This window comes from Cornus florida, unplaced genomic scaffold (genome assembly GCF_030987335.1).
Source record: "Cornus florida cultivar Cherokee Brave unplaced genomic scaffold, ASM3098733v1 CherokeeBrave_3.0.0_Hap2_Chr09, whole genome shotgun sequence".
NCBI lineage: Eukaryota > Viridiplantae > Streptophyta > Magnoliopsida > Cornales > Cornaceae > Cornus > Cornus florida.
In genome coordinates this window covers 96838104-96961927 of record NW_026775579.1, presented here as the reverse complement: position 1 = coordinate 96961927, position 123824 = coordinate 96838104, and the positions used below count along the sequence as shown (strand labels likewise).

Genomic DNA, 123824 nt, shown 5'->3' with positions numbered 1-123824 from the left:
AATGACAGGAGACGGAAGGACTAATTCCAGGCATGTCGAGATGACTCCATGCAAATACGTCGACATTGTGGGATAAGAAATCCACTAGCTCTTGCTGCTCTTCTCTGGTCAGTCTTATACCCACTCTGGTAGTTCGTTCTGGCCTGGACTGATCGATCTGCACATCTAGAAGGGGCTCCTCGGTCAAGTCGGCTGACTCCTCCACCCTATTCTGCTCGAGTGGAGGTTCCTGTAATTGCTATCTGGGGCTTGTCGACCGGACGGGCGCCTTTCCCTTCCCTGCATGCTTTAGTGTGACGGAATAACACTCTTTGGCTGCGACCTGATCCCCCCGAATGTCTATCACTTTATCTCCATCGGGCCCGAGGCACCTCATGACCTGATGCAGAGTTGAGGGTACACCTCGGACTCTGTGAATCCATCCTCTTCCCATCAGGAGATTATACGAGGGGTGAATTTCCATAACCACAAAAGTTTCCATAAGAGCTCGCTCTGCAGCTTGAACTTCTACTTCCACCATCCCGACGGGTTCCACCCTCTTCCCATCGAACCCTAATAAGGGATTTCCGGTGGGCTTGAGCCTCTCTGGTTTAATGTCGAGCCTGTCAAACGTGTCCCTCGGCATAACATTCGCACTGCTCCCAGGATCGATCAGAACTCTGCGCACCAAGCACTCTGCCACTGTCAAACTGACTACCAACGGGTCGTCATGAGGCAGTTGGACACGCTGCAGGTCTGTCCAGTCGAATTTTATCTGCATTGACGGGCTCTGTTGGTGTAGAGTGGTCACATTGCCGACCCTTTTCTTCATCTGCGCCTGCCGCAGGCGCACCCGTAGCAGCTCATCTGGCTCTTCACTAGGCTCGGGTCGACCATGGATAGCATTGATTATACGAACTGGTTGCGAATTGTGGGAGCTTTGTTTATGACTCCTTTTTATTTGTTCCACTGGTCGATTCTGCTCCATCGCCGAGCCTTGAACATAACTCGCAAACTCCCCTCTAGCTATCAACATCTCCACTTGCCTCCTCAGGTTCCTGCATTCGTTAGTCTGATGTCCGAAATCAGAATGAAAAGCACAATGTTTAGTTTGATCCCTCTGTTCGAGGGGTTGTCTAATTGGCAGTGGTGGATGAAACTTGTCCTTGTTCTCCTGATATAACCTCGCCAGAGTGACCTTCAGCGGAGTAATCAACTCTTCCTCCCTGGACCTTTTTTCGGCCTTCCAAGTGGTCTGACGTTGCGGCTGAGCCTGCTTCTGCCTGATCTTTGCCTTGGACTTTTCCTCGGTCGACACAAGCGACGTTGTCCGAGCATTAGCTGCCTCCTCTTCTTCGAGGCGCACAAAGCCATCGGCTCTCTCATTGAGTTCATCCATGGTAGCTGGCGTATTCACTACCAGACTGGTGTGAAACGGAGTTCCGCGTGTCATGGCTAACTTGAAGGCTTGAACTGCCGTAGAAGGATGGCATTCGATTACCATACTCTTAGTGAGATTAAACCTGGTAAGAAAGGCCTGGAGCCGTTCATCCTTGTGTTGCCGCATCGTGAACAGGCTCGAGATGTCCTTCGGCGGGCGTTTGTTCCCATAGTACTGGCTTATGAACCGATCGCACAGGTCCCTGAAACTGCCAATGGAGCTCCTAGGCAAGTTTTTGAACCAGCTGAGCGCCGGTCCGGCCAAACTTGTAGGGAAGCATTTGCACATTAAAGAGTCGTTTTCCGTATTCAGGGCCATTTTCAACTGGATATGATACACATGATCGATCGGATCGGTTGTTCCGTCAAACAGAATAAAGACTGGCATAGCAAACTTCCTTGGATGCGGCGCATTCAAGATCTCGTCGGTGAATGGTGAATCCACCGTCCGAGCTGCGGATCGGAGAGCTTCATTCTCTCTCTGGAGTCCGGCGGTAGCTCTGTGAGTTACGGTTCTGCCCTCCGAACCGTGATGAGTGACAGTAACCATGGAGGGCCGGTAAGACGGATCGAACGACCGTTCCTCTATGAACTCTCTCTGCCAAGGCGACGCTACTCGACGGCGATCTACCTCCATCACTTCCTCTCGGTCAAACCTTTCCCGCTGCGGATCAACGTGAGTCGAGCCTTCGTGATCTTCAACTCGACGAACATTTGGCGGCGAATTGTCCATCATCCTTTCATCACGGTGGTGAGCTGACTGATTGTTCTCGTTCTGATCGCCTTGATGCGCGATACTAGATGGAACACCTCCTTCTCCGACCGGAAGCGGATGCGAGACTGCGGGTATTTGCCGATGCTGCAATCCAGCTTTCAATTCTGCATTTTCTTTTCTGAGAGCTTCAATCAAATTCATCAACTCTTCAAGCTTTGTTTGCTGGACAGCCTCCATCGGATTGGAGCTTTCACCTATCATTATTCCCGAACGGAGTAAAGGCATTAATCTCAAGTTCGCGAGTAGATCTAAGCTTCGTGAGTAGGAATTTTTAGATCTGGCTTCTAATTCTCCGAATTATGCTCACTGTTTACAAGATCTGAATTGCCTGGACTCTAAATCCGTCAGATCCTGTCACAATCGAGCAACTCGCGGTTGCGTAGATCTGAAGTCACTCCTGCCAAAGCTTCAAGAATCGTAATTCCTCCAGAGTAGGTCACAATCGCTCAGATCTGGATTCAAATCCGCAAGATCGAGTCTCGATCAACCGAATTGGTTTGAATCCATTCGATACTCCTCATTGATGAACCAAACTTTTATGCGCTTCCCACAGACGGCGCCAATTGAAGATGCAAGAAACTCCTTCTATTCTTTCTCTCTCTAGAATTCTTACACCTCCACCCGAATCAAGATCCCCCTCCTCTTCATTCCAACTCCTATTTATAGATACTTACCAGATATTTACAAGATATTTACAAGATATTTACTAATTGCTGGACCTGGGCCTATTCCTCAGTAAGCCCTGGTCACTCTTAATGGGCTTACTCCCGCTCGGCCCATATGGCAGTGTCTTTTTATGGGCTGACCCAGCTGTTCGGACTGAAGGTTGTGTTTTGCGAGTCGGACCTGGCCCATGTCATCCAGGGCCTCCTCATATATATATATATATATATATATATATATATATATATATATTGTCTCCTATATAAAGGCCCATGGATCGGCCACCAAAAAAGGAAATTTTTTTTTAGGGCAAATCATTTCAGCCTTCATCTCTATTCTTGTTCTCAACTCTGAACTTGCCCTCTCTCTCTCTTTCTCTCTCTGCAACTGCAAACTACTACAAGAATTAGAAGTTCAAAACCCATATATTTTAGTTTATATATTTGTCTGCAAGAATCAAAAGTTCAAAACCCATATCAGCATCATTTTAGATTATTCAAAAAATCAAAACCCATATCGATCTTTCAGTTTCCATCACCCACTGTTCCAATTCGGGTTCAGCTGGTGGCTTTCTTTCTTTCAACTCTCAAGCTTACCCCACTTTCTCTCTGCAACTACTAACTTGTACGTATGGGGTTTTTTTTTTTTTTTTTCTAAATCAACTAATCAAGGTTTGTAATTTTTGTTTTGCAAACTAAATTAACGTATAATCAAGGGAAAATTTGGCATCAGAAATCATACACCAAGCCTCTCATTCCCTTTCCTTCCATTTCCTCCCATTTTTAGGGTTAAGAAATTTATTGTTTAGGCCTTGTGTTAACCCTCCAAAACCTTCCCTTCCCTTCCCTTTTCTTCCAACCATTTGTGCCAACCACAAATTTTTAATCACCCTCCGTCACTTTCCTTTCCCTTTCCTCCCTTTCCATTACACCAAATTGACCCTTACAACCATGAATAAGAAAATACAATATACTAGAGAAAGAGAGGGAAGGTGTATCAGTTTTTGGGTGGTGAATCAACCGTACTAAGTTGTTGGTATTGATGTTGTTATTAGTGATGGTTACCGAGTTATGTATATATCGATTGCTATGTTTTGGTGTCGATGAGATTCAGCCCTATTTTCTGGTAGTGATTTAGGGTCTCATTGTTGCTTCAACACAACAATAATTTGCTGGTGTCAATTGAAAGCTTCAATCTAGGGTTTTGGGTGTGTTACAACGAAATCAGGGTAGCTAGAAGGAGAAGAGAGCAACAATAATTGTTTATCTTGAACTAAAATTTAGGATTGGGGCTTGACATAACAGTGTTGGTGGTGGTGATTTGAGACATGGGGTGGAAATCAGGCTAGTTCGCCATCACGAACAGTGTTGAACTCGATTGGGTCTTATCGACCGATGAAGGCAGTGCAATTGGGTTCAATAATTCGACAGTGAGGGTTGAATGATGAAATGAAAGAATCGTGGGCGGTGGCATCGTGGTAAATGGTGGTTGTTGGGCTTAAAGTCCGTAAGGAACAGAGGGTTTTAATGATTTATGCAGATGTGATAATAGATGATGCGTCGAGCTCTATTTCCCTTTTCGCAACTAGAAACTCTCAGCCACTAATTTCAGCCAAAAACCACAAAAAAACACTAACATCGTCATCTTCTTCACGATCTTCATTAGCGTCGGAATACCATTACAGATAAGGATAACACTTCTTTTCCATGTCAAGCTAGTGTGATTCTCTCCATATCACTGGTTCGTTCTTCCACGATTGATCACCGCCCACAATTCACCACTTCCACCACCATCATTGCCCCTACCAATCACCACTTCCACCACCATCACCGTTCTCGAACGCTCCTTTTAGAATCTCAAATAATTCATAAGAAACACACAAACCCATTGCTTCTGGGAAGACAAGTTCAGACAATTTCAAATTGGGAATTTTATAGAATTGGGTTAGGATTCAACAGATGATTTGGGTAAAAGAATGTTTTGGTGTTACAATTTTTTACTGTTCTAGTGGTGGTGGTGTAAGGATTGTTACACACACACACACACACACACACAAATAAATACATACTATTTTAGGTTTGAGATTGGAAGAAAGGTTAAAAAGGTAATTTCATGTTTAAAATAGGTCAATTTGAAAGTCAAAGGGCAATAATGTCAATTTACATATGTTGAATGATGGATGGGGGCTCCTTTGTTAACTTTATCAAACGTGAGGGGGTGCCATTGAAGAAATCCCATCAAAGCAAAACACCCTGAATCGACGATTCTCAATCACTTTAATTGCTTATCAACGATTCGCAAATCATCAAAACCCTGGCCACTACAATTGAAGCCCTAAGTCGCTAACATCAAATATTGAAACCATAAGTAGCCACTACAACATTCTGTCGCCGTCAATGACATCAGTGTTCACCAACTAATGTACCTAAGGAACGGTCGTGCTTGGTCGACTTTGGAAAGTGAGGGCTAAAGATAGGCATGAAGTATGCACAACAAATTTTAAAGGTGTTGATTGGGAACATGGCCATGTGTTCGATGGATTCGACGAGCACAATGATGCAACATTCGTGAACAGTGAGCTCTCTAAGCCAACGTCAATCTTCGAGCACAAACTATGGGTGGTGATTAGTCAGATCCGAGCAATCATCCTTCCTCCTCTTTGTGCATCACCTCCCACCACCACAAATCACCCAAGCTCCACCACCCCATTTGTAATTTTAATAATATATATATATATATACACACACACATACACTCACAATTGGGCTACTACCCTAGTTGGCTCTTTTTGATCGGGCAGAGTGGAATCGACGGTGAGCGACGACGTATCGACGAAGAAGTAATGTGAACCGATGACTGATTGGGATTCAAAGATTGAGAATCTGTAACTGGGTTTCGACGCTGTAGTGAGTGGAGAGAGAAAAATAAATAATGGGGTAGGTGGTGGTGGAGGTGGCGATGATGGGTCCTAGTAGTGGGGTGGAGGTTGCGGTGGTGGATGGTGGGGGTGTTGGCAGTGGAAAATGTGGGTTATTGGTGCCGATGGTGGGATGGAGGAGATTAAAAAGGTTAAAGAAAAAGTAGAGGTAGGTGAATTAATTTTATTTCTCCTCAAATAATGGCATTCCAGTCATTTAATGGTTATGATATTTTATAGGGTAAAGTGCGGGTAAAGTGCAATTAAACCCCCCCTCCCCTCCAAAAAAAAAAAAAAAAAAACTGTCAGCCAAAAGCATAAAACCTCCCTAAATTAAAAATTGCTCCATAAACTATCAAGAAAGTGCATTTTCAGGTCAAAAATAAAAATTGATGCTCCCTTAAGTCACCGGAAATATTAAATTACCCCTTAGTAAAGGGATATGGTTTTGTTGCTTTAATTGTTTCTCTTGATGATGTGTAAAATTGTGATGTTTCGCAGTTTTTCATTTTTCATTTTTCGAATTTTCGGATTATTTTATTTTCTACCTTGTTTTGAGTGTCACGCACCATTTAGCGTGCCACGAAGGTTCCGATAGTAATTTGGGACATTTCTTTAGGTTTAGAACTCTTAGAAATGCATTTTGGGCCATTTAAGTACTTTTTGAATTTTCATGCTTGGAGGTCCTAATCCCGGATTTTTCGTACTCGAGATTATTTTTCGAGGTCATTAAATTTCATATTATGTTATTTGGAGTGTATCCATGTGGTTGTATGTTTATTTGCCCATTTGTAGCATGTATTAGAGGTGAATATGCATGGTAAGAACAATTTGGTCATTTTTAGGGTCAATCGGGGCCAGCGATGACCAAAGTTGTCAAAAAGGACCACATGACCAAAATTTGCCTCAGCCGAACCAAGCTCTCTCTCTCTACAAACTCTTCCTCTCTCTAAAATTGAAATTTGAAGCTATGATTTCATCGTCTTCCCTTTGGAATTGAACTTTGCCATTGAAGGCAAAGTTTTGACGAGAGCTACAATTTGATTAGAGCCGATTCTCGATTAGACCACTTTGGATTTTCAAAAATTGGGGGATTTTTATGGTTTTTCTCTTCAAATTGAGGTATGGGTCTCTAAACCTCACTACTTCTAGTTTTTTATGTGTAATTTGTGAAATTGATGAATGACCATTAGGGTTTATTATTGTAAAGCATGATATTTATGTTTTATGTGGTATTTGTGTTGAATTGGATGCTTATATGAATTAATGTGAGATTATTTGATAAATTGTTACTACTACATGCTTTACATGTCTAAAATGCCTTAATTATGAGATTAATAGCATGAAAGTTATTGTAGTGAGTACTTCCAAATCATGCAAGAATGATGGTAGCTAATGTATGAATTTTCATATTGGTATGATGTCGAAGTTCATGATACATTCATGCATTGTGATTGGGTTAGAAAAGGGAAATTGATTTTGAAATGAAAATTTAATTTTTTTTAGAAAGGTTTTGAAAGGATGTTTGCGAAAACCAAATGGTAAGGAGTCGCCTTGTGTATGTGGCGTTAATAGAACCTAGAGGGAACATAGGGAGACTGCCTTATGCGTGGTTGAGCTACCTAGGCCCCAAATGACACTAAGGAGTTGCCTTCGGTCACGATAGTTAGCCAATCCTTCTCCCGTGGTGTCGGAGAGTTGCCTCAGGTTGGGTTATATTAACGGTATAACGGTTGTTGCTTTGGCAAAGACTGAAAAATAGGGAGTGACATTGGCATTGCATTGCATATTGTTGATTATATTCGGATTTGTGTGATGATGAGTAGTTGATCTATTTTCCCCAAAGTAAGCATGACCCCCTCTTCTATACCCCATTCTTTGCATGTTATTCACGGGATCATTAAGGAGTGCGTTTTAAGTACCTCCTACTAAGTCGTTGTACTCACCCGTTTATTACCATTTTTCAGGTCACGACAAAGATGTAATTGTCGATGGACCCTCATAACTTAGTTAGGGTTAATGGATACATTTTGTAAACTTTTGTATTCAATACTAATCTTAATCATTTTTGTAAAGCATTGTATATGAGATGTCAAAAGTGCGCCTAACCACTGGTGAATCCCCACACACACACACACACACACACACACACACACACACACACATATATATATATATATATATATATATATATATATATATATATATATATTACTATACCTAATTTTAGCCCAACCCAAAAAAAAATAAAAATAAAAATAAAAATACTGCTATTAGCCCACCCAAAGAAATATTAGCCTACCCGATTGACAATTTCTAGATTCGCCCTTGAGCCTAACTTTGTAACACTCTTTTTCTTTTGGATACTTTGATGTTAATTGAACATGAAATGTCAATTGAATGCATGCAATGGTCATGTTGTTGTTTTGGAATGATCTACTTTATATATATATATATATATATATTGAAGACTTAAATCATCTACCTTATAATTTTTTATAAAAAATAAAATGCAATAATTTATCGAAAAATAAAATGTCCCTCACTCCAACATGACATCATTTTCAATGTACTATACTAATATGAGAAAAATATAAAGGGTAACTATGCTCTTTCTTTAAAAACTCCCCTAAACATTTTTTATTTTTTAATTTTTTAATTTTTAATTTTTTAATTTTTTACTTAACTCTCTGAACTACCCAAACTTTTGCAAAACTTAACCACCGGTAAGGTTCGTTTTGTTCCTCCGGCTAAATAGAAGCGTGATAATCACATGCCAAGGCTGTAAATTGAAAATGACAAAGCTGCCCTTATTTTATAAAACCAAAATTTCTGACACTTTCAAAAAAAAAAATTAACCCCAAAACGTCGACTCTCTCTCTATATATCTTCACCTCACAAAACCTTATGTTTGTTCTTCCCCAACCAGCCACTTCCACCATCCATGGACGCCACCACTGCCTCTCCTTATCTCTCTAATCCACCTCCATCTCTCTCTAATCCACACCCAACTCCAACAAGAAATAAAAGAAGATGAGAGAAAAAAAAAATTAACAACCCCCTCTCTCTGTTTTCTAACCCCAGGAACCCAACTTTTCCTGCAAAATCAACAACCCCCCTCTCTGTTTTCTAACCCCAGGAACCAAACTTTTCCTGCAAAATCAACGACCCCCTCTATCTGGTTTCTAACCCTAGGAACCCAACTTTTCCTGCAAAATCGATGCATGACCCCAAAGAAGAAAATATCTTAATTTTGCTGCTTGATCAACCAAAAACATCATTTTGTGGGCGACGGATCACGATTGTCGGTAACCCAATCATAAGACCCCAAATTCTAGCCGCAAGACCCATTCACAAAAGCTACAAATTCAATCGCAAAAGCCCCAAAAATCTGTTGTCGTTGATAACAAAACCAACCCATCGCAACTTCCCAAGTATTTGTATTATTTTTTTTATTAATTCCCTCCAAACACCGACCTTTGCAACCAAAACATAATTTTGTTTTGGGGAAGAAGATTGTTGTATGGCAGAGAGAACAGTAGCTGTGGCGGCAGTGGCGCCCATGGACGGACAATGGAGGTGGTCGTCGTCCTCATCTTTGTTTCGTGCTAGTGCTATGTGATTGTCACTAAGGAACGCGGCTTCCTAGTCATCTCCTCCTCCTCATCATCCTTCGTATTTCCTCTCACAAACACAACTAGGTCACCACCAGTGATGTTTTAGTGAACAAATCGAGGGATGACTGGTTGCTTCTGGTACTAAAACGAGGTGGGACGGGTGTTTTTCTGTGGGGAGTAATATGGTGATGTGTTGGCGAATTTCTATTGGGTCTTGAGATTTTCTTTGACACATCAGCAACAGAAGTTAATAAAGCATCAAAATTGTGTCGTTCCACAGGATAATTTTGTAATCTTCTTTTTTCAGTGACGAAAATTTGCCTAGTGGCCTTAAATGCAACTTTTTAATAGTTGAGAAACTGAATGCAACTTTTAATAGTTGAGAGGGACAGTAAAAAGTTGTGGGACAGTAGGCGACTTTTAAATGTAACTTTTTAATTTAGGGAGTTTTGTGTAATTAGCTGATAGTTCAGATGTGTTTTTTTGCTGTTTACCCAAATATAAATTACTACGAGTAACGTAAATGATAAACGATGGCGTTGTTTGCCGTCTGCATTTGGAGAGGAGGGATATAGATAGACAGACAGATAGATAGATAGATAGATAGAGAGAGAGAGAGAGAGGGGGGTGTGTTGTTGGCAGAGGAGACCTGAAAAAGAAACACAATGGCTTCTTTGATTAACAAACCCTTGACGTCGCTCTGCAGTTCTAACAAGACCGAATTTTGTCTCGAAAATGGGTTTATGGGACGGTGTCGCGTTGGACAACCTTCTCTGAGTCTCAAGAAGTCTGGGAAGCTCTTTTTTCCTATCGTCTGCAAAACAGTGTCTGTGAAGCCCCAAACCGAAGTTGAAGGCCTTAACATAGCTGAAGATGTTACTCAGGTCTGACAATCAACTCATTTTCACACCCATTCACGATAGTTCTCAACTGATTTGTATTTTCTTTTGGAAATTAGAGTTCGAATTATTGGTCTTTTTTAATTTTTCTTTCAATTTTTAAGTGTTGATCTTTTTATGGTATGTTGCTGAGGTTAGAGAATTGTTCTATCTATTTATTTACTTATTATTTTTTAAAAGAATACGAAGTGATGATTTTCGGCTCAGGTGAAGAAACTGAATGCTCTTTTATTTTATTTTCTTCAGAATAATTAATGTAGGCTATGAAGTTTTTTTTTTGGAAATCCGAGTGTAAGTAGGATCAATTTTTGGGTGGATATCATTCTGAGTGTGAATTGGAAGCAGATTTCTGTGTGAATCACAGTTATTCAAAGAACAAATTTGAGGAATTTTTTGTACCCCTATTCTTTGACTTATTTTTGGATACTTTTGAAGTTTTAATGAGGTCAACTCTTAGTTAATGATACGAATGTTGGTGTAAAGGTTTGGACTTGTCTTCTTGAACTTTACTAATTTCATACGGATTATATTTACTAGAAAGAAGACAATTGTTTGTTTAACTTGTAGAATTATTATATTTTAAAAGCTGAGGTACTCAGTTCAATTTTATTTCTTTTATTGATAGGTAGACTGTCATCTTTAATTTGGATTATGGCAATGTTCAGGGTTCAGTTATTTGATGAACAAAATGAATTATAATGATTATCTGACGTCCCACAACATTTGGGGGGAGAAGTTGCTGTAACTTATAAGGGGGTGTCTCCTACCTATGTAGATGTGTTTTCAAAACTGTGAGCATCAAGAGGGTGCAAAGCGGATAATATCCGCATTTTGTGAGGCGGGTCTTGACATGTGGTGTCAGAGCGAATCCCTCCAAAATACGGGGAACGTGCACAAGTCCATAAGGGTCATTGAAATTATTATTTTGATATAGCATGAGGCGGGTTATTGCAATTATTTGATTATATTATTTTATTTGGTGCTATTAATATTGTTCAGGGTAATCTGTCTTATGCCTTGGAAGGAAAATATAAAATGGTTATTATTATTATTGTTGTTGTTCTTGTTGTTGTTTTGGGTAATGTGCCTTATTTCTTGCGGGAAAAAAAAAAATCGCTGTTGATGACATTTGGATATTAAATTACGTTCCGGAACTCTGGCCAAAGTAGGTAGGGTTGACAAGTTAATCTTGTTAGCAACTGACCGCTCTAGAAGCTTAACATGATAGAGAGAGGAAAACAGAATACGTCAATACTCAACTTCAATTGTGGTTTTTCATGAGTGGGTCATTCATGCAAATAGATTATACATCATTGAGGAGGTGACAAGGTTTGACTGCATGACTTTCCCGTTCAAATATCATGTTAACACTGACTATTCTAACAGTTAAAGCTGATAGATAGGGGTGTAACAGCATACTTGAACAAATCTAAGTGTGTTTTGATTCTTCTAACCCCATGATCATCGTACTCACTATAACCAGGAATGCTGGTTTGTTTGGTTCATGAGTTTCTGTACAGTTTCTTTTAGTTATTCTTAATTTACTAGCGTTTAGTTTATCTAGATTCTTCCGTTGATTGCTTGGTAACAGCTTATTGGGAAAACACCAATGGTATACCTGAATAATATTGTAAAGGGGTCTGTTGCAAACATCGCTGCCAAGCTCGAGATCATGGAGCCATGTTGCAGTGTCAAGGACAGGTGAGTGACAGAATATTTCTGCTTTGTGTTCTCAGACACCTAAAGGAACTAAAACCTTCTAAATATGGCTTGCATGTGTTATCATGCGATGGACAGTCAATAGTTTTTGAGAGATAATATTGAAGAATACTTAGGTGGTGAGATCCTTGGACCTATAAATTATGTTAATTTATACCAGAAAAGGCTTTCTAATATATGGTTCATCATTATCCAATCATACTCGGATGAAGCATAGACATTTTCTCTATATTCAGTTATTTGGTTATGAAATCAATATATTGTATTTGTAAGTCAAAATCATAGTGTTCTTATGAAGTATATAATTTAACAATTACAGATGATCCTGGTTTGTCCCAAAGATTTGAATGAAGATGTTAAGTATTCTAATCAAACTTTTTTATATTTGGTTTCAGGATTGGATACAGTATGATAGCTGATGCTGAGCAGAGAGGACTTATAAAACCTGGGAAGGTAACAAGATAGTAGACACAAGTAGTACCTTTGTATCAGGAATTTGCACTTTACGTCGCCTGTTTCTTGCTCTATTGGAACGATATAATCCTTCTGGAATAAGCTTAGCTGTGCCCTAAATATAACCAACCAAACAAAAATTGATTCTATATGCATCAAAATTTTTGTTGCACCATTGAACCGGAAAATATCAAAGTACTGAGATGAACAGTTGTGATACCCCTCGATTCTAGAGCCACGGGTGATCAAGTCCGAGCACAAAATACAAGGGATATCAAACAATTAATATTTAAATAAGCATCTGAATTCAAAAAGAATAATAAAAAATAAATAAATAATAAGCTGAAGGGAACTAAATAATAAATCATTATTTAAAAATTCTCAAATAAATAATAATTGAAATCCCATAATAAAATCCTCCAATCCTCTGATACCAGTAATTACTTAATTGAAATAACTGAACTAAAATAAATCCAATAACTAAAATATGAAGAAGAGTCCTACGTAGAGCCGGAAGAGTGGATGACTGTCTCTGCTCGGTGCGAACAATCTTTAAGACTGAACTGACGAATACCTGGAAAGTAAAGGTGGGTAAGGCTCACAAACAAGTTCTAATCTACTACATCCCAAACAGAGACCCGATACACGTACACATCCTAATTAATTCAACAATAACTAAATAGTCCATATGTAGATATATACACACTAAAGGAACCTCACTAGACTATAGAGTTATCTCAACCTGAATAGTAGGCAACATGCAAAACGCACATATAGTGGGCATGAGTACCTAGACCTACCAGGGTACACAACTACACTATATCTAGCTATACATCCCTGGCAATATACGCACCCTAACCACTGAACCTGAGACTCAAGCTCATATCATGGCGTATAATTATATATGTAAAATTCGTCCTATCCAACCATCAAAATAAACTATCCAAATATTATTTTAATAATATGTCATCCAATTGTTCCGTTGACCTGACTGGAATAAGTAGGACTTAACTATATAGTTAATTCCGTTCCCTTATAAATATACATAGGTTGGACTTAACTATTCCGTTAATCCATTTCTAAAATGCCCCCATCCCATAATGGTGCAACCATGATATCAATCATATATGCATTAAATAAATAGTTAATGAATCTATTTACATTAAATCATGCAATCCAATTCTTAATGAATCTATTTTCATTAAATAAATATTTAATATTGATCCATCAACCAAAAACCACAATATTAGTTTAATATCTTAGCATTTAATCCGATTAACATTTAAAAATATTTAGTGCAAAAATCATCTAATCAAAACAAAATAAAAAGAAAACACATGAAGAATAATTTTAAAAAAACATTTACTTAAATATTCCATTCAATCCATATAAAAAAAAAAAAAAATTTATTTTCTTTTTTTCCTTTCTCGTTCGGCGTGCCCACTTATAAAGGACAAATCTCTAATTCCCCTCACATCACAAACTTATTCTAGGGACTTTATGTTATATATATATATTCCGTAAAGTAAAGCAATTAACATTGACCACCTCGATCGGCGTGCCAACTTAAAAAGAACAAATCTCTAATTTTTTTCCTCACAGCACAAACTGATTGTAGGATAAAAAGTTTTATGTTTAAAAAAAAAAAACTAAAGAACTGGCCACCAACAGTGCACCTAGTACAGCGCCACCAACAGTGCCCAAATTCGACGGCACCAGCTTCTTCTTGCCTTTGACACGTTTTGTCCATTTTTTTTTATCACCATTGTTAATGATCCTATGAACCAATCTATGTTCTAGAATTGTCCCAATAGCAATTACACAATATATAAACACACCTAGAACATCATAATCACAATTTATGCATCAATTTATCAAAATATGAAAATTCATCACAAACCCATTATTAAGACACACGAACTGAAATTTTCAAATTAATCCATGTAATTAGATCCAATTAATTTAAAGAACCTAGAATTAATCTAGCATGCATAGGGTATGAATCAAAGGAGAAGAGAAGAATTAAAACTTGCCTTTAGGGATTTGATCAAAAAACCCTAACCTCCTGTTTTCTCTTTCTTTTCCTTCTTTCTCTCTCTAAAATATATTACGTAATATATTTCTAGCCTCCTTTTCCAACCCTATAATTATGTATTTATAGGCTAAATAATAACCCTACTCCTTTTTCCAATCCAAATCAAACTAAAAAAAAATGAAAAAAAATAAAATTTAAATACTAAAAAGATAACTAAAATATATGTTACGTATAATCTATATATATTCTTTTTTATATATAATATATAAATATACATCAGATTATTACTAAAGGACTTTCCTTATATATATATATATACATACATATACAACTATCCATAGGTAATTATCCGTACCCACTAAACCCCTTATCCAAATAGTCCATGGGACCCAATTGGTTGGTCCATTACTACTATCCATATCCAATTCCTTAAAAATATATATATATATACAAAAGTAAAATAAAAAAAAAATAAAAATAAAATAATTAAATTCCTAAACAAATACAAACCATTGCATACAATTTAAACAAAGAATTCAATTAACACATAAACAATCAAATCAATTAAACAAGTAAACAATTAGCCAAGAAATCAAATAAACAATTAAAAATGCAATTAAAATAACTAAAAAAAATACCGAGACTATCCTTTTAAAATCAATGGTATTACATTCTTCCCCCCTAATAATAGGAATTCTGTCATCGGAATTCGCCCTTACCTTTTTCCATTATATCTGGAAACTGTGAGTGAATGATATCCTCTCGTTCCCAAGTAAACTCAGCCTCATTATGGTGACTCTACTTGACACGTACTAACGATATAACCTTATAGCGAAGAACATGATCCCTATAGTCTATAATGTGACATGGTGGCTCCACATATGTTGCATCCGGTTGCAACTCAATCTCACCCACATCTATATGCTGATAGCGATCCTCATCTCGCAAAAATTTCCGCAACATGGAAACATGAAAAACATTGTGGACTTGATGCAAGTGGTTCGGAAGTGCTAACTGATAAGCTACAGCTCCAACCCGATCCGTAATCATGAAAGGACCAACAAAACGCGGTGACAACTTCCCTTTCTTCCCAAAGCGCATTACTCCCTTCATGGGAGACACTTTGAGTGAAACCTGATCTCCAACCTGAAACTCCAATGCACGAGTACGACGATCTGCATATCTCTTCAAAAATCCTGACACAAAGCTCGAATCCCTAGCCAATATAATAGATAATGGTATACCATGTAACTTCACAATCTCTGTAATGTAAAGTCGCGCTAACTGTTCCGAAGTGTAATCAGTGTGAATAGGCAAGAAATGAGTTAACTTGGTCAACCTATCAACGATGACCCAAATGGAATTGTGATTCTTAAATGAATTAGGCAATCCCTCCACAAAATCCATAGAAATGCTCTCCCACTTCCACTCCAGTATAGATAGTGGCTGTAAAGAACCTGGTGGTCTCTGGTGATCAATCTTGACCATCTGGCAAGTACTACACTTAGAGACAAAGATAGCAATGTCCTTCTTTATACCTGCCCACCAAAACTGCCGTTTCATATCCTGATACATCTTGTCTCCTCCTAGATGAACAGAAAACTCCACTGGTGAGTCTCAGTCATCACATCCTTCCTCAAATCGTCAGCAGAAGGTACTACTAAATGCCCTTTGTACCTTAAGCCTCCATCAGTTCCCACATGATAAAATGGAACCTCCCCAGAAGCTATCTCTGTAACCTTATTAATGCACTGCTGATCTGTGAGTTGTGCCTTCAGTACCTTGTGAATAATCGAAGGTGTAACTACCATACAAGCCATAAAAGCATTGGACAACTCATCAACTGTCTTCAAAGCATCCCACTCAATGGTGAATAATACAGAAAGACTCGCATGGGGTCGGCGACTAAGTGTATCTGCCACCACATTCGCTTTCCCTGGATGGTACTGTATAGAGAAATGATAGTCTTTCACAAACTCTAACCATCGGCGCTGTCTCATATTCAGCTCTCGCTGAGTGAACAAATAGTACAAACTCTTGTGATCACTAAATAATTTGAAGGACTCTCCCAACAGATAATGCTTCCAAATACGTAAGGCAAATACCATAGCTGCCAACTCCAAATCATGTGTTGGATAATTAAGCTCATGAGGCTTAAGCTTATGAGATCCATACGAAATTGGTCGTTCCTCCTGCATCAAAACACACCCAAGACCTTGCAAAGAAGCATCTGTATAGACAAGATACTCTATCCCGCTCTGTGGCGTAGACAGAACCGGTGCAGAAGTCAACTTGCTCTTTAGCTCACCAAAAGCTTTCTGACAGTATTCATCCCATACAAACTGTACACCATTCTTAGTCAAATAAGTGAGTGGTCCCACTATCTTCGAGAACTCCTGAATGAACCTACGATAATATCTTGCTAATCCGAGGAAACTCTGAATCTTCGTAGGTGAAGTAGGTTGTCCTCATTCTACCACTGTTGAGACCTTGGCTGGATCTACCGCTATCCCTTCTCTGACACTACATGACCCAAAAACTTCACTTTTCGTAGCCAAAATTCATACTTCTCGAATTTGGCATATAACTGATGTTCACGAAGCGTCTGCAACACTGTGCGAAGATGTCTAGCATGATCGTCCTCCTACTTAGAATATATCAAATTATCATCAATGAATACGATGACAAATTGATCTAAGTGCCCTGAAGACTCTGTTCATTAAATCCATGAAGACTGCTGGTGCATTAGTCAATCCGAAGGGCATGACACGAAACTCATAAGAACCATATCTAGTTAGAAACGCTGTCCTATGAACATCTTGCTCCCTAACCCGAAGTTGATGATTTCCAGAACGCAGATCAATTTTAGAGAAATATGTAGCTCCCTTCAATTGATCAAAAAGATCATCGATCCTAGGCAAATGATACTTATTACGAATAATAATCTTGTTCAACTCCTTGTAATCTATACATAGGCGAAGTGAACCATCTTTCTTTTTCACAAACAAAACTGGTGCTCCCCAAGGTGAAGTACTCCTACGAATAAAACCCTGACTGAGCAATTGTTGAATCTGATTCCTCAGCTCTCGCATCTCCACTGGTGCTATCCTGTATGGTGCTTTAGTAATAGGCGTAGTGCTTGGAGCTAAGTCAATCACAAAGTCTATCTCTCGACTAGGTGGCAACCCTGGAATCTTTTAAAAAACATCCAGAAATTCTTGTATAATTGGTATGCTATCCAGTGATACTGTAATCTCCTCCTCGGTCTTCTCCTCCACATAGAACAAATAAGTGCTAGAAGCCCCGTTAGAACGTGGCATGGCGACGACGTACATGTTCTGACCAGGTATGGCGAATATAACAAACCTATCATAACAGTTAACTTGGGCATGGTAGTAAACTAACCAATCCATCCCGAGTATCACGTCATAAGTGTGCATGTCCAGGACCAATAGATTGATTAGAAATCTAAGTTTACAAATATCTAGTGTCACAGGCCCATCACTCTCATATAAGATGGCAGTATCGCCTATAAATGTAGAAATACCATAAGGTCTATCGCATACTCGCGTCGTCATCCCAGATAATGCAACAAATGATTTAGACGCGAATGAATGTGTAGCACCCGTATCAAATAAAACACGACTATGTGTACTATAAATAGGAAACATACCCTCAACAGCCTGAGGCGCCTGAATATCCTGTAGCCTAGGGTTATACACCATGCCATAATGTAACTGCTGCGGTGCCTGTCCCTGTGGCTGCGGCGGTGTTGGTAAAGCAGGGAAGGTCTGTCCCTGGATGCGCGGAATCTGTGGAGCGGTTAAAGGTAATGGTGCCTTCTATCCCTGTTGCACATGCTGACCTTGTCCTGCTCTAGGACACTGCCTAGAAGTGTGTCCAAGCTTTCCACAAGTATAGCAAATACCCCTGAAAGTACCAAACGGCCCCCTCTGCTGGTAAGCCTGTGGCTGATCCCGTCCCGCCTGTGGTCCCCCATTCTGCTGCCTTTGAATATGTGCCCCATCTCTGTGAGCATCTGAACCACCCTTGTGCTTCTTCCAAGACTGTTGTCCCTTGAATCTGCCCTTATCATTGTGTCGGTGTCCATTGCCATTCCCTTTCTCAGCTGACTGATTAGCAGAGTCTCTGTCACCCCGTTTCTCACCCCTAGCTTGTCTGAAATCCACAGTCAACTGATACTGCTGTAGAGTGGCGTCTACCACCTGAGCATAAGTAGTGTAGGCTGGACTACCTGTAATAGATCGCTTAATAGACCACATAAGTCCTTTTACGAAACTATTACGTTTCTTCTCCTCTGTATCCACCTCCTCTGAAGCAAAAAGAGATAAGCGCGTGAACTGCTGCTCATATTTTGCCACTGTCATGTTCCCCTGTTGTAAATTAAGGAACTTTGTCTTCATAGCTGTCCGGACTGCTTATGGAAAGTGCTTCTAATCGAAGTGAGCACTGAACTGATCATAAATCAATGAAGTCCTCTCCTCCGCGGAAGTAACTGACTCCCACCACTGGAGTGCATCCCTGATAAGCTTGAAAGTAGCAAGCATCTGTTTCTGAATCTTTGTGCACTTAACCATGCGAAGATGTCGCTCGATATCCTTCTTCCATCGGTGAGCTGCTTTCGCATCGGTGGAGCCTGAAAACTCAGGTGGGCTCCCCTTTGTGAAAAAACTCCTAGCCTTTTCCCAAGGATCAGTCTGAACCACTGGTGCTGGTATAGGTGCCTGCTGTACATGTGGCTAATTCCGAAGTACAGCAGTTACACCTACTTCTGTAGCCCGAGCAATGAGGTCATTGAGATGAGGAGGGTATTTTGCCCTGATCCTGAGTCCACTGAACTTCCACCTGTTCCACATGCAACTGACCACCATTTTCCTGAAACCCAGGCAATTGCTGCTCTTCCTCCATTTGCTGACGTTGTAAGAGATCTTGCTGCCTACGTACTGCTTCCCTTCGCTTCATGTTTCTCTGATTGTTCCGTTTGGTTTTAGCGTTAACCATTCTGTTAACATCGAAAGACAGACATCAGTATGATTTTAAACGAACCGTAAAGGAATACTACGAATCTTAAACTTAAGCTCTAAACAAGAGAATACGCTACGCGGAAGTCTTAATATGAAATAACCCTAGAGACGCTTGAACCTGGAGTGCTCTGATACCAACTGTAATACCCCTCGATTCTAGAGCCACGGGTGATCAACTCCAAGCATATAATACAAGGGATATTAAACAATTAATATTTAAACAAGCATCTGAATAGAAAAAGAATAATAAATAAATAATAAGCTGAAGGAAACTAAATAATAAATCCTTATTTAAAAATCCTCAAATAAATAATAATTGAAATCTCATAATAAAATCCTCCAATCCTCTGATACCAGTAATTATTGAAACTACAACTCGGGAATTCATATTGTGGACCCCTAATAATATCCTAACTGAAATAACTGAATTGAGATAAATCCAATAACTGAAACATGAAGAAGAGTCCTACGTAAAGTCGGAAGAGTGAATGGCTGTCTTTGCTCAGCACGAACAATATCTAAGACTGGAACTGACGAACACCTGAAAAATAAAGGTGGGTCAGGCCCACAAACAAGTTCTAATCCACTACATCCCAACCAGAGACCCGATACACGTACACATCCTAATTAATTCAACAATAACTAAATAGTCCATATATAGATATACACACACTAAAGGAACCTTACTAGACTATAGAGTTGTCTCAACTTGAATAGTAGGCAACATGCAAAACGCACATATAGTGGGCATGAGTACCTAGATCTACCAGGGTATACAACTACACTATATCTAGCTACACATCCCTGGCAATATACGCACCCTAACTACTGATCCTGAGACTCAAGCTCATATCATGGCGTATAATTATATATATAAAATCCGTCTTATCCAACCATCAAAATAAACTATCCAAATATTATTTTAATAATATGTCATCCAACTGTTCCGTTGACCTGACAGGAATAAGTAGGACTTAACTATATAGTTAATTCCGTTCCCTTATAAATATACATAGGTTGGACTTAACTATTCCGTTAATCCATTCCTAAAATGCCCCCATCCCATAATGTTGCAACCATGATATCAATCATGTATGCATTAAATAAATAGTTAATTAATCTATTTACATTAAATCATGCAATCCAATTCTTAATGAATCTATTTTCATTAAATAAATATTTAGTATTGATCCATCAACCAAAAACCACAATATTAGTTTAATATCTCAGCATTTAATCCGATTAACATTTAAAAATATTTAGTGCAAAAATCATCTAATCAAAACAAAATAAAAAGAAAACACATAAAGAATAATTTTAAAAAAAACATTTACTTAAATATTCCATTCAATCCATATAAAAAAAAAAATTAAAAAAAAAAACATTTATGTTCTTTTTCTCCTTTCTCGTTCGGCGTGCCCACTTATAAAGGACAAATCTCTAATTCCCCTCACAGCACAAACTTATTCTAGGAACTTTATGTTATATATATATATTCCGTAAAGTAAAACAATTAACATTGACCTCCTCGTTTGGCGTGCCAACTTAAAAAGAACAAATCTCTAATTTTTTTCCTCACAGCACAAACTGATTCTAGGATAAAAAGTTTTATGTTTTAAAAAAAAAAACTAAAGAACTAGCCACCAACAGTGCACCCAGTACAGCGCCACCAACAGTGCCCAAATTCGGTGGCACCTGCTTCTTCTTGCCTTTGACACGTTTTGTCCATTTTTTTTATCACTATTGTTAATGATCCTATGAACCAGTCTATATTCTAGAATTGTCCCAATAACAATTACACAATATATAAACACACCTAGAACATCATAATCACAATTTATGCATCAATTTATCAAAATATGAAAATTCATCACAAACCCATTATTAAGACACACGAACTGAAATTTTCAAATTAATCCATGTAATTAGATCCAATTAATTTAAAGAATCTAGAATTAATCTAGCATGCATAGGGTATGAATCAAAGGAGAAGAGAAGAATTAAAACTTGCCTTTAGGGATTTGATCAAAAAACCCTAGCCTCCTTCTTCCTCTTTCTTTTCCTTCTTCTTCCTTCTTTCTCTCTCTAAAATATATTACGTGATATATTTCTAGCCCCCTTTTCTAACCCTATAATTATATATTTATAGGCTAAATAATAACCCTACTCCTTTTCCCAATCCAAGTCAAACTAAAAGAAAATGAAATAAAATAAAATTTAAATACTAAAAAGATAACTAAAATATATGTTACGTATAATCTATGTATATTTTTTTTTATATATAATATATAAATGTACATCGGATTATTACTAAAGGACTTTCCTTATATATATATATATATATATATATATATTTATTTATTTATTTATTTATTTATTTATTATATATACATATACAACTATCCATGGGTAATTATCCGTACCCATTAAACCCCTTATCCAAGTAATCCATGGGACCCAATTGGTTGGTCCATTACTACTATCCATATCCAATTCCTTAAAATATATATATATGTATATATATATATACAAAAGTAAAATAAGAGAAAAATAAAAATAAAATAATTGAATTTCTAAACAAATACAGACCATTACATACAATTTAATTTAAACAAAGAATTCAATTAACACAAACAATCAAATCAAATCAAACAAGTAAACAATTAGCCAAGAAATCAAATAAACAATTAAAAATGCAATTAAAATAACTAAAAAAAATACCGAGACTATCTTTTTAAAATCAGGGGTATTACAACAGTTGTGATATACCTTCAGATCTTCTTTTGTGGTTCAGGTTCATTAACTGAATACCTTGTTGCTAAGCATGGGCCCAATTATATGGAAGCATTGCTGATATATGTAACACGCATACTATGTCACTGTTGTTATCTTCTACATTTTGGCTTGTATATATTCCGAATAATAACCTATGCTTACTTGTATAGTTCCGCTGCCTCTGATGCTTATGGTGTTTCGTGTATTACCTTGGTCTAATCGGTTAGCGATCCAATCAAGTTAAGAATTGAAATTTCGTATCAAGAGGGGGACTCTTAGAATAATTCCTAATGTTGTATGATAGGTTAACAAGTTTCGTTTATTAGAAGATGCCTGCTATACAAAATAGTGGAAGGGCAAGAAGGTCTTGCTTGGGTGGATTACTTGGTGACTTGAGAAGAAAGAAGATTCTTAGAGCAGCAATAGGAGGAAATCTCTTGGTCTCCTTCTCTGTGTTCCAAAATAGGTTTAAATGGGACTTATATTGACGTCCAAGGCTGATACCATTGTTAAAGCTAATGTCCATTTAATCCATCTAGCTTAACGCTTATCCCACTCATTATTCTAATGTAGCTTTTTCCTTCTGTCTTACTTTTTAGAGTATTCTGGTGGAACCTACAAGTGGAAACACAGGCATTGGACTCGCATTTATAGCTGCTTCAAAAGGATATAGACTCATCTTGACGATGCCAGCTTCAATGAGTCTGGAGAGGAGAGTTCTTTTGAAAGCATTTGGAGCTGAGCTTGTTTTAACTGATTCAGCAAAGGGTATGAAAGGAGCAGTTCAGAAAGCAGAAGAAATTTTAGATAGCACACCGAATGCTTACATGCTTCAACAATTTGACAATCCTGCAAATCCCAAGGTTTTTGTCCCGTTTCTATTTTAATTACGTTGTTCCTCTTGCATTTACTCTAAAATTGAATTCTTAAATAAATAAATTATTGCTCTGTTGCAACCTTGTGAATTTTCGTCCTGTTTTAATGTCTTCCAAAAGAAGGCCATGTTAGTTGTGTCAACAAGCCATATTGCTCCTGGAAAAAAAGGTGCATGAATACAGCTAAAGCTAAGATCTCTTAGTCTATGTCTGATGGGGTGGTTCAAAGATTTTAATTGTAGACATGTAATGCTGATTTGGAGTTCTTGGCAGGATTAGAGGAGTGCCTTGCTTCAGAGTCCCTGAATTTGAGCACGGGTATTAAACAGATTGTAACATAATACATAACACGTGCACAATAGGATACGATCTTTAGTAGATTTTTCCCATTTAATACGCTTTGTATGACAACAATTACATCTTTTTTTTTTTCTTTTTTTTTTTTTTTTTTCTCTTTTCTTTTTCTTCTTAGTTGGAAGAATTGATTTGCTGTGTCTTGTCATCAAGAAAAGTATGTTTGCTGCTAGAGTGAAACAAGTTAGACTAAGATATCCGATATTATTACTGTTTAACATGTACAGTGAGCCATTGAGGTGCCTAGATGGATGCTTATTCCAAGAATTCCTGAATGATGCTTTGGTTTGTGAAATGATACACCTATTAATGGATAGATCATCTGATCAAAATAACCTTCTGGCCAAGATATCTTTTGTGACAATAGAGTGGTAATGTGAGGTAGAATGCTGCTGTGTACTCCATGTAGCGTTGTCTTGTTCCATTCTTCATTTACAACTTGTTTGAATGGAAGGAAATAACAGGAAATGGAGGGAAAGGAAACCATAAAGCAGGAAATGGAGGGAAAGGACACTGATGATGTCACGTGGGAATTGTAAGAGGAAGGGAAAGAAAAGAAGTGGAGGGATGCAAAACTGCTTCAGCACCAGTTTTGTCTTCCTCCCAAAAGTGGTAGGAAGTGGGAAAAGGAAGATGGGCTAGTGATTACCTTTTTGTCCACTCTTCTTAATAACAAGCGATTTCTTATTGCATCCTTTTTACTTAACAATAAAATAAGCTTTTTATTTCTTTCCATCTGTATAACTCCCAAACGAGGGGAAACAGTGTCAATCTCTTTCCTTCTAAAACTCCTAAACAAAGAAATGGGTTATATGCTTCCTTTCCTTTCTTTTCTTCTTCTGGGTAAGTACCATCCTTTCCTTCCCTTTCTCTTCTAGACTCGAAGTGTTAGTATCCCTTAAAGGACAGGGAACATATATATATATATATATATATATATATATATATATATTAGAGGACTTATGCTTGCATATTTTGTGTAGATACACTTTGAGACTACTGGTCCGGAGATCTGGGAAGATACAAGAGGCAAGCTGGACATTTTCATCGCAGGGATTGGAACTGGTGGAACCATTTCTGGTGTCGGCCGGTTCCTTAAAAAGAAAAATCCTAGCATTAAGGTGAGTGGTTTTAATTTTAGAGCTTTTGTTAATTCATCAAGAACAACTTTTTGTTATAGAAATGGCTTTACATAGGTATGAAATTTGACAGACTAGCTGGCTCCAAATATTATGGCCTTGTTTGGCATAGCTTTTGCTTCTGCTTTTACCCAGAAGAAAAAGAGAAGTAGAAGTTATCACTTTCATTTGGTTTATACGTCAGTGTTTGGGAGCTGTATTTAGAAGAGCTTTTAATGCCATAAGCTTTTTTTTGGTCTGTTTGGCAAAACATATTCTGAAGATCTTCTATTGCCGAAATAACTAAGTTACCCTTAAAAGTGTTGTTTTGGGGGCTCTTTGGCAACATAAGGTAGTTTCTTCACAAGAGATCTGTGCAGAAATTATTTGAACTTCAAAGTTGAAATCCATCCACAAGTACAACCCAAATCTTCAATATTATCAAATCAGCTTTATAAAAGACGATTAGGCAAAAAAAAAATGATCAAAAGAATAGAACTTTAAGTATAAAGCAGTACCATCAAATTTTCTCATAAATTTTATACTCAAACCAGTCCAAATGATTTTCTTATGAAACCACATTGATATTCTATTCATTAAAAAAAATTATTGAATGAGATTTTTGTATTTTTTATTTTTAAGAATTAATGTACAAAGGAAACAAACAAGGGCATACCCTTGTTAAACCAAACAAATCAAAAAACTAAAAAGGAAAAAAAGAAAGCAAAGGATAACAGGGTGGATTTAACCACAATAATCCTAAGCTAAGCTGTAAGGATAAAGCTTAGCTAAGTCAGTAGCTTCTCTGTGAATCCCACCATGAAACCTGAAATTCCTCTCCATCCATAAATGATAGTGTGTAGCAGAAAAGAGCATTTGGAAAATTTATTCCTCACACTTCTTGCTTGAAACTGACTAGTGAAGAGGGCAGCCAAACCAGAGACAGAATTTTGAACCTGCAAGTCCCAACATGGGGCAAATTGCCATCCCTAATTGGGTCTAGCATTTCTAAATGTTTCCCAGCACTTGAAAGAGAATGACCCCTTAGCCCACTGGATTTGATCAGAACCACCATGAATTCTCACTGATTTAATAAATCTCAAAATATCATCAGTATAAGAGTTAAATTTAGAACTATCCCACTGCTGATCAACCATTAGCTCATTCAAAGTTGCAATAGTAAATGGAGCTTGATAATCAATAAGTAGTCCAAAATTGGGTTAGCTTTTCTCTAATTAATGGAATTGACACTGGTAAATAGTGATAAAAGAACAACCCTACATGTGTGTCTTCCAAGGCTCCAACACACTAACCCCAACAAAAATACACACACCGATTGCCACAAAGCATTAGCTATTTTCAAGTCACTAGTACCCTTGTGTTTTTGGTGCGACATGAAACTATGAAATGATAAATAAAATAAAATAAAAACAGCAGGTCCCTTTCTGATAATACAAATCCTTCTTTTGTTGTTTTTTTTTTTTTTCCAAGTCAAAAGTTTTCTCTTTCAAGTACAAATTACATTTTTGGATGAGTTTTAAGTATTCAAATTGCATTCTTGTTTATAAACAAAAATAGATTTTGAAGTACATACTTGATTCAAAGAATTCAAAAAATATGATTCTAATCAGTAGATAAATAAACATAAGAGCATATAGATTGAGGAAGTTGGATGAGTTTTAATATTTTACATCCTTAATTTTACAGTGACCAAACAAGGTCCGGTAGAGTGGTGAAAGGTAGTGAGGCATTTCGTTAAACAACTTGAATCCACAAACAAATGAAAAAATGAATACACATAAAAGGAAGAAATATATTACTTTGTCAAAATGTATTCAATAAACCACATCTGATACAAAATAAAAAATAAATATATATGTCTTGAAACCAGGGTGTATAGATATTTATCTATCTCATAATTTCAAAGACTACAAATGAAAACATACATATATGTTGTGTTTATTCTCCTTTTTTCTGCTTGCGAGAAAATATGGTGTAGATGGAAGAATGACCTGTGCATGAGAGAAGAACCTCATCTACGATTTCCCTACCAGCGTGAGAGAGAAAATGAAAAAATGGCGGATGGTGGTATGGTGATGAGGCGAAATATGATAGAGAAATCGAGAGAGATCCAAAATCCCCACAATCATGAAAATTTCCAGAAAAAAGTTACCAAAGCCCTTAGAATTGTCAAAATTTTCAATTAATTTTATTATTATTATTTTTTTTTTATTTTATAAAAAAAGTGTAGAACAACCCTCAGTATCAATCTTCATCTCGTCCCAAACTCCACAGAAAATTGTGCAGTAACGAATGTGGAGAGAAGAGGGCTACATTTTGGTCAGGACATGCTTGGCATATTCTTTTTGTTACTTAGAAAATCAAGGACAATATAGGAATAATGAAAGTTTCATTAATTGGGGAAACGGCTTCCCGCATTTGTTAGGAAGTGTGTTTAGAGGAAGCTGGTGGGCCCATCGGCTTCCTCTAAACGCTCTTCTTGGACTCAGAAGCTCTTCAGTCGTACCAATACCAACACTCTCCAAAACGGCTTTTGGGCTTTAGTAGCTGAAAGCTGCTTGTCAAAAGCCAATCCAAACAGGACCTATAAGAATGTCCCCCAAATATGATTTTTTTGCTTCTTTGATAAGTAGATGTAAGATATATGGGAAACTGCAGTTATTAGTATGTTTGGGGACTTGTAATTTTCCCATATTTCTTTTCATTTTCTCAATATTTTCATATTATATCAGGTTATTGGTGTGGAACCCTTAGAAAGCAACATACTTTCAGGTGGAAAGCCGGGTAAGACAACAGATAATTTCTTTTCACTCAGTTTAGCTTTAAGATGATTTTTATTGTATTTTATTCTGGTTGTTACTGTTTGAAAGTGCAGGTCCTCACAAAATTCAAGGGATTGGAGCAGGTTTTGTACCCAGGAATTTAGATCAAGATGTGCTTGATGAAGTCATAGAGGTCTAAACTTTCTCTTTTCCCATATATCATTCCTTTCGGTCTGAATTTATCTGTCTTATACTTTTGAATATTCTGTATCGGACTATATCTAATTCTTATAAAAAAAATCTATTGTTTTTGCTGTCCCACCAGTCATTCATCTTGGCAGCAATTGTGGTATAAATACGTTATTAATATGTCCATAAAAGCAATTCCAGTAATAATGACAAAACGATGCTAACAGTGGCAGGGCGTCACATTCTTTCAACAAATAACACATGTAATTAATCTTGGCAATAATTGTTCTGCGTTATTGTTTGGACCAGCACTGGGTATTGGCTTTATTAGAAATGCAGAAACATCTTATGTTTGTAAACATGGGCAGTGTTGCCTATTAGTCTTTCCTTTTTGAATGTGGGGCATGAATCAATGTAGGGCAGAGTACTATTCTGGCGGACAGCTGCTCCTGAAGTAGACCTGAAGGAGCATCATTGTCATTATGTGAGTGTTTATAGTTCTAATATACTGCAGTTGATCTGCACAGGAAGCGCCTGTCACTGACCACTGGCTGTGTGATGCCCTTCGTAATATGTGTGTGCACAGGCGCACACACATATGAGGAGTTATGTGTTATATCAGGAGAAGATTTATTATGTGTTCTCAGTGGGACCATACATTCACGTATACCAAACATTGCATGCTGGTTTCTCTCCGCCGTTTAGTTGTTGTCAACAATCTTATCCCAATGACTTTGCTTTTCAGTCTCACTTTTGATCTGAATGCCCTTCAGGTGAAGAGTCTTTGTGCACATATCAAGAAATGACTAAACAAGTAGCACATCATTTCTCAGAACTTATTTAGATATATTTCAATATCCAATTAGTTTATTTGCTACTAAACATGTGGCACATTATTTCTCAGAAGATATAATTCTACATATTTAGTTATTTGTGAATGTCCAATCAGTTTATTTGCTCAGCTATTTCTATTTTTGTCATAATTACTTCACAATACTAGATTTTACATCATCTCACTTTTTCGTGGTGGTTACTTCTTTCAGATATCCAGTGATGAAGCTGTTGAAACTGCAAAGCAATTAGCACTCCAAGAAGGCTTGCTGGTTAGTGCTTCTTAGTTTTTAAATCTCTTTTAAACTTGAGATAAAATAAAAAAATTGACACAATATTTTTCTTTTTATTGATGTTTTCTTTTTGTGTTCATGTTTATTATGTTTCCTGATAAAAGAAAACTTCTACTTGTAGATATTTGGCAATAGGCAATGGATATTAGTATGATGAGACCTGTGTAAATATATGTGTATTCTAAAATAACCAGAAGTTGGTTTATTTTAAACTACTGAAATAGAGCTGAAAGTAAGACAGCTTTACAAATGCATATTTTTATTTATTTATGTGATAAGTAAGCTATTTCATAAAGAGAAAACATATTACAGAAATAAAGAGGGGGCATACCCCACTATGTACAGCTAGGAAAACTAAAACCAAGAAACCAATGTGATAATTAAGTAACCAAACTAGCCTGCAACTAAATAATATTCCATACAGAGAGGAAGCTATTACAAGGCTGAGACTTCAATCTAACAATAGATGTCATCATCTGGAGTCTAATGTCTTCACATATGTTATGCAAAATAAGTTTTTCATCAAAATTACAATTTGAGAATTTCCTACCATTCGTTCATGTCCACAAATGGTAGACACTTGCTGTTGGAGCAACTTTGTGATGACATTATTATTATTATTATTATTGTTATTGGACATTTGGGTTTGATAAATAGTTCAACGCAATATTTCCAAATGACAAACATCAGGTTATGGTTCTTAAAGCAATGTTGTGAATATGTTCAGATTAATGTTTCTAATCAGTGTCTGAACACTGTGTTTGCTTGTATGAACATGTCATGCCCCGAATCCATAGGACCCGGTTCATGATGAAAAGGAAAATAACCCGGACTCTTACTCAAGTCCCAAATGCGTAAGCTAATATAAAATAGTCGACCAATGGGGTCAACACTGATACAACCTCAATAAGGGTACAACTGTCTCAAATGTGTCAAACCTGAATCAAGTAATAGTCGAAGGGTGGACCCATGTGGGCCCACAGAAAGCATACAACGTTATCAACACTAACTAGCAACTCCAAGATAGGTCTCCGTTCCTGAAATTGTTGTAAATGGGGTGAGCAAGTATGCCGAGTAGATGATGTACAACTTACCCTTTTTAAGGCCATGCAAGTCACGCAGCACATAAGCAAATGTACATAGAGCATTCCTAAGGGAGCATGCTTTCAAACAATGTTTGCATCTAACGTTCACATACAAATCTCATTGAAATGATCCTATGGAAGCATACTTTCAAATAATGTTCTTTCTCTAATATTCACAAAACAAATTTCAACAAGATCATCCTATGGGAGCATGCTTTAAAGTAAGGTTCTTCTAACGCTCACATTTCAAATATCAACTAATGGTCTTGCGGGAGCATGCTTTAAATTTAAAGTTGTAATCTAACGTACATACTTCAAGTCACACGTATGGTCATCATTTCAAACATACTTCTACAATAGTTCTAATGAGACGAAAGCAACAAGATCAACATCATCATTTAATTTTAAGTCAATGTGTACCTATGCATCATGAACTCACACATGAACACACACACATGTAGTCCAAACGCAAATCAAAACGCATGGATTGGGTTAACACAACCGAATATGGGGTACCTCCCCATATCCCTTCCCTCGCTTTACGGGTTACTAGCCTGTCGGTAACGACACTCGCTTGGCCAAGTTTTGGGATTTTTAACCCTTGAGCCATGCCCTTCCTATTTCATTCACAACCAATCCCGAATGTGGGGTACCTCCCCACGTACCTTGCAAAGAACATTTTTTTTCCACAAACTTTGGAAAATCACCACTCACCACACCACACACACACTCTCTATGCTTTGTATGGTGAGAGATAGATATCACAATAACTTCACAATTTCATTCAATAGAATAGTCAATACTTGATTCAAATGTTCATAGCCACGCATGCTCCAATATCATATTTAACATAACTTAGCTTCTCATGAACATAACATCAAACACTTGGCATGCTATAGGTGGTAATGACATGAGTGACAACTTCATAAGTTCAACAAAAGTAAACAAGATATTCCATTTCAACATTTACTTTCATTATTACATCCATAATAGCACCAATATCATATTTCAAAACATCACTTCCTCGTAGGCTTTTAATCAAATACTTAACATGCAGTTGACAATTGAAATCAAGATATGTAATCAAGTGTCTTCATACAACATAGTTGAAGCAATGATAGCATGGATATCACAAGTTCACCAACACTACTTAGCAATTGAATACATATATTCATTCATAACATATTATAACTCAATTTCATAATCTAAGTAAAATTTATTCTATTAAGAAGTAAGTACACATTGTATGATCTTATAATTTTCAGCAATTTACCTCCGACTTCGAAAATTCACAATAAATACAATTCTTAATCCAATTACATAAATCCAAAACCAATTGAATGCTTAAGGGCTAAACTTTAAAACCATCAATTTAGTTTAACAAAATCCCTTCTCGATTAAGGCAGTTTGATGCAAAAGTTCAGAAAAATTTCTGCTCACAAACCGGAATTTCCAACAAATATTTCCCAACTTAAAAAATTCGTACCAAATTCATTTCTATCCGAAACCAAAGCCAAATGGAAGCTAAAAGGCCATACTTTCATGCTGTGATTTTGATTTCGTAGGGCCCCTTGCCAATCGAAACAGTTTTAATGAAGAAGAGTCCGAAAAAAATTATGTTTTCTTATTGATAGATTCTCGTATTGATAGATTCTTGGTGTCGAGTGATTGGGAGGAGAAGTTTTCTGATGTTGTTCAGACCATCTTGGCTCGTCCTTTGTCTGATCATGTTCCGTTGTTGGTGGACTGTGGCGGGCTACGTAGCAGAAGATCCCCATTTAGATTTGAGAATATGTGGCTCCGTGTTGAAGGTTTCTTGGAGCGAGTTCGATCCTAGTGGGCGGGGTATGGAGTGGTTGGCACTCCGAGTCATTCTTTGGTAGGCAAGTTGCGTTTCTTGAAGAATGATCTCAAAGTTTGGAACAAAGAGGTGTTTGGTAATTTGGTCTGGAGAAAGAATCGGGTTCTCTCTGAGATTGCTGACATTGATAAGATGGAGAGTCAGGGTCTGTTGACGGGTCCTTTGAAGCTTAGGAGGGTGGAGTGTCAAGCAGAGTTTGCTGAGATTGCTGTTATGGAGGAGATTTCGTGGAGACAGAAATCTAGAGCTTTGTGGCTTAAAGAAAGAGACAATAACACTAAATTCTTTCATAGACTTGCCAATGCTCACAGAAGAGGCAACCACATTGGGAGGTTTAGGGTGGATGGGGTGTTGATTAGTAAAAAGGAGGAGATTAGTAAGAGTTTCTCTGAGTACTTTTTGTCGCAGTTCACTGAGTCAGCTGTTTAGCGTCCCTTGCTTGATGGGATTCATTTTAATTCTATTTCGGGAGAGGAGGGCTCTATTTTGGAAGAGCCTTTTTCAGAAGAGGAAGTTCTCTCTACTCTGAAGAGCTGTAATGGGGATAAAGCTCCTGGACCGGATGGTTTTACTATGAGGTTCCTTTTGGAGTATTGGGAGGTGGTCCGTGGGGAGGTGATGGGCTCTTTTCATGCCTTCCATGCGCAGAGCTCTTTTGAGAAAAGTTTGAATGCAACTTTTATTACTCTTATTCCGAAGAAGGGAGAGGCTATGGATGTTAGAGACTTCCGCCCTATTAGTTTGGTGGGTTGTTTTTACAAGCTGATTGCGAAAGTCTTGGCCTCTAGGTTGAAGAAGGTGATGGATGGTATCATTTCTGACTCTCAGAATGCATTTGTGGGAGGTCGGCAGATCTTGGATTCAGTTCTTATTACTAGTGAATGTGTTGATTCCCGCTTGAGCAGCGGTGCTCCGGGTGTTCTTTGCAAGCTAGATATTGAAAAGGCATACGATCATGTGAGCTGGAGTTTCCTTCTCTACCTATTTGAGAGGATGGGTTTTGGTGGGCGGTGGAGAAGATGGATTCTTTTTTGCATCTCTAGCGCTCGTTTCTCTATCCTTGTGAATGGAGTGCCGAGGGGCTTGAGACAAGGGGATCCGCTTTCCCCTTTCCTGTTCCTTTTTGTGATGGAGGCTCTTAGCAGATTGCTGAAGAGGGCTGTGGAGTTGGGTTCTTTGAGAGGCTTTCGGGTGGGCAGGGATGCTGCTAGTCAATTGGAGGTTTCTCATTTGATGTTTGCAGATGACACTATTATGTTTTGTGATACGGAAGCGTCCCAATTGAGGTTTTTGAGATGCGTTCTGATTTGGTTTCAAGTTGTGTCTGGCCTTAAGGTTAATGTTGGTAAGAGTCTTCTTGTGCCTGTTGGGGATGTTCCGGAAATTGAGTTGTTTGCTCAGATCCTTGGATGTTGCACTGGCTCTTTTCCCATTTCTTATTTAGGATTGCCTTTGGGTGCCCCTTCGAGATGCGTGAGGAGCTGGGATCCGGTTGTGGACAGAGTCGAGAGGAGGTTGGCGGGTTGGAAAAAGCAGTACCTGTCCAAGGGGGATCGGGTTACCCTGATTAAGAGCACGCTTTCTAGCCTTCCTACATACTTCTTATCTCTGTTTCAGATTCCTTCTTCAGTGGCTGAGAGAATTGAAAGATTGCAGTGCAATTTTCTTTGGGGAGGGAAAGGAGAAGAGTGTGCCGTCCAATTCGGTTTGGAGGCTTAGGGTTTCGGAGGTTGTTGCCTTTTAATAAGGCTCTCCTTAGTAAATGGCTATGGAGGTTTGGGATCGAGAGGCATTGGTTATGGAGGAAAGTTATTGCTAGCAAATATGGGGAAAGTCGTGGTTGGTGGTGCTCTCTGGTGATGCGTGGTCTAAGGGGGGTGGGAGTTTGGCATTTCATTCAGAGAGGTTGGGATGACTTCTGCAAGCATGTTCGTTTTCGTATTAAAGATGGAAGGAGGATCAGTTTTTGGAAGGATCTCTGGTGTGGGGAACTCCCTCTTGCTCTAGTGTTCCCACGGTTCTACAGGATTGCTTCTCATCGACAGGCCATGGTTGTTGACTGTTATCATCTTGATAACGGGAGACTGTCTTGGGATGTTCAGTTCAGGAAGCATTTTCAGGATTGGGAGATCGAGGATGTTTCTCGTTTTCTGGAGCTGTTGTATAGCCAAGTGATTTCTTTTGGGGAATTGGATTGGTGGTTCTGGATTCCTAACTCGCATGGCTGTTTTGAGGTTAGGTCCTTTTTCAAATGTCTTTCAGTTGGTCATGGAGATCCATTCCCTTGGAAGTCTATTTGGCAGTCCAAAGCTCCCCGCAAGGTCGCCTTTTTTGCTTGGACTTCTGTTCTGGGTAAGATTTTAACCCAGGATAATCTGAGGAGGAGGAATCAGGTGGTGGTTAATCACTGTTACATGTGTTTATGTAATGAGGAATCTATTGATCACCTCCTTTTACATTGCAGCATGGCCAGAGATTGTTGGGATATGATGCTTCGATTATTTGGGGTCCATTGGGCCATGCCTTTTTCCTCTAGAGGGTTGATTGAGGCTTGGAGAGGCGTCTCTGTTGGGGCTGGCATTAGGGACGCTTGGAGGGCTACGCCGCTTTGTATCTGGTGGTGTATTTGGCTTGAGAGAAATAGGAGATATTTTGACGGAAAAAAGAAGCCTGTTTCTATGCTTAAGTTCTCTGTTGTTTCTATTCTTTTTTGTTGGGTTTTAGGGAGAGATTATAGATCTATGGAGAAAATTATTGTTTTCTTGGCCTCTCTGAAGGTCTAAGGCGCCCTTTGGCCCTTTTGTTTTCCTTTTGTTTCTCTGGGCTTCGCTCCCCTTTTGAGCGTTTTTAATAAAATCTTACTTATCAAAAAAAAAAAAAAAAATCTGTTTTCGAAAACAGTTTTCCGGCAACTAGTTCCCAAATTAAAAAATTCATAACAATGTCGTTTCAAGACCAAATTACATGAAACCAATGGCAAATGAAAGCCAAAAGAACATATTTTCATGCTATTGATTCATTTGAACAATATTCATCACCAAATAATTCAGTATAGGGCAGAACATTCACTTTCTACACTTGTAAACATGCTATAATCATAATAATCACATAAAACACTTACAAAACCAAAGCTAAGGTTGGTTAAACACCCTACCTCAATTATGTAGCAAAACCCTAATTTGTCCCAAGATTGAAACTACTCCAAATCAAAATCCAAGACCATGGAAGTGTAGTGCTTGAAGAAACCTACAAACTTTGCAACTAGAGCTTGCCCAAAATCCAAGGGGAGCTAGGTCATTCCCTTGTCTAAAGCTTGCAACAATTGAGATGGAGGAAAAGAAATGAAGAAGAAGAAAGGGGGTGGGTCTTGGCCGAAGGCAAAAATGGGGGAGAAAATTGTTCCCCAAACACAGTCTTCCACTCTTATATGGTACAAGAGTAAGTGGGAAAGGGGTCCCACCACTATAATGCTAAAAATGACCTCCATGTCCTCACAACATGTACCTCACATACAAAGGCAACAAAACTAAAAATTTAAGTGACTAATACATGATAAAATAAAAGAAATGTGGTCGGGAAAATAACCTAACCTGAAATCCAAACCTGGGCCCACACGGACACCTCTCGGGCCCATGAACCCGAAATGAACAAATTGACTCTAAATGCATTTTCTAAGAGTCCGTGACTCCAAGAAATGTATAAAAGGAATCCCAGAACCTCGTGGCACGCATCCCCATACATAGAAACACACAATGCACAAAAAACAAGAAATGCGGTAAAAGGAAAAATAAAACTTGGTCCTCACAACCTCCCCGCCTTTAAGGGATTTTGTCCCCAAAATCCAATCATTCGTCAACCGAAGGCCAAAACTTGGACATCCTGAATGGAATAGTCACTCCCGTCCTGAAGTATCCCTCACAACCCATGCTACTCGACATAACCAAAATTGAAAGAACGGTCCCATCCCCATATCATTAGCACCTCAGTGCTCATGATCTCACCCGGATGCTGCTCACACGATACATCACTTCTAAATCAATCACATCACTCTAATCGTGAACAGAAAAGGACACAAATCGGGCTCCTACTCAAGCCCTAAGTCTGGAAGCTAAGGTGAAATAATCCTTATTCTAGTTGCTAGGGGATTGGTGTTCCCACATGGATGCAATTTCAATTTATGAGATTTCATGATCAGGCCTCATTTAAATAGCCATAACTCTTTTTGTAGATGGAATTTTTGTATGAAATCAATGTCATTAGAAAGCTGACTTCAAGCTCTTCAATTTGAGCACAAATTTGACCTAATTTGGGTTATAAATTGAGAGATATATGGCCGTTTAAAGAAGGCATCACTAATCATGAGAAGTGCAGAAAGTGGCATTAGAACACAATTTTTGCATTACAAAAATTTGGCGGCTAATTCTCCACATCATTCTTTATGGAACTTGTAGCTTCAGAATTTGCCTGTATAATGTGGTTTTTAATTTCTCTTGTATGACACACACACACACATATGCCGTAGATACTATTCTCTCACTTTCCTTGAATCATTGTTTCTTATCAGGTGGGCATTTCTTCTGGAGCAGCTGCTGCTGCTGCAATTAAGGTTGGAAAGAGACCTGAGAATGCAGGAAAGCTTATTGCGGTATGTATGTTTGAATTATGTGCTTTTTTATTGGCATCTACTTGGAAGTCAATCTAAAGATTTAGAAGAAACCTTCCAAAACTAAAGTCGAAGTGTGAACGCTTCAATCCTAATTATTGAGACAATTTTTTATTTATTTTTTTATTTTTTTTCTCTCCCATTCCACTTTTTCTAGGCCATATTTTCTATTATATCATTAACCATTATTATCTTTTCTCACTGCTTATGCCCTTGTTCTTTTGGATTTCCTATTGTCTTTGTAGCACTTTAACTTCATTTTAGATTACAGCATTTTATTAGTTCATCCATAGATTGTTGCTGCACATGGTCAGACCACCTTATACAACTTTCCTCATCTACCATGCACTGATGTCAGTATGTAACTACTAGATTTTGCGAATGTGTTCCTTTTGTTCTTTATTCTCATGTAAACTACAACATATCTCTCACTGTGGGATTTATTTACCCCTTGCATCGTCTCTAAATTTGGAGTTTGGCAAGTAAAATTGCAATTGTTGTTCATGAAAAGCTTGAGCTCAATCTGGTAGTGATTCATTTGGCCTTTTTATTTTTTATTTTTTATAAACTAATCAATTGAGCCCGAACTTTTATTAGTAAAGCTCATTTGTACTAAGTTTTCCCCAAGCTCAGCTCGGTTAAGCCCGTGAATGTATTAGAATGGCTATTTTGCATCTTTGTTAGAGTTTCAAGGGTTGTTAAACCAACAAATTTATCTTTTTGGAGAGAAATAACTCTTTCGATAGTTGACACATTTAATACTCGGTCAGAAGAAATAGTCAGGAAACAAATGGAAGAATGTGGTTATCTCAGGAGATGCACTTGGTTTGACTAATTATTAAAAGATTACATTGATTACTTTCGGTTTTCAAGTTTTGAACAAAATAGATGGGATTATGACGAGCACTTGGATTTAGTTTCAATTTTTGAGACACATGACACATGGGACATCTTACCTAGTTGAGCTTAAAAATAGCTAGTGAACATGCTGAGCCATGTCGTCCTAGGTTGGGACAGGCCTGGAGCTTGATTAATACTTGGCTCGGCTAAGCTAAAGCTTATATGTAGCCTTATTGGCAGGATTTCAATCATAAAATTGTATAAAATTAATTGAAGAAGTTTTGATTAATGTAGTTCGTCCATCTTTTCCAGTTTTACACATTCATCTCACAACCTATCAAACACTGCGGTTGAGAACTTGAAATGGTGGTTGTAGGATCTTTTTGTTCCATTTTTCATGTCTATATTCGTCTGCCACAGGCTTCGTTTTTTATATGTATGGATTTTGGATCTACATTGTTCTGGATGTGCTTTGAACTTCGGCAAAATGAAAACTAACTTCACAAAGTTTAAATCCACTCAAAATTTGTCTTTAAGATAGTGAAAGCATGCTGAATCTGGTTAACATGTAAACATTATCATATCAAAGTCCTCTTTCGCGACTAGTCACGTAATCTATTTACCAGATAAGGGTACATCTCTAGGTGTTTGATCCTTGAAACTTTTGAATTATAGGATACGAGGACACTGCTGAAGTTTTGAAGTGTATGAAAATTGAGTAGGATATTTGTAAAAGAAAAATATTGAGAGGAATGGTGAATATGATTTTTTTTTTCTTTAATTCAACTGGGGATTTTTAAAACTCCTTAATGTTGAAGGGCTTAAATGTAAGCCCAAAGAAATATAACATCAGCGCTGATTAGGTTTCATAAAAACGAAACCCTCCATCTTTGAGCCCTAACCGCCGACAGAGAGAAAAAACCGTAGCCACCATGGAGAGTCTTCTGCCTCCTTCTGATCACTCCGACATGTTTTCCGACGCCAACAACAAAGTGAAATCATCTCACAAACCATTCATTCTGTAGAGATGTATTTTGTAGCCTTTGCAACATCAATTTGTTGAAATCATCAAATTGAAATGGTATTTATGGAATATTTTCCTTCATTTCTTCACTCCTTTGCTTCCTTCCTTCGTCTTCTTCTCTTGTCCTGTCTATACCCGTGTCCATGCCATATCGTGGGCGGGTGCACACCTGCAAAAAAAATTGTGGCGACCTTATGGGCGAGTGCAAGAGGCACTGGCAGGCTACTACATTGGACGAGCTACAGGTGCACAATCCCACATCGCCTGGGTGTGAAAAGGGGAAGTGCTATATATGTTGGATTTGTACACTCCAAATGGTATGAGGCCTTTTGGGGTGAAACCCAAGAGCAAAACCGTGCGGGTTCTGGCCCAAAGCGGACAATATTATACTATGCGGTGGAGTGGATCATTACAAATGGTATCAAAGCCTGACCCAGCCGGAAGTGTGGTTAACCAGGACGTTGGTCCCCTAAGAAGGGGGGGTGATTGTGACGACCTTGTGGGCAGGTGTGCCGTGAGCGGGTGCAAGAGGCACTGACAAGCTACCACACTGGGTAAGTTACAGGTGCACAATCCCACATTGCTTGGGTGTGGAAAAGAAAAGTGCTATATATGTAGGATTTATACACTCCAATTGGTATTGAGGCCTTTTGGGATAAAATTCAAGAGTAAAACCATGCTAGCTCGGGTCCAAAACGGACAATATCATATCATGTGGTGGAGTGGGTTGTTACAAATGGTATTAGAGTCTGACACAGCCGGAAGTGTGGCCAACGAGGACGCTGGGCCCTTCGGGAGGGTGTTGTGATTGTGGTGACCTTGTAGGCGGGTGTGCCATGGACGAGTGCAAGAGGTACTGGCAAGCTGCCACACTGGGCGAGCTACAGGTGTGAAAAAGGGAAGTGCTATATATGTAGGATTTGTATACTCAATTGGTATGAGGTTTTTTGGGGTTAAACTTAAGAGCAAAATCGTGCGGGCTCGGGCCCAAAGCGAACAATATCATACCATATGGTGGAGTGGGTCGTTACCGGTAATGTATCCCCGAGTTCATTACACCTACCAATTAATGTTCCTACATTTCATGTGGTTATCCCATTTCTTTGTCTTGCGATTATAAGATTTCTTATTTAAATGAGAATTCATCAAAGAGATTCGATATAGATTTTACAACCGGCTATCTGCCTGACACCAACCTGCCTCTGTTGACATCCGGCTGTTGGTACGGGCAATGGGAGAGTCATTTAGCCTAAGTTTATGTTTCCTTCTTAGCAATAAAGTACACCAGTTATCGAAATCAAAATTAATGCAATATATCAGATTCACACACAAATCATGAATCAAGGGACTAGAGATGTAACTGCTACTCAACCCTTGGTAAACAAACAATATATACAGCAAAGAACAGCAACAAAAACAAATATAAGCAATACATTCAACTAGATAACAGACCAAGAACACAAAATATAAAAATAATCACCAAATCAACAAAGTATAGATATAAGCAAATAGACACAAATAATCAACCGAGTATAAACAATATAAGCAATACATGCAAATTCGAAGAGTGTATTGCAATAAGCTAATCAACAACAGATCAAGAACGGAGAGAGGAGTGTGATAAGTACAATGAATCGTGTACATATGATTGATTCAAGACATCACAGTGTATGCGTTAATTGGAGGAGCTATAGTGCAATGTACAGAATCTACTGCATTTATCAATATATATGTAGATTCAAAGGGAGAGATGTGTATCGGTAGATCAGCAGTGAGAGAATGAGGTTGCCGAAGATCTGGCCAGAAAATTAATGGGGGTGAGTTTGCCGGAGTTAGGGTTTCGACCCACCAAAATCAGGGAGAATAATCGATGTTGTCAGAGTTAGGGTTTCGATCGGCAAGAGCTTTCAACCGGAGTGGGTTCTGATGACGAGATCTTTGGTTGGCAAGAGATTGACGAGGACTTGGACTAGGGGATCGTTTGGTGAGCAAGAAGTTTGACTAGTGACTAGTTTGATTTTTTTGTCCATTAAAAACCCTAGGTTTCACGACGTAGATGAGTGAGAGTATTGTCATAAACTTTTATATGCATCTTTTTTCCTTTGGCAATGTGTTCACAATTGGCTTCACTACGAAAGCAGACAGAAAGAGATGGCAGAGTAAGCGCCTTGTCCATAAGGGGTGGAGCGCCTTTGGAACGGTATAAGTTACGCATCAATTCATGATGCAACTTAAAAAGTCCTTGAAATCAACTATGCATTCTTTCAATTTATTCCTCAATATTTTCTAACTTAACAACTTAAATAATAAAATGAGGAATAGAATAATCATTTAAATTTGAAGTTTCCTTCTACATGATTTAAAAGTTTGTTTCATGCTCAGATCAGATGAGAACAAATAACTCAGTGGCAGACAGATATCCAATTCAGAAAATGTATTAATTTATTAAATATACCTGTTTTGTTGGATGATCTAGAGGATTTTCCTGACCCTCGTTTGGAAAGAAAGTGGTGCTTGCTTTATGAAACTCCTAGGCAATGAAAAAGAGGCTCTATACTCAAAAATGGAACTTTGTAAGTCTTGAGACTTGGAGTTATTCCCCATAGCAGCAGCGGCACTCTATAGATTTAAAATAGGTAGATAATAACCATTATTTGTATCTTTTGTTATTGAATTATGTTAAAAAATGTAAATGCTGTGGAGATTTTGGTCGTAGGAGATTTTGACCCTCATCAGTGGGAGAAGACTGCCTCTTCATCTTTATTTTGTTTTCTTGTAAATTTGCAAAGGGACATCACAGATTGATCTCTGAATTGTTGTGTTGACCGTTTTCATTGTGAAGTCGATGTACAATGATATATGAGAAATCAGAACACTAGTTTTAATAGCAAATGATTGATTTAGTGAAGGCTTGAACAAAATTTAGTGAAGCGGTAAGGAAGAGTGCAAATCTAGAGGGTTTGGGCAGAATCTAGAGACCACTCGAGGAGGAAAAACCAGAAATCATAAGCACTTCCTTTTATGCAGAATCTTGTGGATGATTTGGGTGAAATCTGGGAACTAAATGGGTTTACTAAAGGATGCAACCAAAAAGGTCACCGGCCACATGTTTTGTGGCTTCCTAATTGACAATTTGTGGACAACAAAATGGGGTACATAAATTATTGTCATTTCTACGAGATGATTTATATTTCGCCTTCAAGGGAAATAATTTCTTTGAACTATTAGAATGGTAGTTGGGAAAAGAATGTATTGACCAATCGAAGGAAGAGAAATGCCAATGCAATTTTATTGCAGATTTTGATGTTTGAGATAGTGGTCCTTGTGACGAAGAGCTGCTTTTATGTGGCAGGGGGGAGTGCCATTGACTGTTAGTGTTGATGAGGAGGTGGGTTGGCGTCCTCTTAAGAATGATAATTTATCCTTGAGGACAAGTTTCCTGATGGAGGAAGTAGGCACATGCTACAGAAACCAGTTATTAGAAGTTCTATCCGTATAAGATTAGAATTTATTAGTAATTTCTTGTGGATAAGTAGTGCTTTGGCTGTTGTTATTGTGGTTAGTTTTTATATAATGGGGTTGGTATCTTCTACTTTCCAGCAGTTGTATTCGTGTGTATTTAAATCCTTGTGATCAGTAGAAGAATTAAGTAGAGTATTCCAATTGTGAAGAATTGGAGGACAGCCCTCCTCAAAGCAAACCAAATTTTGTGGATTAGTAGTGCATTAGTTGTTATTTAATGCGGTTGGGGTCTAAGTTTCCAGCAGTAATATTTGCAAGTTCTACGAGTCCTAATGATTAATGGAACAGTTAAGGAGAGTCTTAAGCCTAATCTTCTTCTAATTGCAAAGAATTGGTAGAGGCCAGTTCCCCTTGATGTTGAAGCTAGCCAGATTAGGAGGTCGTTTATTAGTCAAAACTATCTTAACTTGTTTGCAGCAAGTGATTTGCTGTATATTCTGATGAGCAGCTCTGGGTTTCTTCTTTCCAGCTTACTCAGTGGGGGAAGAGTCATGGACAACTCTCCTGAAGTATTCTAGTGGTTTCAAACACGAAAATTCTGCTGATTTGCATTTGCACTTTCTTGTACTATTTTGATGCCAGCTGAAGAAGTCGCTTGAATCATAACTAACAAACTATATTGATGGTCGAAAGACTATCTTAAAAAAAAAAATTTTTTTTTTTCTTCGTAGCCAAGTTAATTATAGCAAATTGAGTTTTGGATTCTGCAATTTGAAATAGTTGGTTTAAACAAGCTTTGTTCAAGTGCTGGCAGGCCATCTTTCCAAGCTTTGGTGAGCGATATTTGTCTTCTGTTCTGTTCCAGTCAATCCGAGAAGAGTGTGAAAAAATGCAACCGGAGCCATAGAGATCTTCTTTTTGGTGAAGTCACCGATTTGCAAAAGATACCTTTATTATTATTGTTGTTGTTGTTGTTGTTGTTTTCTGTATCACCCACCTAGCTTATACAATACATAAGTTGGACAAACAATCTATTCCTAATTTCCGATGATTGCTCACTCCTCAAATGATTACCTTATTTGTGAAAACATGCAAAAATAGTTAGATGTTTGTGCGCTTCCTCAGGTATGATGGAATAATGGTATTTGTACTTGCCAAAAACATAAAAAATATTATCGGATATAGTTGGTTTAAACTTTATTAGACTACTACAAGATGCAGCCTTAATAAAGACAAAATGGTGTATATGTGGCTTTGATGTGGAACATCCCTAGGTTTATATGTTCCATCTTTTTTATATTATTGTTGTGAAAAGAGAGCGCCTTCTGACATGATTATCACGTGCAATTGTATAAAGTTTTGTAAATAATTGAATAAGTTCGCTCTATTTCCATTTTTTTTTTTTTTTTAACTTCTCTATTCCTGTTTACAGAACTCCGATTTCAGCGTTTATTCTCCCCTCTATTTCTCCTTATTTTTTAATGGATAAAAACCATCACCCAAATTAGGTTTGGCAAGTTTGGACCGGGTCAAATATGAGCCAGATCAGCCGTTTGAACTGTTTTTCTTTGTTATAGAAAAAAAAAAATAATAAAAATAAAAATAAAAACCGTCCTTTATTTGGAGTAAATCAAGTAGGCAAGGCCACCTGTTTATAAGGATCCAACACGTCCGTTTACAAAGGGTCCTACCCTTCTACAAAGATCCAATTTGGATTTTGGATCTTTAAATTCACTCTCCCCCATCTCTCCTCTACAATACTACAAGGCAAAATAAATATTTGTCAGATCCAGGTTCAGGTTTATCAAACAGGATTCGACCCAAAAAGACAAACTAATTTTATGAGCCCCAAAACCTATTGATTTACTACAACTAAACCCATTAGTATCGTGTAATGGACTCGATCCGTGGACAAATTAGAGAATTAGAAAAGTCAACTAAACAAGCATACACACCCACTTGGTACCTTTAAGGCTAGAAACAGAAAATATTTGATGATCTTGAGATAGCATTAGAACCAAATAGTGCCCTTGGCCGAGGCGACGCTCATTTTTATTTTTGGTTGTTCTCTTTTGTTCGGACTTTAAATCAAGTGATTTTTGAATTTATATTCGTTAATTTTTTGTTGTCCATTCAATGGTGTGCTCGGTAGCACCCATAACTTTTTCAGAAATTATCGTTTTGCCTTTAGGGCTAAAATTGTCCGTTTTTAAAACGTCGCTTCCGCATTTTGTTTTCTTTTAAGTTCTGTGGCTTCATAGGAAGCCATGTTTGTGTCGTAGGGATAACGTATCTCTTGAAACTTTATTTGCATGTAAAATGACCATTTTTACCCTTTTTGTTTCCGCATTTGTTTTTTTTGAGTTCCGTGACTTTATAAGAAGTCATGTTTGTGTCTTAAGGATACCGAATATCTCTATAGACCTTGTTTAGTTTCCGCTTCCGCATTCCGGATTCATTATTGGGTTAACTTTCAGATCACATTGACATATCCAGATTTATGAAAATTCAGAACATTCTCTTACTATCTATAGATACTACCCGACTCATATATGAGCCATAAGCCGGATAAGGGGGCTAAGTATAGAAACTTTTTACGGAAATGGTTGAGGCAAATTGTGGGGACAGACATTATAATCAAATCATACGGAATAAATATCAGCGTGGAGAGAAATTGGAGTAATGTAACATTTTTCATGGAAAATAAAATTGGAGAAACGGGGAACATTTTTTTTGTTGGTAATCCAAAATTGGATAGAATAAGCTTAGGATGAGATAAAAAAAACATACTACATATAGTATAGGGAGTTGGAGCAATGCATACACACCACATGTACGGTCGAAGAGCAATGCATACACTGTATACACACCATTCACTACATGTACCCTTATTTTTTTTAACTTTTCATTTCTTAGCTTACACAACCACAAAACAGAAATGTCACCACAAACCCAAATTTGGTGACAACACCGCTAAACATGCATATAGTGTATATATGGGCCTAAATTTCAGTGCAGAGATGAATCAGCTGCAGGATTGTATCAACCAAAAGTGCCGCATCTTGTTGGGGATTGTGATTGCACACACCATTTCCATGGAATTTGGAGAAGAAGCGAGACCCTCCTCACGAGCCAGTGATGAGCCCCAATTCGAAGAGAGAGGGAGATCGCAGACGTAGAGAGGCGCGCAAAAAGAAAGCATGGGTTTAGAGCATCACACAGAGACCGGTGAAATATGGGGTACCCATATTCAAACATTTTTGACCCGCAAATTAATAGGTTTGTTTTTTTTCCAACCCATTTTTGACCCTTAATGAAAATAAATGAGCCACGAGGCAGGTTTGGACAGGTTGTGGTTAAAATTTGCCACCCCTAATACATCAGCAGCTACAAAAGCATCCACAGGTAAGAGTTTTGAATACAAACTGGGATCTCAAAGTTAAATGTTTCGCTATTCTTTTTACTCATAAGAGCCCACATTGTTAAATGGTGAGCAACACCATTAGCCTCGCGACAAATATGCTCTCCAAAAGCACAGGAGCTGGACTCTGATAGTTTACTTCTCTAACCACAATTTCTACACCTTCAAAAATAATATCAAATCCCCATTCTATAGCTGTGGAAATAGCCATTCTCAAGGCCAGAGCTTCTGCTATAGAAGGTTCTTTCACTGACAGGAAGAAAAAGAGAGCAGTTTTCAATACAACTCCAGAATCATCTCTGATTACCATAGCACCATCAGCCTCAAAAGAAGCACTAAAAGAAGCATCAACATTAATCTAGAAGAAGACTAAACAAAAGGCATGTTAGACTGCATAGATATTTCAGCAAAGTCCCAAAACCAGGACTCAGCAATAGATATAATACCCTTTTCATTCCACCATTGACCTCGAAAGATCCATGCCTTTCTAGTTTTCCATAACTGCCAACATGTAGAGGTTGCCATTCCCTTCGAAATCCAATAAAATGTGGAAATTTCAATACAACTCTAGGATAAAATGAACCCGGACAAGCTTCTCCTGCTCACATCTCTGAAGCTGTAGTTTTTTCTAATTCTAATATTTTGGGTACACAATTCAGGAAAAAATGCACCCCATTTCAAATGTTTGACAGCAAATTATTTTCTTCGCAATACACTAACTGCAGGACAGGAACTTTCAGCTAGGAACAACATTACCCCCAAAAAAGGCTATCAACACAAGATTTAATTAATCAGAGTTGGCTTAAAATTACATGTAAACTAATTCCTTAAGGGCCATCCGATATTTAGAAAGGATAAAAGCAGATACATGAAATTTAGTTTATACAAAATTTTGAGTGCATATTGGAATCAGTTTTGCTTAATAAGGTAACCGTTAAAACGTGAACTCTATGTTGGGAAATGACCTCTATAGAAACTTGAGCTTCCATGCCCTGTTTGTGCCAAGAGAAATCAGACCAGTGCTGAAATGTGCAAAAAGTAAACCAGACCTATTCAGTAAAAGTAATCGGCTCAATAATTTATATCAAGGCCATCTAATTCAGAGTTAAAAGATGAAACTAGTAATGGTCATCCTCCATGTAAAGTTTATAAGTTACTTTTCCTTGCCCATGCCTTTGTTCTTTTACCAATAAAATAGGGTCGAACAAAATTCCCTCATTACAAAACAATGTCAATCAATCAATTGGTAACTAAATTTGCTAGTGAGAGAAACAAGGTAGAATAGAGCTTATAGTTCTTCATGTATTCGGGCCTCCAGATTCACTGCAGGTCAGAATGTCTTTCATCAATTTTGTAAATAAAATTATGAAAAAGAGAAGTAACAGAAAGCTGAAGATTATGATACTACTGTGTAATTCTAATCTTTGACGGAGAGAGAAGCCTCCAATCTTCCAACAAGGTGTGGTAATGTCTTAATGCTGTCTTGGATTGATTGGTCAACACATGACTCCAGATCCTTCATGGCATCGGTTCTGGTATGTTGGAGCTTGGCTCCCTCAAATTTGTCTTGGCAGACCATCAAAGACCTATTCAATCTTTCCTGTATCCATCAGAAGTGATGTTCAAATAAAAACAATACTGATCTACAAATTAAATACAACTGCTATCCAGAAACAGAGTGGTCTAGAGAGGGGGGAAAAAATAAAGAAGAAGAAGAAATAAGATTCAAGAATGGATCTTAAAATAGAATTAAGAGTAGAGGAAAATAAACATCAGAAAATGAATGATATCCTCTTACATTGTTTGTCAACTTTATGCCTAAAACCATCCGCCCCCGCCAAGGCTACTTTCTAACACATAGGCACATAGGAGATAATAAAAATTCAACTCGCTATACCACCACACCAAGCTCTAATTGACCCCATATGGAATCAAAGGTTTATAACTTTAAAATGTATTATAGTAGAAATATATAAAAAGATGAGAAAGGAGATAATTGCATAAAGGCTTGAATAATATGAATTACTCATTCACAGCTCTAGTATTTATAGATAAAATGAGGACATGCTCATATTACAAAAAAGGAAACTAAATCAAATCAAAATCAAATCACAACTTATTCTAAAGCATATTCTATGGCATATTCTATGGCATAGTCAAATCTCTGCTATTATGGTAAGTCATACCATAAATCGTGGTATCATATATGCTAACACTCCCCCTCAAGTTGGTGCGTGGATATCTGAAATGCCTAACTTGGACAATGTATTCTCAAACACAATCTTGCTGACGCCGTTTGTAAGAATCTCTGCAAGCTGTTGAGAGCTTGTGACAAATGGAATGCAAATTTGGCCAGAGATGATCTTCTCTCGAATGAAGTGACGGTCAACATATCAAAAATATCTCCTCAGACCATAAACAACCAATCATATCTCCTCAAACCGTAAAGAATCAACAATGTCTTCTCAGACCATTTCTTTTCATACACATATTTAAAACGTGTAGATGAAAGAATCAACAATGTCTCCTCAGACCATTTCCCTTCATACACATATTTAAAACATGTAAATGGAAGAATCAATAATGTCTCCTCAGACCATTCCCCTTCATACATATGTTTAAACAATGTAGATGAAAGAAACAACTATGTCTCCTCAGACCATAAAAAAGAAACAACTTTGTCTCCTCAGACCATTTCTGAATGCCAAACCCACAACACCCACATTGAGGTCGGACCGTCCTGCCTACCCGACACCTCATGGATGGCCATTAGACCATTCCCGAATGGATGGTGCCGAACTCACAATGCTCTCATTGTAGTCGGACTACCGTAACTCTGATACCAAGTAGAAATATATAAAAAGATGAGAAAGGAAATAATTGCGTAAAGGCTTGAATGATATGAATTACTTATTCAAAGCTCTAGTATTTATAAATAAAATGAGCACATGCTCATATTACAAGAAAGGAAACTAAATCAAATCAAAACCAAATCACAACTTATTCTAAAGCATATTCTATGGCATATTCTATAGCATAGTCAAATCTCTGTTATTATGGTAAGTCATACCATAAATCGTGGTATCATATATGCTAACAATTACTAACTTCCTTTAATGCATAAAAGAGATCTTAAAGATAGAGTTTTCCACTCATATGTAGATCAACAAATAGAATCTCTCTCACAGTGAGCCAACATTTAGCTTGAATCTCACATTGAGCCAACATTTAGCTTGAAGGCATAATACTTTTTTTAAGGCCTCTGAAGTCCCCCCAGAACAAACCAAAAAAAAAGTCCACTTTTATATCAATCTAATGCTAGGAAGCACGAACACAGGGCACACATACAAATTGCAATACGACAAGGATACAGTGATATGCCAATTTTTTTAAAAATAGGACCTGGACACGGCAAGGATACGTCAATTAAATAATAATATAATTTTATTAGATATAAAATATTACTTTTTTTTCCTCAATTTCTTCTCAATCCATAACCCTTAAATTAGGCCCACTAGATATTCCATATTAATTTTCAAAAACATAAGGTCCATGTGCCCAAATTACATTAAAATACCAACAAAGAAAGATAATCTGTATATCCAAAAGGTACAGATCTTATCCCCCCCCCCCCCCCCCCCCTTCTCATTTCTCTTCCTGACTCTCCTTAATCTACGGACGTGTCTCTCCTTTTCCATTCTCTCTCATCTCCTTTATCTTTATCTCTCTGATCTCTCTCACCTAAGGTCTCCATCTTTCTTATAACTTTATACATCTCTCCATAAACAATTTCCACTTTTTGGAATCTTTAACTCTCTGATCTCTCTCCATGGTCTTTTTCTTTTGTGTATTATATATATTATATAGATATCATCATCTTCTCTCTATTAAAAAGGAAAGAAAAAATAAAGTTCCAAACCATGGACGACCATGTCTTCAGGCGAGTCCTGACATGTCCTCCATCGTGTCTATCCCATATTTTCAACAAATAAATAAATAAATAGGACACATCTTCAAGGTGTCGGACACGTGTTTGACCTCGGACACGCGTGTCTATATGTCCGACAAAGATACGTTACACCATACAAGCGTGTCGGTGCTTTAGAGGCGATACATATCAAGAAAGTTTGAGATAGCTCTGGTTTTAATTTATCTTTTTATGATGATTACTGATTTTCTGGTTTCCAATTGGTCCTAGATCTCTATAAATACACCCCTCCACCCAAAAAAGGGAAGACATTTTTTAGCTCATTTCATCATTCTGAACCGGCCTTGAGTACCCAAATAGCCTCCAAACCTCCCCAACTCCAATCCAATCTTTCTAAACCCCAGAACCAATCTTCTCCTCTTCCAAAATCAGTTTATGATCCTCCATTGAAGACCAAAGGAGAAAAAGAGGATCCCTCTTTTGAAGAAGGAGCGTCCAATACTTGAAGGTCCTGGTTGAAATAAGCAGATCCAGCCAAAGGAAGGCTCTTCTTCTGATTTTTATTTTGCCAATCTCTCCGCAGTAGGCTGGAATGTCGTGTGTCACAATAGCAGAATCGTGAGGAACCTCAGCACGTGTCGAAACAGAGAGAGGGGTGAGCACCTCCCTTTAGCCAACCAATATTTAAACCTCATAACCCCATAGAGTTTTTACTTATCAAAAAAAAAAAAAAAACCCCCATAGAGTTTTTACGTCAAAAATGTTTTTTGTGTGTGGATTCATTCATTAATAATCTGATTTGTCTGGTAAAACATCATAATTAGACAATTTAGCATGTTAAAAAAATTCATTAAATAAAAGGAAAACTTTGCAGAAAAATTGTTAAAATTAATGTAGACTTAATCATAGGTTAAAATCATGATTTTAATAAACTTGGTAGAATTTCCAGCATGTTTTAGGTTAATTTCATTGCTAGAATTATGTAATTTTAGGTCCCATTCACTAGGCTTAGTCTTAGGGCACTGCCGTTATGCTGTCGAAACTTTGACAAAACCCAAAAAAATTCAGTTTTGTGAATTTTTTTTACATCACGTTTTTCAAGGGGTGTTCATGGTGTTTTTAAACAAAATATCAATCTGGAGTTTCATTTTTCTTCCGAAATCTATATAAACTTCTTTTTAAATCATATTTTTGCCGAAAAGCCATCAAAACTGCCAACAATTGTCATAAAACCATGTTTTTCTTATAATTTCCAAAAAAACACTGTTTTAATAAACTTTTCAGCACTTTTTCAACTTGAAAACATCATAGAAATCGTGTTTTCATCACCCCAAAAAGTTATTTCAATTATAGGTTTAATCCGAATTGCAGCTGTGTCGCCGTTTTGCTCTGTTTTAGGTACTTTTTGACCTTTTAGGTTAATCCACTTCTCTCACATTGTAATTAGTCATAATAGGTTCATTTTCATTCTGAAGAATCACAAAATAATAATAATAATAATAATAATAATAATAATTTCATCACGTTCATATGTCCGTATGATAAGTCAAAACTCCGAAAGGACACCGTTTTGACTCAAAAACCTTCTTTTCAAAATTCTTTCAAAGTCAAATCAGTTTTTCTATTCTTTTCAGCACTTTTAAACTTATTTTTTGTTCTAAAGCTTTCCACCCCCCCCCCCCCCCCCCCCCCCCCAAAAAAAAAAAAAAAAGACAAGAATTTTGGCAATGTTACTCTTTAGCATAGTTTTACTCAATCATTAGAAGCATGCTTAGAACACATTCTTAGGCATGTTTGGGCACATTTAGGTTCAAGTCTCATCGTAAAATCATAATAATCATCAAGTCCCCGAGACATTTATTTACGTCGGTACTCTATCGAAATTTCATTAGAACCTTTCAATGCATGATAATGCACCCTTTTCAAAACTTTTGAAATTTTCTTAAATTTTTCCAATGTTCTCACGTCACTTTTACACTGAAATCCTTCTTTTTCAACAATTCTAAGGTATATTTTTCAAAACAAAAATGCCGAATTTGAGATGGGTACCCCTAGGTCAAAACATGTCTTTTTTCGAACAAAGGATACGTAAGCAGCCTAAGGTCACCCTTGGGTTCGATTCCATTAATAAAACATCTGGCTTAGGTTAGCATAAATTACATATACATCCTTTACATTAAACAATCTAGGTCAATCTTGAGTAGTTTAATTGATGCTATTGCTCTGTCAAGTTGTAAGATAAATCAGTCACATGCATTGAGTCTAACAGACTCGAGTTTGGGTCTTCACAATAGGTCTAATCTCATATCAAATAAGGCTAATGCAACAAAGAATCTCATAAGGTTCTGCATGCACTAACACACACATACAACCATGCATAAGTATGGATACATGGGGTGCCTAACATCTTCCCATGTATAATCAAACCTCTGAATCCATTCATCTAGTTCTTTAAACCATATAGATGTTGTCGCATAGGACCATTGCATTTAACTCATAACCACATACCTTAGGTGACCTAGCACACCAAAACTCAACATTAGGTGGCGAATCCATTCATTATGTTCCATTTACATTTTTTGTTTTGATAAGTGCGTTCCATTTACATTTTGTCGCATTTAAAGTCTTACTTCCCTAATAGCATCTTCATTCGCATAATCTACAGCAGCATTCTCCATACGAGGATGTTGCAAGGAAAATTAGGGCGCGACAACGTATTAGTGAGTTTTGCGCTATGCGGAAGCGAACTAGTTGGTTTTTGTTACATGTGTAGACCTAGAGGAGGTGAATACATCCATGATCCATCATTTCTTATAAATTTTTAGATTGATTCTAAATTACTAGCCTAATTAATCTAATTAATCAAATTATTCCATGCAAGCATAAACAAGCATACAAGTGAACAAGAACAAAGAGAAGGAAGACAAAAAAAAATAAAAATTATATAGAAAACCCATCAATAAAACACAACAGGACAAGCAAGCCAAACCACTATGCTGAAGAAACTACAACCGAAATTATGCTACAGACGTATGCCTGGAACAACTTGCCAAGTCCTAGTTGCTAATTGCTTCAATCCAAAGCCTAAAACTTTTATGCTAGTTGATATTCCATCAACGCTCTAGTTTACCAAATGATCCGCCTTCTTCACAATGATTGTATGTCCCACGCTCCTTTGATCTCAAAGTATAAGTTGTTGGATCGTTGATCAAACACCAAAGATGAACTCCATGAAGTTCCAAATCATGCACTGGAATGATAGCTTTTGACGAATGCTTAGCTATATGAATGATGAAAGCATAAATCTAAGATTTTGCAAAAGGATAAAGCCTCTATCTTCCTCCATAGATAGATTCTAAGAAAAGCATGGGAGTCTATGTAAAACTCATGAGAACTTGCATAAAAATCATGTTAAAGTTATATGATTACTTCAATCACATTTATAGGTTTCCAGAATGTTTAGGTCTTGTGAGACAAGGTTGAATTTGATTTGGGGTAGGAAACCAACTGAAAACTGCAACTGCTGAAACACGTACATGTACACTCTCTCGAACCACATGTACCACGGCTCAACTCTCCAGGGTCCATGCACCAGTGCTTGTAAATCGTATGTAGAGTTCTGAATAATTCCAATTCCAAACCTTTAAATATGATCCTTTATGTTCCAGTAATGTCATAAATCAACCTGCAGCAATTTAATTTAGCCCAAAACCTAGTTCAACAAAACCTAGTTCAACAGGTAGTCCAATCTACCTGAACATCACTAACCTAAATACCTAGATTCTCCAAGGCCTTTCTTACCTTTCTTAAGTGTCATAAAATATTGAGATTTATCTTGTAGCATGGTCTCCAATTGTCAATCTTCACTAGAATCTTGAAAACCTTGGTAAGTTAACCAACATGGACTTAGATGGATGTTTTGTTCAAACTCCATTATTGCAAAATTGTTACTGGATTTGTCAACATACAATCACATGTCTTTACAATCAGTCAACACAAACACCAAATTTTATCAATATCACCATACTTATAATGTGATATAGACCAATACTTGAAACCATATAGAAAACATTCTTAACGAACCACCATATATAAATCTGGGTTTTATGACTTTAACACTGTTTTTAATACATTTCAATGGTTTCAACTTTGGCCCTCGTGCTACCATTTTTTATACATCCTATGATCATTTTTCTCTAAGATATTAACCCACCGACTTGGCCCAACTACAAAACTTAAATGATTTTGAAGGGGGTAAAAAATTCTAGAAAGGACAGTAGGAAACCCATTCAACTGACATGAATATATCTATACAACAATGAGAAGACTCCAATATTATCAAACCAAGTTGGTACACTTGAACTTGACCATAGAGAAGCACCCTACATGTCAAAATGCGATTTAACACACTTACATTTGAGGAAAGAAAGACATATGAACCCAAAAAATATATTTGTCAAAAAAAAGAGTCTATGACGGCATCAGCAAAATGCCAAAATCTTTTACTCCTGCTCAGTTGACTCATAAATAATCTTGCTCCTGCTCAGTTTAACACATTAACTACTTATAGATAAATAAAAAAAAAATGCGGTAAGCATTCCAATTCATGTAGAATAACAAAAGTGGTGAGTGGATTATCAAATATGAGAATCAAAATCTAAATACCACATGATAAGAATGATTGTTATAACGATAGTGGATTTCATTTTCAAGTTCCAACCAAAATGATAAAGAGATAGCAACTTTACTTGGAATTTGGCCATCTCATTTTCAACCAAATTCTGAGCATTCATAACTGGAGCACTGCAGTTTTCCACGCAGTTGCCAATCTCTTCTTGCCGCCTTCTCCTGTCGAAGCACTCGTAGGCGCATTTAAAGTACGCTTGCTGCAACCGTTATTCAAACAATCCATTACAAGGGGAGCACACACATACATAGATTCATAGATATAGATAGAGAAACCTGAAGAGTGAAATTGACATGGTCTTGGACGCCTGAGAGTTGGGATTGAGCGATAGAGTTCACTTCATTTAGTTTTTGCCTCAATCTCTCCGTCACAATTCGCTCCTCAGCTGCTGCTATGTGATCCATCGCTCTATCCCTTTTCAGGCTTTTCTCCGTCTGTGCAGTGAATTAGGGTTTTATTAGGGTTTTGCGTGAGCTTCCTCTTTATGATTGTGGGCTGAGATGGTATATAAAAAACAAAGAAAAACGTGACTCTGTTTATTACTACTATTAACCAGATTTATTAAAAGATTTAAGCCTAATTGCACTAAACTTCCTTTTAAAAAATACCCCTTAACTCTTTCCTTTTCAACAAACTCCTTCAATTTACAAACAAATTACTCCTTTTTGCCCCACTTTTGCCGGTACTAAAACTGCAGTTAAAAGATTGTGTAAAATTACATAAATACCCATAAATAAGGAAACAGAATTTGAAAAAAAAAAAAACAAAACAAAACAAAAAAGTATTTATTGAATACATTCAACTGACCCTTATACCCAAATCCTGCATCAACTTTGATACTACCGACCATACTTTTGATGGTTGGACCCAAGGGCGGGGTCAGGATTTGAATTCAGGGGTACAGTGAATCTTTTTTTCTTTAAATAAGAAAAAGAAGAAGAAAAAGGGAAAGAAAAATGAATTTTTAAGGAAACAAATTAAAACATGATTAAATAAGGAAAATTTAAAAAGGTAATTAAAAAAATTTAAAGAGTAAAAGATAAAAAATAGAAAAAGTTTTTAAAAATTTTGGAACTAATAATTTTAGAGGGGGCATAATATACAAATTTCTATATATATATATATATATATATATATATATATATATATATGTATGTAAAAAAATAATAATAATAAAAACCATATATATGCATAGGGCGGGGCCAGAGCAGGGGCATGTGCCCCTGGGCACAAGCTGGCTCCGCCCTTGGTTAGACCAGTAAGCTTTAGTAGGGAGGGCAATGGGGCATGATCTCATTCCCCATGTTTAATTTGTTCATCTCGATAATCGCTCCAAAATCCATCAAGTTTTTCAAAGTGGCCCCCATTCCCGTCTCCATTTACATAATTGATTCCCCAAAATTGCCTCAAATGGGGCGGCCCCCCACCAGGGTGGGAATTTTTGTCTTGGCTTTTATTTTTTTACAAGACTTAGGTCATGAAACAAAATGAGAATTGAGGTTTCCTCCCGTGTATATATATACTTAACATATTTTAATAATCCATCATAGTGTGTAAGGGTAATTAAAAAAAAAAAATTATAGTATATTCAGGACGGGGTGGGACAACCCTCCCTCGGAACCGCCTCAAAACCTGTGGGGTTTTTTAAAACAGCCCCCATCCCCGCTCCATTTACATAATCGGTTCTCCAAAATCGTGCTAAACGGGACGGGGTGGGGCGAGTGTAATACATTTAATTTTTAGAGCATTAAATTTATTATTTTAAGTTCATTTTAATTATGTTATTTGGCTAATTATTCTTATTAAATGATTAAGTGGCTATATGATTAAATTGGATAATTAGATTATTTTAAATTATTTAATGTGCTTTACTTGTCATTATTTGTTTATGTGCAATTTGTTTGTTTAATTAATTGGTTTATTTTATTTTAATTAATCACGGTTTGGGCTTGGAGTTATTTGACCCAAATGAATGGGTTAGGCTAATTCGAGAAGGCCTAGATAAGTTATATGGAATTATGGCACATGGGAAGGTGTATGTATTAATATATATATGTGTGTATGTGCGCGCGCGCGCGCGCATATATCATGTGGATATTGATTTGGTAAAATAATACGTTTGAGGATATATTATTATTATTATTATTATTTATTTAGAAGAGGATTTTTGTACATATGTGAGTTACAAAAGAGGCATAGATTTAGAGAGAGAAAGAGAGAAAAGGAAGAATAAGGTGACCAGAGATAGCTTGAAGGTTGCCGAAATTAGAAAAGAAAATGGGAGAGTTTGTATAGTTGATTTTCAATTCGAAAATTATAAGTCAAGTTCTTTATCTATCTCTTTCCCTTTTAATCTATAATCTCTTTATCACATGCTAGACTTTAGGGTTTAAATCAGATAATTAATTGGACAATTCATTGCTATGCATGAACTGTTTTCGTGTTCATATGTGTTCGTTCTTCAACTTGTTAGGTGCTTTGATTTAATATCTAAAACTTATTTTAAATTGTTCGATCTTGTGTATTTTCATTGTTTATATCATTGGTGATCATATAAAACGTAGAAATTATATTTTAGGACCCAAACGACAGATTTACAGACCAAAAATGGTTCTGCCAAAACTGCTCTGCGACTTTATGCTTGAGCACAAAGGGTTGTGCTCGAGCACAACATTGTTCCGACACCCAATGCTAGAGCACTAGGGGTTATGCTGGAGCACAGGGTTTGTGCTTGAGCTCTTGGAGCCTGTTTGCTTCAAAAGTGTTGAATGACCCCAATTTAAGTATAATTAATCCCGATCATGTTTATAAGTGTTGGAAACAATGACGTGGGTTTAAAATATATAAATTATATTATACTTTTGTGATTTGTTATTGGATGGAAAAGATTAAATTAACTAATAGGTTATAATTAATCTTTATGGTATTTAAATGGTGTAATTCAATGTATTAATCTTATTCATGCTTATATTAATTGTTGTTGATATATTTATGATTTACAAGCATGATACATGACTGTAATTATTTGTTTTGTCATTGTTAAAGTCAAGATACTCTACTTGTGTCATTGTTAGATATGGTTTTGTTTATTAATTATATCGTTTATATATATGTATATGATACGAGTTTGAGGTCTCGGGATCAGTGGTTAAGTCTGAGGTGTATATTGCCAGTTTAGATGGGTAGCTGAATATAGGAGATGTGTGTATCCTAGTAAAAGGGGACTCTGAACCACCTTGTATTCGATTTTTCCATAAGATACCCACTATCTGGTTAAAACTACCTTATTGTTCAATGAGAGTCTTACTGTGTATATATGTATTTATCGGCTATGTAGATAGTGCATGAGTTTAGCTAGGGACGTAATGATTGTCGGTACTCTGATCAGGTCCTAATAGAGGGAACTTATTTTTCAGGTCATTGATAAGTGTTGAATGTTGCATATTCAAGCCCCTAGATTTGCATATTTTAATACCTTAGTAATGTTTATTTCATATTACTGATGATATTTTCTTGATTTTTGTTCTTTTCAATTAATCTGCAGAATTTCAGTCAATTCCGTTACTTGTAGGGTCTTTAAGTTCAATTGACGGATGGGGACCACGAAAGCTAGAGTATCCAAGGTGATCCAATGGCCAAGATCATTCAAGGATAATTTTAAAAGACTTGTAAAGGAGTTTCCAGCAAGCCAAATTCGTTCTAGGTCATTATATGAAGAAAATATAGCTTTCCTATTCCAAAAAGGAAACAACTTAAGTAGAATATTATGGACCACTTTAATGTTTTGAGCATAACCCTTTACCCAGAACTTGGAATTGGGAAAACTCAGCGGCTCTAGAAGTATGACTCGAAGCCCATCGTTTTTGTGTCTAATAACAGTTTTGAGACACGTACCCAAAATAGGTTAAAACAGTGTTGCAAACTAACGAAAATATAAAAAACTGTTTGGACTTCTTTCTTTTGCCAGACTTTTTCAATTTCCTTTCTTTTAGAGGAAACCTTACAACATATATATATATATATATATATATATATAGAGAGAGAGAGAGAGAGAGAGAGAGGAGATGTCCAGCAGCGGAGAAAAAGGATAGAGGAGAGAGTTTTGGCGGCAAAAAATTTATATGAGTGCGAAATTTATATTAAAATTAGACGATAAATACATAAAATATATTAAGGTCGAAAACACGTAAAGCAAAAATCAGTCTTAGCTCTTTATAAAGAGCACAATCCAATTTACATTAAAAATTTTAAAAATATTCAACACAACTTAGTCACACAAATCAAAATTCAACTTCATATCAAAGTAAATATCACCGACTTACATTTTGAGATGCAAAATTATAAATTAAAGTACTTCAATTCACTGTCATAATTTATAATAATAAAATAGATCAGTTTCTTGTTTAAATATAAAAAAAATATTTTTTCTTTTGAAGGAAAGGGATAGAAACAAATTATTTTTACCATACAAATTATTGTATTACATATATAAATTGATATTATAAGCATGTGTTTATTGCATAAATTTTTTTTTTAAAGTTATTTATTGCCATAAATTTCCATGATATATGATTGTGTATTGTTTTTTAATTATAAAAATTATGGTCTGAAATGAATGTCTTTTAATTGATTAAAAGGCAAATGGGAGGCCCTAGGCGACGCCTTGCCCAAGTTTATGCTACTAAATTTTTTTAATATAAATAAATTGTATAAACGGGGTGTGGGACGGGACGGTGCGGGGCTATCTTTTCCCTTCCTCGCCTTGCAACTGCGCGATTAAAAAAAAATTCTATATATAATCTCGTTCCACCTTCGATTCTCTCTACTACGTACGTACTCGTGTCTGGTGGTGGATAGAACAATTTTTGTGTTCAGAAAGCTAGGCTTTGGGCATAAGCATGGACTTTGGTATTTAAAGCCCCTTCATTACCAAAGTTCCATTTAAGGGTCTTTTTGGTTCATTTTCTTCCCTAAAAGCATTTTGCATCAATAAACACTGATCTTGATCGGCTTCTTTTCCTAATCCATTTCCAGCTTATTATTATAAATATTTTTACCAAGAATGTAAACCAATATCTACTTGATTGCTCCTTAATTTAGTCCCCTTATAACTTCGCATCAAAATTAGAAATACTAAAGCTGACACGGAATTGTATTATCCTAATTTGGCCTTCCAACTCTTTCCAATTCCATCCCTATGCCAACCAGACTTTGAAGGGTTGATGAAACCAAGCCTAAAGGCCATAGTACAATAATAATAAATAAATAAATAAAGCAACTTTTTATCACATGGCTATAACAGATGGGGCACTAAAAAATCAACTAAAGTCAATCCAAGTTACAAAAATTAAGACTCAAAATAATTCAATAATAGAGCTAACAAAGAAGCATGGGATACCACTTGTCTGACATCAGGTTTATAGTCGGGCAGAAGTTAAAATAACATGAAAGGCAAAATAAGAACGAAGATAAAAAAAAAATATATTCAACTCCACTTTTATCATTTTCTGGATTCAAATGCCATGAATAGAAGTTTGTTTCTTCAAAACATTTACAAACAAGACCAACACCGTGGTATTTATCCCCATGCCAAAATCTACAATTTCCACCATCAAACACATTTCTTTAAAGCTAAGGTGAACAGATCAGACCTACAGAATTTTCAACTCACTGGTTATCAGGCTTGCCTGAGCATCTCCGGCTCCAACCACCTGAACCAGCTTTACGCTCACCTCGCTTCCTCTTGTTCCTGGGAAAATGGATTCCCGAGGCTAAGCATGATTTCACCGTTGACTGCTCACGAGGCATGACAGTTTTTGCCAGAAAGTCAGGTTCTAGGGTAGGAATGGCAGGACTGGTGCTTTCTTCCTGCCCGCTTTTCTCTGCTTCCTGATGCTTCTCAGTGGGTGGATTACATATCCTCTTGAAACAGTCGCTCTCTACTTCAACTGCTTGATCATGTATCAGGACATTATCCACAATCTGCAGATATCAATAATAGAAAATGAATTAAAGAAATCTTTTAACAATTATCTCAAGTGAAGCACCCCCTAAGGTATCAAACACTACAGAGTAAATAGATAAATAAATTTTCTAGTTACAATTATATAATAATAAGTGATGTACCCATCTTAAGAAATCAAAACGTGGGTGTGTCTGAAATGTGTGACAGCATGAAGGCATTCAATGACAAATAATGAGTTCCTGAAGCAAGACACAATTTTACCGTTTAAAAAGAAACAAAGCCCCGATCAGCATAATTACCCACAATCGTAACTCACCCAATGGCAAAACAAAAGGCTTAAGTTGTCAAATTTGCTGCCGATACACCCAATAATAATCCAGGAGAAAGCTCATCATGGGTGTGCATGAGTTTGATTTGGAAAGCCTTCCAACATTTGTGATGATACCATAGTGAAGAAATCAGAATTCAGAAAAATAAAAAATAAAATAAAATAAAATAATAATATTAATTATCAATTCAGGGTTCGAGACTAGAAAAGGACTTCGAAGAGACCAGAAACACTTGTTTAGTGGTGGAAAAATGAATCATATTAGAAAAAGAAAGCGTGCTAATATTTTCATTCACAATTGTTATCTGTAACATTCAAAATTCAGGAATGACTCGTATAAATTGCAGTACTCCTAAATAATCTGGGAGGTGTGGAATTAAATACAAGAAAATCATGCTATGTATCCTAATGAAAAGCTTCAAGTAATTTTCCGAACATAGAATTTTGTTGCATCTTGAATATGCTAGAAGAGTAATAAACGTAGTTTATTTTTATTTTTGAAAAAAAAAAAAAAAAACATTTAGTTACATATAAAGGAGGCTTTCACAACTCATAGCTATTACCACATTTAAACTTATGAAATTAAAATAAAAAATAATAATTTATCACATAAAGATGACTTACATCTTCACATGAATCTCCACTTTGTGGCTGATGCAGGGTGACATCAGCAGAGGACAATAACCCAACTGTGCTTTCAATTATATCAGGAACAGGAATAGCATCTCCGTAGCTTGAAATTGCACTTTCAGGCATAACCAGATCTCCGATATCGTATTCTGACACATGCTGACTTGGAGGATATACAGCACCCACAGTTATTGTGTCACCGTTGCAAGCAGAGAATGTAGGGCTATGAGCTGAGCTAGTCTGTGCATCACTGGGCACAAGAAGGCTCAAATTCTCAGACGAAGAAAACTTTGCGGCATTTTTGGACATCACCATGTCAAGTTGAGCCTTCATCTTGTGAACCCGGGAGACTACCATTTCAATCTTCCGAAGAATCTGCTCAAGGGATTTATCACCATCTTTGGGTTCAAGTAGTGACAAATCATCATTAATCCCAAGCTCATGACCAGTGGTATTCTGTTCAGGAAAGACTATACCAAAACAATGACAAATCAAAAACCAACAGTCAGATTCATTGCTTAAAATTATAACCAAAAGGTACATAATGGTGCACATGTCTTTGTATGTACATGCATACATATACATGCATAGATATGACCCTGGCTTGGTCAATTTTTGAAAAAAAAATATTTATTATCTTTTTTCCTATTGTGCATAAGCATTTGCTGTCTTAGAATGAATTAAATTTGTATGTGCAACATAGTGGACTGTCACAACCAAGGGCCTTGAGTCTCCAAAGGAGCAACGTGGGTGTATGTTTCTTGCCAATGAAAAAAATAGTGTAGTGGTGGATGTGGTATTACAGCAGTGGTAATAGTGGCAGCAATGGAGGTGCAATGGTGATGGCTCGAGACAATAGGGCAGCAGTTGCAGTAACAATGGTATTAATAAGAAATTTTACTATAAAATCTTAATCAAGTATTTTGGATTAAAATTTTATAAATTATTGTCATGACAGGTCAACTCTGTTAAAAAACAAACCATTTGACAGAGGATGCTTATTGGAAGCAAAATTTGAGGCATTGACAACCACCCTGCGTGTATAATACACATAAGAATAAGAAGAAAGATACAATCAAGATATAACAATGCATTCCTACCCTATATATATTGTTACAACAAACGCCATGAACCAAGAACAAGTCGAGAATCATGACAAAAAAGTAAACACGCCACACACAAAGAAGACAAAAATTTACGTGGTTTGACAAATCCTAGCGCTTTCTTTCTCTATCTGTCTCTCTTCTGCAGTTTTTAGTGTTCTCTCGTTACCCACTCCAAAGCCTAAACACCCTTATATATTGGGCTACAAGAGAGTCCTAAACAAGGTCCACGACTTGCAAAAGAAAAAGGGTCAAAAAATTTCAAGGGGGTCTGGGGACAGCGGGTCGCAACCCGAGCCGAAACAAAATTTGGGCCACAACATCACACACACACACATAAGTTCAAACACTACAAGTCTATAAGTTCCTTTTCAATTGAACAAAAACTGAAATCAAGCTTCAGAAGTGGTTCCTCAATAAAATTTACTGAACATAAGATGTAAAAAAAAAAAAAAAAAACACTACAAACCCATGAGAATACATAAAATAGTCTCTGCAAGGCTTTCAGGTAACATTTATTATTTGACATTATCATGCAACATGTTCATCTAGAGACGCACCAGTCAAACGAGGAAGAATAGTTGTAAATTGTAATAGAAGGTAAGAGACTTAGAGGGCGATCAAAAAAAACATGGGATGAGGTTATCAAAAATGGATTTAAAAAGTTAAATATAGTAGGTGAAATGGCATGTAATAGAAATCTTGGAGAGAGAAAATTCATGTGGCCAACCCCACTCATATGGGATTTAAGGCAGGGATGAATTTTTTATTTTTTATTTTTGATAAGTGGGATTAAGGCAAGGATGATAATGATGATGATGATGCAACATGTTTATCTGTAGTGTACGATAAACATAAGATATAATGAAGTGTAGTAACAATAAAATTTACTAAACATAAGTTATAAAAAACACTACAAACCCACGAGAATACATAAAATAGTCGCTACAAGGCAATCGAGTAACATTTATTAATTGACATTATCATGCAACATGTTCATCTATTGAAATGGTGAACCTATAACATAGGAGCAAGAAGTGAAGGTTCCGAAGTCACAACTTTAACTTTTAGAATTGGATCATGGGAAGAAAATCTAAATCGCACAAATGATGATTAAATATAAAAACAAAATAATGTCAAAAAATCCAAGAAATGATTATTTACATGTAATCTATGTCTCTATTACATGGACTTTTCAAAAGTAGTGAAGTACCCATGTCGGACACATATCGCTCGAACATGGGTAGAGAATATGTGTCCAACACTTTTGGTTGTACATGTACTTAAAAAACATAACCAATCATTTAATTATATTATTATTACTTTAAAATGAGCTAAATGCCTATATTGAACATTATATTAGATAAAAAATAAAAATAAAAAAAAATAAAAATAAAAACTTTACTTTACTCTAGAAAATAAATTAAAATAATTAATAAAAGAAATACTTGGCCGTGTCCGTGTGTCGTTTTGTTTGGAGATTTGACACATCCGACGCGTGGATACATACCCGTATCCGACACTTGTACCCGAGTCCATGTTACATGGACTCTTTCATAGTAGGTGAAGTACGCAAGTTCGACACATATTATTCGGACATGCGTATGGGATATGTGTTCGACATTTTTGGTTGAAAATGCAACTAAAAAATATATCCATAATTCCATTTTATTATATCATATTACATGCTATGTTAAAAAAAAATATAGCAGTGTCCATGTGGCCTCCTATTTGGAATTTACCCATACCCGAGACACGTACCCCGTGTTATCAAAGGCCTAAGGCGCACTAAGGTGCTAGAGGTCCTTTGAAGCCTAGGCGCAACACCTGAGTGAAGCGAGGCGCACAACTCAGAAATTAAATTACTATTAAAGCATATTCATATTCCATATTAAAAGTGCAAATGTTGACAAAGGCGCACTTGGGCACACAACAGGCGCAAGTGTGCCTAACGACACTGTACGTGCGGACAAAGCATGTAATAGCAACCTTCTTTCCATCTCTTGCTTTGTTTGCTAGCTATGATGTTTTCATTTTAAGATAGGCTGTATAATACGAAAAAAAAGATTGATTTTTACGTGTTAAAGGGATTTCATTCTCACAACAACAGTAAGTACTGTGGCAGCATACGTTTTGAAACAGCTTCCAACTTCACTCAAAGCAAAGCAGGAACAAGCAAGATAATTGTTACAAGGGTAGAAGCATTGAAGTTTTCCATTAGATCTACTTATGGAAAAAGGTTATAATTAAAAGGCCTTGAGTTAACTACTACACTTTTGTTTACCACACGTCACAAGAGGACTAGAGTAAAAAAAATAAAAAATAAAATAAAATAAAAGGAGAAAAGAATTTTGTTTTCATTTAAGGAAAAAAAAATATCTTTTCGCTATCATAAAACTAACAAAACAAAAATATACTAATAATAAACAAATCTCAAAAAACTTACATTAATGTACTTTCAACACATTACCAGTCAATTTGAAAAAAAAAAAAAAGTTTGCGTGCAGATTAATAATTTCACATCTAAAAGCAGAAAAGGTATTAGGAAATACTGATGGCATTAATATGTTCAGCAATGATATGTCATTTACATCATATTCCATGGCATTAAGGAAGATAAAAAATAAAACACTTAAATTAATCAGCCAAGCAAGAATAAGTCATTAGCAAGTGCACTTAGCTTCTTTTATGCTCGTCAATTAAGTTCTTCCCATTTTTTTTTGAATCAGACTGATACAAAGTGTAAATATGTTTTGTCCACTTGTTGAGACATTACCCTTTGACAACCTCAAGACTATAATGTTTTTATTTATTGAATTTAACACCATAAAATATTCAAAAATTTCACCAAATCAAAATAAAATTTGATGCAAAAAAAGAAGTTACATGCGCAAGATGATTTCTTCAGTCCTCGCCTAACTTAATCTGTAACATAGCGAAAACAAAATCACAGTATGTCAGAAACTTATACCTGGATGGACATGATCATTGGCCATATAAGTACATTCTGGATCAGAATTCTTGTTTTCTGCAAAAAATCACGTGCCATATAGTTACATAAAATTACATATGAAAAGATGAAAGGGTAAGAGAAAAAGAACCATAACTGCAATGCGCATGTATAAAGAACAAACTTGTACCGTGATACGAGAAAAGGTTATGATGTGACATATATGATGTTATGTCTGTTGCATCTTCAACTCTTTTTCTTTTCCTCCTCTTCATGTACTTTCTTCGGTGATTTTGAAAAGTAAATGGCAATGACTTTGAACCGAAACCTTCTAATGTAAGTTGATCAAATTCCAACTGTTTTCTCTGATCATATGCTGCAAGTTCTTGGGAATACTTGGATGCCCGTGATTCAAATTCCTTAATTCTCAATTCTGTCCATTTGCACCGCCACATCAATGGCCGTATAAAGCTTCTCCAGTGACTGGTCAGCTTCTTCTTCCTGAAAATTTGAAACCACATATAGTTGGAATGTATAATGCAACATTGGTGAGAGTAATGTAGTAAACACAAGTGGGTGGTGAACAGTAGAACATAAAATACATAACATTTCCCAAACAAAATCGTTAGTTTCTAAAGCTCCACTCCAATTGTTTGACCTTACTTCACCTACATGAGAGTGATACTGCTATGAAAAATGAGTACTTAAAAGGTATTATTGCATTATCTTTGCCAAATTGATGCTATCTTCAACTTTAATGGTAAACAAAATCCTGGACCCCAGAACAGACGAGGCCAAAAAGTTGAATTACTCAAAAAATGGTGTGTCACTTTAGAGCACAAGAATAATCAAATATAAAGAAGCGGAATTGGCCAATAAAACTGAAGAATGACACAATTACGACATGGAATTGCAGTTTATGCATAAGGTTCACAGTTGAAATGAAAAAGAAATAAAAACACAGATATACAGAGAACCATGCAGCTCAAAGTTCAAAACTTTGGGGCGGAGGTACAAGATCTCAATTTTAAAGAGCAACTTTTTGATGTTATTTAATCAATACATACAATGACCTGGTGAAAATTATGATTGACCTATTTAATGTTTAGTTGTTTACTATGAAGTATTCAATTAAGAATAACCGTTTTAAAGAGTACATGGGGAAGGAAAACAACAAAAATTCAAGGAGGAGATATAGTTTTCGGAGCCCCAGTAGTGTTTTGGTCTTTTCCCCAGTTGTATTGCAAAAGATTTCTTGTATTGCAAAAGATGTCTTGAAAATCATTAAAGCTGCTTATATTTGTCCAAACTTTCAAGACCTAGGAGTCCAACCGGTGTTTGTTTAGTAAATCACTACTCCTTTTTGTTCAACGACGAATGCTTCTGATCAATAACTTTTCCCTGTGTGCAAGTTGACCTTGTCATACAATAACCTTCCCTACTTCTCCTTTTGTGGGGTTCTTTTCTCCTGAGTTCTAAGGAGGGAGGCAAGTGGTCATGGAAAATGTTTAAATTGCCACTATATGGTGAGAGAGAGAGAAAGAGAGAGAGAGAGAGAGAGAAGAACTAAAATTTTGAAAATATACACAAACCATTCATTCAATCTATTACCTTATGGCTTGAACCAAAGAATCACTAAGTGGCATCCATTTTGACCTTACTTCCTGAGGTTTGAAGGAATGCCATCACGTTCAGCCTGACATTCAACTAACCTTACGGAGAAGGAAACCTCCCTCAATAAAGTCCAAACAAAATTTAGATGGCTGTGGTATAGGAATAGCATAAGGAAATGAGAAGAATATACAGTGGTTGTCTTTTATAATCCTTATGAAGATGGGGTATGAGGGTATCACAAAATGGAAAGTAGAAACCCTTGTAGAATATCACAATATTTCCCTGGAAGGAGATAGCTCCATTTTCAAGTTAAAGAAAGCAAAATCTCCTTCCAGGATATCAAATGCACAGTGCAGATGTGGAGCCGGTCTTCCTAGTGAAAAGAGGTGCAATGACGCCAGAGGACTTTAATGGAGATGGAATGTCATCTTAACATGATTTTGGTTCCATTTCTTCTTATGTTGTATTTATCAATTAATATGTCTCTCTTTACCATCTGGGTTTGTTATGGATTAGTCCCTTCCATATCAGCGATACCACGTGCTAGGAATTAATCCGCCCAATATCACACACAACAAATATGCAATGATAACAAAGAAAAAATAAGATGGAAATAACACACTCAATAAAGAACAAGGTTTACTCAACTAACATTTATTTAAAGGAAAGAGAAGATTACAACTCTCAACGGATCACCAAGGGGTATTCCACCCTACTCACTGGAAGAAAACACACTTTCCTAAAAATGAATACACTCACTCTTGGCCCTCAATCTCTTTCTTTTTATCTAAATCGTCTCCACTCTTTGTTCTTCACACGCCTCTTCACCGGGCTCTTCACACTTTTTATTATTATGCTCCACAACAGCATATCTATATATAAGCAATTATGCCAACTTAGTAGCTAGAGCAAGGCTATCCTATGCAAATTACTTAGCCGCAAAGCTTTCTTCCTTTCTCTTTTCTTACTTTTTCTTCATTCAGTGCACATGCACTGCCTCATTAATGCACAAATGACATATATATTGACCATACAATTTTGTTTGACCTCATCATTTCAAACATTGACCACCGGTTCACACGGGTTACTAGTCATTCAATGCATACGGCCACATAATTCAACCAATCATCTACATCCATGTGACCTTGCCCCAAACATCACTCTACCAATAAATTTTAGCCAACACAACAAATCTCCACCTTGGCTAAAATTCTCCCCCTTGACTCAATATCTCCATTTTATTTTTCATTGTCTTCTCTACTCTATCACACTCATCCACTTGGTAAATTTCGAGTTCAAATAACTAGTGAACTTGGGAACCAACCTCATATCACCGAACCAGAACTGAAATTTCTTCTCTTCCGGAATGAAGGTTTGAGCTGTTGTGATTGCTAAGACTTCATCCTTAACCTGCCGCTCCTGATACTCCACCATTGTGGTAGATTTCAAAACAGGCTTAAACTTTGTCTTTGCAACAGCTCCACCCAACAAAATATTCCCAAATACGACATACAAATTACTTTCTTTCCCATGAGCATGATGTGTGGACCTCTTCTAACCTTCATTATTCCATGTTTTGCTTCAAACCAACAACCTTTAGAAACAAAGGCACCTAAAGAAATCACATTCCTTCTAACACTTGGAACATGATACACATTAGTCAAAGTCCGTATCAATTTATTTGTGGTCTTGATGTTGATTGTCCCAATCCCACAACTTCACAAGAAGAATTATTCCCCATTAAGACTTTACCAACTACAGGCCTGTAGGTAGTAAACCACTCTTTATGAGGACACGCATGATGGGAACAAGCAAAATCAAGTATCCGCTTGTTAGCTTCTTTCTCTCTGTCAATTATTGAAAGGACTTCAAGAACATCATCCTCTGCATTAGTAGACTCGGATATAGCAGCATGACTCTCTTTCTTTATTTTTAGGACAATTCCGTATCAAATGTCCTTTTTGTCCACAAAAGTAGCACGGTCGCTCCATGATTGGCTCCCAGTTTCTTGAAGCTCCACCTCTCCAATTATCCTGTCCTACTAACTTTCTTTCAAACTTCTTCTTTTATTGAGCAACAAGAGCTTGTGACTGGTCTTCTTGGGTACTTCTTTCATTTTCTCCATTCATCTTCTCACTCGAGAATAAAGCACTCTCACTTGTTCCATTGTGACTGTGCTTCTCCCATAAAGCAAAGTCTTAAACAAATGCTTATGAGTGGAGCATACCGATGTTAATAAATTAACAGCTTCATCTTCATCACTCAATTTAACACCAACATTAGGTAAGTGACAAATAATCTTTTTGAACTCATCGAGATGGTGATGCAAGTCCACGCCTTCTTTTTTGCGAAAGGAGTACAACTCTTGCTTCAAGATTAGCCGGTTGGTGAGATTCTTTCGCATGTAGAGATCTTCCAATTTCTTCCACAAAGCTACTGCAGAAGTTTCTCCAATCACAACCTACATGATATCATATGTTAGTCAACCGAATAGTACTCACTGCCTTCGAGTTGATCTTGTCCCACTTTTTGTCGTCCATTCCCGTTGGTTTCTCGTCCAACACCTTATCTAAACCTTGTTGAACTAACATATCTCGCATTTGTACCTTGCCGGAGACTAAGGTTCTTTCTTCCATCAAATTTCTTGAAGTTGCCACTATGGCTCTGATACCATTTGTTATGAATTAATCCCTTTTGTATCAGCTCTGATACCACTTGTTTTCCGTCCAAGATCACAAACGACAAATATGCAATGACAACAAAGGGAAAATAAGATGGAAATAACACACTCAATAAAGAACAAGGTTTACTCAAATAATATTTATTTTAAGGAAAGAGAAGATTACAACTCTCAACGGATCACCAAGAGGTATTCCACACTCACTCACTAGAAGAAAACACACACTCTTTTAAAAGGAATACACTCACTTTTGGCCCCCAATCTCTTTTTCTTTTTCTCATTTTTCTCCACTCTCTGCTCTTCACACGCCTCTTCAATTGGCTCTTCACACTTTTTATTATGCTCTACAACAACATATCTATATATAAGCAATTATGCCAACTTAGTAGCTGGAGCAAGGTTGTCCTATGCGAATTACTTAGCCGCAAAGCTTTCTTCCTTTCTCTTTTCTTAAGCCTTACTTTTCTGTCATTCAGTGCACAATGCACTGCCTCATTAATGCACAAATGACACGTATATTGACAATACAATTCTGTTTGACCTCATTCTTTCAAGCATTGACCACCGCTTCACATAGGTTACTTGCCATTCAATGCATACAGCAGCATCATTCAACCAATCATCTACATCCATGTGACCTTGCCACACACATCACTTTACAAATTAATTTTAGCCAACACAATTGGGTTGGAGATGCAATGCCACCAGAGGACTTCTATGAGGTGCATGGTGAAATTATGCTACAATCTAACCTATGCAGCTAGTCTTGTAATTTTGCTACTTCATTGAAAAAATGTAAAGGAAAATCTATTTCGGTGGTCAAAATTTCAATTAGAAAAATGTAACTTTAGCAATACAATCAATTTCAATACAGAATTCTAAAGTGAATTTGACAGAAAATAAAGCAGTGTGTACACTATAATATGACAAACTGAGGTTATTGATGTTAGGTAAATAAATCCCAAGATACCTCATTGGAAACATATGACCATATCCATCAAATTCCAAATTATTATTGCCACAAAATTGTGAGTCGACTTCAATATCATCAAATCCAGAAAAATTCTCAGTTCCAGATGAAGTGTCAGCAAATGAGCTTGAATAATCAGTTGCATCTGGGTCCTCAGCTTCAGCCACCCTGATGTCATTAGTACTTGAAAATTCAATTACATCAACCTCCATGTGATCGGCATCCTCTGGAGCCTTGGTATGTTCATTCAATAGAGCTTCCATTTCAAACATTGTATCCTCAAAGTTACTCATGCACCTCAAACCTTTCCCGTCTGAGTTTGCTAAAGAATTTGTATTGCCCTTTCCGGGTGCAACATTTGTTGTTGAATGCAGTTTACTGTCTGAATCAATTTCCGCTGATAGTTGAGCAGGAGCCATGCTGCCAATTCAGCTCACCTTTTTTTAATGAGTCACACAGTCACATTAAAAAAATGAATTCCTTCTTCACCAGCCTGAGGTCATATACAACCAACTGATGTTAGTGAATAAATTAAATCTGTTGATTCATGAACTCAACAAAATCTCACAATCCAAAAGCAGAAAAGAGAAAAACAATATTGTGCGCATGGTGGTAAGGTATACGGCATATGTATGTCAGCTAGTTTTACATAATTTCAAAAGAATATGCATAAAATGGGTGATATAACAGGGAAAAGAAAAAAGGAGTTTTAAGAATAATAAGGTTGGATACTCCTAATCTATAATATCAAATACCTTAAAAAAAAAATATATATATATATATATCTCCCTTTCCCAGAAGAAATAAAAAATAAACAATAATTAAAAAAATCAGACTAGCTACAAAGAATGAGGGAAGTAGAGAGTCATTCCATCCATAATAAAAAATGATATGGGCGCAGTTGAAGGTGTAGTGTGATGAGGATGCATATTAGATATTAGTTTCCATGACATATGCCATTTTTCTTTTTCTATGGAAGTTATGGTTTTGAATGCACAATTAGGAACAAAACAGAGCAGAACAATTCGATCTCTATAGACATCCAAACATACGCTTAGATGATGATGGCATGCTTCTCCTTGTTGTCAACAACTAACGATGGATCATAATAATGGGTCAACTTTAATCATAACCGTTTATTTGCCAAATTGTTCAACTCAATAAAATGTTTACAGAACAGGTTTCCAAGGAAACCATAAAAAACATGTCATTGCAACAAATAACAGACAAACAGTAATTATGTATCCAGTCCATTATAAACCCTGCAAGCATAGGCAATAGTCGATAACACCTCAACTTGAAATGACAGACTAAAAAAATGAATGCATCGACAGTGAGGGAGTGAAATAAATACATATTATAATATCAAAACCGTAAATTGGGACTAAGGCGGCTAGGTTTGCAATCATAAAAAGGGATAGAGAGATGAGTCAAGTTAAATGCAGAACAATCCACAAGTATATATGCGAAGCAATATAATGTATGAAATCACATAAAAGTAATGAAGAACAAGATTATAAATTGGAAACGCATATTAGAGGAAAACTTTACAGCTACGAGATAAGTTTTTAAGGAAAAAAAAACAAAAGCAAGCAAAAGTGATAAATGTGCAAAGTAGTACGGTGAGCTGAAAAAACATAAAAAATGTGATTTTAAGAAACTATGTCATGAACGACTTACGAAGAATGTTGATGATCAAGGGGAGAGAGAGAGAGAGTACGTACCAGAGAGGGAGAAGAAGTGGTGTGAGGACGTTGGGCGGCGACAAGAAGAAAAGAAGAGAATAGAAAGAGGTGTGAAGTTTTAAGTAGACAAGTTGTCGTTATAACCTAAACCCCGTTGCGGAACTCAACTTCACGTACCATTCCTTCCCCAATCCCGCTATGCTATTGGTTTGCTTTTCTAAATTGCTTAAGTATTTTCAGCTATCTGTTATTTTTATTTTTATTTTTTTGTATAAATTTAATGTCTCAGTGCAAATTTACATAAAAATTTTGTACTAACTATTTTTAGCATTTCACGGTTCTACATAATTTTTACAAACTTACTTTATTCAGTTTACTTTTTGACAATTAGATTTCACATCCCAATCTTCCTCAATTAGAAAAATAATAATAATTTCTCCCTATATTTCACTTTCTCATCCCGCCAATAGCAAACCTTTCACGTCATTGCCACCGGAATTCTAACTTATAACAAATAATAAAAATAAGATTCAAGTATATAGAAATTACGTAATTAAAATATATATCTAATATTTGGCTAGTACATATTTATCTCATCAGAATAAAATGTAAAAGCATAAAAAATCTTAAAAAATCCTAAATCTACTTATTGCATAAAATAAGATCAAACGAAAGTGATGAATCAAACTATCGTTATTAAAACAAAAAATAAATAAATAAAAGATAATCGAGCAGTTCTTACCTTGCCGCCAGTTACAGATTTTTCTCTATTGCACTCTAAAAAAGTGGGAAACAAAGAGGTGTAAAGGAATAAGAGAGAAAAAAGAACCATGGGTGGGAAAGGGGGAGGAGAGAGAAAATATGCTTACATGACAGTGTATGAGTGCGGTATAAAATATACAACCCTTTTACACATTAGTGATGTGGCGTGAATCTTAACAGACTGCGATGAAAAAAATTTACAAATCATATATAGCAGTGCATATTTTATACAAAAAAGTTTTTTAACATACTGCTGGAGATGCTTTAACACACGAGAAGGAGAAATTATTAGATAGTGGAATGTCTAAATTTAAATTATTAAATTAAGAAAATTGAAATATGGCTCTACTTTTAATTAAGAAAATTGAAATATGGCTCTACTTATATTATAAATTAATTAATTAATAATTTTTTTTTTTTTTTTCTTAGAAAGTATCAAATGAATCAGACCATTTGATAAGGTAATTTTTTTTTAATTAATTTACAAAGTATCAAATGAATCAGGCCATCTAAAAGGGTTTTTAATTAATTTACAAAGCATCAAATGAATCAGACCATCTAAAAGGGTGAGGGCCGCACCTGAGTTGAGTTGTAATTTCACTTTATCTCACTTTTTACTCCTGCCTTCTGAATAATTAATATGATTAGTTGTAATATCACTTTCTCTCATTTTTTACTGCTGTCTTCTCAATAATTAACATACGGGCAAATTTCATAAAACCTCTGATATTTTTATTTTTTATCATAAAACTTCAATCTGTTTTTAAAATCTCTTATACTTTTAAAAAGTGTTCGCATTGCCTCAATATTCGTATCCACCAGTTAATTGGACTGAAATGACAAATTTGACCTTACCATTTAATATTAAATTAAAAAATAAAAAATATTTTTATTAAATTACAAAAACACCCTTAAACCAGTAAAAACCCTGATCCATCTCCACCTCCACCTCGACATCGACACTTCAATCTCATCGTCAACATGCCCAAGTCTCATCGTCTTGTTGCCGGCGATTCTCCGACGCCTGTCCGAACCTTCAATGGCTACTCACGTGAGCACGATGGATCAGATTACGGATTATCTAGGTATTCCTCTTCCTGGATTAGAATTTTCGAAAATGGGCTATGTTGCTGCATATTTAAGAGATCCTGTAAATTGTTGCAAACCTTCTGTGGCCTCTATTGGTCAGTATTTCCGCCATCTGTCGTTGAAGATTGGAGACCGAGTGAAGTTGCAGATGGCGTCTGATCTTATCCAAGACAGATTCTACATTCAAATCCAACATGGAAAAGGTAACTGTGGAAGGTATGAGCTGTTTCCATGAAGCCGTTCTGGATAAACGCTTGAAAGATAAAAATATTGAAATTACCAGAGACAATAGAATCAACTATTTTAGAATTATTTTGTTTCTTGACTCCTGCTTTATGTTTTCTCCTAATTGAGGTGGTTTTGGCTGGTGAGGAAGATGACAGCTAGGAGATGTATAAGAGATCTAATTTTGCTAGAGAATCAAATCCCATGGGCCAAGGCCCTTTTTGGTATGTATTTTGTTTTTTGCTTTTCCATGTGGAAAACGGATTCTACATGTGTATTTTGCAGTAGTTTTATCTTCTTTCTTGACGCCAAGAGTTTAGGGCAAACTAAAAAACTGAGACTCAAAAATCCTAGCCCTACATTAAAACTCAATAAGGAAACAAGAAAAAGGGATAAAAAAAACCCCAGATTTTTATCTTTGGCAGCAATATTCGAAAAGGAATTTTATTTTCATCTCTTCTATTCTTCCCCAATATGAACAGGACCACCATCTTCGTTCTTATTCCTACATCTTCATCGATCTTTATCTTCATCTTCATCACTACATATTGTTTCTAAATTTTTTTTGACAGATTTTTGGGTTTGTAAGTAATAAGCATACATATACAACAATTATTATTGTGTATTTTTTGACACAGAAAAGTTAAAGAAATCACATAATCTATTACTGCTATAATTCGCTACGTGGAATGATGTGCAGTCGAATAGCTTCATCGAATCAGTGTCTCACAAGATTCGGCGCCAGATTGAAGAATTCGAGAGGGTTTCGGGCATGGTCAGTAGTTTTGTTTTTTTGGTTAAAGGCCGGGTCAGTAATTCATTGACAGTAGATGGTCTGTTTGAGAGAGAGAGGGGTGAAGAAGAAAAGACTTGAAGGGTATTTTTGTAATTAAAAATAATAATTTTTAGTTTTTAATTTAATATTAAATGGTAAGGTCAAATTTGTCATTTAACAGCCCAATTAACGGGTCTGCGAACACTTTTTAAAAGTATAGGAATTTTTAGAAATAGGGTGGAGCTTTATGATCAAAAAATGAAACTAGTAGGGGTTTTATGAAATTTGCCCTATTATTTAGGGTAAAATGCAACCAAAAAAACACACTGAACTTTTGGGATATTCTAAATTATAGAAAACTCAGTAAATTATGTTTTTGTTGCATTTAACTCCACCAGATTAACTTTCAATCTCGAAAAAGACAAAGACCAAATTATCCTTATAAAGACTACGAGCCGTTTTAGATTTGTATACTTGTGACTTGCATCTTAAAATAAGTTGTCCACCAAACCACAAGAACTAACTAAATAAAGTAGAGACAGAAAGGAAAGCCTAGAGAGAGAAAAAAATAAAAAAAAATTATTGGCCCTAATAAGTACCAATTGATGTTTATCTTTTTAATATCAAAACATTGGGTCTAGAGCTGTCAAATGCTTATATCATCACTCTTGCTGCGTACAGTGGCTTATATCATATGTCAAGGATAATATAATCTTTTACCATTTTGTGACACAATTTCACAATCATTTAAGATAGTACATTACAACTATTCAGCTTGTTATATAAACATATTTTCTGTGTTAACTAAGGTTTAGCATATGAAAATTAGTTACAGGAATTTTCAGGGACCTCTCTTGTGGTATCAAATATAACACTGATCTTCCATATCAGTGTTGACTTTGACCGGAAGGTGTTTAATGGTTATTATATCCATTGTACTTTTATTTTATTTTTAATGTAAAATATTTGTTTCTTTATGAACAAAATAGCCTTTTCAAACTTTCTTACGGCATTCTTTGGTATTAAATAAATATTGAGCATGATATCAATAAACAAAAGTGTCATTTTATGACTGTAGGTGCAAAATTTCGCTCCACAATGACAAAAAAGGTCAGTGTTACTTAAACTAGAAACAAATAGAAAGTTTTATGATCAAAGAGGTCAGTGCTACTCAGACCAGAACCAAAGGTGAAGTAAGTGTTATATTAGAAACTAGAGGGGAGACCCCTATTCTTTAGGCAATCTACAGGCCGGGGAGGTCAATTGATTATTTCTATTTTTGTACTTTTTACCATCAGAGCTTTATTTAATATAATAAGGGTAAATTAGCCTTTAGGTCAAAGTCAGCACACAGGGGAAGGCAGTGTTATTTTTGAAACCACATGAGAGATCCATGTTACTTAAGCATTCAATAGGGGAGTTCAATGTAATTTACCCTATTGTTGAACCGTGAAATGCTAAGGTAGATACTTAGCAGCAGAGCCTACTACAGGTGTTTTTCAATTTTTACAACTGATAACTTGGCTCTTTGTGTGTAATATGACATTGCATTTTGCGGACGACAATCCTTAGAGAACAATAAGGATAAGGAGGATGGGAAGTGCATATTTTAATGAATAGGCAATTTATCAAGTATGTTAGAACATTGGTTAATAGTAATAGGTTGTCCATTGTGCCGAGCTTGTTCAAACTTCATTGCGGAGAAACTTATGCTGATTGCTGGCCCTTTTTAATTTTTATGTCAGCAACCACCTGTTTTAGAATAGTTCTTTTCTTTTTTTGTTGTGTTTGCTGTTCTTTACAGGGGTTGTTTTATTATCTAATATTGTGTGGACAGAATCTTATATTCTTCACTTTATTTGAACGTCTTAGGTTAAATGCTTAAAGGATATCTATTGTTTTTGAGAGGTAGCATAAAGGGTACGTAATCTATTTTGGGAATACAATTTTTTTTTTTTTTTTTTTTTTTTTTTTCAGAGGATAAGTGCCCATGTAAAGTACTTCTGAGCATTGTGTTTTAAAGGATTTATTATTATTTTATGTATTAATATTAGATAAAAATAAAAGGAAATAATGAACGATGATGATATGGTAAAGATTATAGCCATTTGGTTGAATGACCATTGGTTTCTCTTTAATTTCTAACGCCATTTGACTTATTGTCCGAGTTGTAATGTGTTGTTTTAATTGTAATTGTAGTTTCGCCACTGTATGCTTTTAGTGTATTGTAGAATTGCGTCATTGGTTTTCCCTCATCAAAAAAATAAAAATAAAAATAAAAAATGCATCTTTGATTTTCAATCTTCTTCCCCGAGGCATGGTAGATTAATCAGGTACCCGTAACTTTCATAATTGGAAACCGTGAAAGGGCCGGTCTAGCTGCATGTTTTTGTATTTACATGTTTGCCTCACCCTCACTTAAACCCCTATATAAGTGGTACCGCCACTCTTTCTAACACTTACTATCTCTCAAAATTAATTAGGTGGTACGTACATTGTGAGGGAGCAGAGCAGATCATTGGTTTAGCATATATAATGGTTATCATGGCTAAGAAAATGAGTGTTGCCATACTCATTTTGCTCCTTATTACTGTGACGACGACGATGGCAGACCTGCACCCTCCTTTTATCCCTTGTTGCCATGGTGGTGTGACAGACTGCTGCCCCACGACTATCAAAGAAGGAGATCCTACTACTGCTGTAAAGGCTCCCAGTGATCATCTTTCTTCTAATTCCCAGGCAAAGGCAAACACACATATTCTGCCGCCTGCAGAGCCTTAGAGGAACCCACCGGCTCAGCTCGACTCTCCATCTGCGTTTCTAGCTACAAGTGAATTCGGGCTGTGTATTACGGAGTAATTTAGTTTGGTGTTAATCCACTTGTGTTTAATTTCAGTATCTACTTTTATGATTTTAAACTTGTACTGTGAACTGCCTCACATACAATATAAAATGTAATATGGTGGTGGTTTTGTTTTGTGTGCACGTACATCTTTGTTTCTACTGCAAAAACGATGTTCTATGACGTCATCATCAGGAAAGTCTTATTTACAAATAAAATCTTTTTTTTTTTTTTTTTAAGTGTTTTTGAGGCTTTCCCTTTTTTTTCTTTTTTCTTTTTCTAAGCTTCGTGCTACCATAATTAAATTCTAGTGTAGCTAGCTATAAATGGATTGAAGTTGTAGTGCAGCACTTGATTTATTGATCAAGACTGGAAGATAAATGATTGAAAGAATTCAGAATTATTTCCAGGTGTGTTTTTTAAAGGCAATCCCCAATACTATTTATGCCATCTACAGAAGGAAAATAAAAAAGAGTAAAAACTCAATATTCAGATTTACATTTGCTTTCAAGTTCATAGGTACAAGTTTGTCCATTTAAACTAAAATTTTCTCTATAATTGAACTTGGGGAACAAAAGGCACCGCAAGTTAGTTCTTACTTTTCAGTAATTGTAAATAAAGTTGTCGTGAATATTGTGGGCCAACACTACAAGGCCAAAATTTCTCCAATTAAATATCATTTTCTCGATAATTGAACTTTGGCAATCTTGATTACATGAGGTGAGACCACTCCACACACGTTAATTACTTTTAACACATGAGAACAATCCAAGCATGCTAAACTTTGCAACTATAACCTCCTAGTGCTGACTCCCAATTGTCAGTCATTCAACATGGCTTTTGGGAAGGACTTTTGAGAAATTTCAGTTTTAGAAACATCTGTTTGGATATGAGAAATTTCAGTTTTAGAAACATCTGTTTGGATGAAGAAGCGGACGATAATCTTTAAATCCTAATGTTCAGGAATTGCAAAGCTCCGGATACACAATGGAAATCCCCAAAACAAAATATTTGAGATTGCATGGGCTCATTTCCAATTTTGTACGATATAGTATATGTGACCTCTTGTTTTTTCCAAAAGCTAACACAAGAAATAACCAGATCTAAGAATTTGGACAAACCACAGTTTCTCAAATTGGACCAGCAATATAGGCAACTTGTGCGAAAAAGGAGACATAAAATTTAGTTAGTATGCTAATACTTTGTGCCAAGACTTTTCCTTTTTCCTTTTTCAATACCAAACCCAGATTTTTTTTTTTTTTTTTTTGCTTCCAATAAACCAAAACCAGTTTCTTCTTTCCACTCACCCTAACCAGTGATTTCATTTATGATATCTAAAAATACTACCAAAATACTGACAAGATATTATTCAGTGACACCATTTCTATCAAACAACAACATTAATGGACATTCTTTTCAACCACAATTCTTTTAGGACCTTTGTGGAAAAAATGTGTGAAACCACGCCAAGATTTAAATCACGCTAATGGTTGCAGTACAAAATATGTGAAAGAATTGAACTATTGAAATGTAATAGAATTGAGATGAGAAAATGAACAAGCATCCTAAGATAATACCCTTGTAAGACATAGAAATTTGGATGCATTACTAATTTATAACCAACCACTGAGCAAGTTGGGAACCAAAACTCCAGCTTTTTCATAATTTTTATATTCTCACATTATAATTCAGAAGCCAATCTAAGAATTTCTATATTCTACCATGACTTCATAACTTTCATGTATCTATTCCGGGAGTTGTACTCACTAGTAATGCCCTGCATCTAATTATTCTTTCCGTGACATACCAACTCAAACAAGAACTGGTATCTGTAAATTTGAACACATTAGACTAGTTTTTTTTAACTACATAATAAAAGTGACATAACTCGACCCGCCCCCACTGTGCCCCGCAATAAAATGGAGTACATAAGGCGGTGTCGGTACTTTATCTACAAGAGTAGAGGCGGAGATGGTATAATAATTACAAACCCATTCCAGAGCAGGAGCGGAGTTGATATGACAAATTTTATAACGGGGCGGAGTAGGGTTTAGCCAAATCCGTCCCAACTTCGTCCCATTGCCATCCCTAAAGGAGTATATAAGTAGTTATCACATAATCTTAGACGGAAGAAATAAATTAATGAATTTTTTAATCATTCCAAATTATATCACATTCGCACAATTGATCTAACTTCTTAGTATTTTTCAGTTCTAATCTCACGTGTTCTATTTCCTATTTTATTCTCCTACATATCTTAGTACTAATGACTTCAAAGATCATATTTATAGACAAACACTTCTTACCAACGCCTGACTTGAACTCCTCCCCTCCTCTTAGAGAGGTTACACTAGTGGACTTTGGCAAGTCTAGTCATTTTTCAATCAAATAATTTTTGGGTAAATTACTCGGACATATCTTATGATTTGCCATAATTATAGGACCTTCTTTACAATTTTTGAAATTACACTGACCTCTCTAATAATGAAACGTTATTAGACAGACCTCTCTTTTTTAAAGTCAACATGACTAAAAGACGAAATTTGTTGATGTCACGTGCTGAATAAATTAAAATTTCTATATTACCTTAATTAAAGTAAGCTTATATACATACGTACAAAAAGGACTTAATGTCAAAAACTAATCAAACACAAAAGTTAATTAAAAAAAAAAACAAAAAGAGAGAAAGATAGTCCTAGTTGGGGGAGAAATAGACTTCAATGGAAGCATTCTTCCACTTATGGTATAGTACTTTTGTTAGAGATTTCATATAATAGGGAAATCACTGAGAGTGAGAGAGTGGTGGTGGTTAACAGTGGTGGAGATAGAAATGGGAAAAAGTGGGGTGTGCGGTGAATTTTGGAGGAAAATTTCCCATAATCAATCGTTATTCACCCGTATGTGTGATTTAATCGAAAAACAAGTGGATTGAAACCTAATTCAGATCTAAAAGTTTAATGCAAATGGATGGGGACAAAAATATTTGTTTAGAGAGAGAAAATACTACTCAACTCCAATTAATAATGAATAGTTCATTTGATGGTCCGTCATTAGGAAGAGCCAGGAGGGGAGGCCTGTACAATAATGTTTCAATATTAGTGATGCCAGTGTTATTTTAAAAATTATAGGTGAGCTCCTTATAATTATGGTAAACCATGGGGAAGCTTCTTGTAATTAACCTATAATTGTTTTGATTTACTTTTTTGCCCTTTATGATTGCAAAGGTGATTTGGCGGTCCAGCGGGCGTGGCAAAAGTGGGAGGGACATATTCAGTGGAGAGGAGAGGAGAGAAATTCAAACAAGCGAACCCTAGGCTACCTTGCCCTCGGCCTAGGTGGTCGGTCTGACGGCCCAAAACAGAGTTAGCTCTCGCGCTACCATCGTCGTTGGTTCTACCGGTAAGCTTCTCTCTCGCAAACCCTAGTTATTGATAATCAATTTCGTGGGTTTAAATACACGTTTTTTCTTATGCATCAAATTTTCCATTTTGATATATAGGGTTTTTGTGCATTCTATATTGATATATTTATGCACATTTTTTTAGGAAGTAGTTAGATATTCCACACATTTGTAGTCGGAGATATTTATACTTTATTGATATCTCAACTGAATGCCAGTTACTACAAACTCTTCTACTAGGTGATAAATCTGCATTGCAATCAGGTTACCATTCAATTGGCACTCGAATTACTCGTCAAATTAGTTTTTTATTTTTATTTTTATTTTTATTTTTATTATTATTGTTATTATTTTTTTGTATATTTCAATTTGCTTTTGATTTATATAAACCAAAAATGAAGTTCATTACAGCGTTTTTCCAGTATGATCTTATATCCAAGATCTTCAAATTGTTTTCTTTTATTTTGACATCCATACTGTTGTATGATCTATCACTGTAATGATACCTGTAGTGGAAACAAAAAAGAAAAGGAACACTATCATTCATAAAAAGCTTTAAGAAACTGCCAAAAGAGTGTTTACATTACTCTCTCGTTCAAAGTTTTTGGATACTTGGCTATCAAGCACTAGTATAAGGTGTATTGAAGAAAGAGGTCGCTGGTTGTTGCATTTCATTTCATCTCTTTTTCCCCTTTTTTTAAAGTGAAATTGAATTTTGAATTATAAAAATTGTACAGCCTTTTGCTGTTTGTGTGATGTTGGGCTGTAAGGTGAACCAAGCTACTCAAGATTGGTTCATAACTTGTTCGTTAGATGCTAGGCTGACATTGACTCGTGAGATGAACAACTAAAAGTTGTTCACGTTTTAAATCTTGTTAGCTGCTTGTTAGCAAATCATACATGATCACATTTTGGAGCTCCTTGATTTTTTGAGCTTGGAACTTCTCACATTTTCAAGCGGATCTTAAGCAAGCGATAAATAGGACCCACTCTGTACATTTGTGCTCTTAACTCGGTGCATCTTTATTTATTAATAAAATAGATGGTAACAATAATGGTTTCTTGTATCTTCTTTTTAGTGTTAAATACCGGAGCTTCTATAGAGACCTTATTGATAACTGTTTTTGCAACTGATTTCAGAATAGCGCCTGTTAGCCTGTAATGGCAATCGTTGATCCCCCACCTTCTTTGGAGATCTTAGGTACCTCTTTACTGCTTAACAAATGTTAACGTTTTTTCTTGTCTTTTTTTTTTTAATTTTTGTCTAACCTTCTTCCCAGTTAGAGAACCAGAGCAGTTTTCCCTTTGGACTGGTCCCCCTTTTAGCGATGGTCAACCTGGTCTCAAGCTTGAAAGAGTTCCATGCACCAGTTCTAAGTTTAGTGAAGATGGATCTAAACTCATGGTGATGAAATCTGATTCTGTAATTAGCATCTATGATTGCAGAAGCTCCAAAGAGATAAGATCCTTTGAAGTCCCAAATGTTCTTGCAGCAACCTTGTCCCCTAATGGGACTTACCTACAAACCTTCCAGAAATCCTCTTCACCACAGGAAAAGAATGTGATCTTGCGGAAGACAGAGACTGGTGATTCTGTTTATGATCTATTTCAGAAGAACATGATAAAAACAACGTGGTATTTTGTATTCTCCTTTCTTTTCTTTTTTAATTTTTTTATTAAGGCACAGGATTACTGTGACACATCTATGGGATTATCTTTGAAAATGAAAATTTGAATCCTTCATTTCTAAGAATTGGAACTTGAACTTCAATTGTTTGATTTTTGAACACTTCAGGCCTTCAATAAGATTTAGCTCTGATGAAGCACTTGCTTGCCGTCTAGCAACAAATGAGATACAATTTTTTGATCCTGAGGATTTCTCAAAAGGAATTATATATCGACTTCGAATTCCAGGAGTAGCTGCACTAGAGCTTTCTAAGACACCTGGGTCCCATGTGGCTGCATTTGTTCCAGAATCTAAGGTTTGTATCCCATAGCTCCAGACTGCTTATAGGAAATTATTGAAGACAACATTGAGAAGTTGGAATATATAAGGAATAGATTTAAACTGTGTTCTAGATGGTTGTTGTGCATCCATATTTAATTACAAGCTGGACCTTTCCATTTTTAGGTCACTCTTTGAACTTAATAAAAGCAAAAAAATGTTAAATAACTCTTTGGATTAAGAATCATGCAGAAGTTTGCATCTGTTAGAATTGCTAACAATCAATTTTCAAACTTTAGTTTCTGTCTCCAATGCGACGAGTCTTATTATGAACCAAGACAAGCATATGAAATTGAAAATTTTAGAGTAAAAAGTCAAAGATGAATGATATTTTGAAATGTAAAGAATTTTCAAATGAATTGCATGGTGCAAAATAATTAGATTTATTAGAGTTTTCGAAAATTAGAACTTGAATCCATTCCTTAGAAGTATGAACTATAATTTTAATAATCTGATAAAATATTCTATCACAGTTTTCTTGGAGTTTGAAAGACCATTGAATGGCCAGCATCCATCTAATCTAGAGCGATAATTTTCGTTGCTATTGAATAGGTGCATCAATTTTATCAAGTATATTTGTAATTTCTATTTTATCTATCTATCGATCTATCTATCTATTATTATTTTGGTGGTGGTGGGTTAACGTTGCAAACTCCAACAAGACCCTCCCCTAAACCGCCCCAAGGTTGAGTAATTGAACTTCATTAGCTTATTTATCTCTTCTGTAGGGGATTCCCGCCAGTGTTCAGATATTTGCTTGTGGGAAGGACTCCCAGAATCAACCTCTTGCTCGACGAAGTTTCTTCCGTTGTTCAACTGTGCAGCTGAGTTGGAACTATGGCTCTACAGGGCTTCTAGTTGTGGTGCAGTCAGATGTTGATAAAACCAACCAGAGTTACTATGGAGAATCAAAACTAAACTACTTGACAACAGATGGAACCCATGAAGGCCTTGTGCCTCTTCGTATGTCATCTTTTTCTTATGTTATGAACGTGTTTATAAAACTTTGATTTCTCTCTATAATTGATTGCCTGATGGAGACATTGGCAGGTAAAGAAGGGCCTGTACAAGATGTTCAATGGTCATATTCCGGTTCAGAATTTGCTGTTGTTTATGGATGTATCCTTCGCTTTGCAGCATATTACTGAGAGATCATGTTTTTTGATAGAAAAATCAGTAAAAGATCTCAAAGTTCAAGGAGAACTGTCACCTCTTTTAGGACAATCCATTGAGTGGAGGGTAACAAGGAATGATTTTAAATAATTAAATCTAATAGGAGAAATGGCTTATGATAGAAAAGAATGGAAAAAGAGAATCCGTGTTGCAGACGCCGTTCATACGGGATAAAGGCAATACTAATATAGTGGCACATTGACTTCCACGAGCATTATACCTTTTCTGCAGTGTCAAGCAGAAGATTAGTGCCCACTTTTTAATGGATTACACAAAACATTATCCAGTTTTGAGCTGTTCTATTTAATCTCGAGCGTGTTTACTATTAGTTGTGTGGGCCTCATCCAGTGGTGATCTCAATCGTGACATGCATCCTGTAATAGGTGATTAATGCTGAAGAATCCATGCATCAGTTCTGAGTCGAATGCAAGACTTATTTTTTCTTCTTAGATACTACACATTTTTTGTCTGGGTGTTCTTACTGGAATCTTTAGAGGGTTAATAAAGGCAATTTAGGATAACTATTTAAAATTATATATTGCTATTAAACCACCCATACCACGGTAGGTGAAAGTTCTGTTTCTTTTCTTGCTTCTGTGCATATTTTAACTGTTCCTTGACGTACTTTAGTCATGCCTTCAAAGGCCACGGTGTTTGACAAGAAGTGCAATCCTCTACTTGAGCTTGGAACAGGCCCTTATAATACTATCAGGTGGAACCCAAAAGGGAAGTGTATCCTTTTATAAGTTAATTGTATTGTACTTTTCAATGTGAACTTGTATACTTTTTCTGGGAAGTGAAGATGGCCTTAAGACTGCTTATTATTATACTTTTACAATTTCATCTGTGGCCTTAATTACCTTTTTACAGTTTTATGTTTGGCTGGCTTTGGAAACTTGCCTGGTGATATGGTATGTTGTTTTTAATGGTTACTTTCTGTTTCATCTCTGATTCTCGAATGGGTTCTTATTGTAATATGTGGCTTGTACGTGGTCTCGTCAGTGGATTTTGGACGCCCTCATTCTAGGTCTAATTTGAGACTATTAATTGCTATTTTCATCTTTAAGTGATATGTTTAACTTTGGAGGCTTGAATATTATTCAGTTATGCTATTAGCTATGTCTAAAGCACGTTGGAGGACTAGTTTAAGTGTTTCTGATCATATTGATGCTTTAACTGCATAGATCTTTTGGTAAGGACTGTCTTCTTGACAGGACATACTACTTAACTGTATCTGATGTTCAAGCAAAGCGCATAACGAACAACATAGTTAGGCAACCACTTGGTTGCTAACTGCTTTCTTGCTGTGGCATTCATTAGTTAGTTGCATGACTTCCACCAGTCTGGTAAGGATTAGGCAGGCAGTTGGTGGTCTGGATAGGCGATAAATGCTTCACCACTCGAGTTATAGTGGGAGGGGGATTCAGATATGGCACTGTTATTAAAGAATGCTTCACATACAAACAAGCCAATTTAGATTTATATGAAGTTTTCTAACCTATTCACTAGAGGCTATGGGTGCAGTGATTTATTTTGTTATTTTATGACAGTATAGTCGAATGGAGGTATGGGATTCATCTAGCCCGCTAAGTAGTTAGCGCAAGGTTTTGCTTAGTTGGGTTGAATTATAAGTTTAGCTGAATGACATTTATAGATGTTTTCTGTACATGAAAAGACACTAATGCTTTGTTCGGTAGGAAGGAAGGAAGAGGTGTGGAAAGAAAATAGGAGGGATGTGTCATCCTTCCTTCTTTACAAATTTTCATCCGTCCAAAACTGGGCGGAAGAGGAAGGAAGAAAAGTGGACTATTATAGAAGTTTTAAATTAAATAATATCCTAAATTACACGAGTTTTAAAGTACAGTATTATCCTATAAATTAACATATTATACGTATTACTAGACATAATGGTAAAAACAATTTAAAATTTTATCTTTCCTTCTCTCTTAACGAACATAATAAATTGTGAGCTTAATCTCTTCTTTTCCATCCAACTAAACAAAAAGAAGGAAAGACACAATCTCTTCCCTAGGAATATCTCATTCATCCCTTCTTCTCTCCCTTCCATCCAAATTTATTCTTTCCTACCGAACAAAGCATAACATTAGTATGTTGCTATCGGGTTGCTCAGATAACTCCACTACAAAATCTCTCTCTCCATATGTGTTTGTATGTTTACTTGCATGGCTGGGGTTGGAAGTCGGGGGACTTTGGTTGTCAGTCTGGATGTCTGTCTATCCATATGCTAAGCTAAGGTTTTTTTTTTTTTTTTTTTTTGTCCTAGTTGGTACTCACACACATTTGTCTCTTCTGAGATTTGAACCCCTGACCTCCCTTTGGGAAGTAAGAGGCTGATACCGCAAGGCCACTGGCCCATTGGTAGCTAAGCTTTTATGATCTCTCCTGCATAGTCAACTTGCATATTTTTCTTGTCAAATGCCTTTTTTTTCCCCTTTATTTTAAGTTGAAGTAGCTCCCTAAGTATTTACTTTAGGTATCAACAATATCTCCAGTTTCTGTCTCAATTTTATGCTCATTTATGTTCAGGCATTTTGGGACTACATGGAGAAAAAGCAGCTACGGACCACAAAGGCTGAATGCTCAGTGACAAGTGAATGGTCTCCAGATGGATGCTATTTCATGACTGCCACCACAGCTCCAAGACTACAAGTTGACAATGGGTATGTTGAGTTTTAACTGTTCTATGTGTATTGTGTGACTGGGAAAGAGCGTCTTTAATTTCATTTCACTATAATTATTTGGGTTTAATTCATTTAGATCCCCTGTAGTTTGTCAATACTTCAATGACACACTCCCACATTTGCAAAATTTCAGTCAGACACCCTACTTTTTCTGACACACATCAGTGTCCCCCTCCTTCAACGGTCAAAGTTGGTCAGAGACACTTTTTGCTCACATCAACAAAAAAATAAATTATAATACCCAGATTGCCCTCCAACAGTCATGTTTGGCTACAGACTTGCCTATAGACTATATACAGATAAAAAAAAAAAACTAATTTAATAAAATAGTGTCATTTGAGTCTTCTTTTTCCCCAACAATGAAAACACACAACCCTTTGTTCATGACCGGCCAGTTCCACCAGGATTTCCGACCACATAACACCATTAAGTCTTCAAAATCTCTCCACGAATCAATTCCCCATGAACCAAGCTGCAAAGATATTTAAAAAAATCTGTCAAAATCTTGGCCCATATTGGCCTTTCCCAACCTAGAAAAGTTCTGGGTTTCATAACCTCCATCCCACCATTTCTTCGAATCTGACCCACTGCACTTCAATTTAACTCATCAAGTTCATCATTCTCTTCAATATAACACTGAAATTATCTAATAAAACCATAAATTCAACCATATGTATCCTTCGAGCTCGCAGATCATATTGAGAGCGTACTCAGTCTGGTATTCATTCTCCGGTATTGGGTGTCCAAATTCAGCGAAGAATTGGGGAAGACTCGCCAGTGACTGCTGTAGACCGTCTGACCATGTGAAAGGGAGATGAGACGGTCAAGAAGGTTGAGAATTTTGTAACTCATTATGCTTCTTCTCTGGTACAATTCTCTGCAAGACCTTCACCGCCATGAAAGGAGGCGACCTTGAAAAAGAATAAGATACAAATTAGTATGAGAAATTAAAGCTTGAGAAACGGTAACTAAAGGAACAATTAAGTAAAATTGGTTGTATTCAAGCTTGAAGATCGTGTTGAAGATACCCAACTCACGCGTGACGGCAACGGTTCAGCTGAAGAAGATGTCGGCAATGACGCAGAGCAGCGGAGAGCCACCATCCTCCGCTGTGAAGTCAAGTACACTCACGCCCTGACTTATCAAAAACAAAGTACACTCACGCCCCGTCCCATCCCAATACATAACTCGGCCACCGGTGTCTTTGATCTGGCTTAGCTCGTCCTTGTCCGGCGTTACAACGGTGACTACACAGTCGTAGATTCGAAGGCGTTGAAGTACGGAATTCGGTGCTCGCATTGGCAACTCACGGCTCTTGCAGAGAACCCAACCTCAAACAAGCTCTCACCGGTGTTCATGGTCGCTGGAGTTGCTTCGCCAGTTGGGTCTCTCTCAGTATATATATACATACTGAAGCTCACCACCCATGGATGTAGATACGTATGAATGTATATGTATTGACTGAAGCAGCAAGGTGAACCCCCTTTAAGCAACTCTCTGCGTGTGTGTGTGTGTACCTGGACTCGTTAGAGAAGGCCAGAGTATCCGTGTCGACACGACACGACACGGACACGGACACGGGATATGTGTCTGACCCTCCATTTTTCAATCGGACACGGCTGATGACGAAAATACATAAAATGATGTGTACTTTGATGCTTGTGAAGGGTTAGGAATTTTTTTCTTTTTTTTTTTGTTAAATCTGCAGGCATATGAAGGTTTCTGTTTCAACAATGGCCGTTTGGTCTGAAGGTGAAGACGACTTGCTGTTTATGAACCCACACGCGCTGCTTTTGTGCAATTTTTTGTGCCATCTTGTGCGTGGTTTCACGAACTTAATATCTAACCTTTTAACGGCCAGGATCACAACACCTGTTTATTTGGATCTGGAAAGATAAGAGACATTGGGACACAGCTGTAAAAAGTCTTGCATCTCACGTGGAAAAAAGGACCTGCTGTGGACTTTTGACTCGGCTTCCTTTTATGGTTACAGCTGTAACTTTGCTTTTATGGTACTGCTATATGAATCGGCTTCCTTTTTAATTGGGCTTTTGACTTGTACAGGCCCAAAACCCAAGCATCAATCCATGACTGAGATGCACATACAGAGACATATAAGCCCATATTGAATTAGTCATCCTTTTTTTTTGTGCTTTGACTTGTACAGGCCCAAATGCCAAGATACAGAGGCATATTAGCCCAAGCCCAAACTCGCCCTTGGTTAAACAAAAAGAGCCCTACAGCTCAGAATTTCTTATTTACAGGTTCCATAAAAACAGCAGTAACAGGGGAATGCATAGCCATGACATGCCACCTATCAAATGAGGCAAACAAATGCAGTAATAATTATAAAATTCTTATAAAAGAGTACAATTGATATATATATTTTTAGTTTTAGGATTAATGTCTCAAACATAACTTACAAATTTTTCTCTTTTTAAAGTGTCCAAGTACCCGTGTCCAATATTTGGACACTTTTAATCCGAGTCCCCGTGTCCTGAAAATTGATAGATTGACGAATCCGACTCCTAGACACGCACCCGTGTCCGACACCCATACCCGAGTCCGGGTAACATAGGTGTATATATATAGACGACGGAGATGCGCGGTTGCAAACCTTGGTATTCTTTATTTGGGTAAAATAATACTTTGACTGGAGCGTTTGGTTCAACGAATAGGGTAATTGTTGGTGGGAGATAAAATCATAAAAGGTGTTTGGTTAAAACTTATTTAGAAAATTGACAAAAGGGTATATTAGTTATTCAATTCATTTCTTTGGCTTTGTCAGCCGACAATGTCTGACTGAATTTTTGCAATTGGGGGGGGGGGGGGGGGGGGGTGGGTTCTCTTTGAAGTATTGACAAACCAGAAGGGGTCTAAATGAATTAAACGTTGATGTATGGAAGAGCAATACAAAGATGTGATAGAAATGAATGATGGAACTCTTGAGATAGCCTACCAAGAAAGTGATGTGGATTGTTTCGTTGGTAGGAACCCTTTTCAGTGGGCCTCTAATAAAATCACAGCGATAAGAGGTTTCTAGCTGATTAGTCTTAGGTGTTATGGGTGGGCCTTGGCGCAACGATAAGGTTGCTCCGTTGTGATTTGGGGTCACGGGTTCGAAATTGGAAATAGCCTCTCCATGCGGAGGCAAGGCAGCGTAAATTTGACCCTCCTCAAACCTCGCAACGGCAGGAGCCTCGTGCACTAGGCTAGCCCTTTTTTAATCTTAGGAGTTCAACTTTCTTAACCATAACCATTTAGGGTTATTTAGTTGTAACCAGTTCATAGTACCCCTTTATTTTTAATGGGGAAATACAAGTCAGACTCACTGTCAGAGTTGCCACATACCAAGTATAACTCACAAATTTAGTTTTTTTTTTCTTTCCTAACAAAGATGGTATAAGCTTGTTTTATTTTCCCCATATTTGTTGATCTGTGCATGATAACAAGGTACATAGTCAGGGTGGACCGGTGGAGGGGTATTAGTCAGGTCATAAGTAAACAAAATTTTCACATATTTATTTTCGTCTTATTGAAGGATTAAAATTTTTCACCACAATGGATCATTGTACTTCAAGAAAATGTTTGACAAGTTGTATCAGGTCAGTGAGTTTTAGATTATTTTCCTAATTAGATCCTGAATCAGCATGCTTTATACAGTTCCTTGATTGTTTCTGTTAAATATTCACACAGGCTGAATGGAAACCAGAGTCACCAGATAAGTTTGGTGAAATTGCAGAACTTCTGAAGTCTATGGACTCATTAAAGGTTGAAGAACCCAGACCACGAGGTTCTTATTCTTGTTTAGAATTGCTGAAATTTTTTTTCTTTTAAATTCTGTTGTATTTTTGTATTTGAGTAATAAACAGACTTAAATCCTTTCAGGACAAGGGGTAAAGACCTCCCAGGCATCTGCAAAAGCGACCTCTTCCAACCCGCCTGCCCAGAAACCTGCTGCATATCGCCCACCTCATGCTAAGAATGCAGCTGCCATTCAGGCAGAGGTAGCATAAATTTTCTTTTCATTTCTTCATGTTTAACGTGATTTATTTCTCAATTGTCACTGGTAAAATTGGGTGGCTTGAGCTTTCATTCTAATGATTTATAAATTCATTAGTTGGTTTGGTGGGGTGGTTATATTTCTTTAATGTCATTCTGACGATTTTTAGTATATTTCTAATGACAGCTTTTTGGAGGAAGTCCCACGCAGTAAGTACTGTATTAACCTGTTAATTTTTATTTATATAATTTTCATGTTCCTGTTGCTAGCTCTATTGTTAACTGATTTCCATGTGTTGCATTAATCTAGAGAAATGAGCAAGAATGCTTTGAGAAACAAGAAAAAAAGGGAGAAACAAAAGGAGAAAAAGGCTGCTGAGGCTGCCAACGCTACATGATTGCTCTGAAATGGCCCTTCACTGCATCATAAGTGATCAACCAGGATACCTTACCTTGTTATCTCGAGGCACTGGGCTTGGATTTTAGTACAACATGCATTCTTGATCGGTTCTTAACGTACTACTGTTTCTCCAGCAGGAATTTGTCTCTTTTTTTTTAATTATTATTATTTTATTTTTTTTGGGGGGGTGGGGGGTTTAAGTAGGATTTTGGCCTTTTTTTTCTTTATAAAATTTTGATGTGATTGGATGCAAATATATAGGAGGTTTTCACTTGAGGTCTAATCGTTTTAACTGAAGTTCATAAAAGGGATGAAGGATGTTTTAGAAGATGTGTAACATTATTAGCTTGTGGTGGTATTATATTTTGACTTGGAACTGCTGGAAAGATGTCTTTGTTTTGCTTGATTTTGTTGAATCATTTTCAACAAATTACGTGCTTCAAATAGATATAATGCCAGTTCATGAGACCAATTTCAAATTAATCTGCATGTCTTGTTGACCTGCACTTCAGCACCTAAACGAAAAGAGGGGTGACAATGAATCACCCTTTTTAAGGTCACCAGTAGGAATGATGTTCTCGGTGAACCCTAACCAAAACAAAGAAAATGATGTTATGCAATGCACAAGGCAAGGCAAGGATCCTTTTCAGGCATTGCCATCTAATTCTCTTTAGCACAGGGGTCTAGATCCTGGTTCAAAACATGCCCAAACTTGGACAAAAACAGTTTTGAGTAACAAATAGCAATTAATTCTAGCATTTTTCTTTAGTGGAGAAATGCCATCCAAAATTAGCTTAGCGTGAAAATAATTGCATTTACACCTACACTTCTTTACGCACACCTAGGCAAAAGATGACATGCAAAAGTGTATAGTTTGACGCACAACTATAGAGTAATGCTATTAAGAAGTCATTCTCATAAGAAGAGCAATGCGCTCTCTATATTTATTCATAATTGGATAATACAGTTTTTTTAATTTATGAAAAGTCAAATCAATTATTTAATATATCTAAAATAAAATAAAATAAAATAAAGGAAAGCACGTGACTCTTCCATGAGAGGGAGCTCTTAAGAGCCAGCCATTACTCCAATCAAAAATTGTCGGCCAACCAAAAATCACTTTAGCTGATCCACTAAAAATCATTTTCCTTCCACCAATCATTCCCACGTTTGTTAAGTTCGTAGCAACAGGGAAAATCAAAACCAACAAGAAACATTGGAGGCCGAAATAATTAAATTAATTAACAAAATTATCCAGTGAACTCGAAATGTACTGTTTCATTATAGATCATGCCATTAAAACCCATTGCATGAAACAAACCGCAGGCTAGGACAAGCCAGCTTGGTGTAACAAATTCTTCAAGAACGACCAAATGAAGCTCCCATGGAGATTTTCTAGCATCTCAAAACTTCAAGTCAGTTGTCCATGTACCTTGCACACTAGGGTGATTGGTTACATGTCTTGTCTTCAGCTTCACCACCTTCCTTCCCAATGCATTCCTTAACCTGGTTGCATGTAAAAGTATGTCTTCTGGAGTCATGTTCTTCACACATATAACCCGCTCGTTCTTGTTTCCTGTATTTTAAACAAAAGGAAACACGGTTAAAATCTTGTATTTTAAACAAAAGAAAACACAGTTTAAACCAGAGAAAATTAGTCACCAGCATGCAGCCATTCCAAATGTATACACCACAAACAGACACAGAGAGAGATTAATGTTTTATGATCCAAAATGACAAAAAATAGTTCCTGTAGTATCGACCGTAGATCAACAAACAAGAACTTCAAAACGTGGAGGCCATATCCATAAGAAGAAAGAGCATGAAAAACTAAGGCAAACAAAACAGGCTGGAACTTTTAAGTACATTAAACAACAAAGAAAATAATACCTAACTGACCCCAAAGAGCAGTCCCAAGTGTTCCCTGCACGTTCTGTGCGTTTTCCTAAAAATTATCTTAAACTTTTCAATTTTAATAAATAAATAAATAAACTGTTTCCCCAGACTCCTAAAATCTTATGCCAGAAATTTACCCCCGACTTCTAAAAACTTGTGCCAGATAACATTCAGTTCTCACCAAAAAAATGTGTTTCACAATAATTTTGTTTTGCGGTCTTGGACCACATGTTCACAAGTTACCTTTATATTAGTAAAACAAACTACCTGTGTCAAAAACCTCCTAAACAGCTACTGAAAAACGAGCTTGAAGCTTAACTTCAGCAGCCTTCCCTATCACGGCAATAAGTTCACAGGTTCAAGCCAAGTATTACAACACAGAAGGTTAGTTCTAACTGCAACTTAGCTCTATGATGGTATGTCATGTGACAAATAAGAATATGGATTCATTGGGGTAGGCGGTAATCACCAGATGCATGGATAGAAATTTGATGAATAGAACTCCGTGAATTGTTACCATAAGCTTGGGCTTAGGCCCTCCCAACAACAAGAATTGAGAATATCAAATTAAATGGGCATCTGTTCAAACATTTCCTTTGGTTGCAAATCATTTTGTTAAGAAGAAGCAAATAATTTAACCAGTTGCCCGGTACAAATCAAATTTAAATCACATTGCTTTATATGCATTGCTTCTCCAACAATGTTAATCATGGAGCTGGGTTATCTCTCAAGAAGTCTGTACACTCGGATGACCTGAAATCAGTCATCTATAAGCCAATCAATCAAAAAAGTTTAACAATTATACATAACGCGATATTTTTATTATGCTATGGCCATATCAGTGTCTTAAGAAAAAGGACCTTGCACAAAGCATAAACATACACATATAGATATATATATATATATATATATATAGTGTGTGTGAGAGAGAGATAGAGAGGAGGTCTTACTGTAAGAGCCTTTTAAATGTGGATGCTGACCACGAATGAGCTCCGTGACCACCTCCAGCTGAGGATTACTCTCTTTAATGGCCGGCAAATGAGATTCCATAAATGCCCTACAACATTATCGAAGAGCACCACCGGATAACTAAATTTTCGGATTTAATGACCAGCACAGAAATAGAAATTCTGACAAGCTGTAAAATCTCGAGGCATGGGAAAAAAAATCTAAAATAGCTCATCATGATATTATATATATTAAATTGCCTTACCGTAGAATACTGTAAAGCTAAGAAGTCCAAATATCACGAGTAAGCATAACCAATTCAAATACAAAACATCACTACTAAGCATAAATAGCACAAGCACCAATTGGGTGACCAAAAACTTCAATAAAATGTGACAGGTTGTCCGAATAATAAATAAAGGCCAAAATTAGAGAGTGATTACATGATTCTGATTTATTCTGTATAATGAATGAACATATTAAAATAAGAAGGTTTATAGGATAACACTTGTGACTGTGGAGGGGAAAGAAAAACACAAAAATGGATCCACAAGAAACTGAACATTCTGATTCACAGTGTTCCCAAATTCAAGCATTTCAATGAACAACTTGGATTAGGTTTTGGTATAAACTATATAAAAGTCTATAGGGGGTTGTTTTGATTGTTTAGAGGTGGTTTAATTCAAAACCACAACAGTGTTTAATGTACCTAAATTAAGAGAACACATACAATTATAATGAGAATATAGCGACCCTTCTTGTTGTACTATCCTTTCAATGGTTCCTCAATATGCTCCTTTTCAAATAAATTGCAATTTAGTAAAAAAAAAATTAAAAAAATTTCACAGGGAGAGATATATAAACTGGCCATGGATCTGTCTTCACAACTTTGTGCTGAGTGATTGGTGAAAAGCTAAACATACTACAATTAGCCATCTACAACACAAAATTGATAGATAACATTTGTTCAGGAAAGAAATCGTAACCTAGGAACAAGAGCCCGTTTCAAGATTGGCAATGCAATAAGATGCAAATAACTGGTTCCAATAATGTCAATTTTGTATATGATAATGCAATGCAAGGTACAACAAAATTATGATCATCCTATCATTTATTCGATCAATTGAAGTATTTTTACAATTGATAAAAGAATATTCATCATGATTTACAAAGAAGGCACACCTGATACCCCTGCTACTTCCTCCCCAATCACAGTAGCACACAATTAGCTTTTGTAGTTGCCAAACTCCTCTCTGTGCCATCTGAGAAACAAAATCTGTAAAAGTGAACAAAGACTTTGAGAGATAACAAAAAGAATAGCATATTTCAGCTATTATTAAAAAATATACATATAAAGCAAGCTACTAATGAGTTGAACATCTGAAGTTATTCCCATAATGAGCATAAAAAAATAAATAATAATAATAATAATAATAATAATAAAATATTTACATGCTGATAGGATAGCTGCCAAAAGACCATCAGACATCGAACAACAACTATGTTTACTAACCAAACAAAAGATGATTAGAAAGATTAGGTCGTAGAAGGGACATTTGAAGAAGGAAGGGTATCTTGGGTCCCACATAAAGCAGCAAACCATCCTTGAAACATATCCATCCAATAAGGCACATTAATTTCATGCATAACTGAGAATCGTACAAAATCAATCTAGTTCCGATATATAATCATCAAAAGTTGATGACAAAGATGCACAGTGTCTATATATTTCTCATTTTCAAACAAAGTTGTTGTAGCCAATCTAATTCAAGTGGCCATTTTCGATTCGATAGATATTTTCATCATCATCATTTACCTTTTCTATTATATACACACACAAGGGGAGATCCAGGATTTCTCAATGGGGTGGGCTAAATCAATATATATCAACCAAAATCAACTGTTGTTTAATTCAATTTAAGTTAACTAACAATGTTTCTTTAGACAATTGACTGATTAAGGCATAGAAAATCCTAATTGGGTAATTAATAAAAAAAATTACCAATTTATTTCTGACCAATTCACCACTTAGTACCCTATCTCTTCTTTTGACCAATTTACTAATCCTATTTGAGAATCTACTAGTGGAAGCAGAGTGTGAGGTAGTTCATGGCAAGCCCCTTCCAACACTATGGAATTCACTCAAAAGCATGCTTTTTGTAAGTATTTTAATTTTCAAGAAGTAACTTAAGTACTTCTGCTTGTCAAAGTTCTTGTTATGATTTTTTTTTTCTAGTTCTGAAAAGATTTCCATCTTCAAAAAGCTTGGCATGTTGATAAGAATTGTTTCAGATTCAATCTCTGCAGATTTCTAATCCAATTCAGATTCTTTTTCTTTTCTTTTCTTTTTTTTTTTCTTTTTTCATGCCCAGATTCAAATTTTCTTGTAGACATAATTGACAACAACAACAACAACAACAACAAAAAGTTATAGAAATAAATAAAAAAAATATTTGTTTTGCTGAAATAAAATGTAGATTACGGTGATTACCTCAAAATGCAATGCAAATTTTGTTACTTTATATTGTTAAAAAATAATTATTATTATATAAAAAAGATCATAAAAAAATTCACCAAATAGTATTTAGTTTGCAAAACAAGAATTACTGACCTTGATTAGTTGATTTAGAAAAAAATTTAAAACAAAACCCATACATACAAGTTAGTAGTTGCAGAGAGAGAGGGGGGGCAAGCTTGAGAGTTGAGAGACAGCGGGCCAGCGGCTGAAGCTTACGAACGGCGAACCCGAACTGGAACAGCGGACGATGGAAACTGAAAGATATGGGTTTTGATTTTTTGAACAATCTGAAATGATATGCCGATATGGGTTTTGATATTGTTGCACAGAGAAAGAGGGTTCAGAGTTGAGATCGAGAATAGAGACGGAGGCGATTGGGGAGGGTGAAATGATTTGCCCTAAAAATATATTTTTTTTCTGGTGGCCCATCATCCATGAGCCTATAAATTTTGAGGCCCTAGGAGACCGCCTTCGTCGCCTTGGGTCAGGGCCGGTCCTGGGCTTATTTAGCTTGGGGCCTTTATTTTAGCATGGTGGCTGAATTGACTTAGGTTTGATTGGGTGGGCTAATTTGGGGTGGGCTAATACTATTAATATTTTTTTTTTACTGGGCTAAAATTAATATAGTAAAAAAAAAAAAAAATTTTGGGTGGGCTCAAGCCCACCAGAACCGACCCTTACATCCACCTTTGCATACACATATGGAAGAACAAGAACAAGAACAAGAAAAGGTGGACGAGAGACAGACATATATACCTACGTGATTGTAAGTTCCGATCTTCCAGACTTTCCTGTCAAATGTCTATTTTCATCTTCCTTTTATTTATTGTATATTATAATAATGACAATCTGACTGTAAAAGCCCTAGGGATGGCATGAACCTGTTAGAAAGTCATTGGGACAGCCCATAATCCAACAATCAGAGGCCCATTTCATCTTCTTTTTCAGATCTTGTACAGTTGGGCTAGAGCTCATCTCTGATAGGTCGCCCATCCTCTGATCTAAAACCACCACTCTGAATAATGAGTACAAATCTTTTGTTGATGTGAAATAGTCGAAATTGTTAATATTTTCAATCGATTATATAAATACAGTTCACAGATTTTAAAATAATTTGACGTTCTTTTTGCCGTCGTGCTTATTAACAAGTTATAGCCATCCGACCTGCCAATTCAACTTAGATTCTTGAGAATTCGGATAATACAGCACACGAGTTTGCAGATATTTTCTTTATTTTCTTTTTTCTTTTTTTTCTAAGATCATTCCTGTTGGATCAGACTTGAGGATTTTATCCAATGCCAGCATATGCATTTGAATTTTCTGTTCCAAGCCCCTCAAACTCCGTGAATCAAGAGAAACAAACTGCATAATCTTGAAAACCCATGTCTCTAAAATAGAGCACATATCCAACTACATTTTCATTATACACCATTTTTCGGAAATTAAATAACTTTGAAGAAATCGAGTGCCACATTTTCTACTTGCAACCCTCACTGCAAGAGTTGTAACACATTTTCACTATTACAAAGAAGAATTTTATAGGAGGTCAAAATTTGAACAATCAAAACCTAATGCTTTGCATCATCATGCACGCAATCTACAGTTATTATAGACGCAAAAAAAGTATGCAGCAACACTGCTTAGTTCTTGAATCTGACAATCAGTATGCAGCAACACTGCTTAGTTCTTGAATCTGACACTCCTACTGATTCCTGCATTAATTCCCGTTGCTTCCCCACCATAAGGACCATCAGGCCTCCTGATTTCCCGCACCTGTCCCTTCCGACCCACCACTGCCTTCTTGTGCTTCAGCTGCACAATTGCAGATAATAAATAAAGAGAGGTCAGCTATATTCAAATTGTAGTTCTATTTGCTAGACATCAACTATTTCCATGAAATACCTTGTACTTCTTCCTCGGATTTTTGGTCAGCTTCTTCCGAGCACGAGTTAGCCCTCGGTTCTTTTCCATCTGTAATCATTTGCCAGAAAAATTATTATTACGTACTTAGTTATACAGCCTGTTGGGCAGCAGAGAAGAGTAGAAGGAAACAAGAAAAATGGATGGCCTTTTTGCTTTCTCATAGGGAGGAGGAAAAGGGGAAACAAAAGAAAGGGAGGGGCAGAGGCGCCTTCTTCCTTCGATTGTCTTGTCTCTTTCTTCAAAATGTAAAAAGTATAATTGTAAAATCATGATAAACATCATTAGATATTGTTCAACCAAACAAGATGAGGAAAAATCTCTCTTTATTTTTCTAAAGGATTTGAACCATCTCCATCCATCATACCTTCTCTCCCTCCCAATTTTCCATCACTCACACCAAATGGAGCACTAGAAGAGAGGGTGAAAACTGAAAAATCAAACAAGAAGATGCAATGGTAAATCACTTGCCTGAGATGTAATCTGGCGCTTCCCATCTAATAGGGTTTCAGGAGAAAATGGCACTGCCGAGGTTCTGCAAAAGCAAACCATGATTTAGTAATGCACTATATAAAGGTTTTAACATCCCCAGCGTTTAGCTAAGATCTATTTCAAACAAACACAAACAGGAATGCAAATGCGAGAGCACACAATCAAAAAAAAAAAAAAAAAAAAAAAAAAAGGCCACATTCCCACAAACACGGGGGGGAGAGAGAGAGAGAACAACCCACTGTATTTATATGAGCAAGTCTATCACGAGGGTGCTCTCATTGTGAGCATGCCCTCTCAACCATTGGATTGACAAGCTTCTCTCATCCAATGACAAAGGGTGTACGCCGCTCATGTTGAGAGAGAGAGAGAGAGACCGAATCCCTCTTAAAAGTTATAAAGATTCAGGTGAGCAACCCATTATATTTATATCTGAGCAACTCTATCATGAGGATGCTCTCATTGTGAGTGAGCCCTCTCAGCTGTTGGATTGAGAGGCTACTCTCAGCCGACGACTAAGGGAGCACGCATCACGCTCACATTGAGAGCGCCTCATATAGCCTTTTCCTTTGTACTTTAGATGGACCAATAATAATAACACGTATCAAAGACCCCGGAACATTCATAAAGTTCCAAGTTTTAAATTATTTCAATCACAGTATATAAATGCACCTTGAATATTTCTCTGCCTTGGCGGAAAGCTTGGCAGCTCGTTGCTTTTCGACTTCTTTGTAATATTCATCTTCTAACTCTTCCATTTCATCATCCTCCATATCATCATCCCCATTGACCCCAAGAGCGCCAGGCTCATCTAAACTATCATCAACAGATTTGATTCCAGCTCCTGCCAAAACCCGAAGTTCATGCTTCCTTCGCCTTTCTCCAATATCATCCCGGTTAGGCAAATCACCATCACCAGAAACAACCTGCAAAAGAAAAAAGCCACATGCAAAGGTTAATGTGCGTATGATCTGGTCAACTATATACAGATATGTGTTTACCATGATGCTTTAGATGAATATGCCAGAAAATGTTCTCTCTACCAGAGTTCCCCTAGAACCTAAAGAATTGCTTTTCTTGTTGAAAATTCACTTTGCATATGGACTGTAGCATTCCAGTCTCCACCATGGACATAGAACCTTCAAACATCAATGATAGTAGACGGGTGCAATACTTAAAACTTTAATAGAAGCAAAATATATAGGAAGGGCAACAATTCTTTTTATTTTTTATTTTATTATTAATTTTTTTTTTTTCCAGTTCCAGAAATCATAGTGCTGTTTGAAATTGAAAACAAGGTGAAAAAATAGGGCCTCGTACAGGAATCCTTGAGAAAGTTGGATTACATTCCTAGATGTTGAATGCTACTAAATGGCTCAAAGTGAGAAATAAATTGTCAGGAATCTGAAAATTTAGTCAACTACATCAAGAGTAAAGCATATAGTATCAAAACCTCCAGAAGCTTGAAAGATATCGTAAACCAATCTTGCCAGGAAATATATAAAAAACTAAACAAGACATTCCTTCGAATTTGCACAATGATGGAGTTGAAAACAAGATCAATCCATGAAAAGTAAAATAATTTCAAGTAGCTAAATGGCTAAAGGTTGCGCAAAATTGAATGTAAATCAGGTTGTCTACGTTGATTTCAACTCAAAAACTACTGAAATGTGGACAAAATAATATCAAGATCGATACCTTCGGCTTTTTCAACTGAGGAGTCACAAGTAGGGATAATTTACTTGAATGCAATGAACTTGCTTGTCCATTAATCATGCGATGAGTGGCGCCACCCACATCTATGGTGTCGTCATCAAAATCATCAAATGTCTCAAGCTGTCTGTTAAATTGCAAGTTGCATAAGTTAGTCCCCACAGAATGAATCATGAAACTAGGTGCATCTTAGGCAGAGCAATACCCATTCACTGGTTGCAAATGTTTTTGAGACCTATCGCGCTTCGGTGCAATGGAACTAAATATACCCATCTGCTTCAATTTTTCCTCCAGAACAGCTCTTACTTTTAACATTTCCATGCTCTGCAGACCAACTTGATCATTCTGTCATGTTTTATGAATTCAAGATCAGTCTAGTTACCACTTATGCTGTACAACAAATGAAATAAAATGTGGGGAAGTAGTAATAGCAGTAGTAGTAACAACAATAATTACAATAAGAGTATGAGAGAATCTGAGAAAGCGGGGGTTAGACCTAAGACTTCAATTGTTGTTTAACACCGTTCAACATTTGTTAAATCACTAACCTGATGCTTGTGTTTCCCTCTTTTGTTATCAATATTCTTCAAAGAATCCACCTTTACCAACTCAGCTGCTTCATGAGGCTACATTTTTATTGGAAACTTATAGGTCAACCTATAGGATTATCACAAAAAATAAAAATAACCAACAAGAATTTTATTGACTGACAAGTTTAAGGTAGTAACTACCGCTGCTGCCGCTTGTGCTTCAGCTGAGACCAGAGAGTGCTTGTGATCTTTGGAGAAAGAATCCAATGCCAATATATCATTTCCCCTAACGGACTTCACTGATATTTCAGTCCCATATTTTTTGTTCGAAACCTCCTCTACTCCAGATGGAAGATTCGCATCAAGTTGTTTCATCTACAAAGTGAATATGCATCAGGAAAGCAAAAAAACTGCAAAAGAAATGAACTTCGAACTTCGGAGAAATAAACAGGCAGGAGGTGCTACAAAAGATGTACAAGAAATATCTCTCCAATGCACAATACAAAAATAAGAAACAAGCAGGAAGTAGACACGACAATGTCATTACAAACTTAGGTTCTTCTTTTTCTCTCTGCTAATTATATTTGCCATAAGGAGAAAAAGACAGACAATAACAAAGATGTCCATCAAATCTATTGTACTTACGTACCATCCTTTGCAGAAGACATGTTAACATATTTGTTTTATTGCATTAAATAATGCATTGTTCCCATCAAACCCAAGAGTAATGTGCCTAGAAGATGGAGACAATCAAATTATCTAGTCTTTTTTATCTTTTAACCAAAAGATTTGTATGAGTTATCCCAACTGTGCCAAAGCATTATTTAAGTGGAAAGTTTAGGAATCAAATATCTGGTACTCCTATTTACTTGTTGCAAAAAGTTCAAATGCTAATCTGTATTCAAGTACTATATCAAAGGGATTCTGCAGAACAAATTTTAAATTGAAATGACAGATTTATCTATACAAAATGACCATCAGTTCAAGTGTTTTTAGAGCCAGAAGCAATGCATTCGACAAAGGCCCAGTACAGATCCAAACACAAAACTGCCCAAGACCAATGGTCAGGATGCATCAGTTGTATTAATTACAAATGTAAAAAATACAAAGGATAGCTAGCATGATGATCAAATAGGACTTCAAGGACATAATAACAATTTCAAGATATCAAGAAGAAATAATAACCTTGTCCAATAGGTTTTTGATCTCTACAAGCCGAGCAATGACAGGATGATCACGAACAGGCTGCCCTTCAGACTTGAGAAGAAGATAAAAGGTAATGGATTGGCAATAGGCTAGAAGGAGCAGCTGTTTCACCTCAATATAGTGCATCCCTCCTTTCATTGTATTCTCCCCCTCTCTAACCTTCACAAAACATGGAAGCAGTTACAATGTTAACATGAAGACATCAGTTAGATGCAGTGTTGTATTCCACAAAGAAAACCCATTCAGTAAAGAAGAATGGTCGTAAATCATAAGAGTGACATTGTTATGGAGGATTCTGACAGCCAAAACAGTCCTTGTGATTCATACACTAATTCATTCTCTCACCCAATCCTTTCCACCAACACTGAATCTTCTTGAGCGCAAAATGATTATAACCGAGTCAACAAAGCCAATCCAACAGTTTGAGGTCAGCTAAATCAATCCTGTTTGACCATTCTATATCTAAGGTAGGAATGGCAACGGCGTGAGTTCGGAATGGGTTGTCCTAAACCTAACCCATCCCATTTATGAATACAATAACCCTTACTCATCCTAAACCAAGGACGTGCTTGCACTACCAATTTCATCCATGTTTGACATCAGAGCTCACGATTCCATGCAAGCCCCATCTCAGCCAGATTAAGAAGATGAAGAAGAAAATAACAAACAAATTGAAATATAAACCCTTTAGTAAAGTGGATGGAGAACTGAAACCCTAGAATGGCTGGTGAAATCTGCTCGTCAATGTTGCCAGGCATGTTTGGAGCTACCAGGTCTACACATCTTCTCATATACACAGATCTGTCAGAGAATTGTAGTTCAATATATAACTTTGATATCTATCAAAACAATAACATGGAATGTTCAATATACAACTTTGATATATTGTGAATTTCAAATACTGTGGCTGACTTGCACGAAGAGTGTGATACCCCGATTTTCATAACCAGGATCTTTGGTGAGTAATGGTGGTGATTATTTAATGCCAGACGTCATTGAGCATTTGTTATAGAATACAAGCAGACAAGAGTGTGTGGATGCATGTACTACTGCATGACTATACCAGGTGTGCCATGACTAGGATGAGGTGTCCACATTTTGGACCCATACACTCATTTGGATTAAGCAAATCTAATGATTTGGCTCTGCAAAGGTTTGACAAAGGAGGTTGCGTGACCCACCAAATCTGATGTGAAGAGGGACTGGCAAAGCTTACGATGTATGTTTATTGTATGTGTCGTACGTAAGGCATTTGTTCTGCTTGTAGTTGCTTACACCTGTCTAGTGTAAGGGACACCAAGTATGCATGCTAGTCGCTTGTTCTAGAGGGCCCAGATTTAAATAGTGCTAAAATAGAAGCATTTGTCGACTTGCATGGCATAAGCCTAGACGCATGGGCACAAATGGGGGGCTTTATTTCATTTATACTATTATGGGTCACGTTTGGGGCAATGATGTATTTATTTAGTAAGTAGTGGAGGGCATTAGGATTATGCAATAGTTGTTGAAGTGTTGTCCATGTGGCAGTGTCTCTGCAATAGATTAAGACTAGTTATGATACATACCATACACTTGTGTTAAGGACATAAAGGACACTCATGCAGCCGCTGGATTAAATAAGGGAAAGGAAGATTTAAAAATAAAAACAAAAAGTGGCATAGAGAGAGTGAAAGGAAGAGAAGGTTCTGGCCAAAGGTTAGAGAGAGAGAGATCAGCAAGAGTAGACGAAGGGGAAGGAGGAGAAGAAGGGGAAATGAAGGAAAAAGGAAAGAAGGGAAAACGGTGGAGGAGGAACCTCAGAATGGTAGGTTTCCTTCTCTTTGAATTTCTTGAAAAATAATTCGCTATTTTCCAAAATTGCTGAAAATAACAGAAATGTTTGCAAAGCTGTTTCTCTTACAGCAATGCAAGTTCTGGAATCAAAATTTCAAATGGTTTTATTTCATATGAAAATGGCTGTGAATCATTAGTGTTTGATTTGGTTTCCCACGTTGAAAAATCTGAACTGAATTGTAAGGGACCTTGAGCTGAACAGTAGGGATACGGACTACGATTTACATAAGTTATCTTTGTTAGTTGCTTTTGAAATATTTTGATATATTAACGTATCCTGAAAATCGATATCGTGTAATTTTGTTTGACATAATTCCGTTGAGTATTGATATTTATATGAATTTTTTAATTACCAATGCTTTTGCTGAAAGTTTGGGGTACAACGGTTCCTTTGCATAATTTTTGTCATAGGTGGTTGTGGGATTTTTAGAATTATATTTTGTGATATGAAGTTTGACTTATAAAGGTTTCTCCAGAATTTTGTTTCAGCCCACTTGAGTTAGTAGCTTATTTTCTATATATTTTTGAAGATTAATGAATTATGTGCAAACTGCTCTAGATCATATTTTGGTCACTGTTTTCTTTTAAAGCTGTGCCGATTGATCAACATACTTGTTCATATAAAATATGAGTAATACAGTGCTGTTTGTGAGTTTTGCAAATAGCTTTGCTTTCATGGCTATTCTATTTGTACACTATCTGGATAAATTTTTGGGGAAAAAAAAATGTCATCGCTGTGAAAAAAAAATAATAGTAATATATGTTTAAAAGCAAGGAACAGCCACTGTTTTTCATGAAAATAATTGACTTGTAAAGTTTCTTGTTATAATTACCCATTGCTATTGCATTCCAGTTAATTAGCTTCATACCGGTTTTGGCCCCATGCAATTTAAATGAGTAATCTAAGTTATGTGGAATTTCACAGATAAACTATTTGTACAAAAATAAATAAATAAAATAAAATATATTTGAGTCTAAGCAGCACTTTTGAGAGATTTTATTATATATATAGTATGATTTTGAATGTGATACCTTGAAAGGTTAGAATAGATATATATGGGTTGTCACTAGAATTCTTGTTAATTACAGTAACATTTAATTTATACAAAGTCTTTTAATGTGATGTGGTGAGTATAAAAGAAGGCTTATTGTATTGAGAATGGTATACGGGATTACCTTCTTTGGTATTGATTTTGTTCTCTCAACTGTGTATGTGCCCAACACGAAATAGGTAGTGTAAGAGTTTCTCTTAGGTTGAAAAACCTTAAATAGCCAGGCTTTTAACGAGAGAGTGTTCACGGTCCCAGGGTGCAAGCCCCTAAAGTTGAAGGACGGAGGGCGGCGGTCCCAGGGAGCACAAACAGAGAATATAATATTTTGGAATTTCTTATATATTTGTAGATCTATTTGGTTTCACGATTACACGTTTTGTATATATAAAGTGGAGACGAATTGATTTTGGAAGTGGTTTTGGAGTATGAGTAAATTATATATTAATTTTGAGTTAGTCATATGGTCATATTTTGCAGCCTAGCCTAAATGTTCAGTTCATTTTTCAAAAAAGTTATTTCAAACCCCGTAACCTACTGGGCTTTTTGAGCTCACCCCTTTTTCTACAACCTTTTCCAGGTCCTATCAGTGATGAGAAGGTCGTGGCACAGGAGTAAGGTTGACTTCAGGCAGACCTTTAGAGACGTGCAGTCAGGTGGAATCATTTGCTATGTATTTTGGTGCTAACCGCTATGTTTGTTTTGAATTATGGATTTTGTACTTATTGAGTAGCATAGTGGGACTTGTGTGTCTCCCACTTGGGGACTTGTATATCGGACTTTTGGGTTTTATGTGTAATTTATGGATTATGTTTCACGTCTATAGCAAGTGTTGTATAAAATGTTGGACGATGAAGGGACTTTTGACTAATAGTTTAGAATCAGCTAGTTTATTTATCTATGTTATTCAAAGGAGGAGAATTGTTTGAGGTGTTTGTTGAGAGGCACAAGGGAAATGTAGAGTGGTGTGGAGTTCGAGGTAGACGGCAGAGTCAATGGGAACTAGAACACTAGAAGATATAATCTTGTTTTATAAAGGAGAGGAGGGCAGTTTACTACGAAACCATTTCCCGCCCCGAACCAAGCCAGGTTTAACTTTATTTACCCAAACCCGTCCCTAACCCATTTAACATTATCTCATACCCTTCCCATAGACATGGGTCAGTGCGGAAACCCATAGGATCAGGACAAATTGCTATCCCTAATCTAAGGTCATAACCTTCGTCCCAGGATTCGCCTAATCCCTAGGCGCCCCTAGACTCCACACACGCTTTGGCGGATTAAGAGTGGAACAGCCTCACATCTGCAGATTTTTAGAATTTGCAAATTTTCTCAGATCACGGATTCTGATGTTAGTCATTGAACAGTTGCCGCATGTGAATCATGCTAGAGTGTTTTAGTGTAGGGTCGCCACATGTGCGTATTTCAGTGTTTCTCAATGAGCAATCATGATGTGTGCACCCAAGGATGCTTTTGTGCTTTGTGTAAAATTTATAATACCTCTAATCAAATAAGGATGAGCATATTACCACCTGCCTTTAGTATAAAGCACTCTCTTTTATTACTTAACACGAATGTTCTGTATATGCAAATACATTATGGAATGCATTTTGTATTAAATAAAAAATAATATTTTAACAAAGTCAGGTAATCATATTTCATGTAATATACAGACGCTCCCACTCTCAAAAACTTTAGACTCGGCGCTCTCCCGCTCTCGCTCTGACTTAGGTCATAACCTCAATTAAATCACATAATATAATATATCCCCAACCATGAACCCATGTTATTTTTCATCTTCCCATTCTTCTAGCATTACCTTAAATAAGAACCACATTTTTGTTTAGGGGCAGTTGTTGGGTTCACTACACATGGCCAAACAATTTTAATCAATATTTTCTTTATTTCATTTTATCTTCAATTGGACTATTTCAACCATCTTAATCATGGCTATTGGATTAGAATCATCTGCCCAAGTCAAAACCGTTAAGAGAAGCCATCGTCCAAACCGATATAGAAATGCAATTGCAGGATATGTATAAAGTATAAAATTACAAAAAAATAAATAAATAAATAACTATATATATATATATATATATATATCTGTATATATGTATATCATGACCTAGGTCTTCAAAGATAGACAGGTATCACCTGCATAGATCTATCAAACCATCATGTGACACAGGTAATTTGGAGTCATCTTCAGCATATAGTCTTGTTTAGCAAGAAATCACTAGACATAACTAAGCACCCAAAGAAAATATACCTTGGTTAGAAGTGGATAAACTTTGTTCTCGAGCTGTTCAAGTGCATCATTCAGCTCTGATAGCAAACCAACTAATTCTGGAGCAGAACTGTAGGATAAGTAAATCAGACAACAGTTAGAATTTAGAACCATAATATTCAAAATTAAAATAGAGATGCATTTTGTTACTATGAGCTCAAATTAGTTGTTTTTTTTCTTTCTTTCTTTGGTGTGCGAGTGTGTGGGGAAGGGGGAAGGATCTAATTCCAACACATAAAAAAGTCCTTAAAAAGCATAAAGCATCACTAGTTGCCAGAAATTGGAGCAAAATGTTATTCTTGAAAAAAAAATTACAGCCAATTGCCAAAAACTGACAAAATGAATCACACATTTTTCATATAACTCATATGATGCAAAATCAAGCCACCAGCCCAGCAGATCTGACAGAAAACTGAAGAGGGCTTTTGCGGTATCCAAACAACTGTGACACATCACAGAGAGAAAACAGCAACAAGAACAAGGAAAACAGTGAAATATCTTACTTGTTAACAACCAGATTTACTGATATAATGAAATAATGCTACATGAAATAATTTCAAACTAACGCCAAAAAAAAAGTATTAAGACTGACCCTAACTTTGATTGCCCAGAATTAGTATATAATTTGTTCTCTACATCTGTTTCTTCCTATTTTCTTACTGAAACTATTGTTAGAAGATCAATACATACTGACACAATGTAGTATTAGCCTTCCAGAACCGACTTTACATGATTCGGGACATGGGACATATCCGACATTCAAACATAAAAGCACAAAGTAAGCTTATCCTTTCTTTTTTTTTTGATAAGTAAAATGTATTAGAAGGCGTTCAAAAGGGGAACGCGTCCCAAGCTATACAAAAAACTGAAACTATGATCTCAAGGAGCCCAAAAAGTCCACAATATCCTCAATGGAGGAAAAATCTCTCCCCCAACCCCAACAAAAAAGAGTACAAATAATAGAAAATTTCAACACCCCAATGAAGGACTCCTTCCCATCAAAAGACCTTCTACTCCGCTCTTTCCAAATGCTCCACCAAACACAAAAAAGGGTTACCCTCCAGAAGACTCTCGCCTGAGCCCCCACCCATTGGCCCCTCCAAATATCCAGCAATTCCCGAGATGTCCAAGGCATAACCCAATGAATACCAAACAAATCAAAAATGAGACTCCAACAATCATGAGCCCCAGGACAATGCAGCAGCAGGTGATCCACTGACTCACCATTCAACTTACAAAGACAACACCGATTAACAATAATATGTCTTCGCTTCCTCAAGTTATCCAAAGTCAAAATCTTGATCCAAGCTGCAGTCCACACGAAAAAGGCCACCCTAAGAGGCGCCTTGGACAACCACACCGTCTTCCACGGGAAGGAAACGCCATGAAAACCAGAAAGGCACACAAAAAAAAAGATCGGACCTGGAACATCCCCTGAGAAGTGGGCACCCAAATCAGGGAGTCAACACCAGTGCCCTCCACCTCCTGTCTGTACAAGAGAGCCAACAAGCCAGTAAGATCATCCAACTCCCAATCCTGAAAAGATCGCCGGAATCGCACATCCCAAGATAACCTCCCGCTATCAAGGCGATAGCAGTTAGCAACCATAGCATGTTTGTCAACAGCAATCCTGAACAGCCTTGGAAACAAAAGAGCAAAGGCCTATCCGCGCACTAGGGATCCTCCCAAAACCGGACAAACCTTCCATCCCGAACTTTGAATCTAACATGTTTGGAAAACTCGTCCCATCCTTTTCCAATGGCCCTTCACACCCCTACTCCAATAGCAAACCTGACTGGCCTAGCTGACCACCCTCCTCTCTCCTCCCCAAAGCGACAAAAAATAACCCTTCTCCATAATCTATGCCTTTCACTGCCGAATCTCCAAAGCCACTTACCAAGGAGAGCACTGTTAAAGGGGGCCAATCTCCTAATCCCAAGCCCACCCAACTAAAAAGGCCTGCAAACCTGCTCCCATCTGATAAGATGATACTTAAACTCCTCTCCACGACCCCCCCAAAGGAAGTTTCGTTGTAGCATCTCAAGACGTCCAACAACTGAGGCTAGAACCCGAAAAAGCGAAAGAAAATATGTTGGAAGGCTTGACAAGATGTTTTTCACTATCGTAACTTTACCACCCTTTGAGAGATATTGCTTTTTCCAACCAACTAATCTTCTTTCGACCCTCTCAATCACCGGGTCCCAACTTCCCACCCTCCTGGCCGAGTCCCCCAACGGCAAACCCAAATACGAGATAGGGAAACTTTATGTCCCACACCCTAAAATAGCAGCCAGAGTGTCCACCTCCTAAACCTTCCCCACAGGGACAAGCACACTCTTGCCCACGTTGACTTTCAAACCAGAGACAGCCTGAAAGCAAACTAAGACACATCTCAGATACCTCAACTGGGACACCTCTGCCTCGCAAAAAACAATAGTGTCATCCGCAAAGAGCAAGTGAGAAATCTCCATTTGCTAAACGGAGTCGGGACCGATCTTGAAACCCCTGATAAAACCCAAATCCACCGCCCTTCTCATCAACCTACTAAGAGTCTCCATAACAATAATAAAAAGGAACGGGGAGAGAGGGTCTCCTTGCCTCAGACCGCGAGAGCTGCAAAAAAACCCCGCAGGGGACCTATTCACCAACACCGAAAAATTGACAGTGGAAACACATGAAACAATCCATTTCCTCCATCTCTCACCAAAGCCCATCCTCTCCAATAGGTAGAACAGGAAATTCCAGCAGACATGATCATAGGCTTTCTCGATATCCAGCTTACATAGAACCCTAGGAGCCCCACTACAGAATCTAGAATCCACACATTCACTGGCAATAAGAGCGGAATCCAAGATCTGTCTACCCCCAATGAAAGCATTCTGAGACTCAGAGATAACTCCATCCAAAACCTCTCTCAAACGAAATGCAAGGACTTTTGCGATGAGCTTGTAAATGCATCAAATCAGACTGATTGGTCGAAAATCCTTAATGTGAGAAGCACCACCCTTCTTAGGAATAAGAGCAATAAAAGATGCGTTCAGTGATTTCTCAAACCGCCCCGTGGAATGAAACTCATGAAAAGTGCCCATCACCTCGTACCGGACCACCTCCCAGCTCTCCAACAGAAATCTCATAGTAAAGTCGTCCGGGCCTGGAGCCTTATCACCATTACAGCTCTCAAGGGCCTTCAGCACCTCTTCCTCCGAAAAAGGATTTTCCAACCCATCTCTTTCTAATGTAGAAATAGAATCAAAGTGAAGATCATCAAGACGTGGCCTCCATCGAAGAGGCTCAGAATAAAGCTTTTGGTAGAAAGAGACAATACTGCTACGCACCTCCTCCTCCGTAATCAAAACCGCACCATCCACACACATCCGCCCAATGTGATTATTCCTCCAATGAGCATTAGCGGTTCTATGAAAAAACTTGGTATTCCGGTCTCCCTCTTTGAGCCATAAGGCCCGAGATTTCTGACGCCACGAAATTTCCTCCAACACTGCAATCTCCACACATTCTGCTTGACAAGCTGCTCTCCTACTGCGTTTGGATTCAGAAAGAACACCTTCCCCTTCAAGTCTATCAATCTCGGCAATATCAGCCAAAGCCCTATTCTTTCTCCACTCCAAACTCCCAAAAACCTCCTTATTCCACCTTTTGAGATTAGTTTTCAGAATACGAAACTTTCCTGCAAGAATAAAACTCGACGTACCCACCTCCAGGTTCTCCTCCCACCACAAACGCACAAGTCCCTGGAAGTTATCCGCACGAAGCCACATATTCTCAAATCTGAAAGGAGTGCAACGAGATCTCAACCCTCCACAATCCAGAACCAAAGGAATGTGATCCGAAGTCACCCTAGCCAACACAGCCTGAACAACATCCGGGAACTTCTCTTCCCAGTCACCGGAAATCAAAAATGTATCAAGGCGAGAGAGAGTTGGTGCTTCCCTTCCACTGGACCAAGTGAAAGAAGCTCCCTCAAGAGGAAGATCAATGAGCTGATGCCCATCAATAAAGTCAGAAAAGTGCATCATAGCCTAAGTCCACGGACCTCCTGTAGATCTCTCCGCCGGGGACCTAACCACATTAAAGTCACCTGCCACACACCAAGGAAGAGACCACCTCCCCTTCACCCCACTCAACTCCTCCCACAGACCATCCCTCTCATCATCATCAACTGACCCATACACCCCAGAAAAGCCCCAAGTGAAACCATCCTCCTCCATCACAAAGGCACAAGACACAGAAAAAATCTCCTAAAAACTTCCACCTTAGCCATCCATCGTCTATCCCACATAATGAGAACACCGCCTGAAGTCCCAACAGAATCCAACGCCTCCCACTCCACAAACCGGTTACCCCACAAACTCTTCACCATCCGATCAGTCATAGAATCGATCTTAATTTCTTGAAGACACACCAACTGCACCCCCCATTTCCTCACCGCCATCTTCCCCACCTTTCTCTTGCCCGGACCATTGAGGCCACAGACATTCCAAGATAAAAGACGTAGCTTCATAAGGAAACGCTCACCCCCATCACCCCCTTACCCCTCCCTCCTCCCTTAACACTCCCCCTTTCCTTCCCCCCCTCAGACACCCTATCATAATTCACATCAGAAACCAAATTCCTAAACTCCCTTTCCCCTTTCCACGGAGAAAGGTTTTTCTTCTTCCGGCTCCTCCTTCTGGAAAACTGAATCATCTCCCCCTCTCTCCCCTCTGCCTTAGCCTGAAGAATTGCTAAGGCCTGATCCCGATTGCCGTTGCAAGAGACACCCAGAAGTTCACTAGTGACCCCAATATTAGCCTTGACCCATTCCTTTCCAGTATCCTCAGCTTTCTGTCTACACACCTTACTGCCCAAATCCTCTAGAAGAACAATAGCCAGTGGGTCCACCACCCCCAAGTTAGCATAACCCTCCTCCTCCCACAACATCAGATCAAGAGACCTGCTCCCATCTCCCTCACCTCCCTTATCCACCACTGCCTCCTCAACATGAGAAGACCAGTCCTCACCATAGTCCAAAACACCATCCCGGATGAAAGGGTCCGGATTGCAATCAACAGTTTGAACATCAGGCGAAAATCTGTGCTTCTGCAGTTCCTTTACCAAAAAAAAGGTTGATTCATCGCTGAGGGAAATACGGATGTCTTTGCCCACACAAACAGTCACCAAATCAGGCACAGACCCCTTCAAACAAGTCACTGGGCCATCCTTTAGAGGAGAACAAGGCCCTGCCGATCCACTCAAAAGAAGCTTGGCTGACCTGCCCATTTCCTCCCCTGAGGAATCATTAAACCGAGACGTGGAAGAAAACTCCGAGCATGTCTCAGCAAACCCGGCACACAACCGGTTGAAATCCCTGTCACCAGACAAACAAACCGTCCCATCCCTTTCTGACGGCCCAACATCCCCAAAATCAGAGCCAACCGTAGAGCTCCTCACATCCACCGAGTCACCCTCAATAACAGGCGACAGCATCTGCTGCCTCCCAGCAAAAACATCCTCCCCCTTGCTTCTCAACAACTCACAAGAAGGAATAGAAGAAGAGAAAGAAGCTGATGGAGCGTTCCGGACATGAGAAAAATAAGACTTACCTGGGCACGAATGAGAATCCTTTCGGGCGACCCACTTCTGTTTGTCCTTTCTGGTCCATTTCTTTCTGGGTTGCTTCAAAGGATTCCGAGAGAGACCCTCCTCCTTCATGGACTCACAATCATTCATTATCATCTTCACCCAAAAACCCAGACTGCAGAGGATCAAATCTGTTACCCGAGAGCCGGTTCTGACAACACGAACCATGTCGGAAAGACTTCGGACAAACCCCATCCCCCTTCGTCATGCTCAAACTCACCTTCGCCCAGTTCGTCTTTTCTCTCCTCGACCAAGACCGCGATGCCAAGCTTCTCTGAGATGTGTACGGATAAGAATCTTGAAAAGAATGGTTATGGTTCATTCCTGAAATAGGTTGCCCACCTTGAAATGAAATTGAGAGGTTTTTATTTGGGCCCCATTTAACCACCCTCTCCTTAACCAAACTTAGCTTAACCTAGGCTGGTCCAGCAACAACAAGAGGCCCAGCAAGCTTGAGGCGTCCATCCCTCGTAGCAGGCTTTGAGGGCCACCCCGGCCCAAAAGGAAGCCTAGACCCACCGCACTCATGCTTTTCCTTCCCAGTCCCTTTCGAGCCTTTAACATGAGCCCCACGTTAGAGAAGCCCATTCTCATCAGGCCCAAAAGAATTAGAATTCAAAGGGTGCCGAGGATCACGAGGCTCAACACGTGGAGGAGCAGTTGTCTTCCACTCATAATGGGCGTCGTTCCTCCTCCAACCACGTGTCACATGAGATTCCTTCCCACTGCCACTCGCCTAAGGCGCGTGGCGTCTCCCACGTCCCTGACCTTGAGTCCGATTGTGCTGCACCTCCACCTTTTGGAGCTCCGACTTAGATCTACCTCCATCACCAGATCTGCGAACCGGACGGGAGGCAGCCGACACCGCCGATGATCTCAAGACACCATTTCCAGCATAAGTCCTAGTCAGCGGGACCATGGTCGAAGCAATTTCTTCAGATAACGAGATCTGAACGCCCACTGACCATCCTCCACCACAATACATGCCGGAATCACACCACCGTCAGCCACAGTGATCACAATCCTTTCCATGTCGCTCATCTCGAAGGCCTCCACTTCCCGAAAACCTCCACACATCACCAATGGCGACGAAAAGCTTCTGGCACCAAAGATGCAACGGCAGACCATACAAAACGACTCGCCGGAACTTATTCCTCAGCCTCAAACCAGAGCACCCAACCCTGTAGTACCAGAGATCAATAAAGAGCTGAGCCTCACCCCACACTCTCTTGCCCCAATCAAGGACCTTATGAGCCTCCAACGCCGACGGGAACCGGAACAACAAAAGCCCGTCCGGCAAGGAGTTAACCCTAACCCCGCCCGAAATCAACCAGGTCTTCGTGGCCCAATCTTCAATCTCCTCCAAGGATCCCACCTCTCTGTCAAAACGCCCAACGAGGCAAGCCCTAAGAACCTGTTCGCAAGAGGAAGTGCTAAGCCTATCCACCCTAAACACATGATCCTTCTGAGAAGAAATCCGTTCCACCTCCCCTTTAAAATCCAGACGAGGAAGACGGGCAACCTCAAAAAAAGACAGCTTCTGACTATCGAGCGATTTCATGAACAAATCCACACCCAACGAAACAGCGAAACCAACAGAGAAAGAGAACGTAAGAAATGAAAGCAGTAGAGGATTTCACCGGAGTTAATGACTCCGGTAACTGGTCGGAGCAGTAGACTCCGGCCACGTCTCTACCACGGCAAGCTTCCTCTGGTGGTCCATTGAAACACTCAATTTGATATAATCTAAAATCTAATTCAGATTGTGATGTTGTAAGCTTATCCTTTAAAAACAGACCAACTCCAAGGACAGATAGGTCTGTCTCTTGAAGCACCTGTGTGGTGGAATGAGTAATTCTACAATTCTTCAAGAAGAACTAAATTTTCAACGTAGTAGCATCTTTTTTAGTTGTAAGCTACCAAAATTAATCAGTGCTAGCCCAATTTATATGATTCGGGACACGGGACATATACGACATTCAAACGTAAAAGCATAAAGTAAGCTTATCCTTTAAAAACAGACAACTCCAAGGACAGATAGCTCCGTCTCTTGAAGCACCTGTGTGGTGGAATAAGTAATTCTACAATTATTCAAGAAGAACCAAACTTTCCAGGTAGTTGCATCTTTTTTAGTGTTGTACGCTAGCAAAATAAATCAGTTCTATCCCAATTAGAAAGGCCGCACTACCTTCTGGTTCATCTGAGAGAATTGATAGGGTAATAAGCTCTGTTTCATGGAAAGGGATAACACTAATGATCACGATATTAACATCTATTCAGTATTAAAGATCACCAGCAAAACCAGGATATGTCAAGTACACACAATGCGAAAAGACTTTAGAAATCAAAAATATCATAAATTACACTGAAAAAATAAGATGAAATCCGCAAAATAAGTATTATAAATAGTCCAAGTGGAACAACAAGTTTGTCCATGTAACATGGTCTGTAAGATCCACTACACTGGTCTCCCAAGACGGTTTAAGAGTAACTCAATAAATTTTCTACACTAAAGTTAGTATATCTAAAAGTGTCAATTGTATAAGAGCAGTTACCTATAAACAACATCCATTTGCTCATCCCTCGACAAAGCATTTAAATCTTTTTTGACCTCCTCATAAGCTGTACCAAGTTCATCTTGAGCTAGTTTGTGTGCTGAAACTTTTGATGTGTTTATCCCTTCAACCAAAATTTCCTGCAATATAGGGAAAAATGATCATGGGTCACGGCACTTGAAAGAATTCTAGTTCGTACTCTCTTTATGGACTGATGCTCTCCAGTTTCAGAGTGTTCATCATAGACATGGGAGAGAAAATAAGGATCACCATATATTGCTTGAAATAAAAAGATAATGTATGAGCCTCACCTCTAATGTCCGCTCTCCATCACTCTCATCTTGACTAGCATCTTCAAGGCCAAAGTCTTCCCTGGATAAAGACATTGCTTTCTCCTTCTGCAATCTTAACACCTCTGCCTCCTCTTCCGCAGGTAGCTCCTCATCACTTGATTGTAGCTTTAATGTTGTCAAGCAAAAAGATCAAAAAAAATCAAAGTTAAGTGAAAAGTAACCAATTCACAGTTTGATAATGATTAACACATTAATGTGTTACCAATATTTTTTTCTTCTCAGTTTTAAATGGATAAAAGGAAGTAAAATTAAAGCCTATGCCTTTAAAACATAAATTCTTACCTCGAAATCAACATTATCGGCACTGTAATATATGTTCTTTCTTCTACCCCATACAGCCTTTTTTTCTTCCTCATCTTCAGCTTCATCATGCATTTCATCCTCAACCCCACCGATCTTAGCCCGCAGAAATTTTTCCTGCCTTGCAACTAGTGATCATTTGCAATAAAAAAGTTAGTTGAGATAGAACTTATGAAAAGAGTTGACTTCAAGTAGAAGAAATTGTAAGTTGTAAAACCACCGGTAACAAAAACAAAATTGCTCTTATATATCAATATATTGATGAATGAATTCATAATCCCAAAAAATATATCATAGTGCATATACCATAATAATACATAAATACATGATCATACAATTACAAATTAACTTGAAACTTATAGTCAATAAATTCTACATGGTTATGCAAATCCCTGATGATTTTGATATTTTTTTACAGTAACTACAACTTCTTCCTCAAATGGAAGCCATTTTCCTTTCGTACTTTGTAAACAAATAACTAAGTACTGCAAATAATTAGCTATCTATGTATGAATTTGCTAACTCGCTTCCATATATTCAAGAACAACAACAGATTTCCATTATATTTACCAAAAAAATTGATTTCTTTGTGCTCAAATTCATCCAACAAACCAATGCCTAAAGCTCTTGCTGAAGCATCGTATCACAATAAGTGGCAGTGATTGCTGGACATGCTCCCATAAAAAGAACCATTTTCATGACAAAGGTTGCGCTCCCTTTTCTCCAAAATTCACGTGTTAAGAAAAATAAGTGCACAAAAACAAATTATGTAATAACAAAGATCTATAATATCTGACTAAACTTGTAAAGTGATTCACAACCATTCTTATAAGAGCTGTAATGGTGGGTACATCGAGTTTTATTCTTGCAGGAAAGCTTCGTACTTTAAAAAATAATCTCAAAAGGTGGAATAAGGAGGTTTTTGGGAGCTTGGAGTGGAGAAAAAATAGGGCTTTGGCTGATATTGCCGAGATTGATAGACTTGAAGGGGAGGGTGTTCTTTCTGAATCTCAACGCAGTAGGAGAGCAGCTTGGCAGGCAGAATGTGTGGAGATTGCAATTTTGGAGGAAATCTCCTGGCGACAGAATTCTCGGGCCTTATGGCTCAAAGAGGGAGACTGGAATACCAAGTTTTTTCACAGAACCGTTAATGCTCATAGGAGGAATAATCACATTGGGCGGTTGCGTGCGGATGATGCGATTTTGGCTATGGAGGAGGAGGTGCGTAGCGGTATTGTCTCTTTTTACCAAAAGCTTTATTCTGAGCCTCTTCGATGGAGGCCACGTTTGGATGACCTTTACTTTGATTCTATTTCTGCCATGGAAAGAGATGGGTTGGAAAATCCTTTTTCGGAGGAAGAGGTGCTGAAGGCTCTTAAGAGCTGTACTGGTGATAAGGCTCCAAGCCCGGACGGCTTTACTATGAGATTTCTGTTGGAGAGCTGGGAGGTAGTTCGATACGAGGTTATGGGCACTTTTCATGAGTTTCATTCCACGGGGAGGTTTGAGAAATCTCTGAACGCATCTTTTATTGCCCTTATTCCTAAGAAGGGTGGTGCTTCTGACATTAAGGATTTTCGACCAATCAGTCTGATTGGGTGTATTTACAAGCTCATCGCAAAAGTCCTTGCATTTCGATTGAGGGAGGTTTTGGATGGAGTTATCTCTGAGTCTCAGAATGCTTTCACTGGGGGTAGACAGATCCTGGATTCCGCTCTTATTGCCAGTGAATGTGTGGATTCTAGATTCTGTAGTGGGGTTCCTGGTGTTCTTCGTGAGCTAGATATCGAGAAAGCCTATGATCATGTCTGCTGGAATTTCCTGTTCTATCTATTGGAGAGGATGGGTTTTGGTGAGAAATGGAGGAAATGGATTGTTTCATGTGTTTCCATTGTCAGTTTTTCGATGTTGGTGAATGGGTCTCCTGCAAGGTTTTTCGGCAGTTCTCGCAGTTTGAGGCAGGGGGACCCTCTCTCCCCATTCCTTTTTATTATTGTTATGGAGGCTCTCAGTAGGTTGATGAAAAGGGCGGTGGATTTGGGCTTCATCAGGGGCTTTAAGATTGGCCCCGACTTCGTTCAGCAGATGGAGATATCTCACTTGCTCTTTGCAGATGACACTATTGTTTTTTGTGAGGCAGAAGTGTCCCAGTTGAGGTATCTGAGATATGTCTTGGTTTGCTTTCAGGCTGTGTTTGGTTTGAAAGTCAACGTGGGCAAGAGTGTGCTTGTCCCTGTGGGGGAGGTTCAAGAGGTGGACACTCTGGCTGCTGTTTTAGGGTGTGGGACGCAACGTTTCCCTATCTCGTATTTGGGTTTGCCGCTGGGGGACTCGGCCAGGAGGGTGGGAAGTTGGGACCCGGTGATTGAGAGGGTCGAGAAAAGATTAGTTGGTTGAAAAAAGCAATCTCTCTCCAAGGGTGGTAAAGTTACGTTAGTGAAAAGTATATTGTCAAGCCTCCCAACATATTTCCTCTCGCTCCTTCGGGTTCCAGCCTCGGTTGTTGGACGTCTTGAGATGCTTCAACGTAACTTCCTTTGGGGGGGTCGTGGAGAGGAGTCTAAGTATCATCTTGTCAGATGGGAGCAGGTTTGCAGGCCATTTCAGTTGGGCGGGCTTGGGATTAGGAGATTGGCTCCTTTTAACAATGCTCTCCTTGGTAAGTGGCTCTGGAGATTCGGAAGTGAAAGGCATAGATTTTGGAGAAGGGTTATTTCTTATCGTTTTGGGGAGGAGAGAGGGGGCTGGTCAGCTAGGCCAGTCAGGTCTGCTAGTGGAGAAGGGGTGTGGAGGGCCATTGGAAAAGGATGGGACGAGTTTTTCCAAACATGTTAGATTTAGAGTTCGGGATGGAAGGTTTGTCCGGTTTTGGGAGAATCCCTGGTGCGAGGATAGGCCTCTGGCTCTTTTGTTTCCAAGGCTGTTTAGGATTGCTGTTGACAAACATGCTATGGTTGCTAACTGCTATCGTCTTGATAGCGGAAGGTTATTTTGGGATGTGCGATTCCGCCGATCTTTTCAAAATTAGGAGTTGGATGATGTTACTGGCTTGTTGGCTCTCTTGTATAGACAGGAGGTGGAGGGGCACTGGTGTTGACTCCCTGATTTGGGTGCCTTCTTCTCAGGGGATATTCCAGGTCCGGTCTTTTTTTGTATGCCTCTCTGGTTTTCATGGCGTTTCCTTCCTATGGAAGATGGTGTGGTTGTCCAAGGCGCCTCTTAGGGTGGCCTTTTTTGTGTGGACTGCAGCTTGGAGTAAGATTTTGACTTTGGATAACTTGAGGAAGCAAAGACATATTATTGTTAATCGCTGTTATCTTTGTAAATTGAATGGGGAGTCAGTGGATCACTTACTGCTGCATTGTCCTGTGGCTCATGATTGTTGGAGTCTCATTTTTGATCTATTTGGTATTCATTGGGTCATGCCTCAGACATCTCGGGCCTTGCTGGATATTTGGAGGGGCCAATGGGTGGGGGCTCAGTCGAGAGTCTTTTGGAGGGTAACCCCTTTTTGTGTTTGGTGAAACATTTGGAAAGAGCGGAATAGAAGATCTTTCGATGGGAAGGAATCCTCCATTGGGGTGTTGAAATTTTCTATTATTTGTGCTCTATTTTTGTTGGGGTTGGGGGAGAGATTTCTCCTCGATTGAGGATCTTGTGGACTTTTTGGGTTCCTTGAGATCATAGGTTCAGCTTTTTATATAGCTTGGGACACGTTCCCCTTTTGAACACCTTTTAATACATTTTACTTATCAAAAATAAAAAATAAAAAAATAACTTGTAAAATAGAGTGCGTAATAACAGTTGAATGTTAAGATAATTGCATAAACTCACTTGAACAATGATGACTGTGAATTCTAGCTATTCTCACTTCAATAAAAAATAAAATAAAAAAAAACCGTCTTGTTTGCCAAATTACACTAACCTCTCCTTTCTAAGAACCCTAGACAGGGAAAAAAAATAGTTGAGTCTAATTTTCCCTTCAATTTAATTCATCTTGGTTGATGGGTTATCGTTTTATATCCAATTGGACAAAACATAATACAAAGACCAGTTGCAAAGACCAAACAAGGAATTAAGAAGGCAATGGAAACGAAGAAGGCAATCTCTCTCTCTCTCTCTCTCTCTCTCTCTATATATATATATATATATTCCATTTTACATAAATAATGCTTGATTTCTGAATGGGCATCTCTCTCTGAATATATATACATATACATACAGGGACTGACCCAGAAAATAATGTTGTTAAATTTATAAGTATATAATTCAAAAAAAAAAAAATCAGTGGGGACAAATGCCCCAAGTGAGCCCTGAACAGTTCCGTGCCTTGCATATATAAATGGGTAAAGCGGTGTATCATTACGGGTGAAGAAGAATCTGCCTCTCAAGAGCTGGTCTAATAACACTCAAATGATGGATTCAAGCCATATACTTCACCAGGAATCAACGAATAATCCACTAATTCGCAGCTTGAGACCCACCATTTTCTCTTGTGCAAAACCTTTAGTTTTGCCTGCTCAATCCTAATTTCCCATAGTGCACTGCTAAGTCATTTTCACCACTGGTTCTTTTTCTTCTCCCTTTAAAGACTGAAAATATATGTTTATATACACATTATAGGCTTATAGCTTTATGAAATAACAAGGAAGAAGGGATAATTGTTCATTTAGTTCAAAATGGGTACCTAATTAATTTCACCTGATTTGGTTAGGATAATAATGTCTCTACATGTCTTTCAAGGGTAAAATTGGAATTTGAGAGTTGAAAATTTGCTGACAATCACTATTTTTTTTTTACTAAACCTCAAGGGAAGCCAGTGTAATTTACCCCTATTTCAATAATAAGTCACCGTATCTGAACAATGAAGGCAAACAGTGGATGAAGGATGAAAAGAGATCAATCAACAAAATATCTAAAGTTTTGAGTGATCATTTTTACTTTTTGCAGCAAGGCCAGTGAGTTGGGTGTCATCCTCAATGTCGTCTTCGTCGTCATCATCGTCGTCAGTAGTATCCTGTGCAAAACATTTAGATAAGAAACAACTCTAACCATTAGTATATAAATAAACAAAAAAGTGCCATACATTCAAATAAGTATAATGGTTATCATTTCTAGTAGGGGAAAATATAGAGAGAGAGTTCGGATGACAGCACAGATGACTATGAAGCAACTGTTGCAATAGAAGAAGTGGAGAGATTATAACCTCAAAATCAAAAACAGGCCGCTCATTATCTTGGTCTGATTCCAGTATATCGTCATTGATATCTAATGGAACAACATCTCGCTGTTTGTGAACTGCATGCAATAAGAAAACACATTTTTATTAACACCAATGGTTTGAATGGCTTCTCAATTCATTGGTAGTTATTGAGGAGCTTACCCTGTCCGCTCGCCATGAAAGTGTTAGATAAATAAAATAAACTAAAATTTAGAATAATGCAGCTAAGGATGTGCTTTGATCAGAGGAGTTATCAAAAACTAATAACACAAAAATAATAATAATAGGGAGTAATAAATAAATAATGGTGGGAAAGGGGCTTACAAACTCTTTAATGTTGCTCAATCAAATTTCTTACCATAGCAAAGCAAGCAAACACTAAACAGAGATTTTTTAAATGGAGAAAGAATAGAGATTTTTGTTTAATTACTTACATGCATCAATTTGGTCGTCGACGATGTCATCTGCGGGGGCGGCGGCATGTTTATTATAATGGTTGGTCCTTCTGGTGGGATTTTTGTTGTATCTCTTTCCTCCTCCTTTAGCCATCTCTCTAACGTCTTCTTTTGATTTTTGAATTTTTTATTTTAACTTAGACGTGTGGATTTGTAGACGCCTGAATTGATGATAAGGTTAGATTGTACTCCATATTCCACTGAAAAAAATTATACGAATCTGTGTATATATACACTCACTGATATTCGCTTCCATGTCGATATTCAGTGTTTCATCTCCAAAGTTTGGCACAGTAGAAAAGCACTCCCACTTCTGATTTCGATGGGCATGCCAATATGGAGAGGATACTAGAGAAGTGAAACCAGACGAAAGGAAAATAAGAGAGGGACAGACGCACTGACCTGAGCAGGTACGGCTGGTCCGCTGCTGTAATCGTCGGTCGCTTGAGGGGTTTGGGTTTCGGAAAGGAGAGAGGAGAGAATAAGTTGTAGGGTTGAAGGAAGCGGGCTTGGAAATTAATTAATGGACAGAATTTTTTTTTTCTTTTTTCTTTTTTTCGAAGAATAAAGCAATGACACATATAAAGGTAAATATGTACAAAGTTGGGCCTTAGCCCAATACATGACTTTAAGTAAAAGTCCACTCGCCAAAAATGCCCAAAAAGCAAACATAGAGCACAAACCCAGCCAAATAACACACATGAGGAATAATAATTGTTAATAATCGTTAGTTGAGCTCATCAAAACCATATTTCGGTATCTAAAAATGGACAGAATTTTTTTTTTTTTTTTTTTCAGGAGAATAAAGCAACTGATATGTATAGAGATAAATATGTACAAAGTTGGGGCCTTAGCCCAATACATGACTTTAAGTAAAAGCCCACTACGCCAAAAATGCCCAAAAGGAAAACATAGGGCACAAACCCAGCCAAATAACATAGATGAGGAACAATAACCATTAGTTGAGCTCATCAAAACCATAATCCGATATCCAAATTAAGCAATGCAACTTCGCAGCTTGTTAATCCGGCAGACGAGGAGGGGGTTTACAGCATGATGAAGGAAGATTCCATTCAAGTATAATTCTCCTCAAAGCAGCTGAATCTCTAAGGAAACCAAGTCAGAGAATTGAAGTGATAGAGGAGTTAATCTTGGTGTGGACCACTCTCCGTGAACAATTCTTTTTCTTGAAAATTCTGTTATTTCGTTCTTCCCAAGTGTGGTAAACCACAGAGGATGGGCAAATTTTCCTAACCATGTTTTGTGGTGAGTTGGACATCCACATGTGGCTGGTGAGCATAACCAAGTTGCTCTAGTTTGTAATTGCAGTTGAGAAGTGGCATTTGTCCTTAATATAGCTCCATATTAGTGAAATGAAGGGGCAGCTAAATAAGAGGTAGTCATGTGATTCCGGAGAATTAGAGCAAAGTGTACACACATTTTGGTGCTTGGTCATGGATTTGCTGTCAAGAGTAGGCAATATACACCGAACTGCTAGCCACAAATTAAATTTCATGCGTAGTATAATTGGGATTTCCATACCAGGTTATACCATGGAACCTTGCAAAATTGACCTGCTGAGAGGGCTGCAGTTTGTCTGAAACAGTAGTGTCCAGTGGTTGATGCAATCCAGATCTTCTTGTCATTGATAGCAGGACATGGAGGTTGCAGCAGTTAGTATATATGTGGAAAATCTGGTGCAAAATGGACCTCTAGGAGCCTAATTATCCCACCAAAATGAGGTATTAGCTCAATTCCCAACCTTATGCTTAATTAATAATCTTGTTGGGTGCCTTAGCTGCAATATTTTCCTCCAACTCCAAGTGCAAGAGTGTGGAAATTTTAGTGTCCAAAAGTTTATAGATTTGATGAGGTGTATATGA

General features: G+C 37.3%; 7 protein-coding genes across 19 annotated transcripts; 3 read left to right on the top strand and 4 right to left on the bottom strand.

Annotated features, from left to right (window-relative positions):
• The first annotated feature begins 9915 nt into the window (after positions 1-9915).
• LOC132275479 (cysteine synthase, chloroplastic/chromoplastic-like) lies at positions 9916-42903 on the top strand. 3 transcript variants are annotated; one of them, XM_059776992.1, is made up of 10 exons: positions 9922-10275; positions 11882-11991; positions 12405-12462; positions 22917-23180; positions 24530-24667; positions 27418-27469; positions 27561-27640; positions 28680-28739; positions 36271-36351; positions 42501-42903. In XM_059776992.1, exons 1-10 carry the CDS (start codon positions 10057-10059, stop codon positions 42600-42602), a joined length of 1164 nt encoding a protein of 387 aa, XP_059632975.1. In that variant the 5' UTR covers positions 9922-10056; the 3' UTR covers positions 42603-42903. The 3 variants fall into 3 exon arrangements, with proteins under 3 accessions (XP_059632977.1, XP_059632975.1, XP_059632976.1); XM_059776993.1 differs by having other exon boundaries at positions 9924-10275; positions 42510-42903; XM_059776994.1 differs by lacking the exon at positions 24530-24667 and having other exon boundaries at positions 9916-10275.
• Positions 42904-46173: 3270 nt separating this feature from the next.
• LOC132275478 (uncharacterized) lies at positions 46174-54242 on the bottom strand. 2 transcript variants are annotated; one of them, XM_059776991.1, is made up of 4 exons: positions 54007-54242; positions 53793-53930; positions 46525-46716; positions 46174-46439 (listed from the first exon to the last, which is right to left on the bottom strand). In XM_059776991.1, exons 1-3 carry the CDS (start codon positions 54133-54135, stop codon positions 46534-46536), a joined length of 450 nt encoding a protein of 149 aa, XP_059632974.1. In that variant the 5' UTR covers positions 54136-54242; the 3' UTR covers positions 46174-46439; positions 46525-46533. The 2 variants fall into 2 exon arrangements, with proteins under 2 accessions (XP_059632974.1, XP_059632973.1); XM_059776990.1 differs by having other exon boundaries at positions 46174-46716.
• A 4948-nt stretch (positions 54243-59190) lies between these two features.
• Positions 59191-71989, bottom strand: LOC132275477 (uncharacterized). 2 transcript variants are annotated; one of them, XM_059776989.1, is made up of 7 exons: positions 71696-71989; positions 69972-70464; positions 64898-65208; positions 64729-64785; positions 60649-61124; positions 60013-60119; positions 59586-59713 (listed from the first exon to the last, which is right to left on the bottom strand). In XM_059776989.1, the coding sequence occupies exons 2-6, from the start codon at positions 70388-70390 to the stop codon at positions 60033-60035; spliced, it is 1350 nt and encodes a 449-aa protein (XP_059632972.1). In that variant the 5' UTR covers positions 70391-70464; positions 71696-71989; the 3' UTR covers positions 59586-59713; positions 60013-60032. The 2 variants fall into 2 exon arrangements, with proteins under 2 accessions (XP_059632971.1, XP_059632972.1); XM_059776988.1 differs by lacking the exon at positions 60013-60119 and having other exon boundaries at positions 59191-59713; positions 71696-71979.
• Positions 71990-73345: 1356 nt separating this feature from the next.
• Positions 73346-77796, top strand: LOC132275476 (uncharacterized). Of its 4 annotated transcripts, none has more exons than XR_009470638.1 (4): positions 73346-73723; positions 73862-73956; positions 75586-76427; positions 76991-77796. XR_009470638.1 is itself a non-coding variant. In XM_059776987.1 (4 exons), exons 1-3 carry the CDS (start codon positions 73458-73460, stop codon positions 76382-76384), a joined length of 366 nt encoding a protein of 121 aa, XP_059632970.1. In that variant the 5' UTR covers positions 73348-73457; the 3' UTR covers positions 76385-76427; positions 76991-77792. The 4 variants fall into 4 exon arrangements, 3 of the variants coding, with proteins under 3 accessions (XP_059632970.1, XP_059632968.1, XP_059632969.1); XM_059776987.1 differs by having other exon boundaries at positions 73348-73723; positions 76380-76427; positions 76991-77792; XM_059776986.1 differs by lacking the exon at positions 75586-76427 and having other exon boundaries at positions 73350-73723; positions 76991-77790.
• A 2799-nt stretch (positions 77797-80595) lies between these two features.
• LOC132275474 (eukaryotic translation initiation factor 2A) lies at positions 80596-91417 on the top strand. 2 transcript variants are annotated; one of them, XM_059776980.1, is made up of 14 exons: positions 80596-80748; positions 81890-81950; positions 82030-82384; positions 82545-82731; positions 83483-83717; positions 83805-83873; positions 84558-84659; positions 84798-84838; positions 86475-86608; positions 90171-90234; positions 90326-90422; positions 90518-90636; positions 90819-90841; positions 90942-91417. In XM_059776980.1, the coding sequence occupies exons 2-14, from the start codon at positions 81911-81913 to the stop codon at positions 91027-91029; spliced, it is 1554 nt and encodes a 517-aa protein (XP_059632963.1). In that variant the 5' UTR covers positions 80596-80748; positions 81890-81910; the 3' UTR covers positions 91030-91417. The 2 variants fall into 2 exon arrangements, with proteins under 2 accessions (XP_059632963.1, XP_059632964.1); XM_059776981.1 differs by lacking the exon at positions 80596-80748 and having other exon boundaries at positions 82034-82384.
• Positions 91418-92247: 830 nt separating this feature from the next.
• On the bottom strand, positions 92248-96798 carry LOC132275475 (large ribosomal subunit protein mL43). Of its 3 annotated transcripts, none has more exons than XM_059776982.1 (4): positions 96487-96798; positions 95058-95151; positions 93878-93984; positions 92248-92607 (listed from the first exon to the last, which is right to left on the bottom strand). In XM_059776982.1, the coding sequence occupies exons 1-4, from the start codon at positions 96530-96532 to the stop codon at positions 92435-92437; spliced, it is 420 nt and encodes a 139-aa protein (XP_059632965.1). In that variant the 5' UTR covers positions 96533-96798; the 3' UTR covers positions 92248-92434. The 3 variants fall into 3 exon arrangements, with proteins under 3 accessions (XP_059632965.1, XP_059632966.1, XP_059632967.1); XM_059776983.1 differs by having other exon boundaries at positions 96535-96797; XM_059776984.1 differs by having other exon boundaries at positions 95058-95137; positions 96535-96797.
• A 943-nt stretch (positions 96799-97741) lies between these two features.
• On the bottom strand, positions 97742-122499 carry LOC132275473 (protein THALLO). 3 transcript variants are annotated; one of them, XM_059776978.1, is made up of 18 exons: positions 122344-122498; positions 122182-122254; positions 121921-122102; positions 121472-121563; positions 121207-121282; positions 116248-116393; positions 115924-116070; positions 115613-115752; positions 107403-107490; positions 102231-102410; positions 101247-101420; positions 101064-101141; positions 100721-100860; positions 100501-100642; positions 99475-99728; positions 98785-98848; positions 98296-98364; positions 97742-98205 (listed from the first exon to the last, which is right to left on the bottom strand). In XM_059776978.1, the coding sequence occupies exons 3-18, from the start codon at positions 122033-122035 to the stop codon at positions 98074-98076; spliced, it is 2037 nt and encodes a 678-aa protein (XP_059632961.1). In that variant the 5' UTR covers positions 122036-122102; positions 122182-122254; positions 122344-122498; the 3' UTR covers positions 97742-98073. The 3 variants fall into 3 exon arrangements, with proteins under 3 accessions (XP_059632961.1, XP_059632962.1, XP_059632959.1); XM_059776979.1 differs by lacking the exon at positions 122182-122254 and having other exon boundaries at positions 122344-122499; XM_059776976.1 differs by having other exon boundaries at positions 122182-122497.
• Between the last annotated feature and the right edge of the window lie 1325 nt (positions 122500-123824).

Bases quoted from the DNA above. Each gene is read 5' to 3' on its own strand.
- LOC132275476 (XM_059776985.1), top strand. From the start codon at position 73,458: ATGGCTACTCACGTGAGCACGATGGATCAGATTACGGATTATCTAGGT. The intron at 73,724-76,990 runs GTATGAGCTGTT...AAAATTAATTAG, and splicing joins GGAAAAGGTAACTGTGGAAG to GTGGTACGTACATTGTGAGG.
- LOC132275478 (XM_059776990.1), bottom strand. From the start codon at position 54,135: ATGGATCACATAGCAGCAGCTGAGGAGCGAATTGTGACGGAGAGATTG. The intron at 53,931-54,006 runs GTTTCTCTATCT...TAACGGTTGCAG, and splicing joins ATGTCAATTTCACTCTTCAG to CAAGCGTACTTTAAATGCGC. The intron at 46,717-53,792 runs GTAAAGTTGCTA...TGATGGATACAG, and splicing joins ATGAGATGGCCAAATTCCAA to GAAAGATTGAATAGGTCTTT.
- LOC132275475 (XM_059776982.1), bottom strand. From the start codon at position 96,532: ATGTATGGGTTTTGTTTTAAATTTTTTTCTAAATCAACTAATCAAG. The intron at 95,152-96,486 runs GTCAGTAATTCT...TCACTTTTACAG, and splicing joins TTCTAAATCAACTAATCAAG to ATTTTGTTTCTCAGATGGCA. The intron at 92,608-93,877 runs GTAAGACCTCCT...TTTAAAATACAG, and splicing joins ACATTTAAAAGGCTCTTACA to GAAACAAGAACGAGCGGGTT.
- LOC132275473 (XM_059776979.1), bottom strand. From the start codon at position 122,035: ATGGCTAAAGGAGGAGGAAAGAGATACAACAAAAATCCCACCAGAAGG. The intron at 116,394-121,206 runs GTAAAAATGATC...AATGATCACTAG, and splicing joins CACTGGCCTTGCTGCAAAAA to TTGCAAGGCAGGAAAAATTT. The intron at 98,849-99,474 runs GTGCATTTATAT...TTGCTTTTGCAG, and splicing joins AAGGCAGAGAAATATTCAAG to AACCTCGGCAGTGCCATTTT.
- LOC132275479 (XM_059776992.1), top strand. From the start codon at position 10,057: ATGGCTTCTTTGATTAACAAACCCTTGACGTCGCTCTGCAGTTCTAAC. The intron at 11,992-12,404 runs GTGAGTGACAGA...ATTTGGTTTCAG, and splicing joins TGTTGCAGTGTCAAGGACAG to GATTGGATACAGTATGATAG. The intron at 36,352-42,500 runs GTATGTATGTTT...GCTTTGTTCAAG, and splicing joins ATGCAGGAAAGCTTATTGCG to TGCTGGCAGGCCATCTTTCC.
- LOC132275477 (XM_059776988.1), bottom strand. From the start codon at position 70,390: ATGGCTCCTGCTCAACTATCAGCGGAAATTGATTCAGACAGTAAACTG. The intron at 64,786-64,897 runs GTACAAGTTTGT...GATTTTTTGCAG, and splicing joins TAACCTTTTCTCGTATCACG to AAAACAAGAATTCTGATCCA. The intron at 59,714-60,648 runs GTAAGTCATCTT...TGATATCTGCAG, and splicing joins GTGGAGATTCATGTGAAGAT to ATTGTGGATAATGTCCTGAT.
- LOC132275474 (XM_059776980.1), top strand. From the start codon at position 81,911: ATGGCAATCGTTGATCCCCCACCTTCTTTGGAGATCTTAG. The intron at 81,951-82,029 runs GTACCTCTTTAC...CCTTCTTCCCAG, and splicing joins ACCTTCTTTGGAGATCTTAG to TTAGAGAACCAGAGCAGTTT. The intron at 90,842-90,941 runs GTAAGTACTGTA...GCATTAATCTAG, and splicing joins TTTGGAGGAAGTCCCACGCA to AGAAATGAGCAAGAATGCTT.